This window comes from Mesocricetus auratus, unplaced genomic scaffold, assembly GCF_017639785.1.
Source record: "Mesocricetus auratus isolate SY011 unplaced genomic scaffold, BCM_Maur_2.0 Super-Scaffold_100025, whole genome shotgun sequence".
NCBI lineage: Eukaryota > Metazoa > Chordata > Mammalia > Rodentia > Cricetidae > Mesocricetus > Mesocricetus auratus.
The window spans coordinates 19894769-20037823 of record NW_024429206.1 but is presented as its reverse complement, the minus strand read 5'-3'; the positions used below and the strand labels follow the sequence as shown (position 1 = coordinate 20037823).

Here is a 143055-nt window from a genome sequence, read left to right as displayed (position 1 = left end):
CAACTCGTCTTTCTCAGTGAAAGCTGATCTGTTTGATTTATGATCTGAAATGCCCCAAAGCCATCTTCCTTCCCCTCCTCTTTCTTCTCTTTTCTCATTCTTTGATCAGCTTCACACATTGTAGGGCTATCAGAGAAGATAGAGCCATAATTAAGAAAATACCTCCATGTGACTTGGGTACAGGCGAGTCCGTGGGGGGCGTTTTCTTTAGAGGTTGTGGGTCCATCCCATTGTGGGTGGTAGTCCTGGATTCCCTAAGAAAGCAGGTTGAGTAAGTCAGTAGGCAGCACCTCTCCACAGCCTCTGCCTCAGTTCCTGCCTCCAGGTTCCTGCCCTGTTTCAGTTCCTGCCCTGACTTCCTTCAGTGTTGAACAGTGATGTGGAAACCGAAGCAAAACAAACCTTTTCCTCCCCAAGTTGCATTGGCCGTGGTGTTAATCACAGCAATAGTAACCATAAAGACCATAGTCAAACTGGTAACATCCAAAGATTAACTGAAAATTAGGAAAGAAGCAAAACCAATACATATATAGGAAAGTATGATCTCTGTTACAGAAATGTGTAATCAAGAATAGAAATTAAAATGAAGCTGGTGTGGTGGTGTATGTCTCTAATCCCAACAGACGCCAGCCCGACCTACAGAGTGAGTTCCAGGGCATCCAGGGAAACACAGAGAAATCCTGTTTTGAAAAATCAAACAATCAATCAATCAAACAAACAAACAAAAAGGAAGTTACAACTTTTAATTCAGAGAAAAAGAATGTAATTATAGGATTCTGTATTAAAAAAAAAGATTCTGTATTCATCAGAGTATTCTTTCCAGAACAAAGTGGAAATCATGTTAACATGCCAGTTTCTTATCACAAGGTCAGAAATGAAAATTACAATTTGTAAATACCAGATATTTAATAGGGATTTGAAGGAGCTATAAGGGAATGAATGCAAAATATACAGAAATTGGTCAAAATACATTGTACGAAATTCTCAGAGAATTTCCAAAAAATATTTAGAAATAAAACAAATAATAAAATAAAAATGTGTGCAGCAAAGACGTGTCATTTTGTCCTTACTCAACCTGGAAGTGGTAATCAATCAATTATGCACTGTCAATTAAGGCCCTCGGCAGCCTGGGAGTGTTCTCCATTCAGGGCCACCAGACTGAGAACTGCCCCTGAGATGGGCTTCAGCCTTGGCTGGCTTTGTACCGGGCGTCGCCAAGGTGTCGCTGTAGCCGGCCAGCCTGTGACCTCATTACTTGGACTCCCAGGAGGACCCCTAGACACCTCGGAACCCGGGCACTCCGGAACGGGTCTCCAGAACGGAAACCCGGAGACCCCGGAACGGGACACTGCGGAACCCGGACACCCCGGAACGGGACACCGCGGAAGCAATTCGTTACGGAATCCGGACATGGTGAGTCGCGGCCCGGCCTCCCAGGAACCCGGGCTGCGCGGCATCCGCAGCGGTTCGGGGTCAACGGCGGAGTCGCAGGTCCATCCCTTCTGGGGCGGCTCTGGAGGCTCGCAGCCAGGGCACAGGCGTGGCAGCCCGGTGACGGGGTCTTGGGGGACAACCCGGCTCCCTGCGTGCATGCGGGTCCTGCCTGACAGCTCTGGGCTGGGGCCCTCGAGCCCCCTTCTGAGCACCCTGACTTACGGGCAGCACCCACCCAGGACAGTAAACTCCCAAGGCTTTCCCACGCCAGCTTCCTGTCTCCACACTAAACTGTCCCCGCGTAGATTTCAACCAGATTCTGTGCTTTTTTTTCTTTAATGCCCCCGCCCCCCTATGCACATCGAGGGGCAAATTCGAAAGGACTTGTGATCGTGAAAGGTGCGCCAGAGCTGAATGCACGGGGTTAGTTATTGGACTCCTGGGGAAAGTTCTCCCGTCACACTTCCCTTATCTTCCCTAGGCACAGACGGCTTTGTCGTGGTGTCTGGGTTGAGTTTTCCCCTGGCTGACTGTCAGAGGCGGCGTGTCTTCATTTCATCCTCCAGTCTTTGTTTATGGGTACTGGATTTCACAACTTCCTCACGCCAAGGGCCAATACTAGGTGTTCTCGGTTGCGCTGTTGCAGGGGAGGAGGAGTCTCTGGATTCTGTCCTAGGGTGGATCTGTGAACACGCAGCCTTTAAAGGGGAGCGGCTGGAGGCTAAGGGGCGTGGGGAGACTGTTGGTGTATTTTATAGGAAGATGCTGCATTTGTCCACACATACTGGCTGCTGTGATATAACCGTGTCCTCACGCTGGTTTACTTACTCTGTATTGTGGTTTTTGGGTCATACCATTTTTTTTTTTTTTTTTGGTTTTTTGAGACAGGGTTTCTCTGTATCTTTGGAGGCTGTCCTGGAACTCACTTTGTAGACCAGGCTGGCCTCGAACTCACTGAGATCCGCCTGCCTCTGCCTCCCGAGTGCTGGGATTAAAGGTGTGCGCCACCAACGCCCGGCTGGGTCATACCATTTTAACTTTTTCTTCTTTTGAAGAGTTTTCACATAAAAAAAAATCTGATAGTCGATTTGTAATTTCCTGTAGTTTCCGAGGATTACCCCGCCCCTTCCCTGTGTTTATGTCCCCCCCCCTTTTTTTTTTCTAGTGACAGACTTCGCTTCATGTAGCCCAGGCTGGCCTGGAAGTTTCCTTGTTTTTGTTGGTGCCTCTTGAGGGCTGGGTTATCTTTTTGGTAGCAGTCCTTCTAAAAGCTGTGCTCAGCCCTGAGTTAAATTGCTGTTGTAGCCGGTCCATACCTTTAATCCCAGGACTCCAAAGGCAGAGGCAGGTGGATCTCTGTGAATTCGAGGCCAGCCTAGTCTACAGAGAGAGTTCCAGGACAGCCTCCAAAACAATACAGAGAAACCCTGTCTCAAAAAACAAAAACAAAATAATGCTGTTACAAATAAATTAGAATCCATGCTTTTATGTAGCTCCTGGAAGCACCACAAACAGTTTCTAGGACTATGAAAGTCTGTTTTTTTCTTTTAAACCCCTTTGCTACCTTATGACTACCCCCATGGATGTGCTTACACATATATTCATAGTTACTCGCTGCCTGAGGTCTAGGAAGAGTTTCACTTCCTTTGCTTGCAAAGCTTGGCAGTTCATATATAGTCCCTGGAATAAAGGATGGAAAATTTGGGTCACTTGGGGTTTTTGTTTTTGTTTTTTCTTCCCCACATCTGACATCAGGGAAGTAGACACCCATTGTAGACACGTCAGCATTCTCTTTACAAAAGTGCACCCTGTCTTCTCTGGGCCCGTTTGTAGACTAGGTCTCCATTGTGTTCTGTGACTACTTGAGCAAAACTTCAATGTACTTCTGTAGAGTTTGAGCAGACTCTCATCTGAGGACAGGCTGGGACCCACTCAAGTGAAGTTTAACAATGCCCTGTTCCAACAGAAACCTAAAGGACTGAGACCTCCTCCTTTAGCATTCACCTTCCTTTATTTACTGGTCCCCCAGTCAATTCCATTGCCACATGTTCTTTGACATAATTGGTCACATTGGTGCGGAGTTGGTGCATGCCTGCGTTTCTAGCAGTTGGGATGCTGCATGAAGGATTGAGTTCAGGGCCAGCTTGGGCTGCTCAGGGAGTACCAGGCCACCTCAGTTACATTGCAAGACCCCATTTCAACATGCAGATCAGTCAGTTATCCGTGTGCAGTGTGAAGTTGAGATTATATTACTCTGAGTTCTATTTTGGGTATCCTTTTCATGCATGGCAGGTCTTTTTATCCTAAGCATGAAGAGATTGAAGAGAACCATTGTTTAATTCTCTCTCTCTCTCTCTCTCTCTCTCTCTCTCTCTCTCTCTCTCACACACACACACACACACACACCAAGTCTGTATACTGCTACTTGTTTGTATATAATTTCAGGGCTGATCACTCGGTATTGAATAGGCATTTGGAGGCTCTTCCTAGGGGAGAACTGTTTCTCCAGTTCTCTGCAGTCTTTACTGACCTGTAGTTCTTTTTCTAGGGTTGGGGCCTGTGAGATTTTGCATTTCCACACTGGCATTTCTGTTGGTGTGGTCCACGTTCAGGTCTTGTTTAGGAATTGAGTGGTTGGGGCTTGCTGGGTATAGCTTCTCTGACATTCCTAGGAGACACAATCTAATACCAGACATCCAGCTCCTCTGGTACTTACTCCTCTACCTGCTGTGATGCTCCCCAGGCCTCAGGTATAGGAGTTGTGTTGTAGGTGTATCAGTTGTGGCTGAGACGGTCACTTGTTTTCTGCCTTTTGATCAGTTATGTGTTTTTCTGTAATGATCTCCATCTGTTGCAAAGAGAATTTTTTTTGATGAGGGGTGAGTGCCACACCCCTCATTATCTGTGATACTTTATCTGTGCATATAGGGATGAGTGGTTAGAGTGCAGTTAGAAACTATGCTGGCTTAGTAAAGTGGCAGTCATGGGTTCTCTTCCAAGACCCATGGCCTCACTAGTTCTAGGTAGTTGCCTGGGTTTCCAGTACCAGGCATGATTTCCTTCTTGGTTAGTAAGCATTAAGTCCAGATAAGAGAGTTGTTAGTTACCTCCAAGCTGTTCTTGCATATGTTATGCTATCCTGGCTGTTTGCATCATTCAGAGGTAGCTGGGTAGCATTGTTGGTTGCTTATCTCCTTTGGAAACTTGTATGGCACCTTTTGGTACCATGAACGTTAGTCCTCAGGGAGGAGTCTTTCAGATCTGATCCTCTGGGTCCTGTGTCTGAAGTACACAGTGCCTTCAGCAGTAGGGAACTAAGGGCAACAGCAGTAGCCTATTATGCTTTAGTCACCTGTGCTCCCCCGTGAGTGTGTTAAGATCCCTTAAGTTGATAGTTTGTCATTGGTCCTTCCTGTGTTTCTACTGTTCTGGTTTATTTTCTAAAAACAAAGTCTTATGAACAATTCAGAATCAGGGAACTCACTAAATGAATGTAAGCTGCATTGGTTAGCAAATTGATAGTTGAAGTAGAAATGATAGACTCATCTAATCGTTTGGTGCCCACAATCCGCTGATACTACAATAGTTTGGGTATAAAGATAGCATTTGCAAGTAATCCACAGACATCCTCTAGTATACTTTATTTTAAATTTCTCACAATACTGGCTATAATAGAAATACTACATAACTATTAGTTTTTCTGCACTGTTATAGAGTAATAAGAAAAGTATGTGACCCCTTTCTCCAATAAGGCCACACCTACTCCAACATGGCCAAACCTCCTAATAGTGCCCTTTGTGTTTCCCTGGGGGTGGTTGTAGGGTATGGGAACTTTTCACAAAAAACAAAAAACAAAAAAAACAAAACAAAAAAACCTGAAAATGAATGAGCAGCGTTTGCCAGCTACTCTGACACCTCTCAATTCACGGCTCTTGATGGAGCTATCCCCAGGGTATATGGATTCATCCCTTTTTACCGCAGTCTGGAACTCCTGTCACTTCTCTGCCAATTCGCTAAAGTTAGCTAGTGTCCATCTGGTGAAATTATGTTGACTCTTCTGGGTATTTGCCTTTCTGTATAAATTTTAGAATGCCTTTTTGCCCTAAAGTTTAATTTAATTAATTAATTAATTTTTGGTTTTTATGAGACAGGGTTTCTCTGTATTGTTTTGGAGGCTGTCGGTCCAGCCCGCCTTGAACTCACAGAGATCTGCCTGCCTCTGCCTCCCGAGTGCACCACCACCGCCCAGCTAATTTAATTTTTTTAAAATTACATTTAATTTGTGTGTGTGTGTGTACACACTACAATATGCTTGTGGAGGTTGGAGGTCAGAGGACAACTTGTGGGAGTTGGTTCTCTCCTTCTGCCTCGTGGGTCCTGGGGAGGGAACCTAAATTGTCAATTGTGGCCTAAGTGCCCTTACCCTTTGCAGGGAGCAGTAACCACTGAGCTATTTCTCCAGCTCTCACAGTACCGCTTGTTAATCAGAGCACAGTGACCTGGTCAGGTGGTTTTGTTTGCTTTTGTCAGCTTGGCACAAACTAGAGAAGAGGGACCTCAGCTGAGACAATGCCCCATCAGATTGGCCTGTAGGACATTTTCTTGGTTGATGATTGATGTGGAAGGGCCCAGTCCCCTGGGGGAGGTGCTGTCCCTGTATCTACCTGCTACTTTCATGTCACATGTATTGTACTGTCGCTCCTCTGTAAGGTCTCGTTCCCTTCAGAGGCTCCTGTCCAGCTCCCTGACCTCCACAAACACCCCAAGTGAAGTGTACAGATCTGAAAACTCAGAGCTAGGATAGTGTACTAGAGAGAACGTGTGGCCTTTGTCTTTCCGGGCCTCAGTATAACTTTTCTCAATTCCACCCATCTCCCTGCAAAATTTCTTTTTCTTTACAGCTGAATAAAACACCACTGTGTATATGCATTTCATTGTCCACTCGTCAGCTGGTGGGTATCGAGGCTGATTCCATTTCCTAGCTATTAGAATAGTGCAGCCATGATCATAGATGAGCAAGTGTCTCTGTAGTAGAACATGGAGCCCTCTGGGTTGATGCTGGGACATGTGGTGGTCTATTTTTAGCTTTTTGAGAAACCTTCACACTGGTTTCTGTGGTGGCTATACCAGTTTATACTCCCACCAACAGTGACTCGGTGTTCTCCTTTCTCTGAATCCTCAGTATCACTTGTTTCTTTTCTCAAGATTTATTTATTATTATACAGTGCTGCTTGTATGCCTGCAGGCCAGAAGAAGGTACCAGATCTCATTACAGATGGTTGTCAGCCACCAAGTGGTTGCCGGGAACTGAACTCAGGACCTCTGGAAGAACAGCCAGTGTTCTTAATCTCTGAGCCATCTCTCCAGCCCCGTCATTTGTTTTCTTGATTATACCCATTCTGACTTTGGTGAGATGGAATCTCAGAGTATTAAATTTGCATATCCTTGATGGCTAAGGACATTGAGCCATCTTGAAAGTATTTATTGGCCATTTGTCTTTCTTCTTTGGAGAACTCTGACCAGTTCCTTAGCCCATTTTTTTTTTTTGATTTGGTTGTTTGTTTTATTTTTGTTTAGTTCTCTGTGCTATCAACTTTTATTTCAGGAGCTGTTGTCATTCAAGGATGTGTCCATTGATTTCTCTCCAGAGGAGTGGGAATGCCTAGACCCTGCTCAGTGGAATTTATATAGAAATGTGATGTTGGAGAATTACAGAAACCTTGTCTCCCTGGGTGAGGATCTCTCATCTACAGAATTCCTAATTCCCTCTCAACATCTGATTTCCCTTCTCTGTAGAGTGTTTTCTATGAAGGCAGTTGACATAAGGGAAATATTTAGGGATTTGAGGGTCTGGAGAAGATCATTTTAATTGTATTTATGTTGAAATCTTCTTCAGGAAGTGTTTCTTCTTCACCTAGATCAGTGGTTCTCAACCAGTGTGTCTTGACCCCCTCCCCACAGGGGTCACCAGTTAGATATCCTACATAGCAGCATTTACAATTCATAACAGCAGCAAAATTACAGTTATGAAGTAGCAACAAAATAACCTTATGGTTGGGGGTCCCCACAGCATGAGGAATTGTATTAAAGGTTCGTGGAATTAGGAAGGTTGAGAACCACTGCTCTAGATGAGCTGTGACTTCAGAAACTTGCTGGCATGAGACGTTGTGGCTGTTTCTTGAAGCCCATTTTGGATTGGTCATGTGTGCAAGTGAAACTTAGCATCTCCAAGTGAAAATCCCTCCCTCCCTCCTCCTCCTCCTCCTCCTCCTCCTCTTCTTTCTCCTCCCCCTCCTCCTCCCCTCTCCTCCTCTTCTTTCTCCTCCTCCTCCCCTCCTCTTCTTTCTCCTCCTCCCCTCCCCTTCCTCCTCCTCCTCTTTCTCCTCCTCTTCTTCCTCCCCCTCCTCCCCCTCCTCCTCTTCCTCCTCTTCCTCCTCCTCTTCTTCTTTCTCCTCCTCCTTCTCCTCTCACTCCTCCTCCTCCTCTCCCTCCTCCTTCCTCCTCTTCTTCTTGGTTTTGGTTTTTCTCTGTTTAGCCCTGGCTATCCTAGAACTCACTCTGTAGAACCAGGCCGGCTTTGAATTCAGAGATTTGCCTGCCTCTGCCTCCCAAGTGCTAGGATTAAAGATGTTTGCCTCCATCACCTAACAGACATAATCTAATGTATTTGGCAGGGAATAATCAGAAATCATTTCCTCAAATCTCCTTTTATATCTCTTCTTTTCTCCCAGAACAGTATGGTTAGAGAAATGTTATCACTCATTAGGAGACCCTTAACCAAACATGGTTCTCTGTTTTGTAATAAACAGGCCTTACTGTGTGTAAGCCCTACCTGATCTCATTGCTGGAGCAGGGACTGGCGCCTTGGAATGTGAAGAGACAAGAGTCAGGAACCATGTACCCAGGTAGGTAGGAACGACACGAGAAGAAGGCACCCGAGAAGCCATGCTTTTAGATGGGGATTGGGAAGGTCTGTTTCAATGGAAATGAGTTTTCAGGAGCCCCTGGAGTTGGATTCACAGATGGCTGTGAGCTGCCTGCCATGTGGGTGCTAGGAACTGAACCTGGGTTCATGCTCCAAATTGTTGAGCCATCTCTCCAGCCCCCCCCCCTTACAGGTTATACTTTGTAACCTTTAAGAGTACAGATAACCAATTAAAACGATAGTAATGTAAAACCTATCAGCTGTTCCTATTTCTGTGGACTGGGACCATCCAGATACTACACCTTTGAACTATGTAGAGTTCATTAGAGTCATTCAAGTAGGTTTTTGTTTTCTGTTTTCTGTAGGGTTTTATTTTTATCTTTCCTGTTAGAAATGCTTACTCATATTCCTGCTTACAGCTTCTTGGGCTCAGGCTGGAGGGAAGTCTGTGGTTGAGAGTGAGTCCTGCTTCTGTAGAAAACCCAAATTTGGTTCTCCGTGTTCAGGTTGGGTGGCTCTCAATTTCCCATAATCCAGGGCTCCATTGCCCCCTTCTGGCCTCTGCAGGCACTGCCCTCAACATGTACATACCTGTACACAAATGCATACATACATTTAAAAAAATCTTTTAAAAAGATTCTATAGTCTCCTCTTCTCTGGTTGACTATATGAGTTAGTACCATCTTGTTGATACTGTAATGATTACTTAGGTTTAGGCTTAGTCTTCCCACTCTGACCTAATGTCCGAGCATTCCTGTTATCTCTTCCTCTGTGGTGCAGGATATACGGACATTCCCCATCAGGGAGTCTGCAGACACTTCATGAATGTACTCATCTGTTCTTCTCGTTTTCTTTCCCAAGACAGCAGCCTGATGTGGCAAGTTGTTTTTGTTTTGGGGTGTTGGTAGAGTGCTGTGATTAATAAGTAGTGTAACAGGCTTTTCAGCAGTACCCATGGGGAAATGGAGAGGCCATTATGTTTGCTGTTCTGCTGTCTGGAGGACATGCTGCTTGCCATGGGATTGAGGTTAGATTCAGAAACAATTCACCTTAGTGTAGTAACTGATGGGATTTGTTATTTTGAGTTCCTGCAGGTATTGCTTCTCATTATATCCTAGGCTCTTCACAAAAGCAGGGCAAAAACTCACTTATTCCAAAATATGATAAGAAGAAGCAGAAGTTATTGCCTTGACAGTTTGCATTAAAGAAAGATAGAAATGTAGCAAGCCTTCAAATATCAACCAACCCTTGCTTGACACCAATTTTTCACAGAGTAAAACCCTCCAAATATAAAAAAGACTTCAGTAATAAATATCTCAGCAGGCTTTCTCTGTGGCTTTGGAAACCAGGCTGGCCTCAGAGTCACACAGATCCGCCTGCCTCTGCTTCCCAAGTGCTAGGATTAAAGGTGTGCGCCGCCAGTGCCTGGCTAATAGTTCAACTCTTGATTGACACCAGAGAGTTCTCGTAGGAGAGAAGCTGTACAAATACCAGTGGATGTGAAGGCTAGAAAGCATTTTACAGTCAGAATGAGGCAACTGCACAGCAGAAACCCATTGCCAACAGAGGTCAAGCACACACAGCATCTCAGAAAATCACTGTTAAGAAGCCGTATGTTTGATTAAATGTCCACTTCATGCTTGGAAACATAACTTTCCTCTTAAGTGAGATGTGGGTGATTCTTAGAATGCGCCCATTCCATGTTTTAACTAAGATCCTGAATAACTGAAATATAGCTGGGCCGAACTTTGAATCAAATATTCCTTTAGAAACGAGATTTAAGAATGAAGAACACATTTTAAATTGTGATTGTCTTTTTGAAGACTCATTATTCTGTCACCAGCAAATTTGTTTTCTCTGCACCAAAATACATAGTTTCAATAAATGCAGTAATGTGTTGTTGTTTTGGTTTGTTGTTGTTTATTTTGAGACAAGGTTTCACTGTGTAGCCCAGGCTATCCCAGTACTTGGTGTGGAGCCCATACTCACCTTGAACTCTCCGTGATCTTCCTGCTTTACCTTCCTACATGCTGAGCTTACAGGTGTGAGCTCCTGCCTTCAGTTAGCTACCCGTCAGTTGTTTTCTATGTCCAAATCCAGACTCAGGTACTTAGAGAATGCAGTATATGCGTAATGAAAATAGGAAGATCATTAGTGAGGCTGGGAAATAACGAGTTGGAGAGAAAATGTTGTTAGTGTAATGAAAGTCGTAGCTTTACGCACGGTTGAAATTGTATGTCCTCTTTTCTCCCCAGAAAATCTTTGTGACTGTAACGACTCTGTAAAAGCCTTTGATCAGCACACAAAACTCAGCATCCATCAGTGTGTGCATGGTGAAGAGAAGCCATACAAACACGAAGAACATGGCAAAGGCTTTACTGATGATTCGGCATCTGATCAGCATCACAGGGTGCACAAAGGAGATTTGCCCTACCAATGTAAAGATTGTGACAAAGCTTTTAAATACCGCTCAATCCTCTACCAACACCACATAATTCATACTGCTGCAAGACCCTACAAATGTAAAGAGTGTGGCAAAGCCTTCAAGAGAAGTAGAAACCTTATACAACACCAGACAACTCACAAGAGAGAGAAACCATACAAATGTAAGAAGTGTGGCAAAGCCTTTACTACACATTCCATGCTTACTCAACACCAGATAATTCACACTGGAGAGAAACCCTACAAATGTCAAGAGTGTGGGAAAGCCTTTAAATATAATTCAACCCTTACTCAACACGAAGTTATCCATACTGAAGCAAAGCCCTACACATGTCTGGAATGTGGCAAAGCCTTCAAGAGAAGTCACACCCTTAGTCAACATCAGATAATTCATAAGGGAGAAAAACCATACAAATGTAAAGAATGCGGTAAGGCCTTTATTAAGCACTCATCTCTTACTCAACACCAAGTAATTCATACTGGAGAGAAACCCTATAAATGTAAAGAGTGTGGGAAAGCCTTCAGATATCAGTCAACCCTGACTCGACACCAAATTGTTCATACTGGGGCAAAACCCTACAAATGTCAAGAGTGTGGCAAAGCCTTCAATAATAGCTCAACTCTTACTCGACACCAGATCATTCACACGGGAGAGAAGTCCTACAAATGTCAGGAGTGTGGGAAAGCCTTTTACTGTTCCTCATTCTTGATCCAGCATATGAAACTTCATTTTGAAGAGATGCCCTATAGATGCAAAGAGTGTGGTAAACCCTTTAGGCTTTCCTCACAGCTCATTCGACACCAGAGAATCCATACTGGAGAGGAACCTTATGTGTGTAAAGAGTGTGGCAAAGCCTTCAAGTACCACTCAAACCTGACTCGACACCAAATACTCCACACTGGAGCAAAACCCTACAAATGTCAGGAGTGCGGCAAAGCCTTCAATAATAGTTCAACACTTACTCGACACCAGATAATTCACACGGGAGAGAAGTCCTACAAATGTCAGGAGTGTGGGAAAGCCTTTTACTGTTCCTCATACTTGATCCAGCATATGAAACTTCATTTTGAAGGGATTCCCTATAGGTGTAAAGAGTGTGGCAAACCTTTTAAGTGTTCCTCACAGCTTATTCGACACCAGAGAATGCATAGCGGAGAGAAGCCCTATGTGTGTAAGGAGTGTGGTAAAGCCTTCAGCTGTACTTCATACCTTAGCAAGCATCAGCGAATTCACTCTAGGGAGAAGCTCTACAGGTGTGAAGAGTGTGGCAAAGCCTTCAGCTGTTCTTCCTATCTTTCCAAACATCAGAGAATTCATATTGGAGACAGACTCTATAAATGTAAAGACTGTGGCAAAGCCTATTACTTTTCTTCACAGCTTAACCGACACCAAAGGATTCACACTGGAGAGAAACCCTACATATGTAAAGAGTGTGGCAAAGCCTTCAACTATTCTTCGTATCTTAGTAAACATCAGCGAATCCATGTTGTAGAAAAACTCTATGTATGTAAGGAGTGTGGCAAAGCCTTTAACTGTTCTTCATACCTTACTAAACACCAGAGAATTCACACTGGAGACAGATTTTACAAATGTAAAGAGTGTGGCAAAGCCTATTACTTTTCCTCACAGCTTAACCGGCACCAGAGGATTCATACCAGAGAGAAACCCTATCGATGTAAAGAGTGCAGCAAGGCCTTTTTCACTTCTTCCAGCCTGAAACGGCATCAGGAAACTCATATGCTAGTGAAATCCAGCAGGGTGGAGAACTTGGCAAAGCAAGAATAGCAAGATGTTTGTCACTGGGTAGTTCATAAAGGAGAAAAGGCTACAATGCAGTTCAGGACTTGAACAGCTGCTGGATCTCTACGTCACACCAGAAGGCTCATTTATGCAGGAGACACTGCAAGTGTGATAAATTCAGCAAAACCTTTAACAGGTGTGTGGCAGTTACTCCATGGTAAATGATCCACAGTGGAGAACAACTTACAGATGTGACAATATGGCTTGGCCTTTGATGACAGCCCTTTCTTATTGGACAGCAGCAAATTCATAGCAGAAAGACCACCGTCCTATGTGTGGACCTCAGAAAAGTCTAATACTGTACCATAAATCCCCTCACGAGATAAAAAAGTTAACAAAGCTTTCACTAATACCTCAGATCTTTTCTTGATGACAGCCCATACCTCAATAAACCTTGATGTATATAAAGAATTGTCATAGCACAGAACTCTTAGGACTATGTAGAATGTGGCCAAACTTGGAACTTCTGCTTATCACTAATCAGTGGGGTGGAAAGAAATATATCTCACAGGTGGCAGAGTTATGCGAACTCATCTCTGAAAAGATGGAATTTGCTATACATTCAAATATGCTAAATAACTTCACTGTTAAAAACTACACAAAACTTGGCCCTTGGGCTGCTTTCTGTGAAGTTTTCAACTGTTTTCTCCAGAGAGCATAAAATGGATTTTGAAAAACCATATATTATGGTGTATATTATGTATAAGCTTTATTTTAGTACATACATGGAGTGAATGGTTCTTGTCTCTCTGATATGTATTGCCTGACATGTTATTTTGTCAGATATTAGACCATCTTATCGAAGTATGTACATAACAGATCTTAGTAATATTTTGTTGCGGAATAGTGAATTACTGGTATTTTTTTTTCAGTTTTTAGGGATTGGATGACTGATAATTCTTGTTCTCAGTGTCCTTATCCTTCAAACAGATGTGTAGATTTGAAGATTTTCTTGTGTGATATTTTATTCCATCCTTTTTTCACTTACTAGAAATTATGAGGAATGTAAAAGGGTAAAAAAGTGTTCTAGCTTTCTGAATCTTAAGTTATTTATAATTTTTTTTTGGTTTTACGAGACAGGGTTTCTCTGTATTGTTTTGGAGGCTGTCGGTCCAGCCTAGCCTCGAATTCACAGAGATCCGCCTGCCTCTGCCTCCTGAGTGCTGGGATTAAAGGCGTGCGCTACCACCGCCCGACTATAATTTTTTATCATATGGTTTTTATTCACACATCACCCCTTAGTTATACAAAGAATACAGAAATATTGGTATTCATTTGTGTTGACTGTGACATACAAATCGAAATCTAATGATTAATTCTAGGAGTAGGACTAAAGAAACACCACACTTCATGGATAATAATTAAGAATAAAAGGAAGGGCCGGGCTTTGGAGCCTATCCTGGCACTCTCTCTGTAGACCAGGCTGGCCTCGGACTCACAGAGATCCGTCTGCTTCTGACTCCCGAGTGCTGGGATTAAAGGTGTGCGCCACCAACACCTGGCTCCAAAAATATTTTTAAGGGAGTAGAAACCTTGTGGGTTTTTTTGGGGGGGGGCGGTGGGAATACAGTCTATTTTGTATAAATGGAACTCATTTTAAAATTTCATTATTCTTAGTTTAGAATAGTTACTTCCTGGTTCTACTTCTGTTAGTCAAGAAAGACATATATGAGTTCAAGTTTATGACTTTGTTTCTGTAACAGTTTGTTGGTTGTGACTCTCCTCTGGGCCAACAACCAGAACTTCAGGAGTTTAGCTGTGCCTGTTTGCAAATGATCATCGCAGCTGAGTCTGTTGACTGACCCCTCATAGGAGAAGGTTGGTCAGGGGACTCTCATCTAAGTTTACAGCACTCCATAATGTCAGTTGTATGCAGTTTTGCCCTAATTGCATGTGGTCTTGAGGAAGGACTTGGAAATATAGGCAAGGGAAGAATGGAGGAGGGGCTTCATCTATGTTGCTGTGGGAAACCCACGGCAACTTCTGGGTAAAGACTTACCCGAACAGGCTTTTGTAGGGAAAAGCACCCACACTATAAGTAACCCCTTACCTATGCTCTGTAAGTAAGTCTAATAAACTCATTGGTTCTCCAGAGTGACCTTAGATGATATAATACCTCTGATTGATTGTTGTTGCAACTTCATGAGAAGGGATAGATTTGTTTGTTTGTTTGTTTTTCAAGACAGGGTTTCTCTGTGAAATAGTCCTGGCTGTCCTGGAACTCACTCTGTAGACTAGGCTGGCCTTGAACTCACGGAGATCTGCCTGCCTCTGCCTCCCAAGTGCTGGAATTAAAGGCACACACCACTACCGGCTGGCCAAGAAGAGATAGATGTTTACATCCTCCCTCTGGGAAGGGATTTTTAGCAACACTTGGTGTAGCTGGCAGAATACAACAAAACCAAGGAAGAGTAATGTGTTGTGCCTGATCGGAAGAATGAGAGAACCAAAGTGAAGTGTGTGTGTGTATGTGTGTGTAGAAAATGTTAGCGTTATAGTGGCGAGATATGGACAATGCTCAGGATAGTGAGACATGTAACTAAGGTTACATGTAACTCAGCTCCTGGGGCAGGAGCTGTCAGTGGGGGAAGTTCCAGGACCGCCGTCTTCTTGTAGATGGTACGGAGAGGCACCTGCCTGGTATGTGGGGTCCTCCGTGAGGGTGTGCTAAGGGTACAGAGAAGCTTTAAGGAGAATTGAAGCATTAGAGCTGTGTTGGCTAATCTGTGTCAGCTCGAGTCCCCTGGGAAGAGGGAACCTAGTTCAGCAAATGCCCCCACCAAATTGGCCTGTGTAGGCTTTCTTGATTGATGTTTGATGTGTGAGGAGCTAACACAATGGGCAGGGCCACCCCTGGGATGGTGGTCCTGGGAGCTATGAGAACGCAGGTTGGAGGCTGGAGAGATGGCTCAGCAGTTAAGAGCACTGACTGCTCTTCCACAGGACCTGGGTTCAATTCCCAGCATCCACATGGCAGCTTATACTGTAACTCCAAGATCGAACACCCTCACGCAGACATATGTGCAGGCAAAAACACCAATGCACATAAAAAATAAGTTAAAAAAAAAAAGCAGGCTGAGTTCAAGGCCAGCCTGGTCTACAGAGTGAGTTCAAGGACAGTCAGGGCTACACTGAGAAACCTTGTCTTGAAAAAACAAACAAAAAACCCAAATCAAAAACAGGAAAGACAGGAAGGAAAGAGGGAGGCAGGGAGGGAGGGAGGGAGGAAGCAGGCTGAGCAAGCCGTGGGGAACAAGCCAGTAAGCAGCTCTCCTCCATGGCCCCCGCTTCAGTGCCTACGCTGAGTTCCATCAGTGTGCATAAATGACCGCTGTCAACCTTTCTGGTAGATTTTAAGAAGTTGCTTTCTACTTCTGTTTGCTGCTTTCAGTAAGGAATAAGAGTTCTGCGTCATCTGGATCTGCAGGCAGCAGGAAGAAAGAGAAGGTGAGCCCCTGGAGCTTCTGAAACCTCAAAGCCCACCCCCACCCCCCAGTGACACACTTCCTCCAACAAGGCCACGCCTACTCTAACGAGGCCACACCTCCTAACGTGCCACTCTCTGTGGGCCTATGGAGGCCGCTTTGATTCGGACCCCCACATCTCCTGAGTGATGGCGGCCTCTCTCAGCACATGGTTTCGTTGTGCTCTATAGCTTCCCCCACTCCTACCCAAGCTGCACATTTTGTGTTTACTCCCCCGCCCTTGCCGCACTTTTCCACCGTGGATTTGCATAAGCGTGATCAACAACGACCGCACTTAGACTCAGCGTCGTGTTGTCTTGAAATTTCCTCTGCAAAAGGAATTAGTGCCTTCCTCTCTAACGTGGCCTCACACAGATCATCAGGGCATGGACAGAGTGGTCAGATTCTTTGCCAAGACGTCACACAAATGGCCCCCAGCCCAACTGTTGATAGAATCGTTGTTCCCCCTTGTGACGTCATGAGCTGGGTCTCCGCTGTCTGCATTATTCTCAGCGCTTCTGTCTTCCAGGCTCCCACTAAAACAAACTCTTAGGTTCTTCAGACCGAGTTCAGCTACTCTTCCAATCCAAAGTTCCGAAGTCCTCCACAATCCTTCCGACAAAACCAAACCAAACCCCGAACAAGAAAAAATAAGCAACTGTGATCGGGTTCTTCACAGCAATAAGACGGTGTCAACTCAGCTCGGCAATCTGACGTCGGCGCCTTGTAACAGTACAGTGGAACTTTATCACGCACAGTAGAGTATTGTAGTTCCTCACTTCAGTTCTGTGATGCCACCAAGAGAATTGTCATGTGAAAGAGCATTGTGATATTAAAATTTGGCATTATGTCACACCGCCCATGGAACATTGTGATGCCAGAACTCAGTATATGACAATGGGACATTGTAACAGTGGGAATTTGACATCACAGTGGAAAATTGTCACATCACAATGAAATACTGTGACGTTATAATTCAACATTGTGATGTCATGGGAACCTTGTCATGTCACAATGAATCTTTGTGATGGCACAATGCATCATTGTGGTGTCACAATTCAGAATTTTCATTATTTATTTTATGACAAAAGGGGAGCACTGTGATGACACAATTCAGCTTTGAATCTTTTTTTTTTTTTTTTTTTTTTTTGGTTTTTCAGAGACAGCGTTTCTCTGTATTACTTTGCAGCGTGTCCTGGAACTTGCTCTGTAGACCAGGCTGGCCTCAAACTCACAGAGATCTGCCTGTCTCTGCCTCCCAAGTGCTGGGATTAAAAGTGTGCGTCCCCAACTCCCAACCAATTCAGCTTTATTATGGAAACATAAAGTCTAGTAATAGCACAATGGAGTATCGTAATGTCACAATCTAGCAACACTGTGATGTCAAATTTCAACGCTTTTCTCATGGTGAAATGGAGCAGTGTGAAGCCACGGCTCAGAATGATGTCACAGTGCTGCGTCGGTGTGTCTGTCATAAGGCAGCAGTCACGCCATCACTTCACAGAGCAGCATTGAGACAGCACAAGGTGGAAGAGGAAAAGAAAGGCACAAAGAGGCCGCTGGGCCATGAGGTGGGTTTGCTTTGGAAACCTGAGAAGGGCTCTCCCCAGCTGTGAGAGCACACACTTCTCTTTCAGGCTGGGGAGTGTATCAGGACCGGAGAGTGGATTGGTCCAAAGGTCTAGTTCAGCCAGGCAGTGTTAATAATTAAATAGGATGTGCAGGAATGGTATTAGCGGTGTTGACGTAAGGAAATTGATGTTGGGAAGCTGAAATCGTTAGCCACGGTAAGGGGGTGATGTTCAAGCTGAGATGGAGTTTACAGGGGCTGGGGTGCTATTCTGGCTGGAGTGAGAGTGCCTCTAAGGTGTGTTCTTGTTTTCTCACCAGTGAGCTATATGACGGTACTAAGGACATTTTCATGGCACAATGAGGCATCGCGATCAAATACAGCATTGTGAGATTTACAATTCAACATTGTGTCATCAAAATTCGGCATTGCACCAACACAGCAGAGCACCGCGACGGCATGATATAGCATTGTGAAGTCACAATTGAGCATGACGTTAGCATGATTGATGACTGTGGTGTCAAAACTGAGCATTGTGATGCCACAACAGAGGGGACTTTGAACAATTTAACATTATACTGAAGGACTATGACATTTCGTGGAGTGTTGTCACATCCCCAGTGAGAACTGAGATGACCCAGCATGTAAACCATTTTGATGCTGCAAATTCAGCAATGTGATGTCACAGCGTCACACTGTGGTGGCACTGCAGATTATAATGATGGAATAGTGAAACGTTTGGATGTCACAAGTCAGCACTGTAATGATACAAAATTGTCATGGAGTCATGTGATCTGTTGATGGTGTGGGGGAGCATGGTGGTGACACATTGCAGAATAGTGATGGATTGCAGCAGATACCAAAATTCAGGTGTGTGAAGACACAGTGTGGGATTAGAATGCCAACATTCAGCACCGCGGTGGAACAATTACAGTGTTAGGTCACCATCGAGTATTAGCACAAAGGAGCACTGACGGAATACTTAGCACTAAGATGACACAGCGAAACGTTATGATGTCACAATTAAGCATTATTACGGCATAAGGAGGCACTGTCCCGGCATCACAGAGCATTATTAAGGACACTGCAGCTAAGTGATGCCCAAATCCGTCACTGTGACGTCATAAACAGCTCTGTGGTGGTAAAATAGAGCGCTGTGACAGCACACCTGACCCCTGGAGGATCACAGTGTGCCTTAGTCAGGGTCACCATTGCTGAGAGGACACGCCTTGACCAAAGGAACCTAGGAGGACAGAGTCTGTTTTGCTCACGTTTCTGCATCGCCATTCGTCAGAAGTCAGGATAGGGACTCAGACAGGGCAGGGACCAGGAGGCGGCCGCTAAGGCAGAGGCAGCTCCTCAGATGGGGCTCCCTCCTCTCTGATGATCTTAGCTGTGTCAGTTGACATAAAACTTGCCGGCACACCGTGCACTAGTGTACTGTCACGATGGTGGATTGCGGTGTTACAACCGACCATCGATACAATGCAGTGTAAAGACGGTGTGATGGAGCATTGGGGTGGAAAACGCAGCACTTTATGTGTGACCGTTGTGCTGGCTAGTTTTATATCAGCTGGACACAAACTAGAGTCACTGGAGGAGGGAGCCTTAACTGAGAAAATGCCTCTATAAGGTCGGGCTATAGGAGGCCTGTAGGGCATTTTCTTAATTAGTGATTGATGGGGGAGGAGGGGCCAGCCCACTGTGGGTGGGGCCAGCCCCGGTTCTATAAAGAAGTAAGCTGAGCAAGCCATGAGGAGCCTGAGCAGCATCCTCCACAGCCTCTGCATCAGCTCCTGCCTCCAGGTTCCGGCCCTGCCTGAGTTCCTGTCCTGACTTCCTTCAGTGACCAACAATGATATGGAAGTGTAAGCCAAATAAACCCTTTCCTCATCAACTTATCACAGCAATGTAACCCTGACTAAGACAACCATTCATCTTCTTTTTTTTCACATCAGAACTGATCATTGTGATGTTACTGCTGGCACTAGGATGACAAAATAGAGAATTATGATATCACAATGAAAATTGGGATGTCAGAATTGAGCATTACGCTATCACAATGAGGCATTGTGAGGACACAATTGGACTTGTGTTGTGACACTGTATTATGGTGTCATCAGAGAATTGTAATGTCACAATGGGGTTATGTCACAAAAGAACATTTTAATGTCCCTTATTATGCCACATTGGGTTGGCATAATGAAGTGTTGTGATGTCAGAGTGGTGCATTGTGATATCAGAGTGGTGCATTGTGATGTCAGAGTGGTGCATTGTGATGTCAGAGTGGTGCACTGTGATGACAAATTGTGTGCTGTGATAACACAGTGTTGCACTATGACATCACAATGCAGCACTGTGATGTACCAACTGATATAAAATGGAGCATTATAATGTCATAATTCACCTTCTGATGGCCACGTGAGTGATGTGATGTCACAAATCAATATGATGGCACATTGGAGCATTGTGATTCAACAACAGAGCATTAAATTATCAAAACTGTCCTTTGTGATGTCACACACAACAGAGCGTGGCTATGTCACAGTGAAGGGCTGTCAGTGACACAATGGGGCACTTTGATGTCATCTTAGGTGTTTGCAGTGGCGCAGTGGAGAATTCTGATGTCAGAATGGGACACTGTGATGTCAAAATTCAACACGGTAACGTCATAATTCACACTGCTATGATACAGGTGTGCACTGTGACACCACAATGCAGTATTCTGCCAGCACAATGGAGTACTGGAATGGCACACTGGAGCATTGTAATGTTGCAATTTGGCATTGAGGTGGCACAATACGGGACATTGGCAGAGGCAGCACTGTGATGGCCTCATGGACCTTTGTGATGACAGAAAGCTACATTGTGATGTGAAAACTGAGCACTGGGACCCACACTGGACTCATTCCGCGTCTGTTGATGTCATGTAAAACACCGTAACCAACACAGCTTACAAAGGAATGAGCTTCCACTGGCCTACACTTCCATACGGTTAGAATCTGTGACGACGCAGTGGAGTCTTGGCGGCCAGCACAAGACATGCCAGCAGGAACAGCTGAGCGCCCACGTCTTCAACTGCACGCAGGAAGTAGAGGGAGCAAACGGGATGGCACGGGCTTTTGAGCCACAGTCATCTAACTTCCTACTTCCTGTTTTGAAGACAGGGTCTCACTGTGTACTTTATCTGACCTTGAACTCTTAGCAATCCTCTTGCCTCCAGAGTTTTGGGATTTCAGGTGTGGCTCACCAGTCTCCAAACTCCCCGTTTCTTTTATTGTGAACCTACGCTTCTGACTCCCTGGGGTCACCAAGTTTTACCATCAGGGCATGGTGGCACACACCTGTAGTCCCAGGACTCTGGAGGTTGAAGCAGAAGAATAGATTGCGAATTCCAGATGGTGAGACCCTGCCTTAAAACAAAAGATGGTCAAAGTCCTTGGGAGGCTGGGGCAGGAGGATTGCTGCAATTTGGTTTACTTGGGGCTTTGTTGTGAGGTCTTGGCCAGCCTGAGCTCTAAGAGTGATATGATACCCTGCTTCAAAACGAGATCACGAGCAATGAAGTTTTGTGAGCCTATGTCCTGTCCGTGGTGTTCAGGCCAAGAACAAGACTCCTACATTGCTTGGCTGGTGTTGGATCTAGTATATGATTCCGGGCGAGGGGGGACTGATAATTTTAAGTAACAAAGATTCTTTCCTGGTTCTACAGACATGCATGGAGATGGATTTGGGGCAATGGGGTCCTTTAATAATGGCAGCCGCTCACAGAAGCGATGGCTGTGGATGGCATGTGTGTCAAGCTGGGATAGGAGATCTAACACAACCAGAACAAAGGAAATCCCTTATGTTTAGAGCCTTCAGAGGGTAAGGTATAACCGATACCTGAATTTATATAGGATTGTCTGGGCTTAGAAGGCAGGGGACACGGAGTTTAGAAGATTGGTGTATTAGTTAGGGTTGCTATTGCTCTGAAGAAACACCAGGACCAAAAGCACCGCGGGGAGGAAAAGGTTTATTTTCATTAGGTTTATACTTCCCATTATACTTCCCATTACTGTTCATCATCAAAGGAAGTCAGGGTAGGAATTCAAGCCAGGAACCTGGAGGCAGGAGCTGATGCAGAGGCCATGGAGGGAGCTGCTCACTGCTTACTCCTCATGGCTTGCTCACCCTGCTTTATTACAGAACCCAGGACCACAACCCAGGGATAGCATCACCTACAATGGGCTGGGTCCTCCCCCACCAATCACTACTTAAGAAAATTCCCTTCAGGCTGATCTTACAGAGACATTTTCTCAGTGGAGGTTTGCTCCTCTCCAGTGACTCTAGCTAGTGTAACGTTCACATAAAACCAGCCAGCACAATTACTGGAGGTACTACACAGGACATAAGGCAGCAATTTTGGAAGTTAATTTTATTGTCCTACTTGGCCTCGGGGCAGACACATGCTGGGTTAGCAGATTACAGAAAAGGTATGGCCTTCTAGGTGGTGGTGGGGGCACACGCTTTTGATCCCAGCACTTGGGAGGCAGAGGCAGGCGGATCTCTGTGAGTTCGAGGCCAGCCTGGTCTATAGGGCGAGTTCCAGGACTACACAGAGAAACCCCAGTACTATGTCATGTTTTGACTCATTTACTTTCCCTCATCTAAATCCACCTCCATCAAGTAGTACGAGGCTCAGACAGAGAAGGGACTTGGGAAATGCCTGGCAAAGCTTACACCTAGCAACAGTCCAGCATGGAGGGAGTTCCTACCAGCTAAGTGGAAACAAGTGTTTGTGAGCAGCTTCCCACCCAAGGGTGCTGTGTGTTGTGGCCCAGAGGAGACCGAGAGAGAGGGTTTCAGGGGTCCTAGCATTACCTGTATCTTCTGGCCCCAAAGGACTGCCATCTATGGGCATCTGCAGCTCCTCTGTGGGCCCCAAGCTGGCCTGTGAGCCTGCAGCTGTCACAGGTGTCACTGGCCTTTTCCTCTTTCCGACGGGCTCAGCCTGACATAAGCAGCAGCCACCTGCAGTTGATGCGAGGGAGATGCCTTGGGGGACATCTTGAGGGCACGCAGAGCAGTGAAGGGCAAGTAGAGGCTCCCATGGGGCCATTGGGTCAGAGTCTGGAGCAGAGCAGGATGGAGGACATCATAGCCCTCCAGGCCCTTGGCTTTAGGGTGAGAACCCACGGAATCGACCATCTGCCAGTTCCTACCCCAGTTTTCCCCCCCCCCCCATCTTCACAGCCTCTACCTAGCGGCCACAGGGGCTTTGTGCTCACCTGGTCTGTGACAAAGCACAGATTCCAGAAGGAGAAAACATTAAAGGGGGCGGTAATGTTGGAGGAGAGATGACTCAGTGATTGAGAGCGCAGGCTGCTCTTCCAGAGGACCTGGGTTCAAGTTCCAGCACCCACATGGTAGCTCCCAACTGTCTGTAACTCACAGGGGCTCTAACCACTTTCCTGGCTTCCATGGGTGCTGGGCACATATGTGGTGCACAGTCATACATGCACAGATGCAATGAAAACACGTAATAATAACAGCAGAAAAGCATTAAAGCAGCCTGCATGCAGCCAGGCACGGTGGTTTAACCCTGCAATCCTAGCACTCAGTAGACACAGCAGGAAGGACACAGCGGTGCTTAGCTCAGCCTGCGTCTACACAGAGCATCCCAGGCCACACGGAGCCACTTACTAGTGAGACTCTGGCTTAAAAAAGCAAGTATCTCAGAGGCAGCAGGAAAGTAGTTTAGGGCCGAGACATAGCTCAACAATGAAAGGCTTTCCTAGCATGGGGCATGAAGGGTTAATGACCTAAAACAGGCATCCTCAGAAGATCTGAGAAAGTCCCTCCTCAGCACAATGACAAGAGCCTGCCTTTCGAGAGCCAAGGCAGCAGTGAGGGCATCCGCTGACCTCACCTGCCCTTGAAACTATAAAGAATACTGATTAACCGTACCCTGTACCCCAAGTTCCTACTTCTACACTATAAAGCTCCCCACTTCCCCCCGCTGGGCGCACTGCATTCCCAGAGAGTTGTTCTGGTTAAAGGACAATCTGATCTTGTAGAAGTCGGCTTCCTCTTTTGTTTTCACATCAATCCTCATCTAACAGGCCAGGCCCTATGTTTAATCCCCAGCAGCATAAAAACAGACAACAAGAGTAATCGTGTCTCAGTTCACTTTAATGGGTGCTGACTGATGGGATGGGGCTTTGGCATAGGGTGTGGCTTCTGCCTGCTCTGGTCCTCTGCATGAACAATACATGCTCTTTAATGGCCAAGCCATCTCCCTAGGTCCCTCCTGCCTCTAACTCCCCAACACCAGGGTTCCATGTGCACACCACCTACCCTGACTTCCTTTGATGATGAACAGTAATGGGAAGTATAAACCTAATGAAAATAAGGGTGTTGGTCTCTGCTTTGGACCCCTTCCTGGGAAAGGACTCTCTCTTTTGGCTTTGAGCACCCACCTGGCATCTGGCTGAGACGTCCCTCACCGGTCTGTCCAGTCCAGGTACAGCATAACTTGGACTGAGCAACTCAGAAGGTTTTGTGTAGCCTGGTGAAGGTCAGTTGCCCGAGTCCTATCAGTTGTTTCTGGGAGAATGATCTTTCCCTCTGGTGTCCTCCACCAGCCTGTGTGTTCCAGCTGCCCATGCCCTCTTTTTTACATCCTCTGCTTCCTCTTGGCTGTACCATGGAGTCTCAGTCAGCACCCGGTTGGGTGTGTCATCAGAATATTATTAGGACTCCATGGCCTGAAGGCCATTTGTGAGACAGGCCAGGTCAGTGGCCCAGTTACCGCCTCTCTCATGGGAGTCATCTTTTTGACGTCCCAGCAGTGGAGGAGAGCAATTCCTAGGGGAAGCTAAATATCCTTTATGATGGCCAAGATAACGCGCTTTTCCCCAATTGCGAGAAGCCCTCTTTCTCTATAGATGATAACCGTGGCTGTGAATGGTGGTGAAAAGACACTGTCCATGTCTACGGTGGTAGACTCTCCTTACCCCCATCTGAGAGCCTGGGCCAGGTTGATTAGCTCTGCTCTCTGGGCTGAGGTGTCTGGCTTGGGCCCAAATTGTTCCAGTTAAAGTAACTACTGTAGCTCCCAGGTACCTGGTTCTAGCTTTGGTCGCGTGGCAGTTACAGATGAGCACCTGCAGGTCATCATCGGGCGAGACAGTTATAGATTAGCATCTGGGGGTCATCATAAGGCAAGAGGGTAGCAGGGTTGACGGCGGTGAGTTTCTCAAAGCAGGCTCGAGGGTGGTGAAGGAGTAGGGCCTGGAACTGGGTCACAGAGCCATCAGCCAGCCAGCGTTCTGCTGGTCCTCTGAGGAGAGGACGTCAGCAGTGTGGGGTGCTGGTAGTATAAGACCCTGACCTAGAGTTACCTTGCTTGTTTTCATTAGATAGGTGCGCCACCCTGTTGCTACAGGGTCCAGTCATTTGGACAGGTATGTCGCGGGGTGTGTATTCCATGGCCCCAACGTTTGGGGTCGAACTCCTTTTGTAATGTCTTTTGTTTTGTGGACAAACAGGTGGAAATGCTAAGGCTGGAGCCAAAGTCAGAGCTGTTTCTAAAACTTCAAATGCCATTTGTTTAGTCTCGGTCCAGATTAGGGGCTCAGGGCTCCTCTTTGTCAGACCCCGTGTGCTGGCGTAGACAGGTCTTGCTCTTTCTGCAAATTCTGCCATCCAGAGGCAGCAACAACACACTTAGGAACTCTTGAGCCTGTCTCTCAGTCTTTGGAGTTGGGAGCTGACGGAGGATGGCAATCCTACTCTGAGACAGGCTCCCTTTGCCTCCCCTCAGCTGGGAGCCCGGACAGGCAGTCTCTGATGTGCGAAGTTGGGCTTTCTCACCCAATATTATGTAGCCCAAGTCCTGTACCTCTCGCAGCTGTCCCTTGGTGGCCCTTTTCTAGCTTGTTTTTGGTTTAGAGGCTAGGAGGAAGGTATTTACATATTTAAGAGTATGGTCTTGGGAAACCTCCAATGGAAGGGCAGGAGGTCAGCATTTAGTGACTCATCAAACAGGGCTGGAGAATTTTTAAATCCTTGGTCCAGGTAAGTTGCCTGCTGCAACCTCCCTTTGGGTCTGTCCATTTAAAAGCAAAGACAGGTTGACTCGCCTCTGCCAATGGGAGGCTGAAGAGCACTTTCTGGTCCATGACAGTGGACACCTGTTTCTCAGGGAGAATCAGACTCATGAGACTCAGGGGTCCCAGGTCTCTTCACAGGCAGGAGAGGTGTATTCCAGGGTGACTAGCAGGACATCAGGATGCCTGTCTCTCTAAGTTGGGCAGTACGGACCGAGGTTTCCCTTTTGGTCTGCAGGGTCATTGGGTGTCCTTTCATCTGGATGGGGGTAGTGGAAATGGATAGTTGAACAATCAGGGGAACTTGGTGTTGGGCCAATCTTGGGGGCATGGTTTCTGCCAGTAATTTTTGTTGTAAACCTGAGAGACAATTCAACCACATCTTTTGATTGGGGATAGGACTTTGAGCTAAGAGATATTCTGACAGGGCAGGACACCAAATGTTGCTGGGTGTCTTAAGTCTATCTCCTCATCAGAGAAGGTGACTTTGGCTTTCAGATTATGAAGTGGCTCCCATCTCTCAATCAGCTCTCTGTTAAACACCTTTTGAGCTACTTCCGGCAACTGGGACCTACTTATACCTTTAATTTTTTTAACCTTTGTAACCTTTTTCTAATATCTGGAACCAACTGGGTGATAAAGGAAACTTTTTCAGTAGCTGTCTTTAATCTTTCTAAAAAGGACCTAGCAAAAGTTGTTGAAATTCTCCTTGGCCAGTGTCGGACAGAAGGGAAATTCATTCTATCCAGGCTATGTTGTCCCACAGCAATCTCTTAGTTCAGAATGGTAGCTTTTGAGTTTTCTAATTAAACTCTGTGTGTGTGTGTGTGTGTGTGTGTGTGTGCGCGCGCGCGCGCGCGCATACATGTGCGAGTGCATACATGTGCGAGTGTGCGTGATGGGACATGCACCCTATCCCCCAAATACAGCAAGCTGTCGGGGCAGGCACTGTTCAGTACTCTCCTCTGAGCATAGCCTCCATGCTAAGGCCAGCTGTGTCTACTTGCAAAAGGCCATCACAGCTGGCTGTGCAGACTGTCCACATGATCCTAGAGAGAGCGAGTGAGGCGGGTCACCGGAGCCGTGCTGGGGTACCCAGTCACTCTTCCTCACTATCCATACACAGTTCTGCCCTAATGTCTGGTGGCTCCTGTGTCCAGGGAATGGCTAGAGTACATCGGCTAAAGACTAGAAGGGGGTTGAATCCATATTGGGCACAGACCTCCCAGAACAGCTGTTTTGGGGTCGCTCACACTCCTAGCCACAACCCCTCACCCATGCTCTATAAATACGCCTAATAGCTCATTGGTTCCCAAGGGAGACCTTTGAAGGAAACAAACTTTGGTTTCTCATTGGGACCTTAAGGGAGTATGGGCAGCTGTAACTTAGCGTCCCCTGGGGAGAAAACTCTCACATCAGACACTAGCAAGCCTGTCCTGGCGCCTAGCAGAGGTCCCTAGGGCAGTCAGCTGCTCTGCCCTCATGGTGACCAGCTGCTTTTGGATACTGGGCCCTCTGTGCAAACCCCTGAACAGCTGCAGTGAGCCAGCACCACCTAAGCTGAAGACCTCCAGCCAAGACCACTCCCAGTCTGCACCAGCCTGGGAAAGAAACACTGTGAGTCTGACAAACTTGAACTCTGATGGCCTTGGCACAATTTCACCCAAGCCAGAAGAGAAGTGCTTTCTTGGCGCTCCCTCAGGAAGCCTGTGGTTGGTACAAACACGGCCCTTCGTTTGTGGGAAGGCTGCTGGGATCGATGCAAAGAGCCTTGTCACATCTCCTTTTCTTTTCTTGTCACACTTCCTTTTCTTTTCTTGTCACACCTACTTTTCTTTTCTTTTCTTTTCTTTTGTGGGGGGAGGGAGAGGATTAAAGACAAGGTTTCTCTGTGTAACAGTACTGGCTGTCATGGAACTCTCTCTGTAGACCAGCCTGGCCTCGAACTCAGAGATCCACCTGCCTCTGCCTCCGGAGTGCTAGGATTAAAGGTGTGCTCCACCACCACCTGGTCACACGGCCCTGAATGTGCTTGATAGTGTATGATCTCGAAAGCTAAGCAGGGTCAGGCCTGGTGTTAGAACTTGGATGGGAGACCCTTTTTTCTTAATATATAAGCAGACAGAGGCTCACTCTGAAGTCAGTGGGGATATAACTCCCTGGACCACTCTCTGGTGTTGCGTTATCAGGTCTAAAAGGACTTTTTTTTTCCTAAACAAGTAGTAGGGAAGGCTGAGTTGGCATAACAAAGGGGGTAAGCTGGGGCAAGAGAAGGCAGAGGGAAAACCAGAGTGGAGGAACTGCTGCCTGGAGGCCCGGGGAGGTGTCAAGCTGAGAGGACCACGGGTCTAAAACCTCTAGGCTAGAGAACTGTAACTATACTAACTGCTCAGAACTGACACCGGCCACCAGAGCAGCCGGAGCTCCCGCTACCCACATCCCATTCAGGAGCCGCTCAGCTGCCCACTGTGGCTGCAGATTGCCCAGGACTCCATAGCTGCCATCTGCTGGGGCCACTGGGTCAGAGCCCAGAACAATAGCCTCCAAGCTGAGAGAGCTGTGCTTCTGGCTTTGACAGCTGGAGCTACGGGCCTCTCAGAGCTTGTAGCTATAAGCTTCTGGGCCACTCCCTCAGTCTGGCTCTCGGGCCCTGACTGCCAGCGCTAGATGATAATGTCACCTACTTCTTTGAGTAGAGGAAAAGGAACTCTACTCCATCGGCTGACTGGTACAAACATAAAACTTAGAAGTCATATATGTTACAGATGTCTACTGTTCTCTACCTGGTTCTAGTAGTGTTTGTTGAGTGAAGAACTAAACACCGGGAAAGCTGTAGGATGCCCGGGTCAAATGGAGGCTCCAGTACAGAGAAATCGATGGAGGCACTTACCAGAGGTACCACCCTGGAAATTGTCTAGACCAGTGGTTCTCAGCCTGTGGGCCATGACCCCGCTGGGGCCACATATCAGGTATCCTGCAGATCATATAATTACCCCATAACTCATAACAGTAGCAAAATTATGAAGTAGCAATGGAAGTGATTCTTGGGCATCACCACAGCATGAGGAGCTGTATTTAAGGGTGGCAGCGTTAGGGAGGTTGAGAGCCACTGCTCTAGACACAGGTAGATGTTCAGGGGGTCCTAAGACAGAGTGGGAACAGATGAGGAAAGACAGCAGTAGAGGGTACCAGGGAGAGAGAGAGACAACGGGAGACAGGCCCTTACAGAACTCCTTGCCCACAGCCAAGACCTGAAACCCTGAGGGTCAGAAGGAGGCTTCTGCCAGGGCAGCCCTGGAAGAGAAGATTCTGTCAGTATCTCGGGAGCCCAGCACGGTGTGTCTTCTCGTTCAAGATCTCACCCACCTGGGGCCTGGGCAGCAGGAAGGGTGTCAGTGTGGGCCTGAGCCTCCTGCCGTTACCCACCGTGCAGCCAGTCTTACAAACGTATCACCCATGGCTTTCAGCTCTCTCATCCGGAACAGGAAGTGGCTGTCTTTACTCTCTTTGGGGTTGTTCCAGGATTTGGGTAAGTGTGGCTGGACAGGGCCTAAGTGTATAAACTGTAGCTGTGGCTATCGGGGGGGGGGTTGACCTTGGCAGTGTGTTCCTGTCTCACCCCCAATTCATTTGCTTGGCACCATGGGCTTCCTTCTGTATTTTAAAGACTAAATTGTGCTCTCCCAAATTCAGGTTGGCATACTGACCCCAAGGTGGCAATGCTGGGAGTGTTTAGTAGGACATAGCCACAACGTGGCGCTGTTTTTTGTTTTGTTTTTAAGAGACAGGCCCTCACTATGTAGCCTCAGCAGGCCTGGAATTCACTGTGTAGACAATGCTGGCCCAGACCCCACCTGCTTTTAAGTGCTGGGCGTGAACCACTCTGCTGCACAACTACATGTCATTATATGTAGGTGCAGGCAGTTTGTACCAAAGGACACATCCGAGGGTCCTAGGTGAGCATGTGGGTTCTGAACTCAAGTCCTCAGGCTTGGTGGCAGGCACTTTACACACTGAACCATCTTGCCAGCCCCGGGTGGTGCACTGGAGGACACAGCAATGAGGTGGTCCAGACTGGGCTCCCAGGCCCCAGCAACAGGGAAACACGCAGGGCAGATGATGTTGCCACATCTTGCTGGGCAGTGGTGGATAATACATGCCTTTAATCCCAGCACTGGGGAAGTAGAGGCAGGGGGATCTGTGAGTTCAAGGTCAGCCTGTTTTACAGAGTGGGTTCCAGGATAGCCAGGAAATCCTGTCTTGAAAAGCAAAACAAAACAAAAGAGTTGTTTGCTAGCCCTTGTCTCCGATTGTAAAGTGGGAGTTGGATTGACTGTGGCCTGACCTTTGAAGTTATACTGGGGTGCTTGAAACTTCTCCCCGTGCACAGAACACGTTTGTCAAAGGTAGCTGCAAAGTCCATGGCTACCCTTGTTGGGTACTGGGCCCTCACTGGTTGGTAAGAGTCTTCAGACCTTCCAAGGGGTTTCACCATGGTCACAGGCTCCTCACCCACAGGGTCAGTTCAGTCCAGACCTCAGACCACACAAATCAGAGTTACAAGTGAAATGTGTGTGTGTGGCTTTGTTTTTTTGTTTTTGTCTTTTTTAACAGCACTTTGTCTAGAAAAGGAGACCATGTGGTATCACGCTAGATGTGGCAGGTTTAAGCAGGTTGACCGGGACATATAGGGTCAGGTTCCAGGTTGCAGTGCACGGTTGGGAGTCAACTGAGTGGGAAACATGGCATTGGGCTGACTCCTTGCCTGGAGAGGGTGTGAGGAACAGTGAGAGCCTCAAATTGTGACGGCCCCGAGGAGTCATCACGCTCTGTAGGATACAGGTCACAATGAGTGCCTAGAGGCTGCGGCAAATCCATCCTGGGGGTGGAGCAGATGGTTTTACTCCCCCCCCCCCCCCACCTCTGTATAGGGATCTGGCTGCAGCACCCTGGTACCGCCCTGCTTTTCCCTCTCTGGCAGACCCCCTGGCTGCAGCAATGGAGCGAGGCGGGCGGGCGGGCAGGGGTGGTTCACTCTGAACTCTATGCCCACTGACTGCTTCACTCAAGACCAGAGGCACACACACGTTTCTAAACTGGAGATCAAGCCCAAAGCCTTGTGCACGCTGACCAAGCATCCCACCGCCGAACTGTCACCCGTCCAGTGTAGAAAAGTTTTATTATTAGAGTTTGGGTCTTTAAAATGAGATACCAGCATCTAGACGGCTCCAGCCTGCAGGCCTGGCTTTACAGTCAGTGCCATGCGACAAAGGCCCTCAGGGTTCTCCTCGCTACTGTACTGGACGGCTGTGTCCTGCAGGCTGGCGAAAGACACGGGACATCATAGGAACGTGCTTTGATATAGAGCAGAGCAGGGTGGCCCCCATGGCCCCTCAGACCCCCACTCTGGCCTGTCTAGCCTGACGGGTGGGTGGGGGATGGGGCCTGGCTGGGTGCCGGCCTGGGCTGCTCACTCATTCCGACAGTGCTCAAACCTGGCCTGGGAGGGAGTGGCACCAGTGCCGTGTATGCCGTGTGTGACCTGGGGTGTGCAGAAGCCTGTCTTACCCTGAGATGGGAGCAGTCGGGGAGGGGTGTGTGGTCACACGTCCAATGACGGAAGCTGCCTACTATACATCCAAGCCTACGTGGGTGGCTCTGCCCTTGGCCATCTTATGCCCCTCAGGCCCGTCCCGCCCCAGAACCAGCTCCCAGTAGCGGATCACTCCTTAGTCCTAGAACAGACACTCTTTCTGGACCATGAAGGTCTGTCACTCAGAGCAGCAATTCTTCCACAGCTCCTACATCTCCGAGGCCAGGGTGGGCCAGGAGGTGACATCATCATGGCCCTGGAGGACGCTACTATTAACCTGGCCCTGCTGAGTGTCCCTGAAGCCGCCACTTCATAGTCACAATGCCAGTTCTCTACTCAGAGCCTGGGCTAACCCTAGCCACCCCTTCCTTAACTGAACCCCCACGTTTTTCTAGACATCAGAAGTCCCTTCCACAGCTGGGGAGGGGACAGCCGTGAGTCTAAACTGCAGGGTCTCAGCCTGGAACTGCATGGGGGAATCTTGCTGAAGCAATGGGATACTGACAGATGAGAGATGTCTCTATAGGCACAACCCCAAGCAACAGCACCCCAGGGAGACCCACAATTCTCTGCTGGCCACAGAGAGGGAGACAACGGGACATCGCGTCCATTTCAGAAGCAGCTCATCTGAGATGAGGGGAGGCGAGCGCTCCTGGCTGTGGGAGCGCGGCCGCTGGCCAGCATCTGTGTACCTGCGGGTAGATCCTGAGTGTGACGGGTCCTCTGTAGCAGCAGACGCGGCGTTAGCTGCTGCAGATGGCAGTGGATCTGGGTGGGTACCCTCTCCCCACCCCGTTCCCCGCTGGGCCATCAACTCTCTCACTTGGGAAACAGGGAGAGTGGCCCCCACGGACACTATGAGGACCTCCCGTTGTCCCCATCAGCCCACATGCAGATGCCATCAGAGCTGCTCGCTCAGGTGTAGACAAGGTGTAGACAAGGCATCCCCGGGCTGTGACGGCCAGGCTCGAACAGCCCAGGAAGGTGCGGTGAAGCAGCAATGGTGTGCAGAAGAGGAGGGAGTGCTGCCTGTGGCCGCTCCAGGTGGGACGGGGGGTTTGGATGCCACTGGTGGGACACCCTGTCCCAGCTGGAGGCCACTCCAGCAGAGGCACAGCACCCCTGGGTTTGGTGACAGGAAGGAAGGAAGGAAGGAAGGAAGGGCCCGGAGCTCGGAGCACAAGTCCTGCTGACTGCTGGCCGCCGTGTCCCTGCCCTCCTCGGCTCCTTTATCCGCAAGGCCAGCACTGCCCTCAGGATGCCCTGGTGGAGACTGAGGTCCACAGGCCCCACAGCAGTGGCGGCAACAGCATCAGAGACGGCAGCGCAGACCTGTGCGCGTCTGAAGTGCAGGAGCACACCGCCAGGCTGTCCTGTGCCCCGCTGCGGCCCTGGGGTCCGGGCCCAACGCCCTCTGCATCCGCCAGTGGCTCACCACACACCAGCCAGTCCCGGGCTGTCGACTGGGGGTACCCAGGCGCTGCCTCCAGCTCGCCATCCAGCACCTTCCAGTACTCCTGGCCTCGGAAGAAATAGGATGCGCCTGCAGAGGGAAAACGGGACGGCTGAGCAGGCATCTCAGCCATGGGGAGGCTCTGCACGGGACAGTGTGGTCGAGTACAGAGACTGGGGTTGGGGTGGGGGGACCTAGGACATCTTAGACAGGCTGTCAGAAACACGAGCCTGACTTGGGCAGCTGGAGAAGACTCTGGGACACAGGGATGGACTGTCAACCTCCACTGGTCCTTGCTGGAGTTTACCCAGCACAGGCTTGTTATGGGCGGGGGCTACAAGTGGGATACAGGCACTCCGAGCAAAGTGTACAAAGGGTGGAGGTCCTGCGCATCTGGGGAGTGAAAAGCAGGAGGCGGGGGTGGCGGAAGGAAGGAAGGAAGGAAGGAAGGAAGGAAGGAAGGAAGGAAGGAAGGAAGGAAGGAAGGAAGCAGAGCCAGCGAGGGAGCTGAGGAGCGAGGTGAGGAGGTCCTGGGCCACTCAGCGCTTACAGGCAGGTGATATACAGTGGTTCAGGGAACCCCACCCCCAACACGCCATCATAAGCCCTTATCTACAGCATCGTCCCCTGCCCGGCGCTCACCATCAGACCAGCGCATGGCATCATCCAGCACACTGGGGACACCCCTCCACAGGGGGCCCTGGACAGGGTAGCCAGGGTCCATGCGTCGTGTGTGGTCATCGTAGCGCCAGTACAGCTGGTCCTTAAAGAAATAAGTCCTGTCATTGTGGGCCCAGGAGAAGACGGCATCGATGCCACCTGGCGGGAGGCTGAAGTCGGAGACAGGTCGCGGGTACCCTTCCTCTACGTTGTTGTCCTTAAACACCCAGTATCTGTCTCCTGGGGGTGAGAGAAAGAGCCACAGGCTGTGGCAAAGGCTCCAGTCTTGACTTTCCCCAGTGGCCCCCATGTCCCCCATCTTCACCCGAGTGGCAGTATAACGCAGTTACCCCTGGCGCCAAGTCAAGGAGGAGCCTTGTCTGACATTTAATGAGCACCTACTATATGCGTGGTGTGGATCTGAAAATCGGATCCTATTCTGGCAGTCACTTAGACACATGAAACCAAGACAACTTAACCCTGCTCCGCGACTACCATGTGTGAGGGGTAGGAACATCCCCTCCCCCTTTTTGAGACAGGGTCTCACATGGCCCAGGCCAGTCTCAAACTCACTGTGTAGCCCAAGCGATGACCTCGAACTTCTGACCCTCTTACCCCCGTTATCTGAATGCTAGGGTTAAGGGCATGCACCACCAAGCCTTGTTTATGGGGTTCTAAGTATTGAGCCTGGGCCTTCACACATGCCAAGCAGGCGCCATAACAACTGAGCCACATCCCCAGGCTGGGTATGGCCGTCTTATGGCAGACGGCATGTAATTCCAAGTGGGACGCCGGTCTCTCTGTGAGACTTTAGGACCAAGAGACTGAAGGACCATTGGGTTCAATGGGAGCAAAGACAGATGTGCTGGCTGGGACTCCATCCAGGGTTACCGTTGTGTGGGACGAACCCAGCACGAGATGGCTGTTTCCAGGACGAAGATGGCATGTGCACACCACCACCCAACAGGATGGGTGGACACTGTGGGTGAGATTCCCGATCCATAGGAAACTCGGGGCACACGAGGGGTGAAACCTAGGGTGGTAGACACTGATGGCCCCAGGGAATGTTCTAGATTGGAGACCAAAGACAACCGCCGTGCAAGGGAGATCCCGGCTGGGACCCTGGTGATGCAGGAGTGGGCGTCTATGGACTAGATGGAGGTACAGTCACTGTGGCCTCATTGGCTCAGGGGGCAGTACTTAGTTAGGGACAACTGGTCTTGGGGTTCACAGCTCAGTCTCATCTGAAAGTCCCAGGGGCGGGGGCAGAGTCACCCTGGGGACACACAATGAATTCTAGGCCGGCCAGAGCTACGCAAGTGAGACCTCGTGTGGGAAAAAGAAAAGGCACGACGGTTAACATAGCCGCCATGGATGCATGAGGACCAAGCCTCTGGGCATGCCTGCGAGGGATATTTTAGATTGGGCTGAGGCGGGGGACCCGCCTAGAATGTGGACAGCACTGTCCCTGGGCTCAGATCATGGACTGAATAAAACGGGAAAGCAAGTTGAGCCCCGGCATCCACTGCCCCTGCCACCACTCCTTCCTAACACGATGGACAGAATTCCCGGGAACCGTGCGTAATAAGACCGTCTCCCTCAAGTTGTTTGCATCAAGTGGTTAGTCACAGCACCGAGTCAAGTGACTAATACATGAGGCCACGCTGGCTCCGCTGCCCAGTGTCCTGAGCTGGGAGGGTGACCTCTGGATGGTGGCCACTGCTCACACCAATCCCAGGGTTTCTGTCCCAGAGCCGAGACAGGAGAATTCCATTCCTACCTGTGGATGGGCCCAGGAGGCTCGCACCTCCTACATGCTCACCCCTCCCCTCTCCAGATCCCTCCAACTTGCTACATGGCTAAGGACGACCTTTAATTACACTCCTCCTGCCTCTAACTCCCAAGTGCTGGGATTAATAATACACCCGGTACATGCGATGCTGGTGTGCAGACACAGGACTCTGTGCACATGAAGCAGGTATCCAACCAATGAAATGCTACCCGTAGTCCCCCAGCCACCTGACTTTTGGGAGACAGTCTCAGTATGTAACCCAGGCTGGCTGGGAATTTCTAGCCATCCTCCTGCCTGGGCTTCCTGGTGCTGAGATTATAGGAAATGTGCTACTGTCCTGGCCTGGGTCCCCTTTCCCTTCCTATGGGATAGACGTGGATGTAAGAGATGCATGAGGCCAGCAGCGAAGGCTAGGAGCCCTTCAGAGTTAGGGACAGGGTGGGGTGGCTTAAACAGAGGCCAGCTGCTAGGGGTTGTGGCTTCAATTCCCCCAGCATTCCACGGACCTCTCTGAGGCCCCAGGGGCCGCTCTCTTAGTTCTCTGCACTCAGGGGCTGTTTCTGCCCTGTGGGGCGGGGTGGGGGTCTTCACACTGCAAACCTGGCCTGGGCTTTGCCTGCCATAAGTTGGCTCTCTCCCATCACCTTTACTGCTTTTTTGAAATAAACTCCCTCCTGTGTAGGAGCTTTTCATACCCCACCCTGAACCTCAGCTCTCCACCTGCTCTGGCAGAGATTTTGTTTCGTGTGTGTGTGTGTGTGTGTGTGTGTGTGTGTGTCTGTCTGTCTGTCTGTCTGCAACGCCCCCTACAGGATGAGCCGACAGCAGGCCTCCATACACATCCAAAGAGTATGCCTGCCCTTTCAGACTGGTGGAGCACACGGTCCAGCCAGGCTGGAGGCTGGAGGCGCAGGGTTACAGCCAGGGTTGGCAGGGTGCCCCAGAGGGTGAGGCAGGCCAGATGACACAGGAGGAGGCCAAGGCAAGCTGTGGCCCACGGGCAAAATCCACTCACCTTTGAAGAAGACAATCTTGTGGTCACTCGTACGCTCATACACAGCGTCCACGCTGTCCAGGTGCAGCGGCAGGCCCCGCCAGAAGCGATGCATCTGAGCTGGCTGCAGGGACACCAAGTGCCGGTCCCGGGTCAGTCGCCAGAAGTACTTGCCTGGGTGATGAAAGGGAAGGCAGCTGCAGAGGCCTCGTGTGGCCGTGGGGATCTGTCCTTCCATCCCACAGGCCCCAGGGCCGTTACCTTTGAAGAAGAACGCTTCACCTCGGATCTGCGCCACCGCATCAAAGTGGGCAGTGCACCTGTGAGGGACGTCCTTCCGGGGCCTGCAAGGCAGAACTCGAGATGGGTTGACAGACAGGGAGAGCACCCAACCCAAAACAGCTGGATGAGCTACTCTTGCCAGAGTCAGGGCGTGGCCGTCCTGGAAGGACCCACAACAACCCTGCCTCCACACAGTAGGCAGAGCCCACCAGGCAAGGAAGGTTCATCAGAATGAGGGCCCAATAAGGCTATAAGCTACATCGTGAGTCTGAGGCTAGCCAAGGCTATGCAACCGGCCCAAAACACCAAAGCCAGCTCCCCCAAACGTAAAATATCAGACAACAACAGCACCCCTAAACAAACCAATAATGATGACAAAAACAAAAACAATAACAAAAAAAAAGCAAAGAATGTAGGTTTAAGTCAGGTTTGTAGCCACACCAAGCCTACAATCCTGGACTCAGGAGGCTGAGGCAGGAGGATCACTGTTTTCCGGCCAATTTAAGAGTTGGGTTTCAATTTCCTGGGAATGAAAAACACCCCCAGGAGGGATGGTCCTTATGATGTAGGAGGGAAATGAAACTCCTAGATCTCAGGAAGTTCCTGAGACTTTCATCTCGAGTTATGTAAGACTGCCAGGGGAGAGGAGATGCTCCAATTGGCTGAGCTCCCTGCCAGTCATGCGGACATTCCAACGATGCAGCCTTTTGAGTCCCCGCCCAGGCTGGGGTAGGCTTTTCAGTAATGAATCTGCTTTTGTGTCACCCATACTCTTGTAATAAGCAACCCTCACCAGTACTCACCCCAGCCCCTAGAAGCTGGCAAGTAGCCCAGAAAACTCACTGGTTCACTAAGCTAGACTAGAACCCTTCCTTTGGTCTGCCATGGGGCCCTGTCTAGGGGGAGGAGATGTTTCTGCAACTCCCTAGGAAGTCATGCAGCACTGGGCTCCCCAGTAAGAGCTCATCTAAAATGAGAGGGAAAGGAGCCACAGAAATGGCTCAGTGGTTAAGACGACCTAGGTCGGTTCCCAGCACCCAGGGCGGGTAGCTCAGAGCTGCCTGCAACTCCAGCTCCCTGGGGATCTGACGGCTCTGGCCTCTGTAGGCATCTAGGACCATGCACATATCCACCCACCGACACATGATTTTTAAAAATCCTTAGAACAGATGGGAAGGAAGGAAGAATAGCTCCTCATCTTCCCAGGCAAATAAGGGTCTCAGCATGTAGAGCTCGGTGGGTAGGGCTGGGGTGTGCCGAGCTCAGGAGACTGGGTGGGTCCTGTCTACCGCAGCGCTCACTGTGGAAGCATGGGACCGCATGGCACTGCCCTTCACAAAGGGACTAGAGAGCAGAGCTGAGGGTAAGAGCCGGTGGTCAGTGACAGAGAGTGTGACAAAGACCTGAGAATAGTGTGGTACATTTGCTGAGAGGCAGCCCGTCCTCGGGTCTGCTGCAGAGAGCTTCCCAGCAAACTACCCGTCAGGGCCATACACAGCGTGTGCACATACATGAGGACACCCGCCCTTTGTGATATGCAGAACCCTCTGGCAGGTGTCACACATGTGTGGCCTAAAGAACTGGGTGGCAGGAGAAAAATGATTCTTGCAGGGATATAGCTCAGTTATAGAATATCCTGGGTTCAATGATCACGTAAAAAATGGAAAAAAAAAAAAGAAAGAAAGAAAGCCAACTGTATGGCTTTGTTTCAGTTCATGCCTGAATGCCAGCACCCAGGAGGCAGAGGCAGAGGGTGTTCCTGAGTTTGAGGCTAGCCTAGGCTATGTAGCAAGTTCCAGGCCAGCCAGGGTTATACTACAAGATGCTATCTGAAAAGAATCACCATGGGGTCAGTGAAGCGGCTGGGTTCATTACAAGTGCTTGCTGCCAAGGCTGCTTGCCAGAGTTCAGTCTCTAGGATCAATATGGTGGAAAGAGAGGACCAGTTCCCACAAGCTGTCCTCTGACACTCACTCACACACACACTCACACACACACACACACACTCACACACACACACACACACCTACCTACCTTCAACAGATAGGAATTAATGGTGGGTTGAGCATATTGGCTCTCACTCCAATCCCAGCACTTGGAGGTTGAGTTGGAAAACTGCAGGAGTTCAAGGCCAGCCTGGGCTACAGAGACCTTGTCCCCTCCAAAAGAAAATCAACGAAAACCCAGAACTAGCAGAGCAGAGCTTTTGATTGCGACAGTGGTTCGTAGTATAGAGTTAAGCCACAAGTAGAGCCGTCCGAAACAGAAACAAAAACCAGAAGCCCCACTGTGTGTGGGCACAGCAAGGGGCTCAAGGCCGGACGAGAAAGGGGCAGCTGAGTAACAAAAGGTTGTGCACGTGGTAGCTCTCTGCACAGTCCCTCTATTAAGGAGCCCAAGCTCCAGTGCGCCTGGGGGAACTGTCTGGATAACGTCAGCTCTCTAAAGACACCGGGTCCTCCATACCCAAAACAAACCACCCGTTTGCAAGAGCTCTTAGTCCCCAAGGTCCCAGAACCAGGCTATAGGAGGGACTGTTTGAGATTCACTGTAGCTCCGTGGGGTAACAGGTCCTTTCCCCTCCCCCATCTCCTATTGGGAGGTCAAAGAGAAGAAAGCACACGAGCGCCGCCGCCCCCCCGTGCAGTCAGCACACACAGCAATGCCTTCCTCAGGATCCTGGGCCTTACTGGGTACTACGTGCTTGGGAGGGACAGCATTGGATTAGGACAGGCTGGCCAAGGTATAGTGACAAGTGACATGGCTTACAGGGTGCTAGATCGATTGTTGGGGGGCTCCGGCAGGAGGGGTGGTTCCTCAGGCTCTGGCGTACCCAGCTGTGCCGTCGGGGACACCGACTCCCGCACACCTGTGGAGACAGAGTGCCTTCAGCCGGCGCCCTGGGCTCATCTCATTGCCATCAGACATCACGTGCCCACAGGGTTCTAGACTAAGAGCGCACAGCCACGAGCAGAGCTCACGATACCCGGAGCGTCTGCTCCTAGCTCCACCCTCCATGTGGTTCACACCGGGCTTTGGGGGGACACTCACCATATAACTGCCAGACACGCACCCTGTCCTCGTAGGGAAGCCCATAACGTAGTGGGTCACCCACGGGGCCCTGGTAGTACGGCTGCATGATGGAGCTTGGCGCAGCAACGTGGCTCAGACCAATGGCGTGACCAAACTCATGGACGGCCACCGCAAACAGGTCCATCCCATGGGCATCTGAAGACACAGAGACTGCATGAGCCGGGGAGGACAGGACCCCCCCCCCCATTAAGGATGGGGCTGGAGTCTAGAGCCGGCGCTCACAGGGCACCCGCACCCTGGCTGTGCTGGGGACTCCTACTAGCCACATGAGCGCTGCAGGTCTGCTGGGACCCTGCTGCGCTCCTATGGAGGCCATGTGTGGCTGGAAGCTCTCCCAGGGGTCTCTTATACTTTCACAGTATGGAAGCCAGCCCCCTTTAACGCTAGACCATAGTGGCTACATGCCAGGATTGGCAGAGTTTTCCAGGTTCAGATACAGTGGTTGTCAACCCCCAGAACCCACATGAGAGGTCTGGGTTCCTGTGCACTGGGGCAGGGGACTAGCCGGTGTCAGACACTTGGTGGATCAGTTTCAGCCAGTGGAGCAGGACTGAACTGCTGAAGCCTAAGCTTAGACTTGTTCTAGGAACCACAGCTGCATCTATCTCTTGTATCTCTGGGTGATATTGTGGGGTCTGCCCAGACCCAGGGTTCCAAATACTCAGGACTAACCCCCTACCTACACACCTGAGGAACGGAAGGTCCATGCCTCGTCGTCATCAAAGTGCGTGTCCCCTGCCGTGTGGTGGTCACCAGGGAAGAATGCATGGGCCACTGTGCCACCAGGGCCATCAAAGGGGTAGCAGTCATTGTGGTCGGCCTTGGAGAAGTCGATCTGGATGTCAGCAGTGTTGCCCGCTACCTCGTGGAAGTTCAAGGGTGTGATGTCACTCCAGACCTTGAGGGCGTAGTACATGAGTGCGCGCACAGTATCCCGGCCCAGGGGTGAGTCCCGTGGGAATGTCCGGACCCTAGGGTCAGGGTCAGAGTGGAGGCCAGCTGTCCCTGAGGCCTTTCTGGACCTCCCTCCCTGGTGTGAGTGTTCTGCCCATTTCTAGTCCCCGGGAGAGGAATGTAGACGAGTCCAAGGGGGATATGCAAATGCTAGTTTTCCAGATGGAATGGGCCGGCTGGGTCTCAGTGCCCGCTCTACCCTCCATCCACAGGCTACACACTGGTAGGACCCTCCTCTGAGCTGGTCTGGCCCCAGGATTGGCAGAAGGACAGAGAGACACTATCCTGGGGAACTCCCACCCTGGCCACGCACCTCCAAGAAAGGTTCCTCTTGCTCCATTTGGTTGGTGGTGGAGTCTGTCGCTTCCTTCTTGCTTGGGTACCAGGGGGCAGGTCCGGAAGGGAGCAGCGTGGGGTCTTCATCAGGGCCAGAGTGGCCTCATCTGCATGGTAGACACAGGTCACCAGGTAGGCCTGACTCCACCTCCCCAGCAAAGATCTCAAAGTCCCCTTAGGACCAATGGTCTCAAGTCTAGGTGTGCCCAAGCTCCACCTATCACCCACCAGGTTAAAGGCAACATTCAAGTTCATGACCCTGGCCAGTCTAAGCCTTCAGTGGCTAATTGCAGGGTCCCAAGTAGCCAGGATGGATATGGCCATGCTGGCACAGCCCTGATTGAACCAAAGAGCCTCCTGGTGCCTCCTGGAAAACTAACCCAGGATGCCAGTGGTCTCCAGGCCGCCAAACTGCTGCATGGCAGTAATAGCCTTGGACAGTTCCTCCTGGGTCTGTAGCTGTCCCGTTGCTGGGTCTGCAGGAGGCAGGTAGCCAAACCTGCTCAGCCACTCCTGGGGACACAGAACAGAGTGAGAGGTTGTTAGGGTAGAGCTCACCTGAGGAGCTGGCCAAGCTCATGACTGTTACAAGAGAAATGCCTCTTGAGACCTAGTCACACCCCACCCCCACCCCCGCGCTTGACATGCCAACATCTCTGTCCTTAAATCAGGTTATAAGTCACAAATAAATGTGAAGATTGAGATGGAGCTGGCAAGTGTAGGAACAATGTTTGCCGGCAACCACTAGATGGTGCTGCAGTCCACATGCCAATTGCTGACAACCCCCCCCCCCCAAGGTCTGCACCTGTCTGGCTCCAGTTGACCCAGAGGTCCTGTGGGGCAGGATGCTCTGAGCCAAAAGCCGCCCTCCTTTTCAAGAAGGGCACAAACAAGGGGACCAAACTTGCAGCCTAATTTCCTTCCATCTCATACATACACACACAAACACAAACACACACACACACACACACACACACACACGCACGCACGCATGCACGCACAATTAGTCTTGGCTGGCTAAGTAGATCATGTTGGTCTCAAAATCCTAGAAATCATCCTGCTTCTGCCTTCCAAGTGCTGGAGTTAAATGCACCTGCCACCACACCCAGCTACAGGGTCTCATGAAGTCCCATCTGGCTTCAAAACTCACCTTGCAGTCAAAGGTGACCCTGAACTTCTGATCCTCCTGCTTTTTCACTGCCCAAGGGCTGGGATTACAGGCATGGATTACCATGCAAGCACTCTCCTTACCAATTTTTTTTATGTTTAATTATCCAGTTGTGGTGGCACACACCTTTAATTCTAGCACTTGGAAGGCAGTGACAGATAAATCTCTCAAAGTTTGAGACTAGCCTGGTCTATACAGAGAGTTCCAGGGCAGCCAGGGCTATACAGAGAGACCCTGACCAAAAAAAGGCAACAAGGAAATTATGTGCTTGTGTGTGTCTGCGCATGTACGCAGGTGACCTCGGACACCAGAAGCACTAGATCCCCTTGGAGTCAAGAAGCAGTTGTGAGCTGCCCAGTGTGGGTGCTGGGAACTCGACTAGGGTCCTCTGCTAGGGCAATAAGTACTCTTTTTTTAAAGGATTTATTCTAGGGCTGGAGAGATGGCTCAGAGGTTAAGAGCACTGGCTGTTCTTCCAGAAGCTCTGAGTTCAATTCCCAGCATCCACATGACTCACAACCATCTGTAATGAGAACTGGTGTCTCTTCTATCACGCAGGCAGGACACTGTATATATAACAGAAAAAGAATGTATTCTAAATTCGGATTGTATATTTTATCTTGTGTGAGAGGGTTTTGCCTGCATGTTTATCCATGGCCACATGCATGCTTGTTGCCCACAGAGGTCAGAAGACCCCCAGACCCCCAGGACTGGAGCTATGGGTGGTTGTAAACCCCGATGTGGGTGCTGGGAATTGATCCCAGGTCCTCCTACCCACTGAGCCATCACTCCAGCAGCGTGTCCACCCTTTTTGAGACACTGTAGCCCTGGAATTTGTTATATAGACCAGGATGGCCCTGAACTCACAGAGACACTCCTGTAGGGAGAGATCTTGCTAGGCACCTGTGGCGCTGGCCATGCCCCAACAGGCGTGGCCACAGGAACATATGTGGGGTGTGTGGGATAAAGAACTGGGGAGAGGCAGGTCACTCTCTCTTGGGGTCTCTGAGAGCAGCGGAGACTGTCAGAGCGCTGACCCGGGGTTATCGGGCTCTCATGTAAGTGATTTCTCCCTAATAAAATCACATACGGCAGCCCTATCCAGTGCATGGTAATCTTCCTCTTATACACTCCTGTCTTTGCCTCCCCAGTACTGGCAGGCAATAAAGTTGTATGCCATCACACCCAGTAACCTACTTCTGTTTTGACGATCACTTAAAAAATATCACCCATTATGTCCTTCCTTGGCCCTCCAGGTCTGAGGATGTTACCCAGGCTCATCTCCTGGGCTGGTTACTGCTGCTGCTGGCTGTTTCTTGGGAGCCCAGTGATGTAGTTGGAACTGGGTTTCCTCTCCTGGGACTCCTTGGGGCCTCAAACAGGGGCAAGCTACCCAGGCTAGGAGGTCCAGCCTGGATGATGTCATTTGCAGTGTGCCTACCCAGGTCCCCCTCTGGATAACATGTATCCCTGCTGGGACTTCTCTGTTTCAAAGTTCATACCACCCCAAACCTCCCTGTAGCCTGTCAGTGTGTATGGAGATGCCAGAGATCAGCTTCTAAGGCTGAAGGGAAGGACCTTCAAGGACAGGACAGCTTCCCCAATGAGCCAGGGAGGTGAGAGTCATGCCCCTGGGTGCAGTCCCAGAGCTCTCTACTGCCCCGTTTTGGGTTCTGTTTGAGACCAGCTTGGTGAGATCCTGTTTTAACCTCTCCTCATAAAAACTATTTTAACAAGTTAGCTGCTTTCAAGTGTCATAACACACACACACACACACACACACACACACACACACACACACACACACGTTTTCATATCTCAGACACAGGGCCCCACAGCCGCCTTTCCTTCCTGCAGGAAGCCCCCTGGAGCTTCCTCAGCCCATACATGGAACGCCTCAGGGAGAATGGCTTCTCCTGACAGTGCGCATGAATGGGGAGCAGGGCGGTGGAGGTCCTGACCCCCTAAGCTGGGATGGTAACTGTTGCCTGTCTAGAGCAGAACATAATTGGGGCTTGTGGCACTGCACCTGCAATCTCAGATGCCCTGCCCCCACCAAGAGGGCGCTCAACCCTCTGCATGCTGGTAGCCCCCTCCCTGTATGTCACCAAGACCCTTCTCCACAGAGCTGAGTCCTGGCTGACTCTGGTGGGCTTTGGCTTGGGGAGGTGGGTGATTGGCAGCGCGGGCCTCGGGTGGACACACAAGAGACAGCCAACTGACTAAAGCCATACATCAGCAGGGCATGCATGTGTGGAAGCCCCAGGCAGCCGGCTCATCCATCTCCAGGAGGGCGAACCCCAATACTCATGAACTTCACATTATCATCTGGGACCAGTGGGTGATAGATGTCAAATGAGGATAACGGGCCACTAGGACGGTAGTTATCCTAGGGGACTTGGGACTGCCTAGGCTGACAAAAGCCACCTAGAGGACAAGATTTCCGCAGAAGAGGCAGCCCTGACTACCTTGGAGGCAGTCCCTTGTCATCCCCACCTGACCTGCTCTGACCCCTACAGGTATACAAGCCCCTCCTCACCTCAACGTCTGCAGCAAGGTAGCCAGAAATAAAATTCCCTCACTTCCCCTCTCCTGTCCTCTAATACCTACAAAGCTGGGACCACACACCCTGTCCTGGGCCGCCAGCTTCCTGCTCGCCTGCCTGGTCCTCCTTCCACTGTCGCCACGGAGACAGACCGCTGTCTCCAGGGCAACGGAGGCTGCAGCAGGCGGGTGCTGTGAGGCTCAGGGTGAACCTTCCAGAAGGCCACTGGGGAGGAGGGTGGGGCCGGGAGAAGGGGAGTCCCACCCCCAAGGGCAGACACCCCCTCCTCCCAGCCCAGTCAGGGAACTGGACCATTACTGCAGACCAGTACTGAGGCTGGCTGGGCAGTCGGGGATTCCTGCACGGATGTAATCACGCAGTCCGTCAGCGCTGGCCCCTCCTCTTTCCCATCTTGCTGTTGCGTTTATCACCATTTGACACAATGTGTATCTTTTTACAGCTCTAACAAGGCATAATATGTACAGCGTTACAATCCTTCAGCTGGCTTTAGCAAATTTAGAGAGAGCCCAGCCGCCACCCCTGACCCAGCTGTCAACTTACCCAACTGTCTCATGGAACCTGGGTAGCTCTGCCCACAGCCACGGTCAGACGCTGTTGTGGTCCCAGGAGCCTGCAAAGCTTGCCTGGCACTTGGACTATTACTAAACTTACGACCACCCCTCATCCCTCTCTAACTGAACCCCCCAGCTGGAGGCAAACGAATGCCACCAGCCCCATCTCACAGGCAGGGAAACCAAGGCCCAGAAGCTGAATCCAGATTCCTGTCCTTCCAGCCAGTGTCAGGAGCAGGGCTGGTTCCTGACATACAATGGTGATATATGCCATACGTCATCCATACTATAGGACAACTGTAGGTGCTACAGTGCACAGACAGTGTCACTCCTCACACTTACTACCGTACACAACCCCTCAGGCCCTTGAAAGGGCAATCCCAGCGGGACCCCTCGCCCCTTGGGTCCCTTCCCTCCCTTACAATAGAGGAAACTGAGACCCAGAGAAGCTGGGGACACACGACTCACTTATTTATTAATGGATATGTATGTGTGGAAGTCAGAGGACAAGTTTGGGTGTTACCCTCAAGGAGCACCGCCCAGCTTCAGTGCGACAGGGCCTCTCACTGACCTGGAGTTCACCAAAGAGGCCAGATTGTCGGGCCAGCAACTCCAAGAGTCCAGTTTCTACCTCCCCGATGCCAGGATTACATGGTCCACGGCCTTTAATCCCAGCACTTGGGAGGCAGAGGTGGGCAAATCACTGTGTTCGAGGCCAGTCTGGTCTAAAGAGTTCCAGGACAGCCTGGGCTACACAGGGTTTCTCCAACCAACCAACCAAAAACAAAAAACAAATCAAAACAAAAAAACAAGTATGTTCCACCATGCCACGTGGACACTTGTCTGTGAGTGCAGGAGCCCAAGAAGACCAGGGGCATCTGGTCCCCTGGAGCTAGACTTCTGGGCAGTTGCTAGCTACCTGCTGTAGGCATTTCCAACTTGGATCTTACATGCACGCTCTTAACTGCTGGGCCATCTCTAGCCCTGTAACTAGCTTTTTTAGAGGGCTCTGGGAGCTGACCTTGCATCCTCATGCTTACCTGGCAAGCATGTGGAGTCTCCTGAGCCTCTACATGGCCCTTTTATAAAGATAGATCCTAGCAGGTAGCTGGAGTGATACCGTGCCCAGGTCTTCCTGACCGTGCCGAGGGCTGGCTGGAAAGCGAGGTAGGTAGACCAGGGCGGATCTGTCCCTAAGCCAGCACTATGGAGGGAGGATGAATGAAGACCACACTCATACTGTCTCAGGCCACCGCTGTCCTGATGGTAGCTGCTCCAGCGACCCTGAGCTAAGGGCACCGAATGCCTGTAAAATTCTTGTAAAGTTCCACAAAGCCCCCAGTATGTGGGGAGGATGGCAGGCGCTTTTCCTCCTCTGTGTCCTCCTGTGTGCACAGCGGGCATTCTGTACATCACTGCAAGTCGACCCAAAGAAGTGGACGCTGCCGTTACCCCATTTTACAAACAAGGGAAGAGAAAGAAGCACAGAGAGGTCGGGGCACTGACCCCAGTCACACAGCACAGGAGTGCAGAGCTGAGGCTAGAGCTGTCTGGCTCCTGGGCTTATCCTGTAACCACCGCAAGGGACGGGAGGGATGTGACAGAGAAGGCAGAGATGGATGCTGGGGGAAGTTGCTCTGGGTAGACATGGGGCTGTCTGGGTGAGAAGCCCTTGGGAGAGCATTCGTGGTGAAAAGGTTTTGATGCAGGAAGAAGCTAGGCCCTAGCACCTAGGAAGGAGACAGATGTTGAGGGGTGAAGGGTCTGGGGACAGGGACAGAGTGGGACTTGGAGCAATGAGGGGATGCTGGGCTGTATGCCTACCACATAACCATTTCACCTTTGCTGCGAGCCAGATGCCCAGCAAAGATGTTTTATCCTGCATGCACCAGCACTAGCCTGCATGCAGATCCAAGGCCAGCTGAGATCTTAATGTTTACAGTGAAGGCCACAGGCATCTGACACACCCTGGGAAGTCCCCCAGCAGGGTCCTCACTGGAGCATGCCCTATGAGGCTTCTGAAGTTCTCCAGCTTCCCTGCAAGTACAGCCTGTTTCTATGGGCATATTTGACAAGAGAGAAGACTGAGGCCCTATGATCTGTTAGGTCACAGAGCTGGTACACAGCAGCCTGGGAGCCAGCCTGGATCTATGTAAAACGGCCCCACATTAGATACCCACAGAGTGACCAGGTGTCGTGGAGTGCACCTTTAATCCCAGCAGCTAGGAGGCAAAGGCAGGCGGATCTCTGTGAACTCCAGGCCAGCCATGTCTCACATGGTAGCAAAACACACGGTAGTGGACATTGAGATTTGTTTCCTACTCTGTGTGTGTGTGGGGGGGGGTGAGTGTGTAGGTGTGTGCAGTGCACTTGCGCTCAGACAGAAGCCAGGGCCCCTCACATGCCGGACAAATGACCTAAGCAGTGTGGTTTGAATGAAAGTGACCCCCTCCCAACCAGGCTCATATATCTGAATGCCTGGTTCCCAGCTGGTAGAAATGTGTGGTGGGGATTAGGTGGCGTGTCACTGGAGGCCTGGCTTTAGGTTTCCAAAGCATTGCCATTCCCAGTGTGCTCTTTGCCACCTAAGATGTGAGCTCTCAGCCGTTCCTACAACCACAGCTTCACCCCTGCCGTCATGAACCCTACCCCTCTTTCATTATAAGTTGCCTTGGTTGTGGTGTTTTCACACAGAAACACAAAAGTAACTATGACAGTACAACACTGACACCCAGCGCCATCTTCTATTTTCTTGAAACAGTGTCTCACCAGTTGACCCTGGATGGCCTGGAACTCCCCACGTAGACCAGGCTGGTCTTGAACTCTAAGAGCTGCCTCTGCCTCCTGAGTGCTAGGAATATACGATTAAAGGTGCACATGCCACCATGCCCAGCTTTGGTCCTTGTTTGTTTGTTTTTTTTAGACATTCTCCAGGTTGCCCAGGCTGGCCTTGAACCTGCTATGTAGCCAAAGATGACCTTAGAGACCACAGTCTAATCCCAGTGCTGGGATTACAGGTTTGTGCCAGCATGCCCGGTTCATTTGGTGGTGCTATGGCTAGCAGCCAGTGCCGTGTGCATGCTGGGCGAGCACCTAAGTCACACATCTAGCGTTACACTTCGAGACAGAGTCTCACTCTACAGCCCATGCTGGCCTCCATGCCAGCCTCAGTTCTCATGCACTGCAGCAAATGCCTGTTAACAGCAGGCGTGGCACTGTCTATGTTTAACGGCTGCATGGCCACCTTTGTTTGGGTCCACAGAGAACAGCTGTAGTTCCCAGAGAATTTCTTCCTGGGCCCAGAAAGAGTGCAGGTAACAGTGAGAGCTGAGATCAGGACAGGAGGAGGTGTAGGCTTCAAGGAGGGGACAGACACGCAGGCAAACCCTGCACTCCATGGCCCTGCCCCCAAGGTCTTTTCTTCCCCACCGCATCCTTAGTCCCAGCACACCAGCCTTTAGTTGTGGGCGTATTTGCGATGAGCATCTGAACCAGATCTGAACCTGCCCTGCTTGTGTGGTGCCAGCAACAGGAGAGGTTGCTGCAGGATGAAAAATCGGAGCAGAAACTTCCTGGGATCGTTTGTTTAGCTGCCGGCATGAGGGGGGCTCTCCAGCAGACCCCTAGCAGCCACGGGCCACCAGACACCACGACTGCTTGGTGCTGCCGAGACACAGCCGCACACAGCATCCACTACAGAGCCAGGCCCGGCTGAGTGATATGACATTTGTGAATGGAATATGAGGGGGTGACGGCAAGAGCCTGCAGAGCCATTCTGCAAGGCAGCTGGTGAGTGAAAACCTCAGGGTGTGAGAACTGGGACCTGATCTAGCCGTGTGAAAGCTGTCCACTTCCCCATGGCTACCCAGCTGGACACTGACGGGCCAACAGGACGCCACTCTCCAGAACCTTCCCTGGGGTTGCACACTTTGCTGTGGGGCACTAACCATTCAAGAAACGGAATAGCAAAACAAGGCCCACTAGGCTGTGGGGAGACACATCCCGGGTGTCCTTCCAGGGGGCCTGGGGCCTCTTCTCGGCTTTATTCACAGGCGTTGGCCCCTCCCAGCCCAGCGGTGGGTGCAGCGCTGTCTGGCAGCGGCTGATCACAAACACAAAGGCGCCCTTCTCCTCAGAGGCATCCAGGCTTGAATACGCTCAACAGCCCGCAGAGGGCGGTCTGAGGGGCATCGGGAAAGCTCCCACCCAAAGCCCGCCCATCTTTTGCAGCTCGATGCCCCTGAGCCCCAAGCTCTTAGGTACCATCTCCTAGAGGGCCACCAGAGGGCGCCCCCCTACTACCACAGGAGAGCCAGGCAGGACCCGGTTCCCACACCCGGGAGGGTATTGCCCTGGGCAGGGGGCTGCCTGATGCACCCTCCTGCTTTACCCAGAACTGGACGACGGGGTTCTGCTGCCTCTAACAAGACTGGAGTCACGCACCCTGCTCAGTGAGACCTTCAGGGTGTGGGTGGGCCGGTGACCCTGGGGTGCTCAAGAACTCAATAAGGGAGGGGGAGAAGTAGGATGAGGCCCATAGGTGCCTGGGGGAGGAGCCAGGCCCACCCCAACCTCCGAGGTCTGGTTGCTGCAAAACTTCCTAAGTGCACTGGGCCTGATCAAGAACTTGGCTGGCCAGGGGCTCTGTCGCCCCAACTCCACCTCAGAGTCCCCTCTCCCCCTAACCAGTCCCTTTTGAGGCACCCTGAGAATTGGAGCAAGGAGGGTTTGGGTTCTACTGTCCCCACCCAGAACTGGGATCGGACGTCTGGCTGCTTGTGGCATGGGGGACGCCTGCTGTGCAAGCCCAGGAACAGGAGTGTGAGGAACCCCTATTTTAGAGGCCACTGGGGTGGGAGAAAGTCGCCCCTAGGGGACCCTCAGGATTCCGTTTGCAAGTGGACGGAGAAAACATGGGGCAGCTGCCACCCCAGATGCCTGGGGGGGGGGGGGAGTCGGCCTCTCACTCAGGGGCCAGTCTTGCCAAACAGGGGGCTGCTCCCGCCCGCCCCCCAGTATGACATCTCCGCGGCACCTTGCCTAGACCTAAGGGTTTAAGAGTCCCCATTGCCAACCGCCCGTGGAGAGGGGACTCTGCCAGCACCCCATTAGGATATTGGCTGGCTTGTGCTGGGCAGAAGCCGCCCCTGGCCGGGTCTCCGGATCGTAGAGGACCAAGGGCGCCCAGGCCAGGGCCTCCTCCTCCTCCTCGAAAGCGGGCTTTATCCACCGCGCGCCTTTGCAGAGGCTTCGCGGGCCTGCGGAGCCATAAAGTCTGATCGAAACCTTCCGGGTCTCCTGCGGGGACTTCGGTCAGGAGGGCAGACGAGAGGTGGGAAGAAGCCGGCACCGCGGCCCCCAAGCAAGGATGCCCTGCTAAGCTCGGGTTTTAAGGTAGCAGCAAGCTTGGGAGTTGGAGGGCCGGGGACAGCAGCGTGCTTGACACGAGAGAGGTTGCCACCCGCACCGGCGGGACAAGGCCAACCGCTCCCGTGGAGGAGGACGGCGAAGGGGTCGCTCCACGCACTCCGTGCAGGCGGTCCTCCCAACACCGTCAGCGGAGCAAACTCGGCAACCCCAGGCTTTCCGGGAGCCCACATGCGCGCCCCCGGCATGGGATGCGCGCCCCTGACCTCCCACTCCGGCCGCGAAGCTCGCGGGGCGCACCGCTCCGGGCGGCTGTGACGCCGGTCACCCCGCCAGAGGTCTCTGTGGAGCTGTTTTTACCCAGGGACCCGGCTCCAGCTGAGCGACCACCTCCCCGGGGCGCCCGCGGCTGCGGCGCAAGATCGCACGGAACGGGAAAGGGACCGGCGTCCTCCTACACCTGCAAGCGCGCGTCCCACTCAGCCCGAGTCCCAGGCTCAGTTTCCCTGCCTTGGAAATGGGTCCGCCGCGCCCGGGATTCGCGCACCTCTCCTAGAGGAACAAGGGAGAGTCTCTCTTCTCCCTTGCACCTCGTGAGAGAGCCCGGGGACACGACTCCCGGGGCCCCGTGCCCGCGTCGCACACTCACCACCCCGAGGCTGAGGTCCTCCGAGCGGGGCGCGGGCGCTGCGCAGCCCCCGTGGGCCGCCAGAGCGAGCACCAGTAGCAGCGGTGGCAGCCTGGGCCCCGGGCTTGGAGGGCCAGGTCCCCGGGGGGATCCAGGACCCCGCGGGCGGCGTCCCATCCCGCTCTCCGAGGCCGGATGGCGAGGGTCCCCGCGCCCGCCCGCAGCCGGCTCCGCGCCTCAGTCGGCTCCGCGCCCGCTCCGCTCCGCGGGACTGAGCCGCGCGCCCGCCCGCCTCCGGGGCAGGGCCATGCTAATGTATGCTAATAAGACACAACCCCGCCCATTCCCTTAAAGGGACCCCGAGCGGGCGGGACCGGATAATCCGCACCAAGGGTTTGCCCTCTTTGAGGGCTGAGCTCCGCTCCATGTGGGGGAGCAGGGGATTTGGGATACGAGTGTTCTAGATCCCCGGTCGTCCTCTGGAGGAGCTCCCTGGTCTCCCGCTAGAGTTCCCGGTCCAGTTCCAGGTCACTCAGGACCTGGAGACCGCTGCAGCGCGCATAATGGGCGCATGGGGGAGCCCGCGGGCTACAGAGTCCTGGGGCGAGTGGGAGTGAGCACCCCGGGGGGAACGGAGGTGGGGGGGCGGGGGTTAGTGTGATTCGGACGAGCGTAGGAGGGAGCGGGGGGGCGTGGGATGGGAGGGGCTGAGGCCGAGAGCACACCTGAGTTCTGCATGGAGCATTGAGCACCGATCACCTTGTTCGCCTGGTCCTCCAAGAAGAACCTGGTCCCTGCGGCTGAGTGTCTGCAGGTGTGAAAAAAGAGAATTTGTGTTTCGAGGTGCGAGGAGTGAGCCCCCAGGCTGCCGGCGGGCTGGACCGGCTCTCTCCCCCCTGAGCCGCGACGGAAAGGGAAGCTATGAATAGCTCACATTAGCTGGGATCTGGCACCCGCTCAGCACTTTACGTAAAAAATTTGCTCACAACCCTTGAAGAGGTGGAGACCATAGTTCTCAATTTGTACATAGAGAAACTGGGGCCCAGAGAAAATAACCCCTAAGTAGGTAACAATGTGCAGAGTGTCAGATTGGAAACTGGCTGAGTTAGGGGACAGAGTTCAACTCCACTCCCCACCCCCAGTTTGGCATCTCATCACCTGGAGGTGCGGCTCGGTCCCCAGCCTCTCTCCCACCGGTCTTTACTGTTGGTGGTGTTAGGATTGCAGTCTGTTGTCTGTGCATGGAAACTAAGGCCCAGGTGATGCCCCTGAAGAGGAGCGTGGCTCCCTGCGTTCCAGGCAAAAGCTCCCCGCGGCCTATGCAGTTCCTGTTGCTGTCCGGGTCTGGGTGGTTTGGGAGAGCTTTAGATTCTTACTTCAGCACTGTGTAGTGACACCTGGAGATGGGTCACCTTTTCCAGTACTGATACTCGTGTGCGTGTGTACGTGCATGCGCGTGCGTTTGTGTGGGGGGGGGAGGATGGGGGTGGGGTTAGGACTCTGATGTGAGAAAGTCCTGGAGGACCGGTGGCCCAGGGAGTACCCAGTCATCCAACAATGAGACAGTAACATCTTGGGGTGCTTAGCTATGGGGAACAGACAGACTCCATACAGTGCTGCCCACAGATAAAAATGTCTTCCTATCTCAATTAATCTAATCTGGGTAATCCTTTAAAGGCTTGCCCAGAGGCTAACCTAATCTAGATAATCTCTCACAGGTGTGCTGGGAGTCCTGTTTCCTAGGTGATTCTAGTTTACAATATTAACACATGACATTAACATCACATGGCATTAGAAGAAAACTCAGTCCCTACTGAGAAGCTTTGTGCTCACCTGGTAGACTAGGAGAGGGAAGGTAGCATTTTTAGTTACTGTCCGTGTGAGATAAGCCTCAAAGAGCTGTACCTTGTCTTCTGTCTGTACCGGGGACTCTGGTCCTCCAGTGTATGATGTCCCCATCCCCGAGTGGAAATGCACCTCGGAGAAAGCAGCTCAAATGGGAAAATGGCTTCCGGCATGAGTGGTTCTAGAGGCTCTGGTTTCAGACTCTGTCCCGGACTCTGCCAACTCCATCTGGTACCTTCTCCCAAGGCGCAATAACTTCGCTTTTCTGGCGAATGTCCAATTGACATTACAGATATGCTCTTAGTTGGACAGGAATCTTCTTTTGTTTAGGACTCTTGTCTTGCCTCAGCCTCCTGAGTGTTGGGATTTCAGGTGTGCATCCCCATGCCTGGTTTGGATAAGGGGGTCTTTGCAGGTATAATTGAGCTAAAGACCTTGAGATAGACTCACTGGAGATTGTCCAGGGGACCTCAGTCCACTGTCTAGTGTTTTCACAAAAGCAGGGGAGGCTGGGCATGGTAGCAGGTGTTTGAAATCCCAGCACTTAGGGAGGCAGGGCAGGAGGATGGTAAGCTCCAGGCCAACTTAGCCTACAGCTTTGAAAGTGTACACACACACACACACACACACACACACACACACACACACACACACACACACATACACGCAAGCAGGCAAATAAGAGAGCAGAGGAAAAGCCATAGGAGAGTTGACCATGTGATCAGGGAGGCAGAGGGTGTGATATGGCCACAAACAGCAACACCAGGATTGTGATACCTCCCGGAGCTGGAGATGGGTTGAGTCTCCTTTTGAGTCAGGGAAGGAGATGTCTGCCTATGGCTGTTTACAGCCAATGAGTGTGTGCCGTTTGCCTTGGACCCTGAGGTACTTCCTACGCAGTCTCTACTTCCGCTCTGGCCCCCAACAGGCAGACTGCCATGCAGAGTCAGGCCAGCCTTTCCAAAGATGAGTGAGAGGTCACCACTCACGTCACTCCACCCTGCAAAAGGTTCTTTATACGCTCTTCCTCCCAGTCTGTTCTGAGTTCACCTGCCTGTTCCTCCCTGCTTCCCTCACCTGGTAGAGTCCCTCCAGAAGCATCTCTGCTGCAGGACCTTGGCACCTGCTCTCTGTGTGGGGCGGTCTTGCCTTATGATTCTGTGCCTCAGATCTCTGCAAATGATTCTTGTTCCATCTCTAAAAAGCAGCCCCTGGCACCCGCACACTTAGCACCGCCTCATTCGCACCCCCAGCTCTCCCCCTCTGCCATCTGTTTGGACCTCCTCTGTTCACTGCCTGGTTCCTGGAGGCATCAGCTCCCGAGGGCAGGGATGTCTGCTATCGGGCTCAGTAGTTTGGTAACACCAGGTCTGGGAGATGGGTTCAGTAGGCAGCCTCTACCTTCAAGTGGTCCCCACGCGAGCCATGTCTCCTTTTGCCCATCTCAGGCACGTGTGGGTAGGAGCCTGGTGCTTTGACAGGAATCGTGGTAGTCCGTCCCAGTGCTGGCAGATCTGAGCCCTGGAGTTCCCAAGGCTTAAGGGCTTGACTGGCAGACCCAGAGGCTTACAGCTTCTGAGAGCCGGGTGGCCTACTGCTCCAGGCTTTAGATGCCAGAGACTCAAGATTCTCAGCTTGGAGGCTTAGTGCTCTGGGCTTTACCCACTAGCAGTCTTGACACTTGGCAGCTGATGTAACAGCTTCCAGCAGCAGTGAGCAGTGGGCACCATTTCCAAGTGCTGTGGTTCAAGGGTGAGGTGATGGCACTTGAGTTTCCTGGCGGCTGGTTTTGCGGCGCTCAGGACTTGCATGTGGGAATCCTTGGTGCTGGAGGCTTCACAACAGCCCACAATTCTCCCTGGCCTTTTTGGAGCCTCGGATCTCCAGCCCCTCCCCTTCTCCCTGCTTCTGCTGTCTGGAATTTGTCTCTGCTGACCCGCCTCCTGGTGTTCTGCCCTGGCTAATCTTTGGGGCCCCATATGTATGTAAATAAGATGACAACTTGTGGGAGTCAGTTCTCTCGTTCCAGAGTGGGAGCTCTGAGGAACTACACTCAGGTTGTCAGGGTTGTGTGGAAGTGCCTTTACTTGCCGAGCTATCTCAGTGGCCCAACTTTTTTTTCCTCTTGAGACAAGGTTTCTCTGTGTAACATCTCTCAGTGTTCTGGAACTTGATTTTATAGACCAGGCTGACCTGGAACTCAGAGAGATCTGCCTGCCCCTGGCTCCTGAGTGCTGGGATTAAAGGCTTGCGCCACCATGTCTGGCACATTTTTAAAAAAGATTTATTTCTATTTACTTTATGTGTGTGTGATCCTGTGTGAATTTAGTGGACCATGAGCATGCAGATCTCAGAGGAGGCCACAAGAGGGTGCCTGATTCTTTGGTATTGGAGTTACCTGTGGTTGGGAGCTACCCCATGGATACTGAGAACTGAACCTGGACCATGCTGTCAACCCACTGAGGCCAAGCATCAGTCCCAGCCATAAACTCCCCCATCCCCTATCCAACCAAGATTTTTAAAAGTGTGTGTGTTTTGCCTGCATATATGTCTGTGTATCATGGTGTTCCTGGTGCCTAAAGAGGTCAGACAAGGGCATCGAATCATACTACGCTCCTTTGTTTTTTTTTTTTTTTTTTTTTTTTTTTTTAGGTATCTCCTTGGCAGCATCTTATACTGTTGGGCCCCATGCAAGTCCCTCCCTTGTTTCTGGTCCCAGGGCCCATTCTGCCTCCTCTGTCCTGGCTGCTGTGTCCCCTTACTGCTCCAGTGCTGGCCTGTCTGATTTCTCACAGGCTTCCTGGACACCCCTGTTAATAAGCAAGCAGCAGACCTTCCAACCCATTGTCCAAATCTAATGTCTTGCCTCCCTCCCTGACCACCCAAGTACATGGTAGACAGTGCTCTCCACGAAGAACCGTGGCCATCACCTTCACATGTCTTTTAACATGTCATTCTAGAACTATTCGTTTCAAGCAATAATGAGAAAGGAAATGTCTTGCCCTCTTGCCTTTATTAAAGTCAGCTATAAATACTGCCTTTGCAAGTGTTCTGCAGATGCCCAGTTATCTGTTGTAGAGGAAATAACCGAATATCAATCATAAGACATTCTGGAAATCAGCTATGAAGCCCAATCATGGGAGCCCTGAAGCAGAACGAGTCTATCAGGCACACTGCCAACAGTGCCACGCCTGCCTCGTTCACGTGGAGCCGAGACCGTGTATCTCAGGGAAGCCACGGCCCCATCCTTCCTACACACTCACGAAGCCTAGGTTCCGTACAGGCCGGGTGGCTCTGGAATGCCCATGACACGGGTGTCAGGTGTGGTGCTGTGCTCCTGTCTCATGACGTCAGAGCACTGGCCTTCCTGGTTGACAGCCTTGGAATGTGCGGTCTGTATCTATCTATGCGCTTTTTGGTTTTTTACAATGAGATTCTAAATTTAGAATATTTAGAGTCATAGAGATATTGTGGAGACAGAATAGTGTGTTCTGGGCTTTGTCACTAACTTGTACCACAACCACTTACGCTGCCACTGCTCATGGGCAGTTAAGGGCCCTTCCATCAGATTTAACCAGTAAGTGGGTATGGTGGCATATGGCTGTAATCCCAGCACTTGGGGGATAGAGGCAGGTGGGTCAGGAGTTCATGGCCGGCCTCGGCCACACAGCAAATTTTAGAGCAGGCTGCACTATGTGAGATGCTGACTTAAAAATTAAAAGATTTAACAAATGGTTCTGGCAACCGAGTTTCCCCTAATGTTGCTGTCCAAGGATTTCAACTGGGCAGGACATGACAGCTAGTGACTGCCTCCCCTTGGCAGCTCAAGCTTACTTTGGGAGACTGTCTGGTACAGTGTCACTAGCTGAGACTTGGCTCCAATTTTTCTTACCAGCAACCCAGTGCTTTTCTGTGGTGCACTGCCATGTCTATGAGTTTGCAGAAAAGAAGTCAAGCAGAATTTATATTCCACTAGGCAAGAATCTGTGACTTAGCAGGGTGGTGGTGGTGGTGGCGGCTGCTGCTGCTGCCTTTAATCCTGGCATTTGGGAGGCAGAGGTAGGTGGATGTCTGAGTTCAAGGCCAGCCTGGTCTACAGAGTGAGTTCCAAGACAGTCAGGGCTACACAGGGAGACCCTGTCTCAGAAAGAAGAAAAAAAAATGTGACTTACCTTGGAGGGTGGTGGCCTTGAGCACATGGTCAGGGTGTCTTTTCTGTGATGTTCTTCACATGGGTCCATTTCTTGGGAAGGAGTTGCTGCATACTCCCTGTGAGGAAGGGGAGGCATTGCCTGTGTGTGTGTGTGTGTGTGTGTGTGTGTGTGTGTGTGTGTGTGCAGTGTTGTAGCTGTCTTAAACGTGCTCAGTAATGTTCGCATGGTGACAAATGGCCCAGCACACACTGCTGTTGTGTGATATGCGAGTGGGCTTGAGGGCCATCTGCCCTCTGGCTTGTGAGCTGACCTGAGGACAGCAGGTGTCTGAAGGAGGAGTGCGCTCATTTGTCTCTTCCCCATTTACCTGGCTGTGTTTTATGGCCACCAGCATGAATTCATGGATATTGACTCATGCTGGAACCTAATGCGATATTAATTATGTTGCTCTGTTGGGAGGGCTCTTCAGTTGGCTCCTTTGGTAAGCTCCCCCCCCCAAGATGTCAGTCACTTTGGGCACTTGTGAGCCTGGCCCTTCCTGCTCAGTCCTGGTACTAGCCAGTTCTCCAAGGAGTCCCAATCCTTAGGAAATGGACAAGGGCTCCAGTCTGTTAATGTCAATGCTGTGGAGGGCTCAGAGCTGGTTCTCTTTACCCCTTTCCCCATCACACTGCTTTCTTCCCTATGCACCTCTGCCCTCCCTTCAGTCCCGAGACCTGCCCATTGCTCTGCATCGCTCCCGAATGCTTTGACGGCCAATGGACTTTACTGGACACTGGCCCCCCATTGCTCTCTCTGAGATGTGCACAGATCCAGGCTGCTGTGTTTTTCGCCTATCCCTTAAGGCACCTTTGTGGGAAGAATGTGCCCAGCTAGTGCCATTAAAACCGAGCAGAGACCATGGCCAGTACAGTGAGGCCTCCTCTAAACACACAAGCGAGCCCTCGGCTGCCAGGTGGTGTGTTCTGGGAGCTGGAGATTTGCATCCAGATGATGGAGGTGTCCTCAGAAGCTTCAGGGGTTGTGTGGCCTACAGTTTAGCAGCTATTCCATGTGTTTGTTTTCACATGTATTTTTGAGTACCTAGAAGAGAACCTGGGGTCATTTCCAGGTGGCTGAGGGCATCATCTGGACTCATCACCATGTGATCTGTCCTGGGCAGGACACAGGCTTCCTTCCATTCTGCCGCGTGAGATGCGTATGAGCCTGCAATTCCAGCGCCTTTTCAGGCTGCTGGAGTGAGATGGTGCAAGGTGTCTTTCAGGGGACCTTTGCAGTCTAAGACCACTGAAACCTCAATGGAGATGGGGGAGCTGGAGACACAGCCCTCTGATCCTGCCTAGAGCCTGGGCATGTGTGTAATTACCAGGCCTCATATTATGGGGTGCAATGAGCCCTGGGTGTCTGTACCTAGCCTCCTTGCACTTCCTTGGGTAACACCTCATTTCTTGAGGTTGAATGCCCCCACTGGACACATGGTGATGCTTGCTGCTCCCACAGAAAGCTGTTCCCAGAGCCTGAGTCCTGAACAACTGAAAAGGGCAGGTATTACCAGCTGCTGGGCCAATATGTGTACTCTCCTGGGGAGGTGGCTTTACTACAGGGTCAGTCAGCTGCCTACAGTCATGAGCGCCTGGATCAGATCCCTACAGACAAGGTCAAAAGGTGTGGGCAGGGGACAGCTTTGTCCTCAAGGCTTTGCCTAGCTTGAGGTTTGTTTAGAGGAGGCCACTTGGGGTCTTGCTCTTGGAAGTTCTACAAATCAGCCACAAGTTCCCTAGTGCTGAGCTCTTGAACCTAGGCATCACCCTAGGGTTCTTGGACATTTCAAGACCAAGATATAAAGATCCTCATTCAGTCATGAGCAGACAGAATCTCACACAGAATTCCTAAAGAGCACTAGTTATCACCACCCATTGGTGGCCTCCTACGGCAGAACAGGCACATCAGAGATGAGATTCATGTGGGCTCCCAGATGACCCCTTCCCCACTGACACTATTAATCCTGGCTTACAAGCCCAGGACTTCCACAGTGGGAAAGGGCACAGCAGCATAGGGGACTGCACTGGAACACCAAGGAACCAGACATGGCCAACCACAGATTGGCACTGAGCAGCAGCCCTGCCTCACTGAGACAGCACCAGACCGCAACACAGAATGCAGAGCACGGCTCAGCAGTAAACAGCCACTAAGCAGTTTATGGTCTGCATATGTGTATACGTGCCATGTGCGTGCCTGCTACCTGTGGAGGCCAGAAAATCTAGGACTGGAATTAGAGACAGCTGGAAGAACACCCAGGGTGCTTAATCTCTGAAACATCTCTCAGTCACATCTCTCAGCCATGTGTCGTGTCCGGGACTGCCCCCCCCCCCCCTTGTTTTTTGAGACAGGTTCTTACCATGCAGCCCTGGCTGGTCTGGAATTACATAGACCAGGCTGGCCATGTCATTTTATTGATCACTAAAAAGTAAGAAATTAAAAGGAGCCCCTTTCGGCTTGGCAAGGTGGTGCACACCTGGTCACTTGGGACGTGGAAGCAGGAGGAGCGGGGAGTTCAAAGTCATCCTTGACTACATAGTAAGTTTGAGGCCAAACACCCAAGAAAATACTTAAAAAAAAATTCTGCACACATATAAAATCCTTTAAAAAGTTAAAAAGTTCAAAGTCAGCTTGTCTTTGGTGAGACCCTGTCAACTCCCAACAAGCAAACCCCAACAAACCAACCCCTTATGTCCATCCGATTCAGGGTAAGAGTCTAGGCACACAAGGGCAGTAGTGTCTGCCACTCTCAGCCAGCACCTCCACCTTCCTGACTAACCCAGTACTCCGAGGTCCCAGCAGGCAGGTGAGGTGTGCGATGTCCCCTGATGTCTGTGTTGAGGACAGGGAGGAGTGGCCCAGTGGGAACCAGAGACAGATTAGGCATGCTCAGTGTTACACAGTCCTCTAAGGTGTAGCTGAAGCCACTGGGGATGGTGACGCAGGGCCCTGATGACCTGACATACATGAGGGACACACAGAGCTGGCCACCACCAGCCTGGTGAAGACGACGGGGCATATCTGGCACAGATACGGAATGGAGGAGCCCAGCAGGTGCCTCGAAGGCAGGTGGCAGTCCTATCTGCTCAACAGTGCTTGCTGGGTCATCTTGGGGGCCATGTCTCATGGACACCCATTTTCTAGCCACCAACTGCGTCACCTGTCCTACCCACACCAGCTTCTGGGGGGGGGTCTAAGTGTCCTGATGGGAGCCCATGTCTGGCCAGGCACATGGCAGAACCTGAAAGGGAATCCAGCCAGCATAGAACAGTCCTGAGCATATGGAGTGTCAGGATGGAAGCAGGGCCAGGTCTTCATTTCTGATGTCGGAACCCTGTGTGCTTTACACATGAGTTCTGTGAGAGCAATGGGTGGGAGGGATCTGAAAACTGCATCTTCACAGGGCAGCTGAGAGCCAGAATGTCAGGACCACCTTGTGACTGACTGGCCTGGCAGAGTCCCACAGGGGAGACTTCCCTTTCCACAAATAGAGAGAAGCCACCATTGGAGAGAAGTCCTGTTTTCCCCACATGCTGACACACATTAAATGGCAGACACACCAAAAGCAGGAGCTGCCCCCAGCTGCTAGCTAGAAAAGGTGTTTCCTCTTGTTTTATTTGATAATACATTTTCACAGAAACATGATATATTTACAAATATACAGGTAAGAGACTGCTGGTCAAAAATCTGAAACTGAAAATGTCACTAAAAATTTACAAAAGCCACCGACTGACCCAGGGAGTCGGGCTGGAGAACCTGGAGGGCCGTGCGGAGGTGGACGCAGAGCTTGCAGCTCAGGTTGTGGCTGGGGTGGGGATGCTTTGAGCCAAAGTCCAGCACCTGTGACCACAGCCAGGCCACAGCTGCGCCTGCCCGATACTCTGCTTGGGGCTGGCTCCGTGGCTGCCACCTCAGGATGCGCTGGTTTGCAGGTTTTTTGAAGCTGCGAGCATTGCTCTTACTTTGGCCATGAGATCCTGTGTGGGGAGACATGGAGGGACAAGTTAGCCTCCTGCTAACCAGATTTGTGAGGAGGCCATGGCGAGGACAGGAGGCAGAGCTCGCAAACAGCCCAGTTGTTTAAACCCATTACATCTTGCACAGGAACCGAAGTCACCTCTCTGTCTTGTCACAAACCTCCCACAGCTGTGACCCCACGTGGCCCGGGAGTACAAGCAGGGCCCAAGACGTGTCAGTCACCTGCGGAAGACTCAGGCCCCACCGCATGGCAACCCCAGAAAGAGGACATGAACTTCCTGTGGAAGATGAGGCTCCCCCAGGAAGTGATTCCTCCCCCTTCCCTGACCTAGCGCTTGGCTGCAGCAGGACCCAAACCACTGAGTCAATAGGTGACCAGCCCAAGATTCTGACCTGAGTCAGTGTTGGTGAAACAAGGGGCAAGAAGGAAAATTAGCCAAAGAGAAAACAAAAATGGAGCCCCGTAATAAAAGATGAAAAGGAGAGGTGCACTCCCGTCTTACCTGAGTTATTTTGCTCTGCACAGAGGAGACGATCGCTGAGGAGATCTGGCCATCTTTTTCCTGAGAAACCCCCCTAGAGCATAGGAAAGAGCGTAGGCTCAGAAACACTCACGAATCTGAAGGCTAGTTCCCACACCCTATTCTCTAAAACTACAGTAAAATAGCAACAAGCTTAGAAACACATTGTGTGTGCACGTGGGGCAGAGGTTGACACTGGGTGTCTCCCCCGGACTGAACGGCGCTGGATCCTCCCATCTCCACCTCAGCCTGCTGCAACTGCAGGTCCCCATGCTGTGCTATGAGCACTTATCCAAGCCTTCACCCATCCCAGGAACATGTGTTTTCACGCCCACCTCACAAGATGAACCCAACTCCCGTTTAACATCAACACTGCACAAATGCTTGGGAAGAGAGGCTAATGAGGGAGGCACCTATCAGGAAGGCCAGGAGGAGCAGAACCACAGCCCAAGTGACCCTTGGTTCACACGAAAAGCTTCTGCGGATGCAGACACCCCATGTCCTAGTGGTCGGGCTTCCTATACTCACTCCGGGATGGCAGCCTTCAGATGTGGAACCTTTAGGTGAGCTGTGTTCTTCACGGAGTGGCCATGAACATGTCTGAACTGAGTATGCCCTGTTCACACTTACAAAAGCTCTACCAAGGACGCAGACTTTATCCTCACATGGCCAGCCCTGGACTCAAGATTCCCCAGACTTCAAGGCCTGATTGTTAGGTAGATGCAATTCCAGCAAGGATAGACAGCCTCCTGAGACCGTCTGTCACCGAGACCCAGTAAGTCCTGCACGGAACCTCAGGAGCTCTTTTACCCATGGAAGGAATCTGAAAGCCTGGGAAGGCGTGGGTTGGGAGGAGGTGCTCCCATGGGTTCCTGTCTGAGGTGTTCACAGCAAGTGCTACCCAGGCCTCACTTGCCTGCCCTCGATCTTTCCCACTGAGAGCTGCCCGGAGGTCACGGTTACCTGGAGCGTTCCTGGGAAGAACCTCGGCTCTCCACAGGAGAGATGCTGGCTGAGTGGGCCGAGTGGGCTGAGGGACGCTGTGCCGCCTGCTTGCTCGGGGATGTTGACTGGGACCGGGTCTTGGCCTTAGTGCGAGACCGTGATCTCCGCTTCTTCTTCTTCTCATGGGGACTTCTGAAAGGGAAGTGCTCTCGTCAGGGCATAGGCAGCGCGACAGGAAGGCAGTCTGAACTTGTCTGTTTCAAGGGCCTCCCCACGTGGCCGCTTTTGTTCTTTTTGAGACATATATTATAGGCTGGCTTTGAATTTGCTCTGTAGCTGAGGATGACCTTAAATTCCCGATCTCCTTCCTCCACCTCCCAAGTTCTGGGATTACAGGATGCACCACCAGAACCGGTGTGTGTGGTACTGGCAAACTGAATCCAGGGTATGGCATGCTAGGCAAGCACTCTGCCAGCTGAGTACAGTTCCAGCCTCATGTGCACACCTCAGACAGCTGTAATCCTTCAGTCAATTGAGCCTGTATATCCACGGGGTACTAAAACTATCCAGAAGTCAGCCTTTCCATAGTGGAAGCTTAGTCCTGGGGAGATGTCTGGCATTTAATGAACAATGAGCACTCTATTTGCATTGAAAATACCAAGATAACTACCAAGGGCAGCCTGTAGGAAAGTCTATATTGCTTTCTTATCCACGCCAAAAGATAGGAAATTATCTGTCAAATCCTGCACACACCTGCTTCATCTGATAGCTCAGGAGGAGGCAGCCTGGGCCTACTCTGCGCATGTCTAACTGCACAGTGCCAGCATAGCTCTGACCCTGCTCCCACCACAGGACAGGGCAGCCAAGCCCACCAGGCCGCGTCCCACTCCTTGCAAAGGCTCTGGCATTGCCTCACTGTTTCTACCATGTACAGATGTGGGCACACCCACAAACACACGGGGGAGACTGCGAGGATTCTTTACATACTTGGTAAATGCAGTATCTCCTGAGATCCACTCCCGGCACACAGGACGGGGCCGCTGGCAGCCCGCACTCCACCTCCACTTAGTGTGTCCTGAGAGGCTCTGCAGGTCTATCATTGGCTCCTAGAGCTTTTCCCTCCCTCCTAGGCTCTACCTTTCAAAGTGTTGCCGTTCTCTCTTGCAGTCAGCAGGGACCTATCTCTACGGCATTTGGTTTTCAGACATACAAAGGCCCTTCCCAACCTGGCCAGTCCTGTGTCCTCCAGGACAGGTATGAGGTGGGAGGATGACTCTGAATGGTTCTTATTCCACCTTCTCCTGCTTCTTGGGGATCCCCCCGGCTGCTAGGCTTGTGTGGTAAAGCGCTTTTACTCGCTGAGCCATCTCACCAGGCCTGCTTCAGTCTTCACTGTCTGACCTCAGGCTTCTGTTGGAGCAAAGCAGTTTGCTCACCTCTGAAGTTGCTGAGGTCACTTTGTGTCTAGGCTCTCCGTGCTGCTGCTGAGTGACAGAAGCTTCACTGTGGCCTGTTGTTCTGGAACAGTCCCTCAGGGTACTTCTCAGCATATGTCCTGCTCCACACTTAGCACTGTAGGAACCACGCCCCACACTACTGTGTGGGGGGCTCAGCAGTGCTTCTAAGTCACCTTTAAGCCTGGGTGTGTCCCTACATGTTCTTATACTAAAAGCAGCAATGTTTTCCTTGCGTCTGTGGCCAAATGTCCCCAGTGCACTCTGGGGAGAATAGCGGCTGTAAGTCCGGTGGGCGCACCTGTAACTTTGTAAGAAACGAAGCCGTTTCTGGGAGGCAGCCTCAGGCCTGGCCAGTGTGCAAGAAGCAAGAGACTTGCTGTGCTCCCTCATTGACTGCCCCTGCCCAGCACCCTTCTGAGTGCACCCTGCTAATGTGTTTCTCTGTGAAGTCGGTGGCCTCCACTGCTGACAGGGGCTTCAGAGACAGGCACTGTGGTGTCTGTTGCCCCTAGAAGCAGACTTGACTGTCAAGCTTTCCTGGCATTGGAAGTGTCTTCTGTGTCCTTGTGGGTGTGCACGTACACACATGTGGGACGACAACGAAGACCTGGTTCTTCAGCTGCTATCCATTTTAGTTTTGGAGACAAGGTCTCTCACTGTGTAACCCTGGCCCGCCTCAAACTCAGAACTCTGCCTGCTGAGTTCAAGGGGCCTGCCTGCCTGTCTCCCTGGTACTGATATTACGAGCACGTATCGCATGCCTGTTTTTCTGTGAGGCTTCAGTGGATGGAACTCAGGTCCCACTGTTCGTGTGGCAGGTACTTTACTGACAGAGCTGTCTCCCCAGCCCAGTAGGGTATTTCTCTTTGCATCCTAAGGAGTCTCAGGCACACACTCTGTTCTGGTTCTGGCCTTTACATTTAGACACTGATCTAAAACGAGCTAACCCTGCAGCAGTCTGTCTCCCTCATCCCAGTGTCCCGTGGGTTGAGCACACTCTGCTGGAGGACCCCTGCCAAAGCACTTGAGTGCTGTGGTCTAAGCACTCACAGGGCAGGCTTTAAGGATATTGTGGTCCATTCAGTTTTCCAATGAAGCTTGACTGCGGCTTCTACTGGGATCTGGCTACCACCAGGTCGTAGTCCTCCACCTTAGTTCTTTAACTGGCATTGTTTTGGTTTGTCAGCCAGTCCCCCCAAATTCTTAGGATGTACGTTGGAGTTGGGCTGGATCTATAGATTGCAGAGAGAGGAGGTGTGGGCAGGACAGTTGGCTAGTGTTCAGGAGAAGCTCTGTTTCTCAGAGCTCTAGTTGTGAACAGGAATGCGCACAGTCCTTGATGGCCTAGTGATTAGTCATGAGGTCTTGGAGGAGAGTGGCCGCCCTCTCCTTGCTGAGGTTCCTGAGAAGTTACCCCGTCATTCCTGCATGGGGGTTCACAGGGAAAACTGGCTTGGAGCTGGGAGCCAGGGACTAAGACTGTAAGTTCCAATTCCAAAATTGGATTTTCCCAAACAGATGAGGAACAGATCAAACATTGTCTTTCTCCTGTGTCAGTCTGGGACTCTGCCCATCTCTGAGAGACAGAATTTCCTTATTATCCATTATACATCTGCAGGCCTTTCCTGCCTGATTAATTTAACCACAGAATGCCAATTCTTTGACCATTTTTCACAATCTTTGGTTCTGCTCCTTTCTTATGCGGCTGTTTTTTTGTTTTACAAATATCTTGTCTCACTTTAATAATTTTCTTGCTTCTGCGTTGCCTATAGTTTGTTCTTTCCCCAGATTAAGATAGACAGGATCATGTTTCTAAACTCTGCTCTCGTGTAGCTTCATGCAAACATTACAGAGACCAACTTCCTTCCTAGCTGGTTCCCTGCAAAGGGGAAAGGCCATACTTTCATGTCACTCTCTTCCAAGTAGGCCTCTTTCCCAGGGCTTCTCTCAGCAGGAGGACATCGAAGCGTGTTGCAAACCCACCTGTGGCTTTCCATACTGTCACAGGTCTTTCGCACACTGTGCTGTGGTAAGGGGACATGCTATGACAGAGAACAGACTGTCCTGGTCAGTGTTGTGCACCCATCTTAAAAGCAGTGTGCCCTTGGAGGACCCTGGCCGTGTCTCAGCCGTCTGCCTGTCTGCGGCACTGCACTTGACTGTCTGCCCCCACTCAAGTGCTAAGGGTCCATTCTGTGCACAGTTTGCACAACACATCCTGATGACAAAACACCTGCCTCAGTCAGGTCTGTCTCTGTCTCTGTCTCAGTCTCTCTCTCTCCCCCCCCACCCTCTCTTTCTCCAAAAGTCCCACACAGCTCCCCCCCCCCGCCAAAAAAAGTCACACAGTTCAGGCTGCCTTCAAACTAGCCATGTAGAGATGACCCCACTGATCCATGTGAGAGGCCTTGGGTTCAACCCTGGCACTGCCCAAACCCCCAAGTACCCAAAACCCACTTTATAAAAAGGTCTAAGATCTGTCTGACATAATTTTCCACACAAATTTTTAATCATTCACCTTCTCACAGCCTCATCTGTTTTCCTTTCCTTCCTGAGTTTCTGTTTTCTTTTGAATGAAAGGTTTTTGTTTTATGTCCTCTCAGCTTTTATTCATTTACTTAAAAATTTTTTTTGCTGGTTTTTTTTCAAGATAGGGTCTCATTATGTAGCTCTGGCTGTCCTGTAACTATGTAGACCAGGTTGCCTCTGCCTCCTAAGTGCTGGGATTAGAGGTGTCTGACCCCTAGCTTCCTCTCATATATATGTATCTTATTTTGTGTGAGGTCGGAGGACAAATTACGGACGTTAGTTCTGTTTTCTGCCATTCGGAGATAAGATCCAGGATGTGAGCCTTGATGGCAGGCACCTTTACCCACTGAGCCATCATGGTAGCCCCACCCTTTATGCTTTTCAGCTATGTTTTTCCTGGTTGTTGAGGGGACTATAACACACAACTTCTCGTTTTCCAAGCTCACCTTGAAGGAGTAACACTACACACAGAAAGCCTTTCAGTCATTAACTTCAGTGCTATGCCAGACGCAGTGCTCTGCACAGGGAAAGCAATGGTAGGAAGCCATTGCTACTGACTCCTTTCTTCCTGCAGTAAAGTACCCAGGACATCCTGCTGACTATAGTGCCATCTTGTATGCTCTACTGAAACATGATACACCATGCACGCACATGCCATGTGTGGATGCTGCTGTTTGTGTTCAGCTTTGCCAATTTTATTGTGCTCTTTTTGAGACAGTATCTCATGAACTTAGGTAGCTGAGGATAGTCCTGAACTCTTGGTCCTTCTTTCTCTACCTCCTGAGTGCTGAATGGCTGGGCCACAGGTGTGCACTGTCATGTCCTGTCTACCAGATTTTACTTTAAATATGCAACAGGCTTAGATACTAATCTCCAAACTGATGGGGGGGGTCTTTCTGTGTATGTGCTTATCTTATTGGTTGTTGAATAAAGCACTGTTGGCCAATAGGGAAGGAAGGTAGGTTGGACGAGGAGTCAAGGAAGATTCTGGGAAAGAGGCACAAAGTCACAATGTAGAATGTGGTAGAATTAAGAGGTCTGAACCTTTCTCCGGTAAGAGACATGGAAATACTCAGATTAGCAATTATGGGTTAAATATTAAGTCAGAGCTAGCCGATAAGAAATCATACAGCTTTATAATTAATATAGTATCTTACGTGTTATTTGGGGGCTGAAACTGTGGCAGCAGAGCCCAGGTGGCTGGCGGGAAGACTACATGTTACACCAAACCTTCACTTAAAGGAAGCAGGGTGGGCTGGAGTGATGGGTCTGTGGTTGAGAGCACTGTCTGCTTTTCCAGAGAACCTGGGTTCCAATCCTAGCATTCATATGGCAGCTCACAACCATCTGTTACAAATCTGGCTTCCACAGGCACCAGCCAAGCACACGTGATGCACAGACATACATACGTGTGTGAAAACACTCTTACGTACAAATAATGCAAATGATATGGAAAGAAAGCAGTGTAACATAGAGAAAGGATGAACCCCAGAGCTGGGGCAGGCAAGGCAGCAGAGTCTGGACATCTGCACAGAGAAACTGGCTAGTGTCTGAAGAACACTAAGATCAGAGTCATTTTAACAATGTGACAACCCACTTGGAGGTTCCTGGAGTCTATCACAATCAGACAGGATAAGGCAATGGGAAAGTGTATAGTCAACAACACCCAAAGTAGCGCTAAACAAGGGAGGGGTCAGCTAATGACAGAAGAAGAGACAGGACCAGAAAATAGCCATTCTTGCTGCCACCAACTACCATGGCAGAAAACTGCTGGGAACAGAGTCCATATGTCTGCCCAGGGTCCCCTAGAAGGTGACCTGCTTGTTCAGAGAGGCAGAGGCAACTTTAGCTGAGGGACCAGGTGTGGCATCACTAAGAATGCATTCTTCATTCAGAGTGCTTGGAATTCCTTCCACGGATGAGTACCATGGTCCTGCCTGTGGCCTTCCGCAGCACTGCTGGTCTGGACTCTAACTCATGTGGGAAGGGCAGTGGATGCAGACAGAGAGAAGTAGACCTACAGTTAAGTAAGCTGCTGACCAAGTGTGTATGGGTGCTCTTAGGACCATGTTAAAACCCCTAGTGAGAGCACATATCTTTGATTCGAGTACTTGGGAAGAAGAGGCAAGCAGATCTCTGTGAGTTAGAGGCCAGCTTGGTCTACAGAGTGAGTTCCACAACAGCCAGAGCTACACAGAGAAACCCTGTCTTGAAAAATAAAACAAACTAACAAAACCCACCCGAGTTAGAGGGTAGTAATCAGTCTGTAGGAAACTGCTTCAGATTGCTCTATCAGAGCAGCAGCATGCCCCTCCAACAGGTTGATGTATCAGGGTGTCAGTGAATCAGCCACAGGCCACTTAAAGCAGACCCCACCCATATGCTGAGATGGAAGGGTGGAGGGAGTGGATACGGGACTGAAGGAGCTGGATGGAAGTGGACCAGCTCCAGGTCTGCAGGGAAGAACATGGTGGCTAGCAGCTGCACATCCTTCAGTGGCTGCTCCTGGAGCAGTGCTCAGCTGAGAGCCTCTTCCTGTCTTTTCAGGATGACAGTGCTCCAGCAGAAGGGCCAGGGGCTTCTTAAGTCCTGATGCCTAAGATGGGGATAGCTGCCCTAGCACTTTGGACACCGGCCCATCCACCACCATCTCCCATCATCTCCCTTTGAATGTAAAGGGTAATTTGAGGGCAAAGCAAGAATTTTTCTGTTGAGAGAGATCTTTTGCTGTAAGAATTAATTTTAGACCATGCCCTTTACATATACCAAAGGTGATGATGAACTTCAAATGTTAAACCACTTGCTTAAGGAATGAATTCTATGTTCTGCAATAGCTGGTAGGATTATGAAGGCTGGAGTGTAATTTATAAATGTGAACTTGTATTGGAAACCTTTGCCAACACCCATCCGCCTCCCAGTTTGTCTGCTGGCTTTTCAGGTTAAATAAAAGGATCTCCTTTTTCCAATCAACAGCCATCCTACGACCAGCTAACAGGCCGCTTTGTGTTGCTCCCCCTTAGGCTCCCTCCAGAGGGGGTTCTGTGACCACTGCTCATGCCATATGGTTAGCATTGTGGGCAACTACAGCTGGGCCCCAGATGTGTACTGTTCACCTGTAATCCAGGGTCTGCCCCTCAAATATTCTAGTCTTTCTGGCTGTTTTGTCCCGTGACAGATAGAGATGACTCCTGTCCACGTGGGAACTAAAGAAATCCACCAGGAGACAGTAGATGTTAGGACCAGAGGAGGGTGCTCCAGAACACCTCCCATGCAGGGAACATAGTTCTCACGTAGTGGCTACACCCACTGCAGCCATCATCTGCATTTCCAGCATCTCCCAAAGGACTATACACAAAACACTTGGTCCCCAGAGCGGTGCTGCAAGGAGGAGGGACTGGGACTATCAAGAGGGACCTAGTGGAAGGTTAGTAGGTCCCTGGGGACATGGCCCTGAAGAGGATAACAGGTCCCAGCCCTTCCTTTTTGATGCCTGATCAAGAGGCAAACGGTTTGGTCCTAACATGTGCTCCCACCACAATTCACTGCCCCAGCACAGGCCCAAAGCAACAAGATTAATCAAAACAAACTCTCATTCTCTGTAAGTTGATTATCTCAGGCACTGAGCTATAGAGATGGAAAGTTGATTAACACAGGAACAGAGTGGCACCACAGAGTATAGACAGGTTTCCAAACTTAGAGACAAGCCAGAGAAAGTACTAGGGCCCCGAGTATGATAGGGGAAGCCAGGGTAGCCTGGGGTTCTCACCAGGAACCTGTGGCTTACAGGGTTAAAATGTACCCCTGGCTCTCTGGGCTTGGACTTCTGCTCTAGTCATGTTAGCTGACCTCCTCCTTGTCCTGCTTCACCATTGTATACCAGCCAGTCTCCAGTGGCCATTACTGGAGACAAAGCAGGACATTGAGACAAGGTGTTTGTATTTTCAGTATTGACCCCTCTGTTCCTTAAACACAGGTAGGGAAACCAGGGCAGATCCAGCAAGGTCCCTGGGCTAGTGTTAATGAAAAATATGTTCCAGAGCAAAGAAAGCCATGGGAGGGCTCCAAAAGCATGGACACCAACTTTGCCCTGGATCCCCACATGCTCTTGGTGACCCACTGACTGCCCCAAGAGACAGTACCCTCTACTTGGTGAGCCTGGGCTCCCAGAGGAGACATTGCTACATAAGTTCCCTGCAACTGTTTCACACAGGTGACACCAAGATTTCGACAGTTTTTTTCCCCCTGTAAGACATGGTAGCCTACCTGGAACGGGTCCGCTTCCTGCTGACTCCAGGGCTGCTGCTCATCCGGTAGGCAGTAGGGACACTCCTGTCTTCCCGTCGTCTCTCAGGAGAGTGTGCTCTTCTTCTTGGGGACCGAGAACGTGACCTAGATAGAGAACAAGGGGGACTTTAGCTCTTGTCTGAGGGCTGGTCTCTGTGGTATGCACCTCCCTAGCATGAGGCCAGAGAAGCCCTGTGTGAGATGCAGGCTGCTCAGATGGGCCCTGCCCTACTGACCCCACCCCTGCCTGTGCGACAGCAAGGCCAGATCCCCAGGAGGCCACGCTTGCTCTTCCCTGCTCTTGCCTTGCGCTCGCTCACTCGAGGCCTGAAGCTGTCAGCTCACTCAAGCTGCTCCTTGACAGGGAAAGGCGCTGAGGTTCCGGCAAAGGGAGAAACTAAAGGTTGAGAGGCCAAGGACTATGGGCTGCACCTTGACATTCCTCCTGTCACTCATCTCCCGCCATGTGGCAGGAGGCAACAGGACCACCCTGCAGGCCCACTGGCATGAAGCCTAAACCCTGCACCTGCTCAGAACATGATGCCCTCATGACAGACTGACTACTTTAAGTTTATGGGAGGCTTCATGGACACAAACCATCTATTAATACTTATTCTTTGTTTGATTCATGCCGGGATATACTCCACACATGACAGGAGAGACCCTCAGGCCCCTCTTACCCTTTGTGGGTGTAGGGGTCCTTAACAGAGGGTTCCTCAATGAAGGCTTGAGACTTTTATTTTAGTTCTCTGTCCATTTGCTATTTTAGGAAAATCTCCAGTAAGCAGAAATTTAGAGGGGGGAACCTACAAAACCCAAACTCCTCTCTTTGTTCTGTTTCCATGGCAACCCAGTCAAAAACAATATAAAGAGAGCAGTTTGATTCCACCATTTGAAAAAGTTCTTCATTGCATCACTCTAAGCACAATGAATTCCTCCCTCCCAATAGAAACAACACACAGTTGTTCAGGAATCAAGTTCTGGTCACACCCTGGCCCCATGAGCCCACAAGGGGCCTCTCTCCAGCAGGGCTGGTCTAGGTGGTGTGCCTCCCCAGACCTTCCCTAGGCTACACAGACTACAGAGGTGGGGGCAGTCAGACACCTTGACGGTTTACCAGGTTTCCCCTCAAAAGAGCTCCAGGAGTCAAAGCTGCTCGAGGCCGAGGCTGCCTGATAACTCTCCTGCTGTGCTGCCGCCACTGCCGAGCTGCTGGGACAAGGCTCCACACTCAAGATCCCTGGGGAGGCTGAGGGCCTGCGGTCGGAGGCACATACTTCACATTCAGAATGAAATGTGCCGGGCTGGGTGCTACCAGAGCCGTGAGAAAGCTCCGCTCACTCAAAGCTTTAGCACCTATGGATGCTTAGCATAGAATTCTACAATAAACTCAACAATTAGGAAAAATATGTTAGTTTGTAATGCCTGCAGATTCAGAACGTTGAAGTACAACACGGTTTTGCAGTGGCTACTGGTATTATGAATTCTTCAGAGCACAGTGGCTGTTCCCAGTAGAGTTCCTTCTGGGAAAGAAGCCCTGCTCAGAACAGGGCAGCAAATAACAGCCAGTAATTCTTTAGGTTTCACTTTAATTAAGTAAGTCTTAGTGCTTTTAATTTTTGTTAACCAGGCTCTTAATATTGATGCCAGGACAGTGCAAGAGCCGGGAAATCCAGCTTAAAAGTAAATCAGTGTGCAATGTCACCACAAGCCTTCTTAAAGAAGACAACTGGTCTCAATTAAAAACTTCCAGGCAGAGTACAACAAAGGTGATCCTTCCTGAATGACCACAATGCTTTGTCTGAATGCCATTGTCTGCTCCTCACTGCTCACTGCTCTGGGGCTCTCACAGCTGTGGGCAGCCAGGGTCTGGATCTAACCTAGTGGGAACTGGCTTGAGTTAAGGTGAACAGGATTGGGGTCAAGTCACCTTCAGTTCATTCCATTCACAGACTTAGTCACAGGTCACCTCAACATAAAACTACTGTCCCACACCCATATGGGGAGAGTCACCACACAGGAAGTTCCAATCACCCTCCTTCTTCCTTTAAGAAACAGGTTTGAGGGATTAAATGTCCTTGCTACATAGTTTACCATTAGGAAACAAATAGTAAAGACACACCAATTTGAAACTAAAATAGAATCTCAATTTTATAAAATCTCAATTTTGCCTGTATAAGCTTTTTCTTGCTTTTTTTTTTTTTTTATTTTGCTTTTTGAGACACGGTTTCTCTTGTAGCTCTAGCTGTCCTGGAACTCACTCTGTAGACCAGGCTGGCCTTGAACTCAGAGATTCCCCCTGCCTCTGTCTCCTGAGTGCTGGGATTAAAAGTGTGCACCACCATGCCCACTTTTCTTACTGAATGCTATAAACTAGCAAAACAAACAAACAAACAAACAAAAAACCCCAAAAACAAACAAACAAACAAAAAAACCCAAAAGCTTCCTTAGCCGGCACACCCTCCCCTGCTTGAAGGGATTTATGGAGTTATCTTTAAAGAAATGTCTATCACACAGATCCCTCATACTGCTGGGCTGCCCGAAAGGCATTCAGACACTCAGTTCAACATCTCACCACTGAGGGTCTGACTCCAGGAGGTAACAGGTAAGCAGCTTCACACTTCACTGTGGAAGTTAGCTCAGGAACACGCAAACCATCACATGTGACTTAACTTCGTGCCTGCTGCTTCACCTCAGAAGCCTGAAAGCTGGGCACAGCACAACTGAGAGCAGAAGCAACACCTCTGGACAGTCTTACACTTTTGGTTGATGCTGACTCCCACTGTGCTTTCTGAGGCACTGGTGTCGTTATGAGACTAAAGAATTTTGCTAAGAACATGCCTTTGCAGATCCAAAGTCACCTACAGTTTGGAGTAAGCAGTTTCCACCCTACGAGCACATCACACAGCAAATGAACATCATACTGTCCTGCATTTTATATGGGACCAGAACCACTTAATACAGAGAAGACAATGCACTTCAGTTGCAGTATACTACCACAGGAGAATACCAACAACTGCAGCATTTACTTTGAGCTAGCAGTCATCATTTAAAAATGACCATTTAGGCTGTGTCAGGCCTGAAAAATAAGTCTAGTATGTCCTATTGTAGGCGTTACCATGGCAATGGATTACTCTACCTGAAAAGATAGTTAAAGACAAAATAATGACAGTATCAGCAGCACTTTCTGCACTGTGGTTAGAATGTCAACAGCACATAGCACTGAGCTTGCCATCCCATTTCAGTCACAACTGCAACATTGTATTTGGTGTTTATAAGATATGGTCTCAGTATTGTTTATCTTCAAGATATGGTCTTAGTATGAAGAGCAGGATGGCTCTGGACATCTTCCTTCTCCTGTCTCAGTCTGAGTACTGGGACCATAAGCATGGCTACTGCACCTGCCATAACCACAGCTTTCAGCTTGGGAAAATACAACCCCATCCAGAGAGCAGGAGCCTTTAGAGGATAAAGGGAGACCGGAGGGTGAGGTCCTTGTGCAGCCGAGGACAGTGGCTTCCAGGGGCCATGTTTTAGTTCTCTGGGTGTTGTACAGACAGACAGCAGCTAGAAGGTGGGTCACAGTACCAACACTCCTATTCTAAACTGTAAAACCAAACACCAAAGATTGACTTATCTAATGCTGTAAATTATGTGAGCTATTTAACCAAATAAATCAAAAGTGTCTATTTGACCCCACCTCAGTCACTGAGGCAGAAGTTTGGGGAGCTTTGAGAATAACCGGCTCTGCTGACACAGTAAAACATTTTCACTGAAGGTCAAATTAAGATAAAACTGGTGGCCAACCATCAGAGAAGAAATAGTGGTCAGAAGACTATCAGCTTCATTTTGTCTTTTAGCTGACACTTACACTAAGGAGTAGGGTTTTGCTCCTTGGACCTGCAGGCACTGAAGATATAAAGTGTTATAAATAATGTACTTGTATAAAATATGTAAACGTAAATCTATCGCAAACTTTAAAACATTTTAAAAGGTAAGATAATATATAAGATAATCCAGTCCATTACAGTTAAGGACTACAGTTACCTTTAGCCAAGAACTTACAATGCAGGTGTTAGGTGAACACTCCAGGTTAATAGCACCCAACCTGGGGAAAAGCTGGACAGGCAGAGCATAGGGAAGAGGTCTATGGTGGTCTACCCTACCACATACTGAGATTAGTTAGTGTGGGTGACTGTGGCCAGGAAGGGCCTGGGCAGCCCTCTCTACCGGCACAAGGCCTGGGAATCATGAGGGGACTGTTCTTCCTTGTCTGGGCCCTGGAGTAGAGGAAATCAGGGAGAACTGCCTGGGCAGACAGAATGAGGCTGAAGGATTGGCACAGCCTGTGTTGTTTGGATCTGTAACACAAATTTTAGGAGCTTAAAAAAAAAAAGTAAACTCTTCATTATTATGAAATGGCAAGCTTTCTGCATGTGCATAGCAATAGTACAAAGTGTTGAACTTCCAAAACTAGAGCCAAAGGCTCACCATGAAGACAAACACACTCTCAGTGAAGACAAGTCAGACACTTGTCAGCCCTGAGCTTGGTGTGGATAAAGACAGAGAAAGCACACTGCTTTTAGGATGTACACAAGGAGACCAATGTATGCAGTACACACAAGAACACAGGACACCAATGTCTATGGATGGTGCTGACACCATCCCAGAAGAAAGATGAGTACCTGGAGTGGATGCCAGGTGTGTGAGGACACCTGATCAGAGTCCAGGGGACACCATGGATGACAAGGCAGGATGAGAGCTAAAGACAGGATAGGCATCCTGAATCTCTCATACTAGCGACTGCTGAGCTTCAGTTTTAACCCTTTAACACTAAGGGGTATGCTCTGAGGCCCTTGAAGTTCAAGTTTCCTAATTCTGTTGCCAGAAATGCTAAACCGCTTCTTCAACACCTGGCTTCTTATCAAGAGGGCTTTTCAGGGAGAGGCAGCAGGCTGAGATGAAGCGACAGATCCACACAGCTGCTTCTTCACACTCACTTGCAGAAGCTATGCACAACATCTCAACACAGACTGGGCAGGAAGGGCTGCTGTACCACTTCATTCAGAAGCAATCAGTACAGGAAAGTTCACTCACACAAAATAACCCCAGCATGCCAGCCTATGAATTTCTACAACTCAACACATATGTCAAGCTCACTCTATAACCTGCAAACCATTAAACAAACTGTCCCACACTATCTATAAGGCAGTCTCATGGTCTCAGTATTGCTATGCAGTTGAAGGTGATCCTGAATGCCTTGATCCTCCTGCCTCGATTTTTCAAGCACTGGGATCATAGGCATGTGTTATCACACCCATTCACAATTTCCTTTTTTAAAACTTTTGATGGGAGGAAGGGGAACATTTTTTTCTTCCTTTTTTCTTTTCAAGACAGAGTTTCTCTGCATAGCCCTGGCTGCTCTGGAACTTGCTCTGTACAGTACCCAGGCTGGAACTCACAGAGATCTGCCTGCCTCTGCCACCCGAGTGCTGGGATTAAAGGTGTGTGCACCACTGCCTGGCAACTTATTTTATTTATGTACGTATGCATATGAAGGTCAGAGGGCAACCTTGGTGCTCTTCCTCAGCAGCCATTCACTGTGGGCTTTTTGCCTGTGTTTTGATTTTTGAGACTGTTCTCACTAGCCCTGATTAGCCTAGAACGTTACGTAGACCAGGCTGGCCTCTAATTCGGAGATCCGCCTGCCTCTGCCTCCTGAGTGCTGGGAGTAAAGGCTTTTAACCCCAAACCCAGCCCATTTACCTGATTTCATGAGACATTCTCACTGGTCTGGATTTTGCTGACTGGACCAAACTGGAGAGACAGTGAGCCCCAGCCTGTACCTGCCTCCCTGTGCTAGAATTCAGGGCCTGGCTTTCTCACCCAAGCCCTCATGCTGTACAACAAACTGTACTGAGTTATCACCCTAGTGTAGCTTAGAATGACCTTGAACTGGAGATACTCTTCCTTCCACCCCGAGTGAAGAGTAAAGTATAAGTAAACTATGCAGAGATAAGAAGTATAAATAAGTCATTTAATCTGTAGTGGCTGATAAGCTTCAAGTTTGAAAGATTTCCTTTAGATTTGCAGGATCACATACACACCCCTAGTGTGTTCACCAGCCTAGTGAACATTTCTCATTTTAAATCTACACACACATACACTAGTGTATTTACCAGCCCAGTGAATTTGCTCATTTTAAACCTTCACACACACAGTATGTTCATCAGCCTATTAAACATTGTTCATTTTACCCCCCCCCACATCCTAGTGTGTTCACCAGCCTAGTGAACACTGCTCAATTTAAATCTTCAAACACACACATACATCCTAGTGAGTTCACCAGCCCACTGAACACTGTGCTCATTTTAAACCTTCTGCTAGCTCTACAGGGGGCCAGGAGGAAGTTCAGCATGTAGGGCAGACATGAGCAGGAGGGAATGAAAACCTGCACACCCACCTCGACCGCCGTACTGTCCGGTAGGCACTGGGCAGAGAGTGCTTGGCTTTTGAGTGGGATCTAGACCTGGGCTTGGAAGACGAGTGGTACTTGGGGGAGCGGGATCTCGTTCGAGATCGTTTTTTGTGCTTCTTCTTCTTCTTCTCTCTCTCTTCTTCTCTCGGTGGGTCTCTGCATCTGCTGGAAGGCCTTTCTGGAGGCTTCACCTCTAACATGGGCAGAGTTCTGCCTCCAACCAGCAGAGGACAGGGCATGACACTTGTTTCCTGGAAACGTAAGTGAGTATGCGGATGAAATCATGAAATACAACACTTCAAATATAGATACCTTGGTAGTACCTATAAAACCCACCCCCTTGTGGTTGAAGCATGAGGCTGAGATAGGAAAACTGCTTTGAGTTTGAGGTCAGCTTAGGCTACAAAATTAATTCTAGAGTAGAATTAATTTTACAGTGAGATCCTGTCTCAAAAGACAGACAAACCTCTCTGGCCTTTCAGGAGAAATACAGTTAACTAGTCATCAAATGGTACACATGGAAAATTTCTCATTTTGTGCCTGGAGGATTTAGTAGTAAAGTTTATTAACAAATTCAAGGTAGACGCTCTGTGTGGCCAGCCTCCAATACTGCCCCAGATATCTGGGTACCCTGGAATGGGATGAGGACAGAAATGGTGTGCATGCGCTTTTGTAAACCTGTAACTGTGGGAAGGAGGGCCCTGCCTTCCTGCATCACTTGGGTCCACTCTGGCAGTTGATTAGCATCCTGCACATGATTCTTACACAACTGTTAGCTCACAATGAAAAGCTCGCCAGTGGATTGAACTGAGGCCAGATGGCTACCTGCAGTTATCAGACATGAGGGAGTTCTCTCAGTTTTTCCTTGAGCTCACTACTGCTTAGGTAACTATGTTTAACCACAGACAGGATTACCATCACTAATGCAATATTCTCAGCTACTGAATAGACTGATTAAAAATTTAGTGTACTGTTAATCTCTTTCTTCTTTTAGATAGTCTCACCTATGTAGCCCTGGCTAGCCTGGAACTCACAGAAATATGCCCGGGTGCTGGGATTAAAGGCAAATCTCTGAGTTCCACCATATCTATCCAATAATATTTTTATATGTCAATGAGTACATTTTAAGAGATCACTTAAAATCACACCTAGATATGTAAAATCATCTCTAATGTCCAAAGGCAGGCTAAAGAGACGGCTTAGTGGTTAAGAGGGCTTGCTGCTTCTGCAGAGGACCCAGGTTCAATTCCTAGCACCCACATCAGACAGCTCACAATCAGCTATACCTCAAACTCCAAGGAATCTGACATCATCTTCTGGATACCCTCACATTTATCTAAAGACCAATGGCACTGGGCAGACCAGCATGCAAAAAAGGATACGTCCACGTGAGTGGTGGAATGCTACCCTATGGGCACCTGCCTATCCTGAGGAGCTAGCTGAGTTAGGCTCTGATAGATCTAGTAGTACCAGCTGTGACCTTATCGCATATCCTTTAGGGCTCGTAAGCACTCTGGTCTAGTCTATGCGGCTAATTGGGTAAAATGTGCTAACATCTGCAGGTGACTATCGTTTAGAAACTGTCAATTTATTACAAGTCTTTTTGTTTCAAAGCAATCAGACACTTATCACCATCTACTCCTTACACCCTTTCTGTTAAAGCAGCTCTGTTGAGATAATGTTTATGGGCACACACAACAGATGCTTACAGAGTCCAGAAGAGGACATCAGATCCTCTGGCAAGAGTTTGTATATAGGTGGTTTGCTTGCACACAGATGTATCTGTGGGGGCTAGAAGAGGGTGTTAAGAGCTACTGAAAACTGGAGTTATGGATGGCTGTGAAACACCATATAGGTCCTGGGAATCAAACCCAGGTTCTCTGGAAGAACAATCATGGCTCTTAGCTGGTAATCCAGCCTCTGAGAAAGGCTTTTAAATAACCATTTTTAGCTGCTCTTAAGAAACAGAGTCACACTTTCTGACAACTGACTGTGGGTCTGCACTCCAGCTGTGTCATACTTCAAGCCTCAAAACATTTGTTATACTGCTAGCCTTCTTACTTAGAAAACTTATTATTTCTAAAATGTTCTCGAACTCCTCTGTGAATTCCCAGATACCCATGAAGTATATTTTAACCTCTCCCTGCAAAAAAACTCTTGAAAGTTACCTGCTATCAAGAGTCTAGAAGATCCAGGGTTGAGGACACAGCTCAGGGCAGAGTACTTACCTGCTACACATTTGGCCCTGGGCTCCTTGACCAGGTCTAGACCGACACGACCAGAATTTTCACTGAATGACACGCTGCTGCCGCCAACAGCGTTTACTAAGGGTTCCTGGTACCTCCCAAGGTACCATGTGATGTTCCTGTTCAAGGCCACCACTTAGGAAGGAGCTGCCTGGGGTCTCTATGAGCTCAGGCCTCCCACACAGCAGTGCTCTACCACAGCACTACACACCCAGGAAGACAAGGGTGGCTGCAGTTTACCCCTTTCCCCCGCTAATTACAGCACAATGCAGACACAGGAGCGGCACTGAGATCTCTGCCCTGGTGTAAGCTCAGCCATGTGGCTACGGATTACTGAGGCCCTGCATGGGGAGCCATGAGCTGTGCTTCCTGATCAGTATCTATGGCTGTGTTCTGAGACTGCAGCCTGGCTTTGGTATGTTTATAGGTAACTGTCTGTCAAGGAATCTCTTTGCACAGACTCAAAGCTGTCAGCAAAGCCATGACTCTATGCTAGACGCAGTGCTGGACTGCTGGCATCTGACTGAGGCTGGGGCTCCATGGCCAGAGTGGCCCAGAATCTATTTCCATCTCCTCCAAACCCAAGCATGCCACCAGGACTCCCTTCGACATACCTCTACACTGAAAGCACTCTCCTCCAGTTTTCCCACTTCTGCTTCTGGAAGAGGATTTTTTAAGGTTTGTAAAAACAGAGCTGCTTTCCTTTTACGTTCGGCCTGAAGCTGCTTCTCCTTTGATTCCTTGGACGCCTGGGCCAGCTTTTCCCGGGCAGCAGCGGCAAGGCGGTCCTCCAGCTTTTGTTTTGCTAAAGAAAACAAGAAAGATAGAGTCTACAACAAGCAGTGTTTTATTTCTAATTTTTACAGGCACCTTCTGACACACAACACTGCCATCTCATACTAACCTCAGGGCAGGTAGACACCTGGGACAAACCAAAATTTGGATGTAATAAACTTATGGCTTTTGGGAAATGTACACTTTACTCTCAAAGGCAGAAAGGCTGAAGGGGTTCTATAATGGTAGAAGTTGGGGCTGGATATTGGGAACTGCCGAATAGAATGACTCTCATACACAGGTGTCCCAAACACTCTAAGTGTTTGGATGAATGACGCCCTGTGGGAAGTGTTAGTTCAGAGGGCATGACAAAATGCTGAGCTCACACATAGAAAGTGCAAACTCGAACACACAAATGACTGTAAATGCACTGAGGAGAGCAAGTGTGGGCCTACGCCATGCTCTCCCCTGAAAGACACTGGCTCCAAGAGCATTCTTTAATCAGTGTTGTACGGTCTGTTCATGCATACCCAGAAAACGCATTCCAAGATAACTAGTTAGAATAGGTAAAGCATAAATGTGTTTTCTAAGTAACTACTTCATGGTGGAATAGGACTTATTTTGGAGGTGCAGATATCCCGAAAATGCTGAGGGAAATCCAGCCTCAGCCCATGTCCCCCACATGCCATTGGCCACGCTGTGACCCATGAGGATGAGCCAAGGCTGAGAAATCAGTTCTGGCAGGCATCGTCTTAAAGGGCTGATGGTTCTGCTGAGAGACATTCCTACAAAAGGGCCTCTCCCAGTTTGATGCATTAACTGGAGCTGGGAGTCCAGGCCTGGTGTCTCACCCCGGGGCTGTCGTCCAAGTACAAAGTGCGTCTCCATTAGAGCCGCCCACTTAGCGCATTAGGCTGCTCTGAGTACAGATTGCCAAGGGCACTGCATCAAGCTAAGGAGTGCACAGTGCCGCACAGTACTGCACAAGGGCTTTCAGAGCGCTCCTGCGTGGCTCCAGGCTTTGGTTCACCATCTTAGAATCTCTGGCTTAGCACATAAATCTTACATCTGTCTTCCTTCTTTCAAGAACTTTAAAAGCTATCGACAAACCTTGCTTTGCTTCTAGCTCCTCCTGGGTGAGCTGGGGCTTCTTCTCTTCTGCCACCACACAGGGCGGGGCTGCGGCTGGGCTGGGGTTGGCCACGCTACTTGTGCTTTCCTGGCATTCCCTGCTTTCTTCATCTTCTTCACTATCATCGTCCAGCTTGACTCGGTTTTTTTCCAGAGGAAGTAGGTCATTTTCTTTGGCCTTGATGGCAAAGCTTATTGGAGCAAATGAAGCTGTTGGGAAAAGATGAGAACTGTGACACATTTTTAGGCACCAGAGGCAGAATGTGCAGACACTGTCAGAGGCACTACCATGTACAAGTGAAGGCACCGCCAGAGAGAGGAGAGGAGGAGGAGAAGGGAGGGAGGGAGGGAGGGAGCGTGCGTGGTCTGTAGGTGTGGCTGCTGCAGTGTCAAAGGAGTCTTGTCTAAATGTTCTCGGCAAGGCATCAGACTGGGGTATGTGTCTGACCCATGCTTAGGACGGGCAGCATAGTGGTGGTGCCATAGTAGACACACACCAGCTGAACATGGAATGGTCAATTTTTGTCATTTTCCTTTTTGTAAACTTTTAAACATTCCTGTCTTTCGTGTGTGCTTGAGAGTGTGTCATGTGTGCCTGTCAAGGTTAGAAGACAAGTGGGAATCAGCTCTCTCCTTCCACATGGGTTGTGGGCATTAAACTCAGGTTGGCAGAGTGGTGGCAAGTGCCTTTACCCACTGAGTCATCTTGCTAGCCTGCCATTTTCAAAAAATTTTTAAAAGGAATCTGGCATGTAGCTGACTGGTATGCGTAAGTAAGCATGTGACATGGCTCCATTAAGAAACAGTGCCTAGAAAACCTCCAACTACATGAAAAAAAGCCTATTCTTTAAGCAAAATCCAAACCAAAACAAACCCAGAATTCATTCCTTTATTCAGCGAACATGATAAGCACCCTGTTGGACCTCGATCTAGACCTATCACAAACATTTCAAGGTGTTAACAAAAATTTAGGTGATATACCCCCAACCCCTAAGCACTTAAGAAATGCGAAGGTCTTAAAGGAGAAAGTCTTCCTGCTCTATTTGCTCATCGGCACTGAGTCTCTCTTGTTACTCACTAGGCTGAGTGGCTCCTAACAGCCACCCAGATGCAGTAGACACTACAGCCTTCATTCATGACGGGCATCAGGAAGCTACACCGAGGGACATCTCCAGCACACTCTGAATGAGGCGGGCCGTGGGACACACGCAGGTTCTAGCAGGGCTGTGACTTAGTGCGGTGCCCACCCTCAAGTTTCTCAGGCAGGCCACTCGGCCATGTGATGGACTGAGGGTCCCGTTGCCTTACTGCTCTATGCTCCACAGCCTCGTGTGGGCTGAGGAGAATTTATACGTGTGACATACACCCCGTTTACTACCACCCAGGAGCCAGGAGAGCAGACTTCCACGCCACCCCTGCTAAGCAGCAGAGCGCACTTTAAGCTGCTGTGGTGTTGTAATGTGGACTGAGTACTAACCAAAGGCCTCATCTTTCACAGTACAACCAAGATATCTATGCTAGTGGCACGATGATGAAGATCTGCTGCAGCAGATTCTGCGTGGGATCCAAGACAGGGATGGAGATGCAGAACAACGCAGCCCAGAGCCGACTGCTGAAGGTGGTGGTGAGTGCTTGGTGAGGTGATGTGTGTTACTGTGCTATTTGTTGTTTTTGTACATGTCTTAAGGTTCCATAAAAAAAACTTAGGTTTGCCAGGTGGTGGCACTCAGGAGGCAGAGGTTGCTGGATCTCTGTGAGTTTGAGACCAACCTGGTCTACTGAGTGAGTTCCAAGACAACCAGGGCTACACAGAGAAACCCTGTCTCAAAAAAACAACCAAAAAACAAAAACAACCAATGACGACAAAAGGAAAGCTAAGTTGAACAAAACAAATCATTTACTGCCTATAGTAAAATGGTCTCTTTAATAAGCAGAGGGTTAAGGACATTTTAAAATGAGAGAAAACATATAAAATGTTAATGGACTCATGAAGTGAAACTAAAAATACAAGATGATTTAAAAACACCTGTACTGTTTCCAGAAAAGGGAACATCTAGATGACAACGAAAGTATGTGAGCAGTTTTCCACTTAGTCTAGAGAGGCACTCACAGCTGGACACAGAGCCAAAGCACCATTACCCCACATACAAGGAACCTAATTAAAGAGCCATTTAAGCTGCATGTTTAGGTGTTTTGTCTCACTCAGTGTTGAACATGAGATTATCAAGTGCCCATGTGTCCCATGGCACTGATGAGAACCAAGAGGAAGCTTCTTTAGGCTAAGTCAGCCCAGCCAAAGGCCCTGGGAATTCTTGTGGAATATTCTGATTATACAATGGGCACACCACAGCTTGCACTACCACTAACCCTAAGCTCTTTCTCCAGGTGGCCCACACCCTGTGTAAGCCAGCTACATCTGCCCTTCTGCTCTGTGCTCAAGCTAAGATGGACAGCCTTGTCTGCTGCCTGCAGGATCCATTCCTTCTGGGGCATGTGGACCCTCAAGGATAGGTCCAGCAGTGCCGTCTTGAGGCACACCCATGGCCTCACAGCTTCTTTCCACTTCTGGATAACAGCTGCATGTGTATTTACATATATATGTGTGTATTTTGAGATGACCTCTTAGCTATGTGGCCCAGGTTGGTCTTGAACTCCTGAGCCCAAAGGATTCCCCTACCTCAAATTCCTGAGTATCTGGGAATGCAGGTGCCTCACTAGTAGTTATTATCACTAGTCATTATGTTGTTCTTGTGGTGCAATCAAGTTTCAGAAGCACCAACACTCTCTCAGTGCCTTCTCAGACAAGACCCCAGAAGTCTGCTTGCAGACAGGTGATGGTAAGGCCAACCCAGGGCCCTGGAACAAGACCACTGCTCATTCCTGTTACCACTTCAGTACCCAATTGGAATCCATTTAATATTTTAACATCATGCTTCTAAGTGCTGAGGTCTATAGATCGCTGAGCTCTGAGAGCTTCTTAATTCTGACTCCCATAAGTCCTGGAGAAGCTTTACGGACAGAGATGGTCTAGTTCTTGAGGGTAAATTAAGCCAACCTCTAATTGGTTTTGGCTTCTTGCCTGATTCTAGAGGCTGTTCACTAAGCAGTATTTCAAAAAATCTGCCAGACTAAAAATCTGTCGGTTTTCCTTTCTCTTCTTTTCTTGAAGTAATTTTGGCAATTTATGTTCCTTTGAAATGGTATTTTTCAGGGACTTGAGTCCATTTCCATTTAAGGTTATGTACATACTATCCTTGTGTATTTTAAAAAAGATTTACAACTTTGTGTTCATATCTGCATTCTTTTTCTCTTGAGCACACACAACATTTTACTGGTCTTAAAAAAAATTACTTTCTCGGTAATTTCTCCTTTAATTCTTATTCCATTGCTTCTATTTTCCTTTTAAGCATCTTATCGAGTTTTAAGAGGTTCTCACTATCAGGAAGCTTGAACTGGAAATCCTGCTTCAGCTTCTGTGCTATTGGCTGAGCCTCCATCCTCAGCCCTGCTCTTTGCCTCTCTGCCCCACCCCCTCCCGCCATGCCAAGGACTGAACATGCCCAGGTCATCTTGTACAGTACCCCAGCTCACTCCCTAGTTCTCATAGTTTCTTGAAATCAATGTCCATTTAATTTTTGTTTGTTTGTTTACCAACTAACCAGGTAATGCTATTGTCCTTTTTGAAATCGTATCTTACTGCATTTTCACCCCCGGCAGTGTGGGGAATGGAATCCAGGGAAGTGCTCTACTGCTGAGCTATGCCCTAACCGGCTGGTAATAATTCTTAGATGCTCTTCTCACTGTCCTTACTTCTATGGACTCAGGTCTTGAGAGGGAAGCCTGGCTGTTTCTGCCTGGATGAACTTCTTCCACATCTCTCCCTTCCTTTGAGATGTCTGAGAACTTCCCAGGCTGTCTTCTAGTCAGTCTGACCCTGGTGATTTCATCATGCTTAACCCAGCAGTATTCCTGAGCAGTCTTCTGAAGCTGTCAGATTATCAGCAGCCTGTATTTTATAACACCCTCGACTTTTTTGAACATAAAGACCCAAGGATCTGTTCTGACACTTAGGGCTGGAAGCTCAACTGTTGTCTTCTGATTCTCAGCCCCTCAGTAGGGCTGTGCTCTTCTGGCTTGAACCTCAGAGAAGGCCCATCATATCTCTCCCAGGTCTCACTGCAGGAGTACGTCAAACACTATGCATTTCTGTCCTCACATCTCCAGCTTCTCCTACCAGGGTGGGCAGGCTGTCCCTGCAGCCACCCAGGCAAGACCAGTGTCGAGGGTACTTCCTGTGGATGTGCCCGAGCCTGATCCAGCCTCCCAGCTTCTCCTTGCTGGCGGTGGCTCTTCTGGGATCACGTCCTCAGCATCTCTCTTCCCCTTAGAAGTCCCAGGTGGGCATCTCAATTGGGTTTCTAGTGAAGAAGCTGCTGCTCTGCTTGGCTTGTGCCTCTGCTTATTTCATCAAGAGCAGGAGGCAGCCAGTCACCTGACTTTCTAAACAGTGCTTTCCTAGTGATGACCAAATTATTGTGCATCCTCATCCCCTCCCCCAAGAAGGCTGCTCTAGGTCAGGCAAGAGACTGCTGCCTGTGTCTGTCGCCACTCTTCTATCAGGAGCTGCAGGCTTGTGCTTCTTGTACTAGCCACTGGGCTACCAAAGGTCCCCAACTGTCCCTCTGCCTCAATCTCAAAAAGCCAATGCTAAATAAAGCATTCCCCAGGAACCACAGGCCTCAGGGAAAGCAAAGTCCCAGATTCTGGGCAGTACACCTCTCCAGACTGAATCACTAGAGACACCTGCCACCATACCAAAGCAGGGACTTCACTTATCTCTGAACACCCAACATAGCACCCTTTTTTGCAGGCTTTTAGAGCAGGTGAATGACAGCTTCTTCACATTCTACCACAGAGCTCTGCTAACCAGCCTGAAGTAGCCTTTCTTCTGTCTTCTCTACTGCACCAGCCACTTATCTACATGCATTCTGCTAGACTACCTCGTCTAGTCAGGGCCAGGGCAAGGAGACCAAATGTGAGTGAGCGCAGCACTGTCTGACAAGGGTGCTCAAGGGAGCCACTTGGACAAAAAAAGCCAACCTCATCACAATAGTTTACACAGGGACCAGAGCTGGAACCTAGTGGAGAACACCCGCTCAGGTAAGCCCTGGATGCAGTCCCCCGTACCACAAATAACTGAACACTTTCAAAGGTCTGGGGGAGGATGAAATATTACTGGAAAATTTATAAACGTGTCTACTAAATTGCTCAAAATAGTTCAGAAGCTGGCGGATACGTGGACTAGCTTGCATCTACAGGGTTCCAAACACCATGTTTGGAAGCAGGACAAGGTGAGCATGCCTGAATATAGCAGCTCAAGAAGCCAAGCCCAAGGAGCCTCCATGGCTCAGGTACCTAGTCCTGTCCCTCAGGAGGGAAGGAAGTCCATGAGGCTTAGGCTTCACCTGGACAGCGCACCTTTTACCAGCTTCCCGTCCACGGTGCTCTTGCTGGACCCAGCCTCCTTCTTCCCGCTGCCTCTTCCCCCAGTCTCCGCCATACCCTCAGGAGTGCCGTCCTCCCCGGCTTCACTCGACTCTTCAGCAGCAGTTTCTGTGGAAGCCTCTTCAGCTGTTGATGCTACCTGGAAAGAGAGACATCACTATGCACTGATGCACTGTTCTGTGACAGTCACGAAGGTTTGTCAGTATATTCCATAGTAAACACCTATAATCCCAGCACTCAGGAGTTCAAGAGCATCCTAGCCAAAGGGAGTGTGAGGCCAGTCTGGTCTACATGAGTCGCTCCAAAACAAAAACAAACAAACAGAACACACACACATACACACACTTCAAAACAATCTCTCAAACCACCTGAAATAGCATTTTCACATCTCAAGCTCTGACGTGCAGTTTCCTTGAGTGCGTTTGTGTGTGTGTGTGCACTTGCATGCACTTGGCAAATGTTCTACTCTCCTAGGCAAGTGCTCTGTCACTGAGCTATATCCCCAGTTCTACTTGTATTTTTCCTCCCTTCCAGAACTCACAGAGACCCGCCTGCCTCTGCCTCCCGAGTGCTAGGATTAAAGGTGTGCACCACCCACCAACACCCAGCTGCACTCGTATTTTTTTTTTAAACATGACAGACTAAAAAGCTGAAGAAGTACCTTTTCCTTGGAGTCTGGTTACTGAGAATACCTTCGGAATAAAACCCCCCCCCCACTGAGTAACAGAGGAGTGAGCAGCCTCAGTTTCTAGTATTCCCAGTGCAAGAGAACTGTGCAAGGGACTGTGTGCTGTGGCAGCCAGGGTTCAGCTCTACCCCTGGAGGGCATATGCACCATGAGCTGCATTATACAGCAGTCGAAGTAAACTGGACACACCTTAGTACTTGGAAGGTAGAGGCAGGAAGATCAAGAACCGAAGGCTTGATCTTCATGTAGCCTGGGCTACATGAGACCATGTCTCAACTCCCTTCCCCAATACTGTCAAAAGTAGCCTCTGCTACTTGAAGCAAGTGTTTTTTTTTTTTTTTTTTTTTTTGGCTAGGAACATGCTAGACAAGTGGTCACCAAGGCATGAGTGGGTGCTTCAACACATCTAAGACAGACAGCTTTCACCTCTGAAGGGAAAGGTTAGACATAGTGTAGATTTGAGAACAAACAGGAAGTGACGCCTGCACCTATCATCAGGGCTCGTTTCATGCCTTCCCCACCTTCAGTGAATACCTGTGTGCTACTGCCTCCTTCCTTCTGTAGGAAGAACTGCTTCTTAAACTCATAATAGGCGTTGTACTGGTGCCAGGGCTGAAGGAACTCAAATCTGTGAATGGAGAAGGATTCAGAATGACCCACATGCAGGCTTCAGCAGTTCCCACATGACCTGAACTGTCCTAGACATATCAGAGATAGCCGTCATCCCAACACTTTATAGATTTCACATGGTTTCAGTCCTGCTCTATCCATTAACATGTGATCCCGGCAGAGGGCTAACCTGCCCTCCAGGCTCACATCGCAGGTGAAAATGCAGTCCATGTTTTATGGATGCTGTCAGGGGTAGGAGATAAGGACCCTTGAGAAGTGTGAATTCCAGCCTTTCAAGCACAATAAAAACAAAAACCTTCTCCAACTCTAAGTAATTTAATATTATAAACAAAAATACATCTATCAAAGGATACTCCAGGGAAGATGAAAGCACAAAGGAATAGCGACAGGATTTAAAGAATGCTAAATGAAAACCCCAAATCTCATAACCGTGACATGCTTAGACTCTTTTGAGCTTCTTACAATATGGGGGCTTGAGCTCAGAAACTCAAGGATGCCAGGCAAACACTGGCACTGAACCACGCCCAAGCCCAACACTCAAACCCCTTCACCTCACCTCTGATCGTTCTTGGCTCGAACACTGGTTTCAAATTTAAGGCCATTCCTAGCGACGTACTCTGCCAGCTTGTCGATCACAGGCTGGATGTCAGGGGGCGGGGGTATGATGGCCACGGGAGCAAGCGCACTGTGGAGAAGAGTGGGTGAGCAACCCTGAGCTCAGCATGGCTCAGTCCGGCCATGGCAGCTGGAAGGTCCTGTCCGGCTCAGCCATGTAAGAGGAAGACTCTTGGTCTAAAGCAGTGGTTTTCAACCTTCCTAATACTGTAACCCTTTAATACAGTTCCTTATGTGGTGAACCCCCAACTGTAAAATCATTTCATTGCTACTTCATAACTCTAACTTTGCTTGTTATAAATCGTAATGTAAATATCTGATCTGTGACCCCTGTGAAAGGGTTGGTTGAGACCCACAGATAGGGAACTGCTGGTCTAAAGCCAAGAACCTCCTAAGCTAATAAAGCCAGCTCATGAGCACTAAAAGGGTCCAGAACACCGCTGTCAGAGTGACAATGTAAGAGGCTATGCGTAAGACCAACACTGGAGCCTGGGTTACACGGCTAGACTTCATTTCCAAACCAGGACCCAGAGGAGAGTGGGGATTTATTAAAGAATGACGTCAAGTCTCAGAGATAGGTTCATCCTTCCTCCTAATCAGCATTCCCTTTTAACTATGAGCTACTTCTTAGAACAAAACAAAGAAAAGTCAGCTGGGCAGTGGTGGCGCATGCCTTTAATCCCAGTACTCGGGAGGCAGAGGCAGGCGGATCTCTGGGAGTTCGAGGCCAGGCTGGACCGACAGCCTCCAAAACAATACAGAGAAACCCTGTCTCATAAAACCAAAAAAAAAAAAAAAAAAAAAAAAAAGAAAAGAAAAGAAAAGTCATTAAAACAGCTGGCTAGCATGGCTCAGCATCCTTCACTCCATTTACTTTCTCAGCAATATGGCCCTAGATGTCATTCCCCACTTCCTCCCACATGCCAGGCTAGTCGTGATCTGCTTCTGAGTGATAGCACAGCCCACATCTGACTTTCTCAGCATGATTAGAACGAGAGGCTTTAGTCTCTATTAGACCTGAGACACACACAGAGGGCCCTCCATAGGGTGCTGAGCACCCCTGTCCTGCTATCATTGGGTTTTACACTAGATGCCTACTGTGTAACTGGAGATCTTAAGGAGTGGCCAACAGAGCCCTCCCCTCACCAATTGTATGAAACCCTACTAGCTTGACCTGTTCAGCCCTCCCCATGTGAACTCTGCCGAACACTGCCCTGCTGAGGAGTTAACACACTGCACAAGAGCAGCCCAGGATACAGGATGCTGCCCCAAAGCCACATCTACAGGTGGCTAAATTCCACTGCTTAAGAACCATTTTGGGGCCAGGCAGTGGTGGCGCATGCCTTTAATCCCAGCACTCAGGAGGCAGAGACAGGCGGATCTCTGTGGGTTCAAGACCAGCCTGGTCTACAGAGTAAGTTCCAGGACAGCCAGGACTATTACAGAGAGAAACTCTGTCTCGAAAAACCCAAACCCAAACCAAAAAAGCCAATTTTGATACTGAAGTATGGTCTTGCTCTGTAGCTCATTATATAGCTGAAGATGATCTTGAATTCCTGACCCTCCTGCTTCTACCTCCCCCCGTGCTAGAATTACAGGCATGAAATACTTGTAATGTAACATCTAGCTGGCTTTTTGAACTTATCTTTTTTCTTTCTTTCTTTCTTTCTTTTTTTTTTTTTGAGACAGGGACTCATTGTGCGTCTCTGGCTGACATAGACCTCACTATATATATCAGGATGACCTTGAATGCAGAGATTGCCTGACCCTGCCTAGTGGTGGCCTTGAACTTTTGATCCTTGTGCTCCAGCTTTCCAAAGGCTATGAGTATGGGTGTGTGGCAATAATATATGAATAACAGCATACTAATTATGAAGACACACGTATGCAATCCAGACCAAGAACTACAGCAGCCATCATGCTGAGCAGGTGGCGCACTTACCTTGTGGTGGTGGTTGTGGAGGTAACCCCGCTGCTTGTTTCAGCTGTGGTTGGGGGGGGGGTGGAGGTGTGGTCCCAGGAGGTGGTGGTACAGTGGTAGTCACACCAGGTGAGCTGGACACGGTCACTCCAGCAGGAAGGGTGCTGTAGTAAGTGGCCACATCAATCCCAGGTGGGGGTGGTGCCAGGCAGTAGGTGCCATCTGGTAACATGTAGTAGCTGTAGTACATGGCTGCCACAGTTGCTGTAAGAAACATGTTTTGTGAGCAAAAGGCCAATGACAGATGTCACAGCTTGAATCTACAATGTCCCTCACAAGGTCATGTTTTAGAAACTTGCTCCACAGCTTATGGGCATTTGGAGAGGTCATGGGACCTTTAGGAGATGTCCTGGCTGGCAGTAGCAGGTTTTTGATAGCCATTTCTTGGCTCCTAGGTCTGGCTGGCTCTCTGCTTTCTGCTCCACCTCAATGTGAAAAGCCTCTGCTTCAGGCTCCCACATTCCACAGTGGACTGAGCCCCTCTGAAACTGTGAGGTAAAACAGATTCCTCCCACTTTCCCTCTCCCTTGTTTCTGTCAGATATCTGATCATAGCAATGTGTCAGGAACTAACGCAACAGGATAACTCAGCAAGTGGTTACGAAAGAGACCCTGGCAAGTGCAGCGCCTGTTCTGCCCACCGCAATCATGCTGCTTCTTTCTGTGTCTGATCGGTTCACTCCCGGGACAATCAGACAGCCAACAGACGCAAAGGAGGACTTTCTCTAAGCAAACCCACCTTCTTTGTGCAGCAAGGGCAGACAGGAAAGCCCTCTCTAAATTCAGAGTGAAAACCCCTCTCTGCAGGAATAACTGATGGATGGCCCTCTTCCCTCATGACTGGTCAGGTAACTTGTGTTTATGGAGTGAGTGAACTCCCTAACTCCCCCTTGCTCGGTCACTGACGACATTTTCTGGAATCTATCTTTTCACTCTACTATTCACTTTAGAAACTGTGCTGTCCACATGCCCAGCATGGGGCTACTGTATTCAGCTCAGAAGGCCAATGTCTCTGCAGCTGCTTCTGGCCTTTCCCATAATCAACAGCTTCCTGCTCACTTTCTGCACAAAGGACAGCACAAGAGCCTACTGTGCTAACATCAGCCCTGAAAGGTACCCATCTCGTCTTTAAACTCTTCAAATGCACTTACTGGGCTGGAGACATGGCTTAGCCATTAAAGGCTAGGCTCACAATCAAAAATATAAATACATTTGTTTGTTTGTTTATGTGCATGAGTGTTTTGCCTGTATGTATGTGTGTGCCTGGTGCTTGCAGGTCAGAAGAGGGTGTCAGATCCCCTGGGCCTGGAGATACAGACGTTGTGAGCTGTCATGTGAGTGCTGGGAATTGAATCCAGGTCCTCTTTAAGAGCAGCCAGCGCTCTTAACTGCTGAACAACTCTTTAGCCCTACTCATCTTCTCTTTGAAAAATGTTCAAAACCAGCACTGGCACAGACGGCTCAATGAAGTAACAGGGTTTTCATTTAGCAATGCTGGATACACAGGGAATGAATTTCTTCTTCATTAGGGAATAGGAGCGAAGGAATCTTGCTGATTTTCACTTGTTCATCTGAACACAGTGGCATAGTGAAACACTGTGGATTCGGCGATACATGGCTGCTACTGAGATAAACACCACAGTGGTGTACTAATGACCCAGAGGGGGGGAGATGGCCTTTCCAGCTCAGACTGGGAAGATGTGTAATCCCCACATGCTGATGACACAGCTGTGGTTTGACTTGCTTTTTATCAGGCAAGTCACACACATGAAGTATCCAGTGCCATCCCAGTTCAGTGTCACATACCAGACTGGAATACAGGAACAGTAAAACCAAGTATCTGCACAGGGCACGTGGCCAGGTGCCTTTTCCACCCCTGCTCACAGAACACCCACTACATCTCTGCAGATGGCACAGTTGGCAGCGAGGTGCTCATGACAGAAGACAGATCTTCTCGCTGGCGTCTGTTTTCCCAGCCCTGAGCACTCAAGTGTTTGTTTGGTCAAGAAACATGATGTGCTATAGCTAACCCAGTAACTTGGAGACCCACTAAAAACCTGACAATAGTGGACAAAGCATCACTCACAACTTAATCAACAGCAAGGCCCAAAACAGACTAACTGGTGAACAGATCAGAGGGCACATGCAAAACCCTGGTCTTGGAGTGGGCACAACAAAAATGACTGAGGCTAGATCCAAAGAGAGGGGACATCTGCTGTTACATCCCTCCCTCTGACTTCTTAGTCCATGTGATACTGCCTAAGACCTTAGTTCTCACCCCAGAGAGGATACTTCTGTGACCTCCAGAGGTAGTGGTGCCACTACAAAGATTCAAAAGATCGTTGCTGTGGCCATGCACAAGCTTCTTCACACTGCTGTTCCCAGATTCTCATGCAGTGTCAGGGCTGGGAAGGTGTTAGAAGGAAGCTGGATCTGCCCCTTCCTGTTAGGGGCACCAAGGCAATGGACAGGCCCCAACAATGACTTGAGAACCAGGCTTCTTGATGGTCCTGAGCTTATTTATTAGCTCATCCTACACACTTGAGCCCTGTGGACTTTTGGGTCTTGCCACCCCAAAACCACACACACAGGCCCTTATTCTGTTGCTTCTGTCTCCGGAACACATGTGCAATATCTCTGCTTGTCCTGAGGTCCCTTTTAAGTTTAACCCACTGGCTCCTGTTTTTGGAAGTCCCTCCACAGCTCAGGCAGAGGTGGGAGAACATACACTGTGGTGATCCCTTGCAATGCTAAGACTGTGGGCCTGTTACTGGCGCAAGGGTGCCACGTCTCAAAAACAGTGACAAGCTCTTGGCAGCTCTCTATGCACTCAGTGAGCTGAGTTTAGTTAGCTGTGTGCTCTTAAATAGCCCAGTGCTGGAATTCTGCAGTGACCATAGCTCAGTCTCCTTGGCTCTACACCCTGAAGTAGTGGGGTCTATAGCTCAAGCATCCTACAGCCTTGTCACCAACTGACACAGGTTCCCATGCAGCTATTTGTACCGATATCATACCGCATCAGGTCAAAAAACAAAAGTCTCTCCCTCTCCCCCCCTACACACAAGTGTCCCACAAACATACAGACTTTCTGATTTTATAATGTAAATTACAAGTAAACCATTTGACATTTTATAATCTTACTTTAAAGCTTACTGGTAGACTCTTTCAAAAAAAGTTACTACCACCAATCAAGTATTATGCTTGTATTATCTTTGCAAAAACTTTGTTTACACTTAAAACCAACTAATGATTTAAGGGTTAAGACGAAAAGGGTGCCAGAGATCAGCCAAGCAATAATGTAAGCATACTTAATACCACCAGACTGTCCATTCAAACACAACTCACAGCATCATTCAAAAAGCCACATACAGAATATAGTAAGACATGAGGTTAAATAAGATGCTATTACAAGAAAAAGAGGAGGTTGGAGAGATGACTCAGTGGATAACAACACACACTACTCTTGCAGAGGGTCCAAGATTCAGTTCAAAGCATCTACACTGGTCAGCTCATAACCACCTATAACTCCAATTCCAGTGGTCTCAACCCCCTCTTTTGGCCCCCACAGGCACCATACACATACATGCTGAAAAAAAACTCTCACATATGAAAGAATGCTGCCCACACACACATACAGCAAAAACTTAAAAAAAAAAAAAGTGACACCTACAACATAAGTTCTGAGTAGTGGAGCCTTGCTAGGCTGCATCCCCAGGACATGCCTCAAGTGGCCTCTGCTGTCCTTGGCACTTTATACTGAACTTCCCAAGGGTAGTGCTTGTTTCCCCATCTTGACATGGGCTCTTGCTCTGTCCCCATCTGTTCCCAGACAGGCCTCTAAGCCTGGGCTTAAGTGAGCACCCTGCCTCAGTTTTCTGAGTAGACAGGACTACAGGAACACACCACCATGCCTGGACTGGGACTGAGTTTGTTTGTTTGTTTGGTTTTTCAAGACAGGGTTTCTCTATGGCTTTGGAGGCTGTCCTGGAACTAGCTCTTATAGACCAGGCTGGTCTAGAACCCACAGAGATCCACCTGTCTCTGCCTCCTGAGGGCTGGGATTAAAGGACTGAGTTTTTAACTGAGTGAAAATATGATGTGACATTATGCTAATAAATGTACTTCATGAGAACTACACAAACCCACACGAAATAAATCAAGAGAGAAACTCCAACAGTTGCCCAGGCCATCTAGACAGCAACATGGAAAAGGGAGCTGCTAACATAGAGGCTCACTCAGAAGCATGTCTCCAGCTCTGCACAAGCTTACATGCGCAGTAACCCAAGGCAAGGTTTGTGGAGTCCCCCAATCATCCTTTACTCTGTTCTTGAACCTGCAGTATTGTGGAGGATGGCCTCGAACCCCTCGTCATCCTGCCTCACCTCCCTACTGCTGGAATTACAGGTGTGTGCCAGCAGCACGCTCAGTTTACACAGTGTGGGAACCGAAGCGAGAGGACTTTCTGTGTGTGAGGCAGTCACTCTACCAACATTACACCCCCAGCCCTGTTTAATCATCTTCCAGAGCCCCTTGACTCTTGCTGACAGCCTGAGCACAGGTGTGTGCTGAGGAGAACACAACAGCTTTCCTGAGACCTTCCTAAGGCATACCTCGGACATTAAAGGAGAGATGAAAAAGCTCACAGGTCACCAGCTGAGTCCTTCTGAGAAGCAGCAGTGACCCACCGTCTGGCTGTCCCTGGTGATGCACCCTGAGGTCAGGTGCCAGGCCACTGACTCTGTCCTGCGGCTGTATGTGCCATTCATGCCATGCCCTTCAATCTTCCCACCTCTGGCTGATTTGACAGGTATTCCTCAGCCTTTTTTTTTTTTTTTTTTTTTTTTTTGGTTTTTCGAGACAGGGTTTCTCTGTGGCTTTGGAGGCTGGCCTCGAACTCACTTTGTAGACCAGGCTGGCCTCGAACTCACAGAGATCCGCCTGCCTCTGCCTCCCGAGTGCTGGGATTAAAGGCGTGTGCCACCAACGCCCGGCCTCCTCAGCCTTTTCTAAGGCCTTTGATGATTGCAGAGTTCCTGTCTCTAGCCCTGGGCTGCATCTGTCTAAGAACTGTCCACTCAGCACTCTGGTCTGGAGAGTTCCTACATGTTCTAAACCAACTGTGTCCAGAGCCGTCTTGAGCTTTTCTGCACCCTTCCATCCTGCAGGTCTGGTTGAGAAATGCCATGTCCCCAGTCAGATTCCCTGAACCACTTGACAATATCTCTGCCCAGTGTTCAGACAAGCTTCTGTCTGGGAGGTGCTCACAAAAGCTCCTCCTTCCCTTCTTCTGGGGCGGGAACCACCCCAGCACATCCCAGATTTCTCTAAGTCTTCCTAGAATTCTCAGTTGGAATCACCTGTATGTCCACTGTAGAGTGGGAACATCTGCCACTTCAAATAGTACTGAGCCCTGAATGGCTGTTCATTAGTACACACACATACCCGTAAAGGTTTTTAACTTGCAAATGAGTCGCAGTAAGAGGGTGACAGCAGAATTAACAATGAAATAGAATTACTACAGTAATATACATAATGGAAGTTAAGCAAACAGGGTTATTCTCCAAACATCCCACTGTGCTGTGCACATCCTTCTTGGGATAATAGAAGATGAATCAGTATGTATGTGATAGGTGGGGCATCAGGTGGTCTAGGCACAAGGATTTAGCAGTGCCAGATTACTTTAACAGGGCCATTTGAACATGAACTCCATGACACAACAGATGATGACAACTCCTAAGTGACCAGCGGGAAGACAGCACACACAGTTGGGCAAAGGGATGATTCAAATATGAATGGGAAGTACTGGGACAATGCAAGGTCTCATCACTCAACTCATAACAGCGCACAACTTAAAACTTTTGAATTGCTTATTTCTGGAATTTTCCATTGAATATCTCAGCTTGTGGATCCCATGGAAAGCAAAACTGCAGATGCAAGATGCAGGGCCTGCTGTCTCTTCACTTTTACCTACCATCTGCTTTTTCTCTAGAATGCTAGTGCCAAATGGAAGGACTCTGTGCAGGCATTCCTGACACAGCACTGGCACGGACACACTGTTCGGGGCATGTGCCAGTTGCACAGGAGAACAAGGGAGTGCTAGGCCAAGGGACGGGAAGCCGTAGCATAGAACACTCCAAACGTGGAGGGAAAAAAAAAACGACATCTACACCACAGTTTGAGATCCACCTCACATCTTTCAGGTAACACGAGAGTCTAGGCATTCTCAGACATCCAAGGGTTAAAATAAGAACTACGTCTCCCTGTGTAGTTTCTTTTGTCAAGTTACTGGAGGATGTGCCCTAGCAAACAAACAAGAACCCCAAAGAGAAGAACACAGGAGCTAATTGAGTCAAGTGATGGAGAAGCCACAGAAAATCCCAGGGAGGGCTGCAAGCTGAGAACACAGCCCCAGACTAGAGTGGCAGACTGGGAAACGGCTGCCAACAGCTAACATACAGGTGCACACTGACTGATGGACCTACTCACTGTCCTCAGCTTAGACAGTAGTCACTGAGGCTTGGAGAGATGGCACTATTACACCCTAAAATTATTAATCTTGATTGGTGGGCCTGGAAGGGTATTTCCAGGAAGGATTAAACGAGAGGAGAGACCCTCCCTCAGAGTAGGTGACACCTTCCTGCAGCAGACCAACAGGAAGAGGGGGTCCAAAGGAAAAAGCATTGCTGCCGCCTTTGCTTCTTGCTAGTGAGTGCATTCAACTCTCCTGTTACTGCTGCCATCATTTGACTCCAACTTCTTCGGTCTTGCAACATGGGCGGAAGACTAGTAAGTTCCCATTGTTCTTCCAGAAATTCAGTTGGGACCCCAAAGGCATCCAGCCACCTATGTGGATTGTACACCTACTTGGCTCTTAGACTCTTGAGTGGGCGGTCAGCTATTATGGGACTACCCAGACCTATCTGTGCCAGTCTAGTGAGTCCTCTTTCGTTGTACTCTTGTGAAGAGAACCATGCTAATACAGCATGTGGTACCAGGAATGAGCCCAAAACAACTAATATCCCTTTAGGAGGCCGAGACAGGGAGGACGAAAATTCTAAGCCTTAATGTATTATGAAGGGAGTTTCAGGCCATCCCCACAGGTAAAGAACCAAGGCTTGCAGAGTACACGAACTGGGTAGTAGAAAAATATAAACTGCTATGACCAAGTGACCAGTCACAGAAATGAGGAATGTAATTGCGATGCATGCTTCTTACATTGTTAAAATATTTATACACATGCATTAATAAGCAGGTATTTGTGTTTTCTTTCTTTTCCTGTTCTGTTACCATATAACACTAGGAAAATGCTAGTACTTAAGTATTGTCGATCTATTTTTCATATTTAAGTTATGGGGCATAACTTGAAGACAGCATTCTTCAAGGGACTTTGTTATAGGCTCTGGGGGAAGAACTGATATGTTTTCAGTTGTACGTAGTATACTTATGCCACCTCAGGTTGAATTATGACTTTGTTATTATCTTTGTTTGGAAATGAAACATGATATAAAAAGCTGAGGGTCAAGTTGACAAGGTGTGGACTTGTGCTACTTAATCTTGTCAACTTGATGCAATCTACTTGATAGAATCAAATAAGAAGCATGCCTCTGGGAGGCCCGTGAGTGCATTTCCAGGAAGGATTAACTGAGAGGTGACCTATCACAAAGTGGACAGCATCTTCTAATGGGCAGACCAGATAGATAAGGATGTCTGAGGCAAGACAGTGTTGTGTGCCTGTCTGCCTTCATTTGTTTCTCTTTTTAAAAAATTTGTTTATTTTTAGATGGATGGGTATTTTGCCTACATGTATGTCTGTGCACGAATGTGTGCCTTGTGCCTTCAAGGGCCAGAACAGGTTAGATCTGAGACTGTAAGCCTTCATTTCTTGCTGGTAAAATTCTACTGTTACTGCAAGTGCCATCTTTTGTTTAGCACACTCCAGCTTCTTCAGCCTTTCAATATATACTGAGGACTAGCAACTCTCTGGAATCTTACAGGTCTTCAGCACATGCATCCAGCCACATGCATTCAGCAGTGACCAAGTTCTCATTCTCTCTAGCATGCAGAGATCAACTGCTGGACTACCCAGCCACCACCGTGCAAGTCATCCTAATGAATATACATTTACATACACACCTTCAACCAGTTTTGTTCCTCTAGAGGTATAAGACAACCAAAAGAGAAACCACAGGGTTGGAGTGTTAAACTCTGGGCATGAGGAAGCTTGAGGGGCACATGTGAGTGAAATCAGGTTACTGTCTGTCACAGAGGAAGATCTCAGAGCACCTAACTTCAGGATGTGGAGGAACAGAGGTGTAGCCACAGCAAGGGCAGGTAAAGCCCCACCCAACACCAAAGACCAATGCTACAAGTAATCCTGGGCCCAGACTGGTACTAGAAGGCAGAGAGTAAACACTTTTCATAACAAGTGTGCACTTGACTTTCAAAGTATAGACATGTCCTACTCTAATTAAAACAAAAGTTTAGCATATACTACGTATAATCAAAGACATGAGGAACATCTTACTCTATTCATCACATTCTTGACCTTACAGCACTTACTGACACCACCCCCCAGTACTGTAACTAAGAGTCTTGTGTGTGCCAGGCAAGCACGTTGCCACTGAGTCACATCTCCAACTGTCTTTTTGTTTATTATTTTTGTGTGTGGTATATGTGTGATGCATGCATGAGAGAATGCGGTTATCAGAGGCCAGAGAAGGACACTGGTGTCATCCTCAGTTGTTTCTGCCATACTGCTCTGAGACAAGGCCTCTCACTAAATCTGAAGCTTGCCATTTTGGCTAGGCTGGCAGGCCAGTGAGGTCTTCCTGTCTCTAACACCATGCTGTGGTTACTGGCACATGCAGCCATGTCTGGCTTTTATGTGTGTACTGGGGATTTAGATTCAGGGCCTCAAGACAAAGTGCTCTGAATAACTGGGCCATCGATCCCTCATTTCTTCCTTTATTATTTTGAAACAAGTTCTCAGCAAGTTGCCCAGGCTGACCTGGAACTCATTCTGTAGCCCTGGTGGGCCTTGATCTTACATTCTCTTTCCTCAGCCTCCTGAATAGCTAGTGTTAAATCCTGGATCACTAGGCACAGTTCCACATCCTCTCAGAGACCTTCATCCTCCACCCAATTGCTAAGTATGGATTTGTGTCAGTCAGCTGGGCACTATAGACCTAGCAGTACCTATAATTGACAGGGTGAGTCATCTGAACCACAGGACAGTTTCCAAGATGGAGCCGTGGGATCAGGACCCTTGGTGAGGCTGTTGCTCCTATCAAGATGTGTAGAACTAAAGACACCCTCTATTAATATGGGGCACGCATGGCTGCTGAACCAGCATCAATGAGAACAGGTTGGCAAACACAGCTGTACCTGGGACTTTTTACCCAGGACAAATCAATCCACTCTGAAAGAAGATACAACTAAGGGGATCCTTTGACTCAGCACCTGACTTTGTCTTGATGACTGCTGGCATGACGGGACAGCAGAATGGGCTGGGAAGGTCTTCTGCTGCTGTTTAAGGAAGGTGGTATGCTAGTCTATGGCTAACAGCTAACAACAAGAGCTTAGTAGGGTCTAGAGTTCATTCTCCCAGACCCACAGCCCTCTGGCATATTCCTAGTCAGTTCTTTAGCTATCGAGCACCACCAGCAATCGTAACTTGATTGCTAATCCCTCCCTACTTGGCTTTCCCCACCCATCTATTTTGCCCTCAGCCATTGGCTCTTATTGATTTTTGTCGTACCTCCTCTGTCACCCCAAACAAACTGATGAATTTTCAGCATAAAGCTAACAATAAAACATTTTATGCAAGTGCCAGAACAACAACAACAAAAACAAAAACCAATGTCTAGTATTTCCCCAAGATGAATGGTATACTGACAAGGCAGCTTCTTACCAAAACAGATTTTTATAAAGCGTATAGGGCTCCATATATAAACATGGGAAATGAGAATGTAATCGCATGTAAGCACACTCCAAAGTAGAATCATCCAAAGTAGAATCATGATATAAAACAATGTAGTCTTCAGAATGCATCCCTGTGGATAAGTGACACATGGATGCTTAGACTATTTGGGACTAAGAGTGGGGGTTAGTGAAGATTTGTAGAAAGACATATATTGGGGAGTTGGAATGATGGCTTAGTGGGGAAAGCTGTCTGCTGCTGCCAACCTAGATCCCCAAGATCCAGACTGTAGGAGAAATCTGATTCCTGAAGTTGCCCTCGGACTCCCATTTTCATGTCATGACACACCCATACTAGCACATATGGATACACAAAAATAAATAAAAATGTAATAAAAAGATAGGCACAGATTGTGTTGCTGTGCACCTACAGGCAAAACTGAAGACAAGATGTAGATCCTTATACAATGTGAGAAAATGAAAACAAAAGGCCCATTTTTTTCTTTCTTTTTTCCTTCTATATGGAGTCTTTCTGTAGCAGAGGCTGTTTGGGACCTTGTCATCCTTCCACTTTAGTCTCTTGACTGCTACGATAGAGACATGTGTGTGCGCACGCGCTAATACGTTCCACTTCAAATGTCCACTTGGACAGAACTGAAAATATCAGCAGACTGTTGGCAAGGGACTGTTACTTCCAGCAGCCCAGACGTACTAGTGAGGAGACTGGCAGTCTTCATGGATCATCCTCAGCTAACTAGGTTCAGAGTTGGTGTCCCTGCCATGAAACATCTTCAAATCACACTGTGCACCACATATCCTGCCTAGGCGTGGGCTGATGGAGATTACTCTGGCTCAGATGACAACCCCAGATAAAAGCCAACACCAAAGTTTTGTTTCAGAAAGTCAACTTAGACGAACAAACAAACAAGCAAAAAACCTGATTAAAATGCTTTTACATTTGTATCTGAAAGTGTCAAAGTCTTTCTGAAAGTAGGGAAAGTCAGAGGAGTAACAACTCCTTTTGATCTCACAACCATGATTCTCTTGATTTTATTTGAGACAGGGTCTCCTGCTGTAGGCTAGGCTGGCCTTGAACTTGTGGTAATCCTCCCGTATCTGCCTCAGAAGCATAGAGATTACAGGCACAGGCATTCTACCACGTCTAATTTTGGGCCTTACCCTCTTGATGCAGGGGTGCACTGATAGGATGGTGGTGCATCCTGGATACTCTTGTGGCTCTATTCCCTACCACTCTGGAATGCTGTACTGAATTAGTCAGTGCACCACTGTGACCAAGATCCCAGACATAAAGAAAGTAAAGGAGCTGAGTGACGGTGGCGCACGCCTTTAATCCCAACACTCAGGAGGCAGAGGCAGGCGGATCTCTGGCCAGCATGGTCTCCAGAGTGGGTTCCAGGGCTGTGTCACAGAGAAACCCTGTCTAGAAAAAAACCAACCAACCAACTAACCAAACAAACAAACAAAAAACCAACCAAACAGACAAAAAGAATGTAAGGGGAAAATGAAGCTATTTTGGCTCATGGTTTCAGAGATATTCAGTTCATACTATAGTCAGAAGTTAAAAAAAAAAAAAGACTACAGAAAAAGCCAAGACAAACTCCACAGTCTTCAAAGGCTCTATTATCTTCTAGTTTTCATTCCCTCCCAATATGCTGTCGTAGTACGAGTCCACCAGGGCAATGACTAACTCCTGGTTAGATCAGAGTCCTCATGATCCATTTAACTGTGGAAACACCTACAGTGTACTTCACTGTTTCCTGCAGTCTCCAGCCAGCCAACAGTATGTTCATTCACCTCCTGCAGTTTCTCAGCACAATCAAGCCGGCAATCTCCAGGCACATGAGTCCCAGCATCACAGTTACACTCCTTTTCATCTACGATGTAGCCAGTTCCATAAGGAGGTCATCAAAAAGCATCACTTAGGCAAACCTGCAGGTGATTGTCTGGGAAGGCTTGCTCTAAATCAGTGGTTCTCAGCCTGTGGGTTGTGACCACTTGGAGGGGGTGGAGGTCTAATGACCTTCCACAGGGATCATGTATCAGATATCCTGCATATTATATATTTATATTACAATTCCATGACAGTAACAAAATTACAGTTATAAAGTAGTAACGAAATAATTTATGGTGGGGGTCATCACAACATGAGAAACTGTATGAAAAGGTTGCAGCATTAGGAAGGTTGAGAACTACTCTAAAACATTACAGCCTGGCTTGCTGCCAGAAGCTGTCATTTCCCATGGATGTGTTTTTCCAGGACCAGTGTCAGGATGATTATTACCAGAGCAATCTCAGTGTCAATGAGCAAGTCCACATCATCTTTTCCCTGACAACAGGTGCCTGTTGCCATCTGCGTGCTGCAGCAGGTACTGTAAAGGTAAGGCCCTGCCTCCTTCACACTAAAGATGCACACTTAGGGGAGGTCAAGTGACTTCAGCGTAAATATTGGCACCGACAAGACACCGTCACTGCTGAGTCCTTCCTTTTCAGATCAGGAAAGACCACAAACACGGTCTCCAAAGGTGGAACGGGGAAAAACAGCTGAGAACCCAAGGTTCTCTTTTCCATGCAGTCATTCTCTTCATTCTCTGAACTCAGGTACCTAACTGTCAGGAATCCCCAAAAGATCCCTTTCTAGTCTAAAGCAGTCAGCACTTTCTAATACAAATCTTCTACTGCAGAGGATAAAAACAAAGTCAAGCAATCTCAAACTCCTTAAAATGCAGTGCCCACAGTTTTTATACAGAAAAATGTCATTGTCCTTCTTATCCCTGCAAGAATGAGAGACTAAATAACTGGCTCACCACACTGTCTCAAGGGCATCCCATCACAGCAGATGATTGCCAAGGTCTGCTAAGAGGGTGCATGCACTATGACATGTTTGAGATAATGAATGCCATATGCCATATGCCACACTGGACAACCTAGTGTGGTATAAAATGTCTCTGTTGGGAAGTGCTTTTGCAATAAGCATGAGGATCTGTGTTCAAGCCCCAGGACCTATAGAAAAATGCAGTGTATAGTAGTGAATCTAACCCCAGTGCTAGGGAAGTGGTGACAGGAGGATGGATCTCTGGGGTTCTCTGGTCAGGCTGTCTAGCCTAGCTGGTAAGCTCTGGGCTAATTAGCAACTCCATCTTAAAGGAGGTAAATGTGTATACATTTCTAAAATTCTCTGGCCTTCACAACGAATTTGCAAGCACACGTTATGTACACATACACACTAAATTTTACAAAAGTGTCTTCAGGAAAAGACTTGTTTTGACATCACCAATTGGAAAATTGGAATGACTTCTGCAGTGGTGCATGAAGGTCACATCTGGGAAGAGCCACCAGATGCATCCATAACGTCCAACATGTTTAAAGTTCTTTGTTTCCTTGGAGGATTAGATTTTCCTCTAGAAAAGTCTCTGAACTAAGTTAGAACTTGTGTGTGTGTGAGTGTGTCATGCACATGGAGACCAGAGGTCAACACCAGGTATCGTCCTCAGTTGACATCTCCCTCAATTGCTTTCTACCTTATCATTTTGGATTATTTACTCCCTTGGCAGGGAGTCCTGGATAGAAAGCCAACAATTGAGCACGTCTCTGTTCTGGACTGTGGATGTGATGTGACTAGCTGCTTTAAGCTCCTGCCACTGTGCCTTCCTTCCTATGACGGATTGATCTGGAACAGTGAGTTGAACAAATCCTTTCTCTCCCAAACATCTTTTCGTCAGGATATTTTTCACAGCAACAGAAAACAAGCTAGGACAGTGGGTAGGTGAGCAGAGTAGATCAGGACACTGTCAATCAAGCAGGGGCCAGTATGGCCGTGTCATTGTTTTTTTTCCACAGGCCCCAAGTACAAAATTGCATTTATATATTTAAATAATTAAAGGGAAAAAAAACAAGCAAAATAGTTGTTTTACGATATGAGAAATATATGGTACTCAAATTCTGGTGGCTACACAGCTTTTGTATTGTTTCCTGATAATGTTTCAGAACTTGTGATCCTCCTACCTTCACCTCCTGGCTCATATAAAAATATTACTGTTGCCCAGCTATCTTGTCTATGGCCATCATCACATGACCATCACAGAGGTTGGCAGTTTGGTAGACACACTCAGGACCCTGGAAGCTGGAAATGTTTACTCCTGACCTCTGAGAAGTCTGGCACCACTATGCAGCTTAGAAAGAGAACTGAAACTCTAACACAGAACCAACACAGTATGAACAGATCGACCACAGAAGACAGGAAGATGCCATGGACAGGCAGAGCCACAACCAGCGAACAGGACACTCACATGAAGAGGAGGACCAGTCCACCAGCCAGTAAATGGTACTGAAGTGTCCAACAAACGGGAATGTGTGATTCTCACTGAAGGCACATATGAGAAATGCAGACCAACTAAGCAACTGACATTTAAGGTAGTAGTATTATTCTCCTGGTGATAAGATAAAACATCACACAACTAGTTAGTGGGTAGGGAAGCCTTTTCCTGAAAACTAGACTGAATCATTATCGATGTTGTAGGTGAGTATGGCTCAGCACATGCTGTTTTGCTGTGTATGTTAAAAGGCAACAAACACTTCCAATCATAAAAAAGAATTTAAGAGAATAGTATCAGACCCATCAATCAAAAATTAGTTAACTAGCAAGGCCAGCATCTGCTAGTCTAGGTTTTCCTGTGATGTAAAGGTTTACAATGGTTTGCAAAACTCTGAGGGACAGAGACTGTTATCCGAAAACCTCACACCCAGACCCAGACATGATATTCTTTTATATGAAGGTTGAAGGCTGGCTTTTTTCTTTCTTTTCAAACAGAGTCTTGCTCTGCTTCCTGAGTGCTCTGAGTACAGCAGCTACCAGGTGTTAGTGACCAGGTAGCAGTGGGCATTTGTTTTTCATTTATGCAAGAATTTGTGGACTTCTCAAGGGCCCTTGCAAAAAGCTAGTTTATGAGACTCAATACGTGCAAGAGACGAATCAAATATGGATCTCAACTGGAGACAGAGTGCAGGGAAAACACTCTAGTCAGCTACAGAACTAAGTAAGGCTAAGCAAGCAGGAATTACAGCTATAGATAGAAGATACACATTACTCATACAATCTCCCAACATGAAGCAAATACTCCCAACAAAAACTAGGCACCGGGGATGAGTAAAGGGAACATGAACTCAGACCTCAGTATGGGCAAGGCAAATGCTTTACCACTGAGGTATAAAACCTAGAGAAGAAAATGATTTCACGGGGACTCATTCCCTCTAAGACAAAGACATGTAACTTCCTTCCTGTCCTTACTGGTGTTGGGACTGAACCTGGGGTCCTGTGCCTGCCATGCAAGTGCTCTGTCTCTGAGCTACATCCTAGGACCTCCAGATCTCTACTCTGACCTAGAAAGAGTTCTTTCGGAGCTGGCTTTTTTGGGTGGTGAACAGGTGTATCTATAGTTCAGCACTGAGTTTAAAACAAATCACAGTGTCTGAGATGAGCTCAAGTAAAACCTCCTTTCCACCATAACCCACACTGTTCAAGTTTTGCTGCTGTGCAGCCCCAACTCATCCCTCTCCTCTGTGTTGAGGAAGTTGCTTGGGCCTGAACCTCATCAAGGATGCTCATGAATACCAAGAAGCATAGAGTTTTCCCTGCTTCTTCCTACCTCCCTTGACTATTACACTACCTAAAAAAGAAAATGCCAGCCAGGAAACCAACTGTTTCACATTGGGACAGAAACCAGTGAGATGGCTGAGTGGGTATAGAGGATTGCTGCTAAGCCTGATGTGAATTTGATCCCTGAACCCATGGTGGATAGACAGAACTGATACCTGCAGGTTGTCCTCTGACCTCCCTATATGTGAGCACACACATAAAACAAAATTTAAAATATAATAACACAATTTAAACTAGGATACAGCTAGGGAAATGGCTTAGCAGGTAGAATTGATTGTGCATAGGACTGATGAATTGATTCCATAAAATTGCCCTCTGACCTCCACAAGAACACTGTGGCACACACATCCTGTGTATACATGGAGAAAATTTAGTCACAAGGAATACTTTAATTTTGGCTATTTATGAACATTATACAAAGTATTTTTGGGCTCTGACAGTGGACAGTATTTCAGCATTAATGTCTCTTGCATAATTTACTTATTATACTTTCCTATAAGGATTTATTGCTAAGTTGCAAAAAAGTAATATAGAATAGAGCTTGAAAAATGGTTCACTATCAAGCTAAGAAATAAAAGAAATTGTTAATTTTATACATCTACATTAAAGGAGCTAGGAAAAATTTCATAAAATAAAAATTAAATGTCCTTTTTCACAGGCTACCCAAATCCTGGAAAATTAGTGGGAAGTGAGTCACAAGGAGCCTGAGTGTGTCCTGAGTGGCTGAGCAGAGCAAAAAGAGCAGAGTCACTGGCTTTGCTAGCAGAGACCTACAGGGCTGTGTGCCTAGACACTAGCTGGTGGTGGAGGCAGTTCTAAGGTAGTACATCAATGTCACAGATGTGATAAACTTCCTTCGATCAGTAACAGAACTCTAAATAATCACCATATCTGAATACCAAAGGCTGGGGCTGCAGCTCAGTGGTACAGTGTTTTTCTAGCTTGTATGAAGCCCTAGGTTTGTCCCTAGCATCATCTAAAACCAGGTGTAATGGTACCTGTTGAAGGAAGAGAGTAGGAAGTTCAAGGTCATCCTTAGCTACAATAGTGACTTTAAGTCAAGCTTGGGTAACATGAGATCCCGCCTCAAAAAAACAAAACAAAACAAGAAGTCTGTTGGCAAGGGGTCCTTACCACTTTAAATAACATGGAACTGTTGAAAAAGGCAGATAAAGCAGCCACCACTGGCCTCAACTTCCTTCTCCCAGTTCTCAATGGCACTGTGCCCTTCAGACACCTACACAGATGTCCTCCCTGCCACCCCATGCTGGACTCCTCCCACAGCATCACTCCTTCCTCAGAAGTCACACACTCTGTGGGCCCCACAGCAGTGCAGGCAACTCTGCTCACATCAACCTCCAGTGCCCAGGGGGTGGGCAGGGGAGCAAAACACCCATGCAGCTCCTGCCAAGCTCTGGCAAACTACATCAACCTTTGGTCACCACTACTAAAGCCTTACTTAGAATGGGCATCCTTGGAGATTAATGGGGATACACTGGATCAAAGAATGTGTGTTTAAGATTCTCACACTTAATGCCATTTATACTGCCTGCTCACACACACACTCCCACTAATAAAAACCTGTCCTTCTGTTTCCTCTTTTCTGCTTCAGTGATGTCTGCTTTTGCATTCAAACCTTTTCGTTAAGATGCCCATGACTACAGATATGATATTCCAGAGGCATCTAAGCCAACTTTGTCCTGACACACAGTGGAGCCTTCCTAGGCAAGCCCTTGCTCAGCAGCTGGAGAGCAGCTGAGCTGAACCTCTAAAATGAAGCATAGTCGTTTTCACCTCAGGGTTATTTGTACAAATTTCTGAATGGAATGTCACTTATTGCCCATCAAACTGTGAAAATTATTAGTACATTAAACATTCCCCCATTTTCTCGTGAGTTTCATTAAAAAACAAACAAAACACTCATTCACGGATGTAATCAAGTGTTGACTACTGGTTCTTTTTTCCTCCTTGGCTGAGAACCTCCCCCATCTGGCTCTTGAATTCAGAAGTCAGCTGTTGGCCATCCACACACTCTAGCTGGCTCTATTTTCCAGACACTACTCTTGACGGTGTCTCCTCTCCAAGGACTCCTGGCTGTGACATGTGGCCTTCAGGCTCTCTTCTGCGCCTCCCTCTGCAGAGCCAGCTAGCTCTCTGTGCTAAGACTGCAGGAGCTTCTTGAGTGGGAGGGGTTCCACCTGACCGAGGCAGCCCGTGTCATGACACACCAGAAAGGGTAGGCTCCTCTTTGGAAGGTTGAAATTTTGCTTTTTACCAGTTTTTCTCTTAAACATTTTCTTTTTAGTTAAACTTACTGTAATTACGTATTTGGTTAAATTTTATGCCAATACACAATTCGAATAAGAAGAAAATTGCTGTTTCTGTGAATATAAAGTTGAATGCTTTGGAAAAATTGGATAAAAAGCCAAGTGCTTTCAAAAGCTACTGTGCAATTACAGGAGGGGAAGAAACTGTTGAAGTCTCAAAATAACAAAATAAAAGCCTACAATTGGCACCTGCTTCCCAGGACAAAAGCCCCGACAAGGATGGAGGTGGGGTGAGGAATGGGGGACATGCTTTGCTGGAGTCCAAGGAGCAGCTGTGGTCCAGAGCTGAAAGGATGGAGACGATCACATAAAAAGGAATTCTTAAAGAGGGTGGACCGCAAGCTTGGCAACCAGAGTCTGATCCCAGAACCCTTGTGAAGGTGGAGGGAGAGAACCAACAGTTGTTCTCTTACCGCCATATGTGTCTGTGGCGTATGCATGTGCTATACCCAAGCATGCACACACACACACACACACACAAAGACACTAAGTAACAATGGTAAAAAGATAAAGACCAAGCCTAGCACTTGGGGATGGTCAGCTTGGTGATGATGAGATCTCCTGAAAACTCATTTTAGATCCACAACTACCGTCTTCAGACCTCTTTTCACTACATATTTTGTTAAGGCATCAACTATTTCAAGGGCCTCCAGTAGCAAAATAACATTTTATCATCTGTTAGGATATGTTCCACTATATTAGACTTCTTTTCAAATTTCTCATATTCTTCCTTACTATTGTTTAGATAACTAGGAAAAACAGAGAGAAACAGGGAGAGAAAGACAGGAAGAGGAAGGAAGGAAGGAAGGAAGGAAGGAAGGAAGGAAGGAAGGAAGGAAGGAAGGAAGAAGGCAGGCAGGCAGTCTTCGGCACTCCCAGCCCCTGTCCTGTCAGCTAAGTTCTAAGGGGTGGGGACACTTGCTGAGGACAGGAGCAGGTTAACGAATGACAGTGTTCAGTCACACATATGCATGAGGTCATTCCACCCCTCTGTGCTACTGTGGGAAAGAAGGAACTCTGAAGACTACTGTATCTGACCTTGATACATAGATACATACCAGGATAAGTCACAGGCCACAGTGTGCAGGCAATGTTTTAAACATTACAATCAGTTCCAAACCTTTGAAAGTTTAACGGTAAAACACATTTGAAAGATGGAGACTATAAGGGCCAGGGAGAGGCTCAGTGCGTGGTAGAGTGCATGCTGTGTAATCTTGATAACCGAGTCCTGTCCCCAGAGCCCACATAAAGGTAGAAAAGACTCCACACAACATGACATGTGCATCACTCCATCACACACACATGAGTAATAAGTGAAAGAAAGAATGTTGAAAATAAAAGTATAGATGGCACAGGGCCCCAGCAGTTTTCTGTTAATACTTAAGCTATCTAATTGCTGTCTATGAACGAATTTACCACAAGAGAACTAAAACCAACAGCTGAGATTGGTTTTCCTCTACTTGGCTGCATTTGTAAGTGCTGTACTAATGCTTGGCTACAAACCAAGAGTCACCTAATTGAGCAGAGCCAGGCTGCTGTGAATGTCCAGCAATGGGCCAGAGATTTGGAATCAAGCAACTCTGGACGCCAACAGCACCATAAGACAAGACCAACAAGCTGATGCAGACACTTACAGAGAAAGAATACAAAGGGCGGCGATAATTTCAGGCAGGTACCCAGCAGAGCTGGGGCCCTGGAGAGACCAAGGCTGTTCCCAACTAAAGGAGTCCCACAGCCAAGGATGCTGGGACTTTCTGATGGTTTTTTGAGCAGTTTCTTTGACAAACAGATCCTAGGCTGTAGCACCGGCTTGGATCTGCTGTTAAAACCCAAGTCCACCTGTTGTACCCAATGATCACAGGCAGGAGGCCGTGTTGGTGGCTGAGGGCTCTGGTCCTTGTAGCTGATAACAGGAGCATACCTGAAACCTATCAACCCCATGTAGATCCGCTTGATCTTACAAACTTCAGATATCTAAACAACCCCAACTTTCTCCATCCCTGTTTGCTGTTCTTCTCAACAAAACTGTGCCTAATCTGACGCCAATACCAGGGCACTCTTCCTTTCAGGAACACAGAGCCACAGGGTAGGCCAGCATGCCCTCCAGACACCTCCCACCTGGACTACAGGAAGGTCTGCAGTTAAAGCTCCACATCACTGGGGGGCGGCCAGCGGCTGCAAGCTGGATTTAGAACAAGACACTTCAGGTACTCACAGTCAGTCGTGTACTCCACCTGGGAGGGCTGTGCAGGTGTGCCATCTGCAGTGGGTGGGGCTGGAGCAGAGCTGTCGGCCTGTGCTTTCCGGACAAGGGCTGCTAGAGGGTGATCTGGGTCCACCACCTTCAAGGGCTAAGGACAGAGAAGACACTGGCTTTAGCATTTTCTATGTTCTGAACTATGTAAAACCTTCCTGTTGAGGTAAGATTCAAACTCACAGTATCGTGGGTATGCCCAGCACACAGAGACACAGTGAAAGTTGCCACTGCAGAGGCAGAACCACTATGTCAGACCCTGAACAAAAAAGGAGAGCTGAGAGGTCATGGAGGCAGAATTGCGTGCATGTGTCCAATGATCACAAGAACCTTGTCAGAACCACACCTGAGCTCAAGTGTGCTGGCATACTAATTCCAGGATAGCTCCTGCCCTCTTGCGCCTCTGAAAACCACCTTCCCCCTAAGCATGCCACCACTGGTGAGAGCACATACTCCCAAACACAACCTTCTTGCCAACAGCCACTGTTATTTAGGCTGCACATATACACAGAGGTCCTGTCCACTTGGGGCCAGGTGCTCCAGCTGGCTGAGAGTACCAAAGGAGCTAAGCAGGCTTCGGCTCCATAACAACTTCTACGCAAAGGGTGGATGAACATCAAAACTAGACAACCACTCAAGGTGTAGACATCCAAATTCACGAAACTTCAAACTTCTATTCTTCCTCATTGGGACTTGATTCCTTATCAACAGCTCTTACCCTCCCATTAATCAAGAGCCACTCCTCGTAGACATCCACTACCCCGTGTGACTGTGGAGAACCATGCTTGAATCTCATAAATTCTGTCTTCTACATCACAAATGGCAGAGTGAGAGTGTGCAAGCACTGATGGGATTCTCATAAGGATGAGGGGAGAGCCAAAGAGCCAGAGGTAAAAGCATGCACTTAGGAACTGTCTGTCAAGGGAACTTGATGAAGCAGATGTTTAAAAAGCCTAGTGGTGAAGGTGCACAGCTTTAATCCCAGCACCTGGGAAGCAGAGGCAGGTAGATCTCTGTGAGTTTGAGGCCAGTCTGGTCTTCAAAGCAGATGCCAGGACAGCCAGGACTATTACAACAGAGAAACCCTGTCTCGAAAAATCACACAAAATATTTCTGCCGGGCAGTGGTGGTGCATGCCCTTAATTCCAGCACTCCGAAGGCAGAGGCAGGTGGATCTCTGTTCCAAACCAGCCTGATCTACACAGTGAATTCCAGGGTAGCCAGAGCTACACAGAGAAACCCTGTCTCGAAATACCCTCCACCCCCACCCCCGGAAAAAAAAGAAAGAAATGCTGAAACAAAACACTCCCCCCAAAAAAGCCTAGAAAATCTGATCCTAAATTCTAATTTACATAACAGAACAGCTCTTAAGTCTTCACCAACACTATTTATAAATAAAGCAACAATCTTTTGTTTGTGCAACCTGTAATGTGGGGATGTAGGTAACACATGAAACACAGACATGCAGACACCTCCGTGGGAAAAAAAAAAGATACAGCTGTACCACAGGAAATGGTAGGCTTTGCGTTTCCAAACATGAATGAGCAGTGGTTTTTTGACAGTGTAAACACACAGCCTATGAGAAGACACAGACCTTCATCAGCTCTTCCAGGCGGCTGCTCTTCTTGGAAGCAAAGAGAGATGGGTGCAGGTAGCTCCCATCCTCCTCCTCATCTTCATCTTCATTGTCAGAGGTAGTCCCCGACTCTGCAATTGAATTCAAGATGTCGGCTATCAGGTATGATGGCACACACCTGCAATCCCAGCACTTGAGAGGCTGAGGCAGGAGAACAGCTACAAATCTCAAGCTAGCTTGGGCTACAGATTGTATTTCAAAAACAGGTTCGTTTTGCTTTTGGTTTAACTATTTGCATGTATTAAATTATCATTGTATTCTATAAATACGCTCATTAAAATCAAATTTAAAGAGAGTCTCCTGGATATGGTTGCAGATGTTTGTAATTAGTCCCAGCACTTGGGAAGTAGAAGTAGGAGGATCAGAGTTCAAGGATAACCTGGGCTACTTGAGACATAGTTTCAAGGACCAAACTAAACATGGGGCTAGAGATGGCTTAGCAGTTAAGAACATCTGTTGTTCTTCCAGAGGACCTGTACTGGGTGCTCACAACTGCCTGTGACTTTAGCTCCAGGGGACTCAGAATGTACCCAAATGGATGTGGAATAGATTCACAAATACACAAGCACACACATGTAATAAAAAAAGAAACCTCTCTTTTGTTTCCTTTTTGTTTGTTTTCAGAGACAGAGTTTCCCTGTGAAGCCCTGGCTGCCCTGGAACTTGCTCTGTAGACTAGCTCAGAGATCAGCCTGCCTCTACCTCTCAAGTGCTGGGATGAAAGGCATGCATCACCACTGCCCGACCATATAAAAAAATAAATCTTAAGCAAACAAACCGGTAAAAAGGACTAACTCCCCCCCTCCCCCAGTAAGTTTGATCCCTAGAATCCACACGGTAGAAGCAGAGAACTGACTTGTGCAATCCCATTCTCTCAACCTCACAAAGTATGCCATGGCCTGAATGGGCCCATACACACAACATAAATAAGGAAACATTAAAGGAGAGAGGCAGACTGGACATGTCAGCACATGCTTTTAATCCCAGCACATGGAAGCTAGAGGTAGGTGGATCTGAGTTTGAGACAATGGGGTCTCCTTAGTGAGGAGAGAGAAGAGGATGAGAATGAAGAGAAGGGAAAGGAGGGAAGGGAATGAACCAATGAGTTGTGGAAACACTTGAAAGCAGACAGGGACAGAGTCCTGCATGGCTTTTTCTTGGCTATCCACGTACAAAGCCCACGGGGAAATATTCCTTATGGTTATATAAGCTGTTCAGAAAAAAAGCCAGATAGGAAAGAGTGCCGCCTCGTTCACCTCATAGCCTCCCTTTGGCATTTACTGGAGTGCTGTAATAGGTTTTTATTTTCAAAAGGGCAAAAACCTTCTTTATTCATGAAAATTCATGAAAGCAAAACATTACCAACAGGAAACAAAATAAAAACAACAAAATTCCAAAACCACTATCAAGGTGGGACAGATACAATATACAGGTAAGATTTAAACAGCTGGGCTGGAGGAACAGCTGTGGCAGAGTGTTTCCTTGAAGGTGCAAGGCTGTGGGATGGGAAGACATGGCTAGGGAGACTTGCCCCTAGGTGTCACTCAAAAAGGAGACAACTGGCTTTCTAAGAATCTAAGAATCAGATAGGCAATCCTAAGACCAAAGAAACATCCACCTTCATTCTGTGAACAAGCAGGATTTAACTTCCTGCCCCACGCACAGTGATGCAAGCACTTGCATTTGAGAGTGAAGAAACTCTCCTCTGCAGACTGTTAAGCTGTCAAAATGAGAGGACACAATTGCAGCCTAGATGGCTGCTTGGCTGGCATTGATATTTAACTGTATTCCCCATCTGAAAAAAGATGGCCTAAGGATTAAGAATGGCATGCTGGAACGACTACCCAGCAATTCACAGGCACCTAGAACTTAAGCCTGGATCCCAGTCACACCCCTCTGAGAACAGGCACCTTTGTACTTCCAGGCCATCCGCCCCACCCGAGAAGCCAGGACAGACCCACATACTTTTCTTCTCCTCATTCTTGTTTTCTGCCAGCACCGTGTACCGTCCTTCCTTCATGGCTTTCTGGATGAATTTGTAGTAGGGGTTGAGGTAGTGATCAAACCGCAGGAAGTCGAACTGCGAGTTTCGTGCTTGCTTGGCCTTCAGCATTATCTCAAACTGTGCTCCCTGTTTGCACACGAAATTGGCTGTGCGCTCAATGATGGCATGCATTTTGGCTGTTGGTGGCTAGGGGAAAACAATCTGTGATCAGTGTGTGGTAACATGCATGTGTGCATAAAAATAGGTTACATGCCTTAACTAAAAGAAACAGTCTGGAGTTGGAGAGATGGGTCAGAGGTTAAGAGCACTGGCTGCTCTTCCAGAGGTCCTGAGTTCAATTCCCAGCAACTACATAGTGGCTCACAACCATCTATCTGTAATGAGATCTGGTGCTCTTTCTGGCATGAAGAGACACATGGAGTACAGAACACTGTATACATAGTAAATAAATAAAATTTTTTGAAGAAAAAAAGAACAAACAGAAAATCTGTTATTAAAAAAAGAGAAAGAAACAGCCTGGTTTTACTGTCCCAAATTAAGAAATAAGACATTTTAAGGTTAAAGGGTAGTTCAGAAGGTGAAGATGCTTGACATCCTTAACAACCTGAATTCAGTTACCAGAATCTATGTGGTGGAAGGAGAGAACTAACTTTTGAGAGTTGCCCTCTGACCTCCATGTGTGTTTGTGGCATGTGTGTGCTCCCAAAACCCCAAAATAAACAAATGCACAATATTTTTAATGTTAAAATAAGAGAAAACATTAGGAAAAAAAAAGACTGGAAATTATTCCCACTAAGGATGGGTGGCTAAGATTTCAAGATGCAGCCAGGTGTGGGGCCCACACCTTTAATCCCAGCACTTGGGAGGCAGAGGCAAGCAGATCTCTTGAGTTCAAGGCCAACGTGGTCTACAAATTGAGTTCTAGGGCAGCCAATACCTTTACAGAGAAACCCTGTCTTGAACCCCCCATCCCCCACATACACACACAGCTGAGCATTGGTGGCACATGCCTTTAATCCCAACACATGGGAGGCAGAGACAGGCTGATCCTGTGAGTTCAAGGCCAGTCTGGTCTACTGAGTGAGTTCCAGGGCAGGCTCCAAAGCAATACAGAGAAACTGTCTTGAAACCAAAAAACAACGAAAGAAAGAAAGAAAGGAAGGAAGGAAGGAAGGAAGGAAGGAAGGAAGCAAGGAAGGAAGGAAGGAAGGAAGAAAGGAAGAAAGGAAGAAAGGAAGAAAGAGAAAGAAAAAAGACCCCCCCCAATATTAAGATGCTTACATAACTTCAGGACCTCATCCTTGATAAAAAAAAAAAGTGGCTTCATTTCTCAAGCTTAGTTTCTAATTAATACTGTCCCGCTCACTTTAAAAAGGAGAAATGTCAGAACTGATAAGTTGGCTTAGTGGGTAAAGTTGTCTGCTGCTAAGTCTGATGACTTGAGTTCAATTCCTGGAAGCCACATTGTGGAAGAACTGACTTCCAGAAGCTGTCTCTGACCTCCACACAGATGCAGTGGTGTGCATGGTGCCCCAACACCTCCAACAAACAAATAAATTGTAATAAAATAAAACACTTTTTCAAAAAAAAAGAAATGCTTACAGTTTAAGTTATTTGGCTCTCCGAATGAACTGGTTCCATGTTAAAGGAAATCTGATTGCACTGGGACTTGGGCCCTGATCCAGATTCCTACCAGCTCTGGCTTAACACAAAGATTCATTTGTACAACAGCCCATTCTATAAACATGCCAAGGATCAAAGATCACCTCAGCATGATCCATAAAGGCAGGCATGATCTCACCACACAGGCTCTTAGTGGACCAAGTCAACTTGTTGGTCTCAGTGATTTAAAAGCAACTACTGTGGTAACATTGTGACTACAATAGCTCAAACACAGCACCAATCATTGCACAAAACCAAAACATCTTGGGTTGTTTTTTTTCTTCTTCACATTTTTATGTTCTGTATGTGTGTGGGTATATCGTTGTGGAAGTCAGAGGACAATTTGCAGGAGTCAGTACTCTTCTACCACATGGTCTCAGGAATAAAACTCAGAATGCCAGGCTCCAAGGGCAAGTGCTTTCACCTGCTGAGACAGCCCCAAAGTATCTTATGAATATACCTTAAAATCTGTTACCATACCGGGATAATAAAATAAAAACTATTTCTCCTGAAGAAAGCCATTTATAATGGTTAATTCTAACTGTCAACTTGACAGAACTGGTATCATCTCAGAGAGGGGTCTCTGGGCATGCCTATTAGGGGTTATCTTGATTGATTACAGAGGTGGGAAGACATGCCCACTGTGGGCAGCACCATTCCCTGACTTGGACCCTGGCCCCTGTAAGTTGAGCAGGAGCATGCATTCATTCCTCTCTGTTCCTGACTTGGAATGTGGTATGACCAACTACTTCAAGCTCCTGTCATCTGGACTTCTCTGCCAGGACTGTGAGAATAAACCCTTCCTTCCTCGTTGACGTGTCCCCTGTCAGTACTTTATTACAGTATCAGAGATGACGTGAGTGTCTTTGCTCTTTACTATGCTCTTTCATTTTAGACCACCATACCATTCCAGCACTACAGAATGCTATTTTAATATACACTTAGTAAGCTAGGTGTGTAGCGCATGCTTCTGATTCCAGCATTCAGCAGAGCCAGGATCTCTATGAATTACAGACTAGCCAAGACCATATAGTAAATCCTATCTCAAAAACAATGGGAGTGGGTGATTCCCAGCACCTACCCACATTGTGCAACCCGAAATGCATGTAACTAGCTCCAGAGGATCTCACACCCTCTCTTGGCCTTTGTGGGCATCTTCACACGTGTGCACATATCCCCACACAGATAAACATAATTTAAAATGAAATCTTAAAAAAAATACCAAAAAACGTATTAATGTAATACTTAGGACATTAGCTCTTCAGGTAAACATGTTCAGCTCTGACCATAGCAAACATTATTGTTATCACAAAAAAATTCCTATCAAGATCTTAAAAGATGTCAAAAGAAGGAGCCAGCCACCACATTCCCTCATATGATACAGGAGCAGAAAACAGCAAGAGCCTCAAGTCCATGGTGAACTGAGGGTGGCCACCACACCAAGGAGGGAGAGTGTCAGAGTGTTGTCACTGTGGGTGGGCTATGGTGTCTACTGTCTGTCCTCCCGTGCCAGGCACAAACCCTGGAACCTTCATACCTCTGACACTTGCCACTGAGTGAGAATAATGTCAAAGCAAACATGTTTTCCTGAACATAAACCCTTAGGAACTCTTTCCAAACATAACAGGAATGCTGGGCTGGTGGCACATGCTTGATATACCCTGGTTGGGAGGGGAGGTAGAGAGGATGGGAGTTCAAGGCCAATATAAGCTATATACCGAGTCTGAGGCCAGCCTGAGTTACACAGGACTGTGTCTCAAAACTAATTTAAAAAGGGACTGGCAAGATGGCTTATCAAACAAAACACCAAACTGGCACCCCAAGAGATAGGTAGGTGAATTCAGAGAGCTCTACCTCTGTTTCCTCTTTCAAGCAGCTTGGTCATGTCACATGGACCCAAGTGCCTTCACAATTCACACTAAACAAAGCCAGAACCAGGCACTTTGCTGAAAGCATGACTGTCTTGAGCACAACTGTTTTCACATCTGTCTGTGGACAGCAACATCTCGGCCCATCCCTGACTTGACTGATAAATAGGGAGATTCCTACAGAACTCACTGGTGTGCCGAGCTGACCCGCCCGATGCTCATTACCTGCCTCTTTCGTCTTGTTTTAAGAAGTACAGTATTTATATGTGTACATGTACCTTCATGAGGTTAGGTGTAGCGTGTATGCAGGAGCTTGCCAAGGGTATGTGATCCCCTGGAACTGGAGTACAGGAGGTCGTGAGCCACCTGTGTAGCTGCTGGGAACTGAACCAGCATCCTTTGCTAGGACAGAAAGCAATCTACTACTGAGCCATCTCTCTCGCCATACCCTCCCCTTCTGTTTTCTCAGCTAGGATCCCACTTTAGAGTGTTCAGGTTGACTTGGAACTTGAGATCCTCCTGCCTTAGCCTACCAAGTCCCAAGATGACAGTGTGCACCATCACACCTGGCACCCACAACAAAGGACCTAAGCAGCGACTATGTTTTACTGTGCTCTCATGTACCACAAAGAACAGCAACAAGCAGCAGTGCAGAGGCTTGTGAAGAAGCACACATACCAGCTCCACATCAGACGGGACACTTAATCCTAAAGGGGCAATGAAAGGCTCTTCATTTTCTTCCAAGTTTTCAGTCTCATTCTTTTCTATGGAAAAAAACAAAGGAAAATTAAGAACTGCAGCATGATGACCCGCCAACATCAGGCAAAGATACAGTGTGGACTTTTCCTGACTCTTGACCCCCTGACCACTGCTTCCAGAAACCCTTCAGCTTCCTGCTCTCTCTCTCTACACTTTGTTCTCCCCGTTCATGGATAAGGAGGAGGTGGTGGTGGTGAGCAAAAAAGCATGTTCTGGGGGCAGGTGGTAATCTGAAATCTACCCTAGGTATTTCTGAACCCTAGGATTCTGAGCAAAAGCTTCTCTCACATCCGTTTCCATGTCTGTTTCCATGCAGTCAGCTCATTTCCCTGGTGTAAGGGAGCTAACTCACATGGCCACCTTCCTCAGAGCAGAATGCTCAAGGCTTAGCAGACACCTAATAAATAATATGTATTCTTTAAAAAAGTTGGTTTTGGCCGGCGGTAGTAGAGCATACCTTTAATCCCAGCACTCGAGAAGCAAAGCCAGGCGATCTCTGTGAGTCTGAGACTAGCCTGGTCTACCAGAGTGAGTTCCAAGACAGCCTCCAAAGTCACGGAGAAACCCTGCTTGAAACCCCCCTAAAACTGTTTTTTTTTTACTTTGGGGGGGTTGGGAAATGCATATGATGTGCATGTGTTTATGGATGGTGTATCTGTGGGCATGGGCTTGCCATCATGCATGTGTGGACATCAAAGGCTAATCTTGGATATCAGTTCTTGCCTTCAACCATGAAACAGGGGCTTTTTGTTGTTTTTGTAGTGTCCCAACTAGTTCTACCCCACCTCCCAAAGAAGTGCTGGGATTACAGACATTCTTGCTATTGCTTCCTAGCTTTTACAGGGTCCTCACAGATGTACAACTAATGCTCTTACCCACCAATACACTTATAGTTCTTAAAGTCTTATTCCCCTCCTGACATTACTATAGACCTACTAAGTTAGTCTATCCTGTACTGAGGGGGTCATTTTCTTGCCAAGCTTAGGGTTTTCTCTACCACTGAGCTGCATTTGCTTTTCACAGACCCTCTTTCACAGACAAAAGCATCCTCCAACTGTTTCTGTGGAACCCAGATTGTAACACAAGGTAATCAATGTCTGGAAAAATCAATTTACACCAAGTTGTAAAACAATTAAGCTGTCTGTACTCAAGCAAACCAGCATGTTTAAAAAAGCAATCAGTGGTATTTTTTCCATTTCTATTTTTTAATTGTAGTCCATTTAACATTTGTCTGTTGTATACTAGACAAGGTCCCACACACCACCTTTTCTGAATTCCAAGGGACCAAACAGATAAATCCTTACCAATTTATTTATTTATTTTTTGTTTTGTTTTGTTTTTTTTGAGACAGGGTTTCTCTGTATTGTTTTGGAGGCTGTCCTGGAACTCTCTCTGTAAACCAGGCTGGCCTCGAACTCAGAGATCCACCTGCTTCTGCCTCCCAAGTGCTGGGATTAAAGGTGTACGTCACCAATGCCTAGCCCAATTTATTTATTTTATAACTACATTATTTTGTGTGTGAGTGCACATCTGAGCATGCTATTGCATGTGTGTAGATGTCAGTTTTTCCACCACATGGCTTCTGGGGATTGAACTGGTGTTGCCAGGCTTGGTGGCAAGCAACTATATCAGCTGAACCATCCTGTCAGCTCCATGACTACCAATTTAAAAGAGCTTCTGGAGCAGATGGATAAATAGATTCTACTCTTACATAGACCGTTATTCACAGAAAAACCACACTGAAAGTGTGAAATAGAAACCAATCATCAGCTGGTGGAGGCGTTGCATGCCTTTAATCCCAGTACTTGGGAGGCAGAGGCAGGAAGATCTTCGTGAGTTTGAGGCGAGCTTGGCCTACAGAGTGAATTCCAAGAGACAGTCTAGGCTACACAGAGAAACACTATATTGAAGCAAACAAAACCAAACAACAACAACAACAACAACAACAAAAAACCCAACCAATCATTGTGATATAAAACCAGAGTCACTCAAAATGTTAAAAGCATGTATAATGGTGAGAAGCTGTGAAAGTGTAAGAGGAAGGAACAGGATGACCACGGTGTGCTGCGGGGGGCAGTGAGGAATCTGTCACAGACACAGGCATACATGCATTAGGATAGTGCTGAAAGGTTGAATGCTCAACAGATGAGAATACTTAAATCTTGAAAGTCAATAAATATTGAGACATGCTGCTGGCTCAGAAAAACCAAGTATCTTAATATGTGACACTGAATTTTGCAATCAGTGATACTAGGTTCCAAACAGAATCCCACTAAGTTTACAGTATTTTACTAAATAGTACAAGTTAAAAAAAAGTCACACTGTAAGTTTCAGATGAACCCTGTTCCCATTTAAAAAAATAAAAATAAAAAAAATCAGCTGAGTCTGGTGGCAAAAGCCTGTATTCCCAGCTAAAAAGAGACTGAGACAGGTCAATCTGGGTTACAGTACAAGTTCAAGACAGCCTGGGCAACTTAGTGAGAAGGGGGCTGGGGATGTAGCTCACTGACTCAGTACCTGTTCAGTTCAATCCCCAATACTGAAAGAAAATGGTATAGTTCTAGGAACATGCCTTTATGAGGAAAAGAACAGCACAAAATACCAAGAACTGCATGGTGAGAGGAAGCCCATGGAGCCACACTGGCATTCACCACTCTGCTCAGTACTAAGCTGCAACAGACCCAAGCCTGGACAGCGGGTCAGCAAACAGTGCAAAGGGGGACCACCAACTGGGGCCACAGGTTCTGCCCTGCCATTACACTCTGCTGAAGCATAAGCATGCAATAAATGATGCAGGAACATGGCTGTGTTCCAATGAAACTATCTTTGGAAAAACCTGGCACCTGGCCTGTGGGCCTATGGACCTGTGGGCATGGCTACGATGTTAGGAATTCAGTGCTCCTGTCTAAAGATAGATGCTGTGATCTTAAAAAAAATACACGGCCTCTCTGCATTTCAAAATTCTTCAGTTAGAAAATGGTGACAGTATGTATTTCCTCCTTCTGGTAACGAAACAACCAAACACCAAAAACAAAGTAGAGCAGAAATAATGTGATCCAGAAAAATCAATGGGTTTTAGTTCTTAGGCCCGCAAAATTTCTAGCACATCACAACCTCAGAGGGAAAGTTAGTTTTAGAAGCCAATGCAGGCAGCAGCACTTGGAAGGCAAAAGCACTGAAACAAACTTCAGGCCAGCCTGGTCTTCATAGTGAGATGCAGGCCAGGCCAGCCAGGGACGCATATTCATACGCTTCCTCCTCTCCTCTCATCTCCCCACCCCATCTCTCTCAGCACAGAAAGCAGGTATCTCCTCAAGCCTTTCCCAACACAGTCCAAGCTACACTTGCCAAGTCTGAGCAAGTCCACACAGCCGCTGTGCATGTTACACTCTGCCCGCAGGTGATGAGTGTGGCTGCACAAAAGCAGGAAGGAAAGGCTGCATGCACATCTGTTTGCCTGCTGTTCTCCTACACCACTCAGTGGATGGGATGGGGTAGGGTCGACTAGAGCAGCTGCAGGACACAAGGGGATAGCATCTTGTTTGAATATGCAGCTGTGATCTCACTTACATTCACAAACAGATTTAGCTCTGGCATTAAGTCTCGGCAGGATGTGATCCAGTTTCCTATTTTAAATATCTGAACAGCTTTCCAATGTTAAAGGTTTTCCTCTTGTTCAAACGACCTGTCCTTAATGTCTGAAGTTCACATCACTGTTACTGACAATCAGTATGTCCTACTGTGATAATGGTGCTCTCAGGGCTCACAGAAATGACCAAGGACTCTGCTTACACTGTAAGTGCTTAGAGTTTTTGATAGCACTGTTTGTTTTTTGTTTTTCATGCTTAAAGGTGCAACATTAGCCTAGGGAGGGCACTAGCTTCAAAATTTAATGTTATCCTAGCAGTCTTGTCTTTGTGTTTAGTGTAACAAGCCCCTCAGTATCTTTCCACTGGACACCTCTGTGGGGGGTAGGCTATGCAGAGGTTCATAGGAAAGAGATGGACATTAATGATTCCTAGGCAAAACTGACTTTCCAGTGACCCCAGAATGGATATTGAGCCTATGGGAGTGTGGTAGTTTGAATAAGAATGGTTCCCATAGGCTCATATATTTGAATGTTTAGCCACCAGGAAGCAGCACTTGTTGGAGGAAGTGTGTCCCTGGTGGTGGGCTTTGAGGTTTAAAAAACTCATGCCAAGCCCACAGTATCTCACTTTCTGCCTATGGATCAGAATATATTCTCAGCTACTGTTCCAGGGCCTGCCTGCATGCTCCCTGACATGATGATAATGAACTAAGCCTCTGAAACTTTAAGCAAGCCCTCAGCTAAATGCTTTCTTTCATAAGCATTTCCTTTGGCTCTGCTGTCTCTTCACAGCAACAGAACAGTGACAAACACAAGAGTGTATGTTCAATGCAGAAGCATGAATGCCAGGATAAAGAACTTGGTGAGACCTACCCTAAGAGGAACTAATCTAGGTAGCTAATCGAAGTCAGAACTGTCTTTCCACCACCTCATAATCCATCTTCTAGTTTCTAGCTTTGTCCCAGTAGTGCTGTGGCCAGTGCCCACAAGAGACAGGCTTCCTCTCTCTCACCTCTCTGTTTCGACGGCTCCTCCTCTTCCGTGGGCTCTGATGGGTCATAATAGTCACTGCCGTAAGTGAAGCCTACGGCACTGTAGTTCCCATCCTCTGCCAGCGCTTCACTCAATCTTTTGTATTCTTCCTCTTGAATAAAAACGAGGATTTTATTAACAAAAAATGGACGTTTACTGAGAAAAACTTCATTCACTTCTAAAGTACAGCTACCAGTAAAGCATACAACACACTTTTTTCAATCTCTGTTTGAGGAGAAAATTTTTCTGGAAATGCACACTTGGCATCGATTGTTATGTATTTTTGCCAGTATGTGTTTACCCACAGACAGCAGAATACACGTCTTTTATGGACAATTTCTTCCTGCTGAGGAAATTTTGGGGTTAAGAACTGTATTAAAGATAATTAAGGCAAAGACAAAAACATCGATTTTAATTCATACGATACTGTTAAAGAAGAACAGTTAAAGAGTTTTGTTTTTTGTTTTTGTTTTTTCAAATCCCAGTCTGCCCTCAAAAGCTGGGAAAATTCTCTGTGGTTCTATATATAAACTATCCTGAGGTCCTCTCAGAACGCAAAGACTCCTGTTTTTCCAATCCACTGGGTACTGTCAAGATAATATCAGAAAGAGTGAGTATAAAAAAATGAATGGGAGTAACTTTTTAAATACTTAAAATTTTAAAAGGGTGTGGCTGAAGTAAGTCTTTCTTGAGCAGTACCTTGCCTTGCCTCCTCCTCAAGCAAGTCCGTATGCAAGGCTAAATACCTCTCTTCATCACACAGCGCCTCTACCCGCGCCTCCTCTTCAGACAGCTGGTAGTCTCGGTTCCATGTGGCGTACTCAGCATCGTACGCAGAGAGGTCATGCAGGTGACCACGCCCGTCATATCTGTAATATGAACATGCTGGTCAATGGATGGAAGTCTACACCCATGCTGGTTGCTTGTGACACTCTATACATATACTTACCAATTAAAATAATGAAATAAAAATATGAAATCAAATGCAAAGCTTCAGATTTATATTTAATGTAACTAGTCATATCTCACCTACTTTTTAAACTGAAGTAATCTTAACAAATCTAAGCTCCTCTCTGCAGTACAACAGAACTTAGAGCTAAAGGCAGACAATCCTTTAGGGCAAAAAAGGTATCCCCCTTGCTAGCAGTTCTTACCATGTATGCTTTGGTCAACCATTCAATGCCACTTGCAAAAAAATATCTGTTCTCAGCAGTTAAATATTACAGCTTACATTCACACAGACCGAGTCCATAAATACCTATCCGACAGAACCAAACGGGCGAAATTTCCTCGCTTCTTCCTGCTAGTCCCGAACTCTCAGGAGAGATCTTCACCAAAGAAACTTGCGTCCATTGGAGGTAAAATCTTGGCTAGGCTCGCCCCTAGCCACTTGGCTGAGGAAAGAAGTGCTGGGTTATGTGGTAGAGAGACACACATACAAAGGAACAGTGACATATACATGCAGTTTAAGGAGGTTCACTACAAACACGGTAAAACCAACAGAAGGCGCAGCACCAGTATGTCCCTTAAATTTTAAATCCCCAAATGAAGACACATCATTGAAGACCAATGGGTACTTTACCAAATTAGGAAGAACACTTTTTGCTATGTTTGAACATAAGACTCAATGGAGATGCTGTCAATGTACAAACAACTACCAGACAATAAGTGGGTTAGTGTTAAAGACTCAAATTTAGGTTGCAAGAGTGAATGTGTTTGCATAATTGATTAATGTTGACTTTTATGATGGAGACCAAATTAAAAGAAAAAGTGCACCACAGGAAAAAGGCCAAAAGTTCCTGGGAACCCCAATGGTTGTGTTTTATTAACTTTCAAAATTTGTTTTACTTTGATGTAAACCTCCTTAACTTACAAATGTATTATTTTCAAATATTACACATATACATGTGTGGCGTTTGCTCCCCACCAGTTTTGGGAGATCTAACTCAAACCATGCACAGAGTGATATGGAAGCTGATATAGAGTAGGGGGTTCAGCACCTGCCCAACTTTAACAGTAAACATCACAACGAGTGCCTGGGGAGCAAGCCTGACATGTCAGGCACCGTCACTTGCTAGCAGCCGAGGTTCAAGGGTATAGCACATTCCAGCAGAGTGGACCATCAGATCCAGAGCCCATCTGATCTGCAACACTCCCTTCATGAGTCCTTTTTTTTTTCCTAGATCTGTCTCCAAATACAGATGTAAAAGATTGCAAAGGCCTATTGGTCATTTATGTGTCCGTTCTGGCCAGCTCAGAGGCCATCCCTACAGTCATGCATGTTCCAAAGTCCTCGCAGAATCCACTTTTACTTGTCTCAAACGATGGGTTTCCTTCACTTGGAGAAAACCACTCCACAGCTTAATGGTTGGCCTTTCAGTCCTCGCCCCAGAAGCAATATTGCCCACTGGAAGGACAAATACCCAAACCCAGGATGGTGGGGAAGGAAAAGGGGACTGGGAAAAAGAAATGACAAGAGAGGTGGGGAGCAAACAACCCACATCATGTAATGCCATCCTTTTCAAATCAAACACCGTTAAAAATCCACAGTCCCGCCTCCCCCTCCCCCCTTACCCTCAACTCAGGGCACCCTTAAGTGGGTGTGATTTGAAAAGAAACAACACAAAGGTAACCCAGCTCCACCCTTCAGCTTTTAGGAAACAGTGAAACCAGCTCTAAGAACGCTACCCCTAAGAGCAAGGTCCGCACGGGGTCGACCGGCCTTCCAACAGACGGCAACTTCACCAACTACCGCGGTTGGTCAAATGGTCGAATAACCGCGGGGAAGGGGCTCGCCGGACGCCAAAAGTCAAGCCGGCCATAGACGTCTCAGGCTAACTCACGGGGTCCAAAAGAAGCTTCTACCCACGGCCTCGGCGTGCGGCGCTCCGGAGGAACAAAAGCGCACTCCCGGGCTCCCCTCCCGCACAGCGAGCGGAGGGACAGCGCGGCACCCGCCCCACGGCGCGGGCGGGAGGCCCGGGCAGCTTCCACCACCGCGCTGAGTCGCTAGCGGCAGCCCGGGCTCGAGGGGGCTGCGGGAGCAGAGTCGATCCCTCCGGCGACGGCGCGGCGCCAGCTCTGGCCGGAGCCTTAGGGCCGGTTTCACCGTCCCCTCCCCCCGGACGCCGGGGGAACGTGGGGCAGGGAGGCCCCCCGGGTCCCCGGACTCTGCAAAACCCCCTTTCCGGTCCTGGCCATCAAGTCAACCTCGGGCGAAATCAAGCGGGCGAGGGGAGGGGAGGGTCGGCGGGTGGGGGGAGGAACCGACCTGTCGATGAGGATCTTGTGGTCCCCCATCCAGGGGATGAGGTGCTGTCCCTGCTCCTGGGCCAAAGCCCGCTCGTCGTCGCGGAACAACTTGCAGGCATAGCCGAAAACCAGAAGCTCCACCCGGTTGCCCCCAGTGCCGGCGCCGCCGGGCCCGGCCTCCTCCTTCGCTCCTCCTTTCCTCTCTGGCTTGGCGCGGCCCCCGCCGGCACCGTACATGACAGCGTCCCCGACGTCCGGGCCGATCTGCTGCGGTGCCGCACAACGTCCCAGATGCCTCGCCCGGCCTAATCCCCTCAGTCAAAGGCGCCGCATCCCCGTCGCCTCTTCAACACAGCCGCCATAGCGGGCCACAAAATGGAGGAAACGCAACTTCCGGTAAGAGGGTCGCGCTTCCGGAGAGATACCGGTAGATTCGCCACGGCTGCGGGCCACTTCGACCCCTAAAAAAAATTACGGACTTTAGTTTCCGTTGTCCAATTCTACAATAGAGCTCGGAAAGCTTGCGTTTAGACAAGGGGTTCTGTATCTAATTTTTGGTGGCCACCTAAGTGTGGCGAAAGTGAGGTTTGCGACCGCACGCCGACTTCCGCTGCGTCTGGCGAGGCTAGGAGGGGTGGAGGCTGAGCGGGATCTAGTTGGGATCGTGTGGCTGGTTTCTTAGGAAGGCTCTCGGGGTTTTCCTCCCTTCTGACACTCCAATTTTTAGATCACTAGAAGGTTTCCAAGACTTGTGAGCCATAAATGCTCGAGGTGTGGTGCTTTCAGTGCTTGGGGGCTGCAGTGGGTGAGGGAAACCCCAGCTCGGAGATCTCCCGGCTGGAAAGTAGGGTTTTTGTTTTGTTTTGTTTTTAGCGGCAAGGTCTCACTGTGACCCAGGTTGGTCTCGAACTCTGGCAATCCTGGCTCGACGTGAGCTTTGCTGGGATGCGGTTTTTCTGGTATCTGGCTCAGAAAGTTGGGTGGGATAGAACACCAATGGTCTTGCTTAGGGGGGAAAATCTCCGTATTTCTATTTTCATTTGTTCCCCTTTCAGTTCTGAACATGGACCCAGGGCCTCAACACTTGCTAGGTAAAACGCTATTATCACTAAGCAATATCTTCAGCCCTTTTCCGCTTTAGTTTTGAGTTAGGGTCTTGCAAAGTTTCCCAGGCTGACATTTAAGATTTTTGTTACACTTTCATTTATTTATTTAGAAGGAGAGAAGCATTCCCAAGCAAACACAGAGAGAGAGAGAGAGAGAAGTACAGTTTTTTTTAAAAAGTGGATAGCAATTGAGGAAAACACTTGATGTTGACTCTGCCCTTCACATGCACATGCATTTGAATAAACAGGTCACGTGCACACATAGGGACATGTACACACACCAGAAACACACTAAGTGAAATAGTAGTCGATGTGGAGAATGTTGCTTTGCACAAGTATGTAGTACACAGGGCAGAAATATGTTTGTGTCCGTTTCAGAAACAGTTGGAAATTTAGTCTTAAGTCCCAAGTCAAAATTCATTTGATGAGTCTTTTGTTTGTTTGTTTGTTTGTTTGTTTTTTGAGGCAGGGTTTCTCTATTGTTTTGGAGGCGGTCCTGGAATTCTTTCTATAGACCAGGCTGGCCTCGAACTCACAGAGATCTGCCTGCCTCTGCCTTCTGAGTGCTGGGATTAAAGGCAAGTGCTGGGATTAAAGGTGTGTGCCACCAATGCCGGCCTCATTTGATGATTCTTAATGAGAAAGCTAACAATTCCTCCAAAACTACCACCCCCCTAGATTTTCTCTGTGAAGCCTTGGATGTCCTGGAATTCGCTCTGTAGGCCAGGCTGGCCTTGAACTCACAGCACTCAGGAGGCAAAGACAGGTGGATCTATGAGTTTTAGGTCAGCCTGGTCTACTGAGTGAGTTCCAGGACAGCCTCCAAAGCTTCAGAGAAACCCTGTCTCAAAAAAAAAAAAAGTAGCAACAACAAAATACTGCTATTCTTTCCATACAGTGGTCTCAGTCTGAGCTGTGATGTCTGATCCTGCTTGAAGTACAGTTTGCATGTTGGGTGCTCAGAACCAAGGTTGCAGCACAGTCATATGGTGCAAGGCAGCTGAGCACTGCCAGAAACACCTTGGATTCCTTACATACTTGATTTTGAATTACAAAAAAAAATCATTTTGTATTCAGAAACCTTTTACTATTGCATCTGACACCAAAAGTGGTGGGTACAGTGGGGGGGTGCTTATACTCCTTGGCCTCTAAAAGTAGAGACAAGAGCGATCTGTTGGGTTCAGTGGCCAGCCAACCTGGTTAGTTGTGGAGTTCTAGGCTAGTGAAAGGCCCTATATTATTTTTTTAAGTGGATGACACTTAAGAAATAACATGTTTTTTGGCATGTGTATGTCACACCTGCCATTTCAGTCCATCTAAGCCTTCCCTAGGAACCAAATGCCCTTTACCACTCTAAGGCAGAGACTTGAGACCCCTATAGGTCACTGTCTTAGTTAGGGTTTCTATTGCTGTGAAGAGACACCATGACCAGGACAACTCTTAAAAAGAACATTTAAATGTGTCTCACAGTTCAGTCCATTAACATCAAGGTGGGGCATGGCAGTGTGTAGACAGTCTGACATCTTACAGGCAACAGGAAGTTAACACTAGGAGTAGCTTGAGCATAGGAGAACTCAAAGCCCACCCCCACAGTGACACACTTCCTCCAACAAGGCCTCATCTACTCCAACAAGGCCACACCTTTTAATAGTGTCACTGCCTATGGGGGCCATTTTCTTTCAAACCACTACAGTCACATATTTCCATAGGTATATGATATAACGAAGGCTGCCTTTTGGAACCACACATCTGTGATGTAGTTGGTGTTACTTCTTCACCCATGCAGCTTGCTATATGAGCCTTGACTGACTGGCTCACAGATCTAGGCTTCTGCTGTCCCTGCGGCCTTATTTGTGGGTAATAAATTGTTTTCATATAACTTGTTGCATGCGTGTTTTCTGCCTCACTGAGTTCAGACACACCGACAGCCAGCACACAGTGAATGTGCCTCACATTGAGCTTCTGTGGCTTGCTGTGCTTTGGAGGCCACCATCGGCAAGCCTGTCAGGCCGGGTCCCACAATTTATGTTGTATTCTCTAGCTTTATTTGAGCAGTTTTGGGGGGAGGGAGAGGTGTAGGAAGAGACACTAGGACTGTGCCGCTAGCCATGCCCACTTTGGCCGTGACTAGAGGTGCGTAGGGATGTGGAAATGAAAGCGCGGTGAACTGTGCCTCTAGTCACGCCCAAAGTGGGCTTGGCTAGCGGCGCAGTCCTACTGTCTCTTTCTACAGGGAGGAACAAACTTGTGGCGATATCTTGTTAATGTATAATCCAATATCTGTCTTATGTCAGAAGAGCCATCTGATATGAAACAGAAGAAAAACAAATATTTAGAACTATTGTATTGCTACTAATCTCATAACTTTTATTATGATATTAGTGGTCATATAGAGTACTAACCAATTCTAGAAAAAGATTCTGCCTATCTTCATGTACATGATTGCAGGTTTGAGTCTCTATCAGTTTTCTACAGTGAACCATGGCCACAGCTAACAGTGACCTTTCAAGCTTCCAAAAGGAGGATGGTGCCCCACAACGACAATTTCACCAGGACTGTGACAGCACCATTATGCTAAACACCACCACCAAAGATCAGCTTTGTAAACCAATAACAATTTAGAGGTGGCTAGCTGAGGTGATCCAGCCTCATAGACTACTTTAGCAGAATAAACAAGTACTGTACTTACTCATTACACAGAAACTGAACAATAAATGATACAGCTTGACAGTTAACCCAAATTTTCTTTTCAGGATCCCCCAAAGATGCCATCACCCCCAGACATCAGAAGTAACTTTAACAACACAATGCTCACATTCCCAAGAGGTTGAATGGATGGTTTTTGGTCACTCATTGGGTTATGGATATTTGTCATTGTTTAGGGGGATTGGTTACAAAATGTTGTTTTTTTTTTTTTTTTTTGGTTTTTGGTTTTTCGAGACAGGGTTTCTCTGTGGCTTTGGAGGCTGTCCTGGAACTAGCTCTTGTAGACCAGAGCCTCGAACTCACAGAGATCCGCCTGCCTCTGCCTCCCAAGTGCTGGGATTAAAGTCATGCGCCACCAACGCCCGGCCACAAAATGTTGTTTATGATTAGGAAAAAAGTTGAACAGAGAGGATTAGATTCAAGGTTTTTGCTTTGAAAAACAAAAAGAGGAATCCAGATAGGATAGAAAGGGTAGATTATTGAATCTACTCTAAAAAGAATAAAGGGAGGATATAGATACGATAATATGAAAAGGTAGATTATTGAATCTACTCTTTAAAAAGCAACCACTAGTTTTAAATATTTTACATTGGATTGGACTTCTGTATCTAGTATACAAATGTTGTATATTGATACAAATTTGAGACCAATTTTGCTAAAACATACTGTACATCCATTTCTAATATTGTTCAAGGTATTGTACCTATATAGCTCATCTAACAATGTGATACAGTGGGCAAACTCTATGTATACATGATAAATAAATAAATCTTAAAAAAATAAAAGGAAGACGTGACTGCTCCTAAGGGGCTGAAGTTTTTATTATAGATATAAAGGAGAGCACATGTGGAAACAGAGGCATCTGGGAGAGTCCAGAATGGACAGGACTAGAAGACTGTGAGGAGATGGAGAGCCAGGACACCAAGAGGCCAAAAAAAGAAAAATGACTGGAGACGTTTAGGCCAGGAGGCCAGGATATGCTGTTGAATATTCCTTTACACTGTGTAGCTGTATGTTGCTGTGATTGGCTTAATAAAGAAACTGATTGGTTGAGGGGAGGCAGGGAGAGCCAAACAGAGAATGCTGGGAAGAAGGGCAGAGTCAAGAGTCTCTTGCATGTGAAGAGATAAGCAAGATGGACCTGCTGTACTGAAAAAAGGTACCAATCCGTGTGGCAAAACACAGATAAAAATATGGGTTATCTGAAAATGTAAAAATTAGCTGGCAACAAGCTTGAGCTATTGACTGACCATTTATAACTAATATGAAGCCTCTATGTGGCTACTTGAGAGTGGCTTACAGCATAGAAACTTCCATTTACAGTATACCAGCCAGGAGGACTGAGCAGGTAGGGACTGAGGGTTGCTGGGAGAACCTGGCAGCCAGAAGTAGTCTAAGGATAACACTGCCCCTTTTCCAAACCCCAGTTGTTTTATTAAACAAAAAAGGGGGAATGTAGGGAAAAGAGACCAGTCAAAGAAACACACCCTGAGCAGAGCCAAAGAAACACACTTTGGGCCTGCAACCAGAACTAAAGAAATGTACCCTGACCTTGAAACCAGTGCCAAAAGAATCAGAGTCAGTGAAAGAAATGCACCCTGGCTCTAAAATTGGAGCCAAAAGGCCAAAAAGGACCAGAGAAAGAAACACACTTTGGCTTTGAAACCAGAGCCAAATCTGACCCTAATCCTGTGCAGAAAACCAACCAATCCTTGAGCAGAGCTCTAGCCAATCTGAGCTCAGCACTAACATCTGACCAATCCCCACCCTGGAAGCCCTATATAAACCCTGTGTCTGTTCAGCTTGTGTCTGTTGGCAGAGGGCAGCCACTCTCCTGGATTCTTCCCTCCCAACAAACCCCTTCAATGAACTTCGGGTGAAGATCTTCCTTTGCGGCAACCCTGGGCAAAGCAGAGTGAGCAGGGCTGTAATACTTTTGCAGGGGAAACCTTCCCTTGGCAGAGTGGAGTTGTTACACTCCACTCCCGGCTCCTGCCCTGGGCAGAGCAGAGCTGAACTGTAGCAACTTCGCCCGAGAAACCTCCTGCCGAGCAAAACTGCTACACTGGGCAAACATCCCCAGCTGGAAGAGCCAAACACTGGGGAAGCCTTTCCCTGAGGCAAGGATGTAAGCTTACTACAACCTGTAATAGTCCTTGGCTCCCGAGCTCCAGGATACCTTACCATCTGAGCTGTGTAATACTCAGAATTCTGTGGCTCTCAAGTTCCAGGATACCTTTCCACCTGAGCTGTGTTAACACTCAGTATTCTGTGACTCCCGAGTGCCAGAATACCTGACCCATCCCATCTGACCGAAATGTCAACAATGTCAATAGGCACCTCAGCTGTTAAGACCTAATGTTATGTATCCTAGGTTGATTTCAGACTTCTTATGGCCAGTGGTGGTGGTGGTAGCGGCAGCACACTCCTTTAATCCCAGTACTCAGGAGGCAGAGAGAGGCTGAGCAGATCTCTGTGAGTTTGAGGCTAGCCTGGTCTACAGATTGAGTTCTAGGACAGGTTTCAAAGCTACAGAGAAACCCTGTCTCAAATAACAAACAAACGAAACCAAAGCAAACTTGTTATGTAGCCAAGGATTAGTTATCTTGAACTTCTGATCTTTCTGCCTCTATCTCCTGAGTGCTGGGTTTATAGGTGCACACCAACCACACCTGGTTTATATGGTCCTGGAGATGGAACCCAGACAACAGGTACTTTACAAATGGAACTGTATCCCTAACCCTTCATTCGTGTTTATAATTTTAGAGGTACCTAGATTAAGCTACACTCCTGGAGCTTGCTAAGGTTGTTGTTTTCAGAATGTGTGACCTATAGAGAGCCAGGGAGTTTGATTATGTGTAAAGGTGTGTTTGGGGCCCTCTGTCATCCTGGTGTGGCCGAGGATGGGTCATGCTCAGGCCAGAAACCAGAGCTCCTTATGTCTGTTTTCACAAGGCTTAGAGTCAAACTAGGGAAACAGAGACTAAAACATGGGCTTTGCTACATTTTACAACTATCTGGTCTTGTGTTTCCCTGGCCTGCTTTGAGCTCTCCCTGTGGTGGAGGATGGCCTTGAACTTCTGATCTTCCTGCCTCTACGTCTCAAGTGCTGAGCTAAAAGCATGAGTCATGTCTGGCTTTATGCCAGTGGTTCTCAACTTTCCTAAAGCTTTGTGACCCTTATATACAGTTCTTCATGTTATGGTGACCCCCAACTATAAAATTATTTTTGTTGCCACTTCATAACTGTAATTTTGCTACTATTATGAATCATAATGCAAGTATCTGTGTTTCCTAATGGTCTTAGGTGACCCTGTGAAAAGATGGTTTGACACCTCCACCAAGGGAAGGGGGCATGACCCACAGGTTTGAGAATCGCTGTGTTATGTGGTATTGGGGCTATAACTCATGCTAGGCAAGTGCTTTACCAACTGGGTCCTAATTTCCTGTTTTGTTGAGACAGGGTCTTACTAGGTAGCCCAGGATGACTTTGAACTTGCCTCAGCCTCCTAAGTGCTGGAATGAGAGGCCTGTTTCACCACACATGTCTGCCATCATGTCCTTAAACACACAAGTGTTTTGGTTGCAATACGCCCCCAGGCTTCTCTTCCTCAGCCTGGCATTTTAACTGCTTAGTTTGGAGATGAATGAAGTGGAATCGGGCCAGATCCAGTGGCTGCACACTGGCTGGCAAAGGGGAATTTTATTTCTGAGGCAGAGGCAGGAGCTTATCTCTAATCTTCACAATGGTTTCACCTTCCCCTCCCCTCTCCTTGCTTGTTATTTCTGAGAGCTCCAAGCCTTCGGGAAAGATAACAGCAACAACAAAAATTCCAGGTCCTAACAACCACCTTAAATGTTCTCCCTTGCTTTCATTACTGATATTCTTTAGATTCAGCAGCGGGCCATAGGGAGGAGAGGAAGATATGTAAGCCAGTGCTCAGCTCACTTTCTCCTTTTTATGAGGACTGAGACCCCCAGCTCATGGGGTACCACTCATGGTTAAACTGTGGTTTCTCACCTCCATTAGCCAAATCTCAATAGTCTCTCCCAGGCATGCCCAAAGGCTTGTCTTCTAGGCGATTCTAGAGGCTGTCAGTCAATGTTGTTAATCAATATTAAGTATCACCCCACTCCATCTCTGGGTCACGGACCTGAAGTTTTCACTTAAATAGAAGGGAAGAGGTATACATAATTAATCAGTCCCAGCTGGGTGGTGGTAGCACACACCTTTAATCCCAACACTCAGGAGGTAGAGGCAGGTGGATTTCCATGAGTTTGGGGCCAACATGGTCTACAAAGTGAGTTCCAGGACAGCCAGAGCTACAGAGTAACCCTGTCTCGGAAAAAAAAAATAGTCTGGTCAAGGGGTGATCTTGACCATTATCAACCCATTGTCATGTTGGCTTTTGTCTGTCCTGCAAGGTGGCTGACAGATAAAGTTATTGGTACTGTGTGAAATCTCTGGGTTTAACTTTTCTTCCTTTCTTATCTGTAAACCTGTAATTCCTTTTTGAGAATTTCATGGACAAAAAATGGGAAGCTCTTCACAATTAAAACACATCAAGCTCCTTTCACCCTACATATAGGAAGAATTTCTTTGACTCTTTTGATTTGTTTTTATTGTATCAACCGGTGATGCTGTTCAGTGCTCCTCAGAAACCACTCCATGGTCTCATTTATGGAAACAATAACAAGTTCTTCAACAATTCTTTGAACAATGTGACTTTAGACATCACTAAGACCACATACAGAGCTATTGTGAAGACAGTCAAGGGTAGCTCTCTGGTGACAGGTCACACCATGATTCAGTTGTATACTGTTTCTCTCAAATCTATTATGAAACATTTTCTTCCCTGCCTCTGTGTATGCAGTGTACGCATGTGTTTTTTGTTTGTTTGTTTGTTTGTTTTTCGAGACAGGGTTTCTCTGATTTGTCTTGGAGGCTGTCCTGGAACTCGCTCTGTAGACCAGGCTGGCCTCGAACTCACAGAGATCCGCCTGCCTCTGCCTCCCGAGTGCTGGGATTAAAGGTGTGTGCCACCAACACCCGGCCTGTTTGTTTTTTGAGACAAGGTTTCTCTGTGTAACAGCCCTAGCTGTCCTGGAACTTTTTGTTTTGTTTTTCCAGACAGAGTTTCTCTGTGTAATAGTCCTGTCTGGCTATCCTGAAACTCACTTTGTAGGCCAGGCTGACCTTGGTTGGACTCACTGAGATCCGCCTGCCTCAGCCACCCTAGTGCTGAAACTAAAGGCATGGGCCACTACCACCCAGCCTAAAGCCCTTTCTTAATAACTTTCAACCATGTTTCATACTAGACATCTTTTTATAGGGCAAAACCAAGAACCCCATTTTTGCCTGAAAGAAGTTGTTTGGAGAGCTAACTCCTCCGGCTCTGCATGAGCTGCATTTTCTGCAGATGAAGTTATACAAGTCCCTTGGTCCCTTTTCCAACTTAGCTGCAGTAGCTGAGCTGGATCTAACTTGTGTGTAGAAGCACAGAGAGAATTAAATTCATGTCAGATCATAAAAGAAGCTCCATTACTTATGCATCGGAGGGTGGAGGGAGGGAACCCAGTTGGCTGAGAAAGATGCTGTAACCTGCAAGTCCTGGGTCGAATGTGTCTTTGAGGCTGCGGTCCTTAGTGAATGTGTATGGCTTGCCCTTCCACAAAAGAGCCAATATCGTAATCATCACTTGGGCCTGCAAGTGGACCCAGCATGCCCTCCACCCCACCCCATCTCACCATATAGCGTAGTGTAGCCTCAGACCATCTGGCCTCAAACTCAGGGTCAGTGCCGAGGTCATAGAGTGAGTATGCCTGCCTCCAAAGAGCTTTCTCTAGGGTCCTGTAGGGACATTTCTTCTTTGATGGGAAGCTCTCCATAGATAAGGTAGGAAAGGGTTATTTGGGATCATATTTCAGAGGTTTCAGTTCATGGCTACTTGGTCCACTGTTTCTACACAGTGGTGAGATAGAAAGTTATAGCAGGGAAGGTGTCTCCAGGGGCAGAGCTGCTCACTTCATGGTGTCTAGGACAGAGGGAAGGAGGGAAGGAAGGAGGGAGAGAGGGAAGGAGAACACAGAGGAATGGAGTGGGGACAATATTCATTCATTCCTTAAGGGCATGTTCCCTGTGGCATTCTTTCTCCAACTAGGCCCACTGGACAAATTGCCCATCATCTCTCTCCCCATAGCCTGCAGTTAAGCTACGAATCCATTAATGGATTAACTCACCAATAGGGCCAGAAACCTATCTATGATTATTGCCACAGTGGGGACCAAAACTTCAACACATTAGCCTTTGGGGGTGGGGGATACTTCAGATCCTGTCCTAGTTTGCTTTCTTATTGTGATAAACACCGAAACCAACGGCAGCCGTGGGAGGAAAAGGTTTATTGGGCTTACAGGTTAGTGTCTGTCATCCAGGGAAGCCAAGGCAGATGCCCAACCCATGCAGGAATGGAAACAGAGATCAAGGAGAAACATTGCCTTCTGGCTTGATCCTCAGTTCAAGTTCAGCTGCCTTTATTATACAACGTAGGCTCCCATGCTCAGGGATGATATGGCCCACAGTGTGCAGACCTCTCTCGCATTAATTAGCTATCGAGAAAATGTCTCCCAAGCATGCCCATAAGCCAAGCTGAGGGAAGCAGGTCTTCAGCTGTGAATTTCTCTTCCCAGGTTGACAAACAAAAACTATGACAGATCCAGGCCATAATGCCTGTTTCCGTTTCAGGTTCCAGACCATAATACCTGTTCCAGTTTCAGGAAGGAAGACCTCAAATGAGTCCCGGCTCTGCTGTAAGAGGACAACTAGGAGGGTCATGGGCACCAGCTCCACCCTCTCCAACCCTGAGTAAGGACAGAGAGGCCAGCAGGGTGCCCCTCCATCTGCATAACTAACACAACTGTATGGGTCTCCTGGAGTTCTCTGACCTCAGATTCCTCCTTGGATAATTCAGCTGGAGCCCTTGTGTGATTGGCACTGACCAATCACAGTGTCCTTATGCAAATTAGTAAAAGCACTTACTGTAAGTGACATTTGAATCCCTAGTGAAGGGACAATGGGCTCCCCCTTCTTCCTTCCTCTTCTCCCTTGCAGGCAGTGTACAACTTTCGGTACCACGCAGGGTGATCCTGACTCAGGTTTTGGGAAATGGACTCCAACCAGTTCGAGTTAAAACAAGTTTACTCAGCACTTCCCATGTAGAAACTCATCCACAAAAAAGGAAGCAGAGGTGTGTGCAGAGATACATGGCATAACAGATTTATTTAGAATGGTGGAAACTCGGGAGGCAAGGCAAGTGTTGGAAACAGAGGATGTGGTTTGTGAGTGATTATACATCATGCTCGCTGCATACCAAGCAGGCATTAAAAAGCCTGTAATGTATACAAAGACACTGGAACAAAGACACTCATTACGGCGCTGAGTGAAATAAAAGATCGAGATGAATGCTTCTAGATGGGAAATTGCTTAAGTAAGTTATGGAACATCTCACAATGGGGCACGGAGCCATTAAAAATAATGAGGGCATTGAAATATAGCCATTTAGAATCATGTAATATAAAAATGCACTAAAAATGGGGCCATTTGTGTGTATGCATGAGCATGGGGGCAGGTGTGAGCAGGTGTGTGTGTGTGTGTGTGTGTGTGTGTGTGTGTGTGTGTGTGTGTAAGGGGGCAGGTTTGTGTGTACCTGTTTACAAACACACTCTCTGTGGGCCTTATCACTGATCACCCTGATCAGTGCTGTCTTCAGGTCAAAACAACAACAGCAACAAGGGAGCTCAGAGGGCTGCTGGGAAGGCTAATGAATAAGCGTACTTACTGCTCTTCCAGAGGATCCAAGTTCAGTTCCCAGCCCTACATCAGGTGCTTACAACTGCCTGTAACTCTAGTTTTAAGGAATCTGCTCCCCCATTCTAGCCTCCATAAGCACCCACACACATGGGACTTGTACAGATGAACACATGTGCACAGAGATACAAATAAAACTTTATTTAAAATGCAATTCAGGTGGCAGAGTGTTTTCCAAGCATCAAGGGACACCAGGTCCAGTCCTCAGCACTAAGAATATGTGGTGCAGTTCTCTGGATCTAGCACTTTGGAGGCAGAGGCAGAATCAAAAGTCTAAGGCCAGTCTCAGCTCCATAGCAAGTTGGAGGCCAGCCTGGGATATGTGAGATCCTGTCTCAAAGAAAAAAGAAAATAAAAAAAAGAAAGGATCCTCCTGCAAAAGAATGAAGGTTTTTTTTTCCCTTGTCACCATTTTGTACTTCACCCCTTTGAGCCTTACGCCTGCCTTGCTTTGGGAAATTAAAGCAATAAATAAAAGCGTAACAACTGCAGAACCAGATGCTCATGCAAGGTCCTTGGCGAAGCATCTTGGTGGTGGTGGGAAGCTGCCAGCTCTGGGCTCAGATGTCCACTCCTGTGTTACACCCAAGCTGGGAACCATTGCTCAGGGCCTGCTGTGTTTATTCTCCAAATCTGTAGTCTTCTCACATTTAGTCTGGTTTTTGCTGTTGATAATTTTGTTGTTGTTGTTTTTGTTTTGTTGTTTGTTTGTTTGTTTGTTTTGAGACCAAGTCTCCCTGTGTAGCCCAGGCTGGCTTGGACCTCACTTTGTAGCACAAGCTGGTCTCAAACTCAAGGTGATTCTCTTGCCTTGGGATATAGGCATGAGCTAGAACCAACACACTGTCTTTAGGAAGCTGTAACTGGGCTTCCTGGGTTGCTGGACCAGAGATGCAGGGTCCACCCCATCACTGCTCTCTTAGTGACCACACATTTTACTAGGGTTCTAGGTTGAGGCGCATGATCCTATCTCCATGCTATTGTCTGCTCACTCTCCATTACCCACACTCCACCAGTAGTCCCCCAGGCCTCTTTCTTGTCCCAGGGTCCCCCACTGCTCCTCATGTAATGCAGATTCCATTACCTGAGCTCCTCTTAGCTGTAACAGTCTCCACACCCCTTATGCTCACTGATTGTGGCCGGTTAGAGATACAGTGCCCAATCCTTGCCTCTTGGGAAGGGGTGTGGTCAGTGTTCTCATCTGTACTGGGCCAGGAGAGGTTGGGTAGGGAATAGGGTTGATGTCAGAATGGTGAGTGGGAGTCTGGCTCAGGCGGGACCTTGTTGTTACTGGATTCCATTCCATTGGTCAATCATCTAAAAGCAGCCCAGAGTCCATAGTTGGGGGTTTTCGTAAAAGTTTTCAGGACACTGCGTTGAGCCTGAGAAGACACCAGGGGTCAACACTCCCCACCCTTCTTTTTTCATGCCCCTTCCCCCTCTTCTAAGACGCAGACCACTGTCTGTGCCACCTCAAGGGACATGGCATTCCAAGCAAGGACCCTGAATCCTGAGACAAGGCAGTGAAGCTGGTAACTCATCCCGGAGCATCTAGGATGCTCTGGAAGTTTCTCGAGTGCCACTGTGACTGGAGGTTTTTGTTCTGCTCTAAGAGTTCAAAGACGAGGCAGCATTGTCAGAAGGAACCTAAGCTGTGTCGCTATTTTCTTCCTTCAGAGAGACATAGGATGGACGCAGAGAGACCTAGGACTATCCCAGGATAGGCATGAGGCCCGATGGGTGTTGGGGCAGACACTTCATTATCAGAAGCCACGACAGGCCTGCTAGGAGATATCTGTCTTTGTACTTTATTCTCCAACTATCTCCAGAACGTCTGTTAGAGAGGTGTACGAAGCGACTGCCTCCCTGCACTGTTTGAAGAGATGAGGAATGCAGGAAGTAAGATGGAAGGAAGAGACAAGGTGCTCGCTCTGGACACTGCAGGCTCTCCTGGCACTAGCCCCAGCCCCTACTCTTGCTATGATAAACATTCTGACCACAGCCAGCTTTGGGGAAGGAAAGGATTTATTTGGCTTTTGCTTCCGCGGCATAGTCCATCGTTGAGAAAAGCCAGGGCAGGAACTGAAGGCTGGAACCCAGAGGGAAGAGCTGATGCAGAGGCCATGGAGGAGTGCAGTTTACTGTTTGCTCCAGGCTTATGTTACTCTGCCATTTCTATTCTGCCCGGACTACCAGCCTAGGGATGGTACTGCCCATAATGGGCTGGACCCTCTCACATTAATCAACAATTAAGGAAATGCCCCCCCACACACAAACATGTCCTGCATCTCTCCCACAGCGGGGTGGGGCGTGGGGGGGCTTGCAGCAATTATCACCCCTGATAGATGCCACACTGTTTTTTTTTTTTTTCTGATTTACATCAGGCAAGGTGGCTTGGTGGGGTCATGGGTTCACGACACAATCATGACTTTACTTCAGCATTGGAGTCTAATCATGTTCTGGGGGCAGGAAGAGAAAGTCCTGTGGCTGGACTGGGGCAGGTGGGCCTTGGCCTTTTCATTCTGGAGGGCTGGGGAGCACCACCCTCCATCTTCAGAGCCAGGGAGTCTCAGACCCCAGAAGAGCACGGGCTCCACTGTGCAGCTCAGATCCAGTTTTTCCTCCTGAAGTGCAGACGCTTGTCACAGCTTCACTATGGCCTCTTAGGAGGGAGTTTGGTGGCCCCGTGCTGGCAGCCGTGGATCTGTCTGGGCCCTTAGTACATAGCAGGAAGTTGCTGATGTGACTATGCACGTCCTTGACCACAGTGCTGCTGTCTATTCTGAGTCTGTCTGGGGGCCTCCCGTTCTCCCCACCATCTTCTACTTCCATTCACCTTGACATCCTAGAGAGAGTCAGGCTGGGAGGGGCTGGAGGCTGAGGTGGGAACACTGTGTTCCAAGAGCTAGGCCAGCTTGATGCGACAGTGTCCATGACACGTACTTGTCTCCTCTTTCTCCCCCGCCCCTTTCTCTTCCTTAAGATGTGCACATTTGAGTGATGCGCAGAGGTCAATGTCAGCTAACTTCTCTGGTGCTCTCTACCTTTTTGTTTTGTTTTGTGTTTTGAGACAGGGTTTCTCTGTGTAGCCCTGGCTACCCTGGAACTCTCCCTATAGACCAGGAGAGTTAGCACATTTAGGGGCTTCTAATGCATGCATGGTCAGTACATTTTCTGTTTTGATAATACCGGAAACACCTCCCACTGAGCCTTCATAGGTTACCAGGACTCTGTAAGGCACTGGCAGTGAAGTCCCAGTGTGACCCCAGGATCAGAGGAGCAGAGGGATATTTCCCACTCTTGTGGGCTCAGCAGTGACAGGAACAGGTCTTTCTAGAGAAGAAGCAAGTGGTCTGGATGAACTGCAGCATTGAGAACTGACTACAGGGCTTCATAGCCCAGGCTCTGGGCTCCCGTTCCAGCCTTCTGCTCCATCCTTGTTCCCCAGAAGTGGCAGAATGCTCAGTATCATGGTACAGCTGAGAGATGTGCCTCCATCCCAGCTGTGAAAGATGTGTCTCTGTGTGTGTGTGTGTGTGTGTGTGTGTCTGTGGGGAGTCCATCCTCCTCTCCCAGCCCTGCTGTGGACAACTTCATCACAGGAGGTGAAGTAGAGGAACATAGTCCCAACACAGGTCTTTCCACCGCCGAGTGGGGGATTTGCAAGATAGAACTTCATCCCCCATCCCAACTCACTAAAGACAGCAGACTTAATTGTGCTCAGTAAAATAGTGAAATAGCCTCAACGGGGCAGCCTCGGGGCCTGACATGGCCCAGCCTCTACATCTGTCTGTGTTATTCTATGTCTGCATTATTAACTCTCATGCCTGCACACTGCCTTCCAGGGAAGAGCCTCCAGGGATCTCTGCCACTCTGCAAATAGACACCCCGAGGCTTGGAGTGGCCTTTGTGCTTTGCGACCTGCCATGGGTCTGTACTCTTGTTCCTGAGCTGTGTCCCGTCTCGTTGCTCAGGGTCTAATGCGCCCTTAGCTGAAATCTAACCTGGAGCTGCCTGAAGCTCATCAGAGCTCAGGGCTCCTGTCTTTGAGTCTTCTCTCCCACTTGCCCGTCTCTGTCTGGGATGCCCATCAGCATCCTAGCGCCCCTCCTTGTGACCCTGAAGGTCCCTGTGGGCAGCTCCAAAGCTTCAGTCTTTCACAGTTACCAGCGACTCCCCAGATCTTGCTGAGGGTTAGCAGGTCTGTTGAGGTCTTGTATCCCACAGACTCCCCGTGAGGCTGCTGATTCCCAGGAGACTGATCAAGAAGGGTCTACTAAGGGAATTCAGACAGCTGCACAGTGGAAACCTGTGGCATGTAGGAGCTCTGAGCCTGGGTCCATCCAGTCTTTAGGACTGACTCATGGACTCTATCTGCTACAGCCTGGGTTTCATGGTGTCTCCAAGCTCCCCAGGCATCCTTATGGGCCCTGGAAGG

The 143055-nt window shown here is 48.3% G+C and overlaps 3 protein-coding genes and 2 long non-coding RNA genes across 7 annotated transcripts; 3 read left to right on the top strand and 2 right to left on the bottom strand.

Moving 5' to 3' along the window:
- Window positions 1-1278: 1278 nt before the first annotated feature.
- On the top strand, window positions 1279-14705 carry LOC106020767 (zinc finger protein 11). 3 transcript variants are annotated; one of them, XM_013120807.3, is made up of 4 exons: window positions 1279-1413; window positions 7040-7166; window positions 8244-8339; window positions 10615-14705. In XM_013120807.3, exons 1-4 carry the CDS (start codon window positions 1411-1413, stop codon window positions 12585-12587), a joined length of 2199 nt encoding a protein of 732 aa, XP_012976261.3. In that variant the 5' UTR covers window positions 1279-1410; the 3' UTR covers window positions 12588-14705. The 3 variants fall into 3 exon arrangements, with proteins under 3 accessions (XP_012976261.3, XP_021088808.1, XP_040587380.1); XM_021233149.2 differs by lacking the exon at window positions 1279-1413 and adding an exon at window positions 1420-1857; XM_040731446.1 differs by lacking the exons at window positions 1279-1413; window positions 10615-14705 and adding an exon at window positions 1420-1857 and having other exon boundaries at window positions 8244-8347.
- A 1131-nt stretch (window positions 14706-15836) lies between these two features.
- On the top strand, window positions 15837-16919 carry LOC121133967. The gene is made up of 2 exons (XR_005870977.1): window positions 15837-16049; window positions 16596-16919. It is a non-coding gene; the product is annotated as an uncharacterized LOC121133967 (long non-coding RNA).
- A 310-nt stretch (window positions 16920-17229) lies between these two features.
- Window positions 17230-18410, top strand: LOC110342799. The gene is made up of 2 exons (XR_002384964.2): window positions 17230-17637; window positions 17957-18410. It is a non-coding gene; the product is annotated as an uncharacterized LOC110342799 (long non-coding RNA).
- Window positions 18411-30889: 12479 nt separating this feature from the next.
- Window positions 30890-51424, bottom strand: Mmp17 (matrix metallopeptidase 17). The gene is made up of 10 exons (XM_005080329.4): window positions 51188-51424; window positions 41267-41399; window positions 40864-40993; window positions 40284-40567; window positions 39555-39731; window positions 39273-39372; window positions 36483-36565; window positions 36243-36395; window positions 33418-33675; window positions 30890-32865 (listed from the first exon to the last, which is right to left on the bottom strand). Exons 1-10 carry the CDS (start codon window positions 51341-51343, stop codon window positions 32576-32578), a joined length of 1764 nt encoding a protein of 587 aa, XP_005080386.1. The 5' UTR covers window positions 51344-51424; the 3' UTR covers window positions 30890-32575.
- Window positions 51425-60790: 9366 nt separating this feature from the next.
- On the bottom strand, window positions 60791-127327 carry LOC101839321 (splicing factor SWAP). Its single transcript, XM_040731081.1, is given in 20 exon segments — window positions 60791-61181; window positions 61686-61758; window positions 62667-62840; window positions 70898-71023; window positions 72023-72175; window positions 77382-77647; window positions 80257-80447; window positions 81527-81757; window positions 87026-87191; window positions 88275-88368; window positions 88927-89055; window positions 90928-90986; window positions 90989-91170; window positions 111100-111235; window positions 112733-112845; window positions 114740-114965; window positions 118988-119073; window positions 123670-123801; window positions 124389-124558; window positions 126961-127327. Coding segments are annotated over 20 exon segments (2991 nt in total). The 5' UTR covers window positions 127179-127327; the 3' UTR covers window positions 60791-61115.
- Between the last annotated feature and the right edge of the window lie 15728 nt (window positions 127328-143055).

Bases quoted from the DNA above. Each gene is read 5' to 3' on its own strand.
- LOC106020767 (XM_021233149.2), top strand. The intron at 7,167-8,243 runs GTGAGGATCTCT...TGTAATAAACAG, and splicing joins CAGAAACCTTGTCTCCCTGG to GCCTTACTGTGTGTAAGCCC. The intron at 8,340-10,614 runs GTAGGTAGGAAC...TTTTCTCCCCAG, and splicing joins GTCAGGAACCATGTACCCAG to AAAATCTTTGTGACTGTAAC.
- Mmp17 (XM_005080329.4), bottom strand. From the start codon at position 51,343: ATGGGACGCCGCCCGCGGGGTCCTGGATCCCCCCGGGGACCTGGCCCT. The intron at 33,676-36,242 runs GTGAGTGGATTT...TCTCACCCCCAG, and splicing joins CAAGATTGTCTTCTTCAAAG to GAGACAGATACTGGGTGTTT. The intron at 32,866-33,417 runs GTGAGCGCCGGG...TTCCCTCTGCAG, and splicing joins TGCCATGCGCTGGTCTGATG to GCGCATCCTATTTCTTCCGA.